The 144,179-nt window shown below is 42.3% G+C and overlaps 2 protein-coding genes across 5 annotated transcripts; both read right to left on the bottom strand.

Annotated features, from left to right (window-relative positions):
• Positions 1-72,777: 72,777 nt before the first annotated feature.
• PHLDA1 (pleckstrin homology like domain family A member 1) lies at positions 72,778-79,033 on the bottom strand. The gene is made up of 2 exons (XM_070370987.1): positions 77,808-79,033; positions 72,778-77,381 (listed from the first exon to the last, which is right to left on the bottom strand). The coding sequence occupies exon 1, from the start codon at positions 79,016-79,018 to the stop codon at positions 77,834-77,836; it is 1,185 nt and encodes a 394-aa protein (XP_070227088.1). The 5' UTR covers positions 79,019-79,033; the 3' UTR covers positions 72,778-77,381; positions 77,808-77,833.
• A 14,311-nt stretch (positions 79,034-93,344) lies between these two features.
• On the bottom strand, positions 93,345-130,789 carry NAP1L1 (nucleosome assembly protein 1 like 1). Of its 4 annotated transcripts, XM_070370989.1 has the most exons (16): positions 130,646-130,789; positions 116,256-116,292; positions 111,997-112,082; positions 110,475-110,577; positions 103,415-103,556; positions 103,102-103,182; positions 102,286-102,414; positions 101,060-101,131; positions 100,127-100,266; positions 99,545-99,690; positions 99,431-99,450; positions 98,023-98,145; positions 97,251-97,280; positions 96,688-96,738; positions 95,655-95,725; positions 93,345-94,965 (listed from the first exon to the last, which is right to left on the bottom strand). In XM_070370989.1, exons 2-15 carry the CDS (start codon positions 116,270-116,272, stop codon positions 95,690-95,692), a joined length of 1,176 nt encoding a protein of 391 aa, XP_070227090.1. In that variant the 5' UTR covers positions 116,273-116,292; positions 130,646-130,789; the 3' UTR covers positions 93,345-94,965; positions 95,655-95,689. The 4 variants fall into 4 exon arrangements, 3 of the variants coding, with proteins under 3 accessions (XP_070227090.1, XP_070227089.1, XP_070227091.1); XR_011464258.1 differs by having other exon boundaries at positions 93,345-95,725; positions 96,688-97,015; XM_070370988.1 differs by having other exon boundaries at positions 93,345-95,725; positions 130,646-130,788.
• Positions 130,790-144,179: the final 13,390 nt, after the last annotated feature.

Genomic DNA, 144,179 nt, shown 5'->3' with positions numbered 1-144,179 from the left:
TCCTTTTTAAAGCAGGAATTAGAAGAGATAGAGGCACATAATCATTACCCAGCACAAACCTTCTTAATAGGCCTATTCTTTTCATTCAAGAAGCCAGAAGGTACAGGACTCCTCCTTGGACAAAAACGGCAACATCATTTTGCATACACTGCACACACAGCTTGACCTGTTCCTATTCTCACTGGCAGACAGAAATGAACAAGTAAGATTAACAGGCAGATGAGATGATAGGAGGGAGGCCACAGGTCCAGCCGGTTAACCTGACACTTAACAAAGGAATCTGAATAACAAGGAGCCTTTGAATGACTCAGCGAAGGTTTATCTCTTTCAAAAGGAAGTTTAACCCCACTAGTTACTCACTCCAGCCAGGTCATAAACCTTTAGAGGAAGTCTCAGAGTAGCCTAATACCAGAAAAAGGAAACAGCCACCCATTCATTCATAGATGAGGGCTCTGCCTTGACCTTTCAACTGAAAAACAAACAGAGTTGTATTCTTCGATGGCACAAATAGTAAACAGGAAAGGGACTGGCCTCTTTCTCATCTTAATGCCTACTGTAGGGCTTGTCCCCTCCCTGCAATATATTTATCAGGGATAAATCCTTGGAAGGAAAGCTATGACACACCTAGACAGCATATTAAAAAGCAGAGACATCGTTCTGCCAACAAAGATCTGTCTAGTCAAAACGACGGTTTTCCAAGTAGTCATGTACAGATGTGAGAGCTGGACCAGAAAGAAGGCGGAGCACCAAAGAACTGATGCTTTCGAATTGTGGTGCTAGAGAAGATGCTTGAGAGTCCCTTGGACAGCAAGGAGGTCAACCCAGTCAGTTCTAAAGGAAACCAGCCCTGAATATTCATTGGAAGGACTGATGGTGAAGCTGAAGCTCCAGTGCTTTGGCCACCTGATACGAAGAGCCAACTTGGAAAAGATCTTAATGCTGGGAAAGATTGAAGGTAAAAGGAAAAGAGAGTGGCAGAGGATGAGATGGTTAGATAGTACCATTGACTCCACGGACATGAATTTGAGCAAACTCTGGGAGATAGTGAAGGACAGGGAAGCCTGGCTTGTTCCTGTCACTGCAGATGGTGATTGCAGCCATGAAATTAAAAGACGCTTACTCCTTGGAAGGAAAGTTATGACCAACCTAGACAGCATATTAAAAAGCAGAGATATTACTTTCAGTCATGGCAAAGAAGAAAATAACGTTTGCCTCACAGTTCTATAATACTTCTGGTCAGTTCTGTGTGGGCCAGAGCTAATCTGCAGACCTCTCTACCAGGTACACCAGGATTTGACAGCTGGAATTAAATTTAACAGAATAGTTTGTGTTGCGTGGTGTACCTGGTAGAGAGGTCTGCAGATTAGCTCTGGCCCACACAGAACTGACCAGAAGTATTATAGAACTGTGAGGCAAACGTTATTTACTTTGCCAACAAAGGTCTGTCTAGTCAAGGCTATGGTTTTTCCAGTGGTCATGTATGGATGTGAAAGTTGGACTGTGAAAAAGCTGAGCGCCAAAGAATTGATGTTTTTGAACTGTGGTGCTGGAGAAGACTCTTGAGAGTCCCTTGGACTGCATGGAGATCAAACCAGTCCATCCTAAAGGAGACCAGTCCTGGGTGTTCACTGGAAGGACTGATGCTGAAGCTGAAACTCCAATACTTTGGCCACCTCATATGAAGAGTTGATTCAGGTAAATTCATGGACCCTGGAGTCAGGCTGCCATAGTTCAAACACTGACCCTACACTCTCTAGGTGCACAGCCTTGGGCAAGTTCCTTAAACTTTCTGTGCCTCGCTTAACCCATCTGCAAACTAGAGTTATCAGTAGAATTTACTATTGTATGAATTAATCAACTTAACATGCACAAAAACTTTGAGTGCCTGGTGCTGACTATGCAAGTGGTAAATGTTAGCTGTTATTATTTTCATAATTGTTCCTATGTATGTACTTTAAAATTTCTCTTGTGTGTGTAATAATCACCTATGTAGTCTTAACAGTTCAGTTCAGTTCACTGGCTCAGTCATGTCTGACTCTGTGACCCCATGGACTGCAGCATACCGGGCCGCCCTGTCTATCACCAACTCCTGGAGTTGACCCAAACTCAGACACGACTGAGCGACTTCACTTTCACTTTTCACATTCATGCATTGGAGAAGGAAATGGCAACCCACTCCAGTGTTCTTGCCTGGAGAATCCCAGGGACGGGGGAGCCTGGTGGGCTGCTGTCTATGGGGTCGCACAGAGTCGGACACGACTGAAGCAATGTAGCAGCAGCAGCAGCAGCATGTCCATTGAGTTGGTGATACCATCCAAGGTAGCACTAGTAGTCTTAACAACACCTTCAAAAACATACCACTCTAATGGCAGAAAATGAAAAGGAAATAAAGAGCCTGTTGATGAGGGTGAAGGAGGAGGGTGAAAGAGCTGCCTTAAGACAAAATATTAAAAAAACTAAGATCATGGCATCCGGCTCCATCGCTATGCTAAGTCGCTTCAGTCGTGTCCAACTCTGTGCGACCCCATAGACAGCAGCCCACCAGGCTCCCCCGTCCCTGGGATTCTCCAGGCAAGAACACTGGAGTGGGTTGCCATTTCCTTCTCCAATGCATGAAAGTGAAAGGTGAAAGTGAAGTTGCTCAGTCGTGTCTGACTCTTGGCGACCCCATGGAGTGGTATCATCTGCATATCTGAGGTTGTTGATGTTTCTCCCGCCTGTCTTGACTCCAGCTTGTAACTTATCCAGCCCGGCATTTCTCATGATGTGCTCAGCGTATGGGCTAAACAAACCGGGTGACAGCAGGCAGCCCTGCTGCACTCCTTTCTCAATCCTGAGCCAATCAGTTGTTCCATACAGGCTTCTAACTGTTGCTTTTCGACCCTCATACAATGGGTTTCTCAGGAGACAGGTAAGAAGATCTGGCATTCCCATCTCTAAGAGCTTTCCACGGTTTGTCATGATCCACACACAGCCAAAGGCTGTCATCTGTCAATGAAACAGAGATAGATGTTTTTCTGAAATTCCCCTGCTTTCTTTCAATCCAGCGAATGTCGGCAATTTGATCTCTAGTTCCTCTTCTTTTTCTAAACTCACGTCCAGACCCCTCCCCCAAAATGCTTGGAGCTCTGCTACTTCTGTTCTGTCTTTCCCTGTACTCTTTCATGCGTGCAAGCTCACTCACACCCAACTCTTTTCCACCTCATGGTCTGCAGCTGCCAGGCTCCTCCGTCCATGGGATTTCCCAGGCAAGAATACTGTAGGGGGTTGCCATTTCCTCCTCCAGGGGATCTTCCCCACCCAAGGACTCCCTGTCTCCTGCACTGGGGGTTCCTTACCACTGAACTATCTGGGAAGTCCATATTCTTTCATGCTGCTGCTACTGCTAAGTCGCTTCAGTCGTGTCCGACTCTGTGCGACCCCATAGACGGCAGCCACCAGGCTCCCCCGTCCCTGGGATTCTCCAGGCAAGAACACTGGAGTGGGTTGCCATTTCCTTCTCTAATGCATGAAAGTGAAAAGTGAAAGTGAAGTCATATTCTTTCATAGAAAAGAACAATTTCTGGTCATTTGGAACTGTTACTTCAGGATGACCACGATTACATTCATCAGGTTTCTGACCGTGAGCTTTTCAGTGCTTTTTCTGAGGAAAAGGTGCCTTTTCTGAGGAAAACTCTAAACAATCTTAAGCCGTTCCTAAGTCTTTATCTGAGGAATTAAGCTGGTTAGTTCTACTGTAAGAAAGTCATCTTTAAATACTTTGTGTACAGAACCAAAGAATGACTTCAAGAAAATGATGTTAAAAAAAAAAGTCTTTTCCCTTTAGTAAAAAGTTTTCTAAGTTGAAGATTTATCTGTCTACCTACAGGAAAATGGAACCAGTTGATTTTTTTAAAACATACCAGTTACAGGCCATATGTTATGACATGAGCTGAAATGTCTAAAGTGAAGAGAACTATAATTTATGTCTACCATTATTTTTCTATTTACAATTTGTGTCATTTTATTAATTAGAAAAATGAATCTGAGGAGAAATAAAATACTTATTAGTTTGGTTGTGGCTACAAGTTTGTGGCTTAGCTAGTAAAGAATCTGCCTGCAGTGTGGGAGACCTGGGTTCGATCCCTGGGTTGGGAAGATCCCCTGGAGAAGGGAAAGGCTACCCACTCCAGTATTCTGGAGAATTCCATGGACTATATAGTCCATGGGGTCCCAAAGAGTTGGGCATGACTGAGCAACTTTCACTATCAATGTAAACATCCTCCTGAAAATTTCTGAATGAAAGAGAAACAGTGGCATCTTTGGCTGATTGTAGAATCTAGCCTTGTGGATTAACTTTGAGCCCTTATGGGTCTTTATTATTTTCTGTATATTCAGTTAGGAATATACATTACTGTTCTTTTTTTTCCAAGTAGTAGTTGTCCAAAACAAAAACAAAACCTGAACAACCTTCTTGAGCTCTAGGAGACAATAGCTCTCAGATCATTGTTTCTATTTTTCCCAAATATATCAAAGCTGGATGAGAAGCCTCCGTTAATAACTATGTAAGCGTTGCTTGTTCAAGATAACCAAGCCTCTCAGCTAACATTAAATAAGCCCTGCAGAACTAGTAGAACTTTATCGTAGAGATAAGCAGCCCTGAAGGCAAGTAGAGAAATCATTATCAGTGGGTTTTATGCAGCCCCTATTCTGAAGACTGGGGCTTCCCTGGTGGCGAAGCAGAAAAGAATTTGCCTGCCAATGAAGGAAACTCAGGAGACTTGGCTTCAGATCCTTGGGTCAGGACAATCCCTTGGAGAAGGAAATGGAAATGCACTCCAGTATTCGTGCCCCAGGGAAATCCTATGAACAGAGGAGCCTGGTAGGCTATAGTCCATGGGGGTTGCAAAAGAGTTGGACCGACTTAGCAATTAAATATCAACAATTCTGAAGACCCAAAAATACCAATAGCCCGGGAGGTAGGAATGACTCTAGAAACTGGCTTCAATTTTCAAACCCCAATTTTTTTTTAATTTTAAAATTTATCTTAAGGTAACTTCAGTACATTTCATTAAGATAAAAGGTTTTTCATTATACTTATGTATATTTCCTTACTAGTCAAAAAGGAAATAACTAATAAATATCTTTATCTTTATTTTTAGGGAGTTTTTGACAACAGCATTCACAACACTTTTGTAAATCTGTTGGCCCATTTTTAATTGTTTCCAATTAGATGCCTGAAAGCTTACAATACCAGGAATGCTAGCTTTAAAAAGATCAAAATTGCCACTATTGTTTAGTAAAATCATGTTTAAAAAATTATATCTCAATTCTGTTATCTTTAACCAACTCTAATTTGTCATTGATGGGACTACAGAATTTCCCTCTGGCGCTTAGGCTTTTTATATGTGCATTCCCTCTTCTGTCAAATATTGGCTGATACTCCATTGGAAGCAGTTGCTAAAGGAACGAGCGCGATGAGGGGCATGTTGCTTACCCCAGCGTTGTTAAAACAAGGCCACACCATATACACAGAATAGACTGGAGAACAGAAGTGATGAACACCACTTCCTGAAACAGACACAATCCGCTTGTTCTTACCTATCATTCCGAGAAGGCGATGGCACCCTACTCCAATACTCTCGCCTGGAAAATCCCATGGACGGCGGAGCCTGGTAGGCTGCAGTCCATGGGGTCGAGAAGAGTCGGACACGACTGAGCGACTTCACTTTCACTTTCCACTTTCATGCATTGGAGAAGGAAATGGCAACCCACTCCAGTATTCTTGCCTGGAGAATGCCAGGGACGGGGGAGCCTGGTGGGCTGCCGTCTATGGGGTCGCACAGAGTCGGACACGACTGAAGCGATTTACCAGCAGCAAGCAAGAACTGAAAGACTTAAATACAGAACGAGTAGCATTATACGAGTAGAATAAATATTTCTATGTTTATAAAGATTTTTGTTCTAATTTTAAATATTGAAACATTGAGATAAACATTCGAAGCTCATTTGTCAAGAGTTTTATTTCTACCTTCCAGACAGGTTCATATAACAAGTGCAAATGTATTTCCTTTCTAGGTACCAGATACTTAGTTCAATAAAGAGATCTTACCTGTCTGAATGGTAGACAGACAGAATTGCTTCAGCCCTAGATCTGTGTCTCTGCTGCATTTAAAGTGGCACAGTTTCTCATGCTTGTTTTTCTATATATGCAGTTAAAAGCATTTAAGATCATTCTACATCTCCTGAATTTCAAATGTGCAACTGTATCACACCAAAAAATAGTTAAATTCAAGTGGCTCATTATTCAAGGATAAGGGGTTCAATTTATCCAGGCAATGAACAAACAATTCTAACTAAATTCAACTGTTTACAGTTTAGGTTATTTTCTTGTAATAGAATTGATTTTTCTCTCAAACCAATTTAGTTGTTATTCTGAAAACCGTTTATATAGGTAGATAAAACTTTTAACACAAAAAGTCTATATAGATAGATGCATGCATACATATATATATATATAAGGTCTGCTCATTGACAATCAGACATTTAACACTGGTTGCTTTCCCCCCACCCCACCACCATTTAGATAAAATTCCTAGATTGCTGGGATGAAGTTTCATTCACTCTACCTTCCTTTAAGAACGAGGACAGGACTTCCCTGGTGGCACAGTGGAAGCCTGCCAGTACAGGGGACACTGGTTCGATCCTGGGTCCAGGAGGATCCCACAGGCCGTGGAGCAACTATGCCTGCAAGCCCTAACTGCTGAAGCCTGTGTGCCTAGAGGCAGTGCTCTGCAACAACAGAGGCCACCACAGTGAGAAGCCACAGCCAGAACATAGCCCCTGCTGGCCACAAATACAGAAAGCCTGCAACAGCACAAAGACCCGATGCAACCAAAAATTAAAAAAAAAAAAAAACACGGACAGATTTGGCACACTGATTGACATCAGGAAATCGTTTTGTTGGTGGTTTACAAATGCTTTTGAAGAATATAGGTGGGATTACATATGATGCCTCCACCAAAATAAATGTTGGTAGAGACATGACTCCATTCAGGATTATCAAAGAGCAAAGGAGAAGTTATTAGGAGAAACCTACTTAGTAAATACTAGAGATAAAATTCCACTGTCAAAGAGCAACTTTTAAATAGTTAAAACATGATTCATACAAATATAGAATGAACTCATTAACTCATGTTCAACTGCTTGATGGAGGAGCCAATGGAATGAATGGTAAAGCTGGCTCCCAGGGCACTTGACGACCTGTCTATTTGCAGAAATTTGTAAAAGAGATGGTCTGAACAAAATTTCCAGGTTAAATACAAAGCTGATTAATGTCCTCCTGGATAATTTTTGGAGTTACCTTTCTACCAGACATAAATCTATAAATCAACATATAGCCCCATGGAGTCTAGGCCTTGTAAACTGTGTGTCAAACAAAAGGTACTTTTCCTTGGCTAATTATATAATCCCTGGAGGCCTTTTTAAAACATTTCCACAGTGTAACATTGATGGGACATGCTGTTCTATTTTTCCCTTATTTTCAAGTTTGTGACTATTTTCCTTGCCACCTCTGAAGTTCTGCTTAAAACAAATAAAAATGAGATTCTAGTACTATATTATAAAGAGTCATTATTGATAAGTAATCTCCAAATCTGTAAACTCAAAATTTCTAAAAGTGAAATTTAACTTCATTTCTTCCCTCCAGGTTTGAAACAGTGATGTTGTATCTCATGAGTCACTGTGTTTGCCTCCCTTTTTTCTCTCCATATTCTAGCAAAGATCTAGAAGTTTCCTGGCAAAGCCATCTGGTTCTCCCATCTGCACGCTGGCATGAATTACACAAACCACTTTCCTATTTCAGAGGAAACACTACATTCTGCCGCACTGACATCGACAACTTTCACCTAAGAGAAAAACACTTCTTTTAATAAAAATGAACACAAGTCCCTACCCTCTCTACCTTTCTTAGTAATCACTCTCCTTTCAATGGAAAACCAATAATATTCTCCAAACAAAATGATCCTGGTGAATTTAATGTCCTCTGAGATCTTATTTTCCAACTCTAAATTCTTTGGAGAGGTCCCTTTTAAATTTTCCCGAATCTGACAGATTAAAATGTTCTCCTAAGACTCCAAAAGATATTGAACCAAGGACCAAGTACACCCACAAATATTGAAAGAAAAATGAAAGTGAAAATGAAGTTGCTCAGTCGTGCCCAACTCTTTGCGACCCCATGGGCTGTATAGCCTGCCAGGCTCCTGTGTCCACGGGATTTTCCAGGCAAGAGTACTGGAGTGGTTTGACATTTCCTTCTCCAGGGGATCTTCCTGAGCCAGGGATCAAACCTGGGTATCCGGGTCTGCAGGCAGACTCTTTACTGTCTGAGCCACCAGGGAAACCCATATTGAAAGAAATGAGATTGCATTTCTTTAACCTATTTCTACCTCCTCTCAGAGTAAAAGAGTAGACTTTAGTAGTGAAGATTGAACACAGGTAAAAGATGCAAAGACTCAGAAGAGGATTTAAATGAAAAACAAGTTATGATATCGCTTATATGCAGAATCTAAAAAAGATGATACAAATGAACTTCCTCATTGAGAAACAGACGCACAGAGGGTGCAGGAGTCAAGGGATAAACTAGGAGTTTAGGATTGAAATACACACACTACTATAAAATGGGCTTCCCTGGTAGCTCAGATGGTAAAGAATCAGCCTGCCATACAGGAAATGCAGGAGACACGGGTTCAATCCCTGGCTCAGGAAGATCCCCTGGAGAAGGGGACAGCTACCCAGTCCAGTGTTCCTGCCTGGAGAATTCTATGGACAGAGGAGCCTGGTGTGCTACAGTCCATGGGGTTGCAAAGAGTCCAACATGACTGAGTGACGAACATTTTCACTTTTCATATTTAAAATAGATAACCAAGAAGGATCTGTTGTATATAGCACAAGGAATTCTACTCAATATTCTGTAATAACCTAACTGGGAAAAGAGTTTGCAAAAGAATAGATATATGCATATATATATATATATATCACTGAATCACTTGCTGTACAACTGAAACACATTATAAAGCAACTAGAGTCCAATATAAAATATTTTTTAAGCCATGTAATAATTAATTTTAAAAGAGACACATGTACACAAGTGTTAATACTTGCTTTGGCCTGGGGCTTCGTCATTTGTGGAATGCATTGGATTTTGAGGTGTTTTAATATTGCTCCGGCCCAGCCTCAGGAACCCAGGCATGAGCTGAATGCGCTGGCCTCGCCTGCGGGACACGCTGGGGTTTCCTCCCACAGGAGTCCCACGAAGACCCAGCTGAAAGGAAAGGCCTCGTATGTAAATATCTCGTTAGCCTGGCTCCGGGCTTGCTGCCCAGCTCGGACTGGTTTCCCAGTGACTTCTTTTGGGCTTGGGGCCAGGACTTATTTTTATATTAGATCTTGAAGAAATTTATTCAGTTCTCACGGAACGCATGGTACTGTGAAAACTTTAGATTCACCAGGGGCAGCCTCCAAGAGGGGTGTAGATAGAAGGGTGGCCTGAAGGAGGGAGAGAGACAAAAATGCCACAGAGACACTTAATGAGGTGCAGAGCCGTGCTCCTTCTGCTCACAACAACATAACGTTTTGATCAACCAGTCAGTCTCCAGAGCTGAATTCCTACCCCAGCTTGAAATAATTAGCTACCCAGCCTCCACAGGAAAGCCCCCAGTGTGGGAGGCTATGAAGGTACAGAGGACAGTGGGCAGGGAACTTCCATTTGCTCATCACTAACCACATTCCTGACCCTGCACCTGGAGCTCCAGCTAATTCATTCTTCAGAACAAGCCCATGAAGAAGGACAGGGAACAAGGACCCTGCAGCCGCAATGTCATCAACCCCTCCATTTGCTTTTAGTTTCATTGAGAATCCCAGGCCATGCTTAAAATTTGGAAACAACAGTGCCAGAATTAATTATGTAACTTGAATAAAACCAGACTTAATTCTTCCTTTGCACTTGACCCCCATCACAGGCTCATTAGTAAGGACAGAAATCCACCCCCAAGTGAATTAAATGTATGAAGGGTTATTCGGCATTCTTGGGGGATGAATGGTGAGTCTCCCTGTCCCACCCCCAGTATCTAAGGGCACTGAATACATCGATAGCTATGGTCCAAGGAGAGAAAACTCCTTGGACAGGAAAACTGTTTTTTCCTCTGTCTTGGCCCGACTGGTGTTGAACAGCAGGGACCAAGTTCTTGGTCACAAGCATGGCCCTTAACCCCCAGGGGAACACTGACTGGCTTGACCGGCGTGTAGTCAGCCCTCTTGGGTGAGCAGACAGAAATTGCCTGTACTGGAGAGAATAGAGCACACCACATGAAGTCCACAGTCATAGGTGACTTTGGAAAAGATACGAACTATGTTTTTAACATATGCTGGACTGCAAGGAGATCCAACCAGTCCATTCTAAAGGAGATCAGCCCTGGGATTTCTTCGGAAGGAATGATGCTAAAGCTGAAACTCCAGTACTTTGGCCACCTCATGCGAAGAGTTGACTCATTGGAAAAGACTCTGATGCTGGGAGGGATTGGGGGCAGGAGGAGAAGGGGACGACAGAGGATGAGATGGCTGGATGGCATCACTGACTCGAGGGACGTGAGTCTGAGTGAACTCTGGGAGTTGGTGATAGACAGGGAGGCCTGGCGTGCTGCGATTCATGGGGTCGCAAAGAGTCAGACACTACTGAGCGACTGAACTGATCTGAACTGAACAAAACTCTAACCTGTGAGCCAGACAAGCCAAAGCTGTCAGAAGAATCTGATGCGAACAGTGAATTCAAAGCCTTCTTTACTGCCCCCTCTTCCCAGTGGAAGCAATAATCTGCAACATTCACTCACTCAGTAGATATTTATTGAGAGGCTACTATACAAGAGACATCCTTCCAGGACCTGGGCAGCAGTGAACAGGACAACAGCAACGACAGAAAGATTCTTTGTCTTCCGTATTACTAATATATGCTTATTTAAGAAAAATCATAAAATGGAGATAAATTGAAAGGAGAAACCACTTGAATTCTCCTAATCAGAAAAAAAAAAAAAAAAACCTGTTAACTTTGTGGGCTATATATTCTATTCAATCTATTTTCAGTGTACATGACCCATAAGTATATCCTATTCTTCCCACAATAATACTAAAATGTACATAATATTGTTAATGGCCGCTCTTTTCCACCTGTCCCGTCTGTGCGTGCTCAGCCATGTCCCGCTCTTTGTGACCCGAGGGCTGTAGCCCGCCAGGCTCCCCATTTGCCCTAGTGTTACATACTTCCCTATGCTACAGTTTGATGAGAGGCTAATTTCCTCATTTCAAAAGCAAGAGTAAAAGCATTTTTTAGGAGATTCCAACCAGTGAGCTAGACTCCACAGACATGAGGAAGAGAAAAAGGAAGAGTAAAGGGAGCCCCTCGCCTTGCCCTCCCCTGGGTCGCTGGCAAGAGAGAGCGAGCGCTGCCGCCCGCACAGTGCCACACTGGCTGTAGGGCGGCGGGCGGGCCAGCTCCTAGTGGCAAGACCTGCAGGTCCCGGCCCCGGCCAGGTGGGACGGCAGTGCCATCAGCGGGTGTGACAGCACCGCAGTCTGGAATGTTTGGCCTTGCATCAGGTTTTACCCGAGAGGGTGGCTAAAGTTGACCAGGGTGCGGTCAGGACCCAGCGAGAACAGCAGGGCAGGCGTGGGCTACTTGGCCACGTGTAAGTAACCTGCAATTCCTTCCATGTTGTGCGCGCGTGTGTGTGCGCGTGCGCGCGTGCGCTAAGCCCCCTGAGTCGTGGCCCTATAGAGTGTAGCCCACCAGGCTCCTCTGTCCATGGGGATTCTCCAGGCAAAAACAGTGGAGTGGGTTGCTGCGCCCTCTTTCAGGGGATCTTCCCGATCCAAGGATCGAACCCCTTGTCTCCTGCGTCTCCTGCATTGGCAGGCGGTTTTTTATCGCCAGCACACCTGGGAAGCCCTTCTTCCATGTTCTTTGTTACTAAAAGCCAATCAGTCCTATTCAGCTTAGCACTTACACCTAAATTTAATCTATTGTACTTTGGCAAAGTTGCAAACTTAAGGTCTAAATCACTAAGCAATTGAAGAGAAGTCTTGAGTTTCCCAGTGGTCTAGTAGTTAAGGATCCGCCTGCCAGTGCAGGGGACAGGGGTTCAATCCCCAGTCTGGGAAGATCCCACAGGCCACAGTGAAGCCTGTGTGCCACAAGTACGGAGCCAACGCCCTCGTGCTCACGCTCCAAAGGGAGAGAAGCCACTGAAATGAGAAGCCCCGCACCGCAGTGAAGAGCAGCTGCTGCTCCCTGCAGCTAGAGAAGGCCCGTCGGCAGCAGCGAAGACCCTGCACAGCCAAATCCATAACTCTTAGAAACAAAAATGTCCAGTGCCAAAGAAAGAAAGCTTCCTCTCAAGGTAGGATTTGCTTGTGCGCACCAGACCCGCACAAAGGGGACCGATCCCAGGAACCACCCACAGCATCACTGACTATCTCCTATTCCACTGTATCAGTACACCAAAGTTTATTTTATCAACTAACTGGCTTTTTTTGAAAACAATTTTTTTTTTAATCTCCTAGTTTTCTACCTTAACATTCCTGCAATGAACATCTGGCTGTTAATTGTTCATTCACTTGCTTTATTATAACCTTTAGGAGAAATTCTTTAAGTAGAATTGTCAATTCAAAGGATATATTTATTTTTATGACTTTTGCAACCAAATTACCAGACTGCTCCCTCAGAGAAGTTGTAGCAATCTTTATTCTCACTAGTCTTGTGTGGAGGTGTTTGACTTCCTATAACTTTCTCTACACTCTGTATTACCATAAAACAAAATTGTTAACTTGATATGTGAAAAAATAATGTCACTGTGTTCCTTTATATCCCTCTATTACTAGTGAAGCTAAAGATATTTTTATATCTATGTTTGCTAATCACTTCTTTTACAAATTTACTATTCATATGCCTTGTAAGTGTCCTTTATACAGTAAGAATATTAACCTTTTTTATGTATCGACTTAGCAAAGAATGAACTTTTATAATTAACATATGTAGATGCCTGATTTTTGTCCTCTTTGCTCTGTTATTTAAATGATATCTTTCTTGTTGGCTGCATTTATGATTTTCCTCATTATGTGCTAAAAAGCCACACATTTTGAAAGAGCTCAATATATAATCCATGTTGTAGAGAAGTCACAAAATTGCAACACACACAACTCTTTTCAATTTGTATTTTTAGTCTCCTGATTTTCTTTCTTTGTTTCTTGAGTGCAGTTGAAATAAGATATCTTACATTGTGATGCAGGATAACGTTTCTGAGTTTATATGTTAATGGGCACATCTAAGCATGTAAGCAAATATACACAGTATATAACGTATACACATACATCAATAATACAAGCAAAAGTTTTATAGAACAACGCTACCCTTAATACCTGCCATGTGCACTGCCATTTTCCCTTTTTTCTTAGCCTCGGTGAGACCCAATTAAATTTATTTCATAAACCATTAATAAGGTCTAACCTACAACTGGAGAAATACTATAATAATTGAAAATGTTCTGGAACCTAATATGGCCAACCCTTCCCCTAGAAGACTCATCCTTATTGCTTTTGAGTCCAATTAATTAACAGTAATGATTATCATTATCAGGGCATTCTTCGATGCTTACTATGTGCTTATTACGTGTTTTACACATAAACCCTCACACTTTTTCATAAGGTAGGGATTGTTACCATCTCCATTTGACAGAAGAGAAAACTCAGGCAAAGAGATTAAGAAACCCACACAAACTCCCACGGCTAGTACGTGGTAGATTCAGATTTTGAACTGAGCAGACCAATTTGAGAAACCCTTATTTTCACTCTTCTGGCCTTCCACTCACTCTGCTGCAGCTGGATTGAGTCCAGGAACACTGACTGTTAAGAGTGGAAGAAAACGAAATGCAAAGTTTTGCACCAAAGCTGCGGAAACGTTCATTTGTTCTATTAAACTATAAAAGACTGGGAAAGGAAATAAGATCAGATAAAAAGAGAATAAAAGGTAAGCAAGTTTACATCATCCAGGTCATCAAGGATAGTTTCCAAAGAGCCTGTTGTGTTGCACAATCTTTTTTCTCCTTGCCCAAGGAAGAGTAGGTGGATGAAACATGAAGCCCACATAAACCAACTGCAGAAGCAGTCTTAGGACATCGGGGTTGGCTGACGTATCGGCACTAGATGGAAATCTGAAGTGAAACTCCACTCCAAACGTGTGTGTGTAGATAGCTGCCTCTCCTAATTTTAAAGATTTGGAGCCTATAACTTTTATTGGAACATGCAGATGAGGGTCGAGGGAAAGGGAGCTGAAGTCTGAACTTGTGAATAGAAGCAGCATCAAGTGCTACACGTGGGACTTCCCCGCAGTCCAGTGGTTAGGACTCTGCCCTTCCACTGCAGGGGGCAAGGGTTCCATCCCTGGTGGGGGAACTAAAAGTTTAAAAGAAAATTTTAAAACATTTTTTTAAATTAAAAAAACAAAACAACAACAACAACAAAAAAAGCAGAGAGGATTAAAAAAAAAGGCTACCATGTGAAAAAAAAATGTTCTTTATAGTGTTATTGAGACATCAACACCCTGAAGAGTCACCCAGAATTTGGGTTTTCTTAGGTCACACATTCCAACTCTCTTCTTGTCTCCTTTAATACTTTACTATTTGTGCTTAAGTCCAAGATTTAGCTTGTGCTACTGCGGGAGGAGGATGGTTTGGTTTGGTGGTGAAAAACGCTCCATCAAAGTGACAGGAAAGACCTCAACCTGCAAGTTTTTAAAAACTGACACAGTAATTTAGTCCATCATTTAATCACCCCCCAACCAGGAAGTCCATTTTTAGATCTAATCTACATCCATCTTGCTGAAATTTATAAATAAACTTTGGCTTCCCACCCCAGGTCCAGAGTGCTGGATGCCCATGGAAATTTTAAACCAGATATTGAGTGCCTACCAAGCGCAGGAGAGCTCGTTAATTTGCATACAATGCATTGTGATCCTCAGATAAAAGGTGTCCCATTTAAACAAAGCCTCATTTTTTTTTTTACAAATTAGTCCCATAATTAAACTCCTGCTAATAGTAATTGCAAATACTTACTTCATTACAAAGTAATTCCTATTCAGAAAAGAAAAATGCAGCTCATTTACTTATTTTATTGCTGGATGGATGTGTACAATGGATTTTTATCTAAAGACCCAGGGCACTGAGCTCTTGCTGAGATAAATCAGGAACAATGCTTTCAGATCCTCTGCACCACAGGAAAATGGGCTTTGGCTTCCCAGGTGTGGGTCAGAGGTGGGAGGACCGGGTTTTGTGGTTGCATATTAACTCTCTGACCTCCTCTAGATAGCCAGGTGACAGCTGCTGGGAGCTTGCTTTGAAGCATGACATTCTTGCGGTACTTCAAAGGGCACTGGCCTCTGGGGCTGGTTTGTTTGCAGGCCACACCTGGTACCTGCCAGCCCCAGCACAGCAGCTGGCCGGCAGGAAGCCCCAGAGAACCAGCCCAGGGTCTCTCTAAGGAAATGCCTCCAACTGATAACCGAAGAGAGAAAGCAGGGGGAGGGGGTGTTGCCCTGAGATGAATGAACAGCTTGAGCTCTGGCCTTCTCAGAAAACCTAATAACTTCTCGGCCCAGGTCAGTTCCTCCCAGCTCAGAAGGCAGCGAGTATGAAATTTTGCCTGGAAAATGCCCTTTGTGGAAATTCAACCTGATTCACACAGAGGAGAGGTCTGAGCTGGGGGGTTTAATCAAAAGTGTAAGGTGAAGGGCTTCCCTGGTGGCTCAGTGGTAAAGAATCCGCCTGCCAGTGCAGGAGACACGGGTTCGATTCCTGGTCCAGGAAGATGCCACATGCTGTGGAGGAACTAAGTCTCTGAGACACAAGTACTGAGCCTGTGCTCTAGAGTCCAGAAGTCACAGCAAGAGCAGCCCACACACCACAACCAGAGAGAAGCCCCGTCTCACTGCAACTAGAGGAAAAAAGCCTGAGAAGCAATGAAGACCCAGCACAGCCAAAAATAAACAAAAATCAATTTTTTAAAAAAGTGCAAGGTGAAGGACTTCCCTGTGGGTCCAGTGGCTAAGACTCTGCACTCCCAATGCCAGGGGCCCAGGTTTGATCCCTGGTCAGGGAACTAGATCCCACATGCCACAACGGAAGATCCAACACGCTGTAAGGAAAATTGAAGACCTTGCCGTGCCGCAGCTAAGACCCGGCACAGCCAAAGAGCGTGCTGTGCTTAGTCTTTTCAGTCCTGTCCCTCTGTGACCCCCTGGACTAGAGCCGGCCAGGCTCCTCTGTCCATGGGATTCTCCAGGCAAGAATACTGGAGTGGGTTGCCATGCCCTTCTCCAGGCAAATAAATAATATATAAATAAAAATAAATATAGAAACAAACAAAAAGTGAAAGGTGAGCAGAGTGCTAAGGCCATAAACTCTGCTGGGAAAGCTGATGGGGAAGCCACCCCAACCACTGAAGCCAGCTGGCCAAAGGGGCATATGGTAGTCAGATTCAGACCGGAAGTAAGCCCGGTCTCAGCCCCAGTGGGTTATGCAGCACTTAGCACATACATTATGCTCCACGCCATTGCCAGTCACCCGAAGCAAGCAGATTTCCGCAGTCCCACTGAGCACCAAGAATTAGAGTCCCTACTACATACGTATGTGTGTTGCGAAGGGGACGGAAACACAGAGTCCGCAAAGACGTTACAGCCTAGTGAGACTGTCAGCTGCAGAACTCCTTTTTGGTCATCTGGCCTCTGAAAACAAACATCCTTAGGTCTGAATCAGAGCCCTTGCATTTGCTTCCTGTGAGACCCCGGGCAAAGGCCCTGACGTTTCTGAGTTCCACCCTCAGATGGTAGCTGTGATGATTCAGTGAGCAAATGCAGGGCCCGCCGCTAGGATGGTGCCCGCACTTCGCAACCGCTCAGCAAATAGCTGACAGTCTCAGCGCTGTGGCAGGAGCAGAGGTCATAAGGTGGGATAGGGCCCACAGAAAGCATGTCCCACCCAGCTTACGGGTCTCGCTGATGAGCAATGAGCTGTGTCCGCACTCCCAGCTCACTGGCTTCTGGGGGAGGAAAGGGCGGACACCAGCTGTTTGTGGTCAGGCGGAGGACGCTGAACTGAGTAAGCATCCCGAGTCCTGGTGTAATTTTCTTGCTACATCCGGCCTGGAGGCCAGTGCAGCGGCCCCCACCCCAGTGAGGCCAGGTAGTGCGCTAGGAAGGTGCCGCGCTGATCCCAGCCCACTGCACAGCGCGCTCAGCCCACGGCCTTGTTCTTTGTTTAATAATTCTATTTATTTATTTTTTTGGTGGCACTGGGTCTTCGTTGCTTGCTCTGCGAGGGCTTTCTCTAGTTGCAGCGAGAGGAGGCGACTCTTCTTTGTGGCCCTTGGGCTTCTCGTGGCAGCGGCTTCTCTTGCTTTGGAGAGCAGGCTTCAGTGGTTGCAGCACACGGGCTCGGTAGTTGCAGCTTTCCAGCTCTGGGGCACAGGCTTAGCCGTTGTGGCGTTCGGGCTTAGTTGTCCTGCTGCATGTAGCATCTTCCCAGACCAGGGATTGAACCAGTGTCCCCTGCATTGGCAGGTGAATTCCTATCCACTGCATCACCAGGAAAGTCCTCATGAGTTTGTTGTGAGGATTAAATGAGATCATAGATGTGATGCTGTTAGCAGAGTGACTGGTACACATTAAGGACTCCATGTTCACCGCTCTTAATGAGCTAAGGTACAGCCATCGTTCCTGGAACAGCAAGTGATTGCTTTCCCTCACTTCCCTCCTTCCCGTCACCGAGCCAGCCGGCCAGTCACTGTAGAGGGAAGAAGACAAAGGCAGAGAATAGGGGCTGGTTGGGCTCTGAACCCTCACAGGCATTGCAGAGGACTAGAAAGAGCACTGGTTGGAATCCAGGAAGACCCAAGGGCCCAACCAAGCCACTTAACCCTCCCAGGCCTCAGTTTTCCTATCTATACATTGGGGAGAGGTGTTGGAAAAATTAGACATAAAGTATGCAAAATCCACAGCCCGATGCCTGGTTTACCATGGCTAAAGAGATACACTGGGGGTACCCAGTTTCTCTAGGTGTTCTCTCTTCATGCATTTTATCTATTCCCTCTGAGCAATTGCTTTGTCAGTTGTAAAGGCCATGAAGACTGGCTCCAAACATAGAGCCAGATCACATTACAGCAAACATCATCATTTTTCATCAGAAGAATGAGTACACATCACACGGAAAAACCCATGTGTCAACAGCATCAGCCATGCTTCCCATAGGCAATGCCGTGGGTGAGGCTGGAACCAGACAGAAGAAAAGAAGAGCAGGAATTTAATGAACACACACCCTTCCCTTTCTCCCCACTACCTCCTCCCATGACTTTCCTGTCTCTATTGCCAACCAGGCAATGCCCTCCAGGCCTTTAACATACACACATGCCACACCAAGTCTTCACCTTGGACCTAGCCCCTCTTCTTCATATAAGTAGGCATTCGTGACACAGGGTGCCAAAAGCGGCCTGAGCTTTGAGGCCAGACGCATCTGTGACTTCCCAAATGCCAAACTCCTGTTCACACTGGCTCAGTTCTTCTAAGACCCCAGCTTAGCCATTTCTACCTTCTTTGCCAGACCAAAGCATGTAAGGTCTCTATTCTAAGCCTCTTGAAACACCCTCCGTGGGGACTCTTCCCCTCCAGGACGATTCTCCTGTTGACCCTCTCAATGGCTGCTGCCAGAACATGTACCCCATCATTTACTTCCTTCCTGAAAAGCAACCCTATGCTGTGAGCATGGAACTATTAATGTTAATACCGCCGCTACCACTATCATGATAAGGTCTCTTTACTAAGGCATTGTACTGAGCACTACAGATATATTAGATTGCTTTATTTCTTCCAACTACAAAGTAATTATTGTTTTCCAGTTTTGTAAATAAGAAGACTGAGAATCAGAGAGCTGGGGTCACCTGCACAGGGCCATAGAGCTAAAGCAGAGCAACTCTGGGATTTCCAGCAGCTTGGTTCATTCATTCACACGTGTGTGCATGCTCAGTGGCTCAGCGTGGCTGACTCTATGACTCCATGGACTGTAAGCCACCAGGCTCCTCTCCCCATGGAGGCAAGAATACTGGAGTGGGTTGCCATTTCCTCCTCCAGGGGATCTTCCTGACCCAGGGATTAAACCCCAGTCTCCTGAGTCTCCTGCATTGGCAGTTGGAGTCTTTACCACTTAGCCACGTGGGAAGCCCTGCCTTCTTTCATCCACCCATCCATCCATTCCCTCAACATTCAAAGAAGAATTACTGAGCGTATACTCTGTGCCAGGAACAGAGACAGATGTTGGTACATCAACAAATAGGACGGGTGCCATTCCTGCCCTAGAGGGACTTCTGCCTTCACTGTGACACCAAACCCTGTTTTTCTTTTTAACCATTACATGGATGCCTCTCAAATTAGAGACCACACTGTTGTCCTGATGAAATACAGTTCTGTATGTCCTACCCTGGAAAGGGACTGGTAAGCTGACTTACCTGCCTGATACACCAAATCATCACCTGGGACAAGCAAAGGGAAGACCTTCTACCTAGTTCTGGAAAACCCAGCCTGTACTGCGGAAGTTCCACTCTAGACAGCTGAGATCTCTCAGCTCCAGTTTTGCTCAACTGGACTCCAGCCCTCACCCAGGGGCCCTCACCCCCGTCTCCAGCACTGGGTTCCATCCTGCCTGAGAGAAGGCATCTCTAACAAGTGCTTCAGCCCACTTCCTGGTCAGGCCGGCTCAGCCGCGCTTCTGGGATTGCTTCTCTATCTCTTCCGTACACAGCCAGTCCAGACAGGCAGGCTCCAAGTTAGTGTTTACCGTGATTTAGAAACACTGAGACGCTAACACCACAATCTCTTTCTCTGGGGCCTCTGTGCCGCCCATTGCTCAGAGTACAGAGAATATGACATAACAGATGCACTTGGATGAAAGACACCCACAAAACACAATTAATTCCTTATATGTCCCGAATGCCCCCAATTGCACCAGCCTTATGGGCTTCCCTGATAGCTCAGTTGGTAAAGAATCCTCCAGCAATGCAGGAGACCTCAGTTCGATCCCTGGTTTGGGAAGACCCCCTGGAGAAGGGAAAGGCTACCCACTCCAGTATCCTGGCCTGGAGCATTCCACGGACTATACAGTCCTTGGGGTCGCAAAGAGTCAGACAGGACTGAGTGACTTTTACTTTCACTTTTCCTTCCACATCCAGTAAGAATATTTTAAAGGCAAATACTTTTTTTTTTTTTTTAGAGAGAGATTTTTTTTTTTCTTTTATTTTTTATTTATTCATCTGTTGGCTGCCCTGGGTCTTCATGGCTGCACACGGGCCCTCTCTAGTTGTGGCAAGCGGGGCCTCCTCTCTAGGTGCCGTGCTCAGGCTTCACTGAGGTGGCTTTTCTTAGAGCACAAGCTCTAGAGGGAGCTTTCAGGCTCTTGAGTGTGGGCTCAGTAGCTGAGGGGCTTAGTTGCCCCTCAGCACGTGGGATTTTCCCAGACCAGGAATCAGACCAGCGTCCTCTACACTGCAAGGTGACTCTCAGCCACTGGGCCACCAGGGAGTCCCCAAAACACTCTTCTAAAAGGTCACATTCACCGCGAGGGTGGGAGTTTTAGGGGAGGGAGGGCAGACTTCCTCATGGCAGCCAGGACTGAAGGAGAGTTTGGAGCATAGGGGGATAGTACTGAGGATGCGGGGAGCTACTTGGCCCACGTCAGAGTCCAGTACCAAATCTGGCCCCATTTTCAACATCACAAGCCCCTCAAATCAAGGGTCAGTTAAGTGAAACGTAAGATCTGCTTTCTTTTCCTCTTCTTCCCTCATAACATTTCTCTGTAGATAAACATCTGACATATTTTAGAGGAAAAAAACAATCTCCATAGTACCAAACCATCATATATTTTATAGTTTTCAGATGATTTATTACAGTGCACTGACATAGCATTTTGAGGAGACGGCTCAAGTTTTAGAAAAGAGGCCTTCCACATACATGTCCATAAGAAAATACAGTCTGTCTTCCACAAATAAGATGGGTTTCATTTAATATTCATTAAAGGGTAACTTGCTTTCAGCTCATAAATCTTGAAAACAGACTCTGCCCCACCCTCCTCCATGTACTGTTTTCATTGGCTAAGTTACTTTTTCTTTCCTTTGACACTTTACAATTTGTGTTTAAATATGAGACACAGCTGGTTTTGCCAGTAGGGTTTCTGGTTTGGCTTTATGAGAAAACACAGAACAAAATCCTCAAAGATTTACAACAGGTGTTCTGTTTTCTCCTCGCAGTGAAATAGTACATTGTGTGGCTACGAAAGGGGGATTAAAAAGGCAAGACGGTGAAATAACCTGCTAGAATGCAGGGTAGAAAATGTATGAGACTGGGCTGATTGGCAATTTCAGAGCAGCCACTGTATTTGAAAGGGTAGGTCTACATCTCTGGTGGCGCTAGTGGTAAAGAACCGCCCTGCCAATGCAGGAGACATAAGAGATATGGGTTGATTCCCTGGGTCAAGAAGATCCCTTGGAGAAGGCCATGTCAACCCACTCCAATATTTTTGCTTGGAGAATCCCACAGACAGGGGAGCCTGGCAGGATACAGTCCATAGGGTCGCAAAGAGTCAGGCATGACTGAAGCGACTTAAACACACATCCACTACATCTCTGTAGATGTGCCTACTCTATCTGTTCCCTTGAAAGAAATTGCCAGTGCTGAGGATATAAAAACTTTACAAAGGATGTCCAGATTCACAAAGTGGAGAGAGACTCTATGTGACAGAGTTCAGGGTGGGTGGTGATGGCAACGGAATTCTTAACAGATAGACTATTCTGAGGAGGTATGCACCATTTTCCTTTTTGCTCAGATGGCAAAAATGGAACAACAGTATACTATGTGGCCTAATAACTGACCAAGCCAAGTTCCTGTCAAGCCAGTGGAGTGGAATAGCCAAGCATTTGTCCGTAAAAACACACTACTGTCAGAAGCAGCCTGGTCTTGACATGTGAGTGATGCCCTGCTGCTGCTGCTGCTGCTAAGTCGCTTCAGTCGTGTCCACTCTGTGCGACCCCATAGACGGCAGCCCACCAGGCTCCGCCGTCCCTGGGATTCTCCAGGCAAGAACACTGGAGTGGGTTGCCATTTCCTTCTCCAATGCATGAAAGTGAAAAGTGAAAGGGAAGTTGCTCAGTCGTGTCCGACTCTTAGCGACCCCATGGACTGCAGCCCACCAGGCTCCTCCATCCATGGGATTTTCCAGGCAAGAGTACTGGAGTGGGGTGCCACTGATGGGGCCTAATTGTCAGAGAGCTCTTTAACTAAGGGAAATGATAAAAAGAAGAATGATGGGAACGACGATGATAACTAAGGTTTACAGGCCACCTAATATGGATCAGGCACTGTTCTTAGCACTTAGTGTAATTCACTTAATCCTGGTAACGACCCTGTGTGCAGGTACAATGACCGTCACCATTATATGTATTAGGAAACTGAGGCCCAGGGATTTAAGTGACTGGATCTTGGTCACACAAGCAGCAAGGAATGAACCAGAAAAAAGCTGCTAAAGACAAAAGGACTCATGACTAGATACCATGATGAATACCATCTACTCTCTTGTTTTATGTCCTCTGTAATCAGGTGGCAGGAAACACAAGCAATTTGGCCATCCAGGAAATCTTGAAAGGTCTTCAGAAATGTTTAACCTATTCCAAACTTTCCAATTCCTCTGCCACACTAACCACTAACTATAGAAAGTGCACAATAAATTTATCTGCATTCTTGTTCCTGTTCTCAGTGCTCTAATAAATGTATCGTTGTTGTTGTTACTGAGTCACTAAGTCATGTTCAACTCTTTGCAACCCCATGGACTGCAGCACACCAGGCTCCTCTGTCCGTGGGATTCTCCAGGCAAGAATGCTGGAGTGGGTTGCCAGTACAGATTTCTAGGTCATAGCAACCTGAAAAATTCCAATTTAGTAAGTCTGAGATGGGATCTAGCAGTCTGTTCTATAATCTACTTTCTAAGGTCCGATGTTTTTTCTCTGTGTTTATTTATTTATTCTTGCCTGTGCTGGGTCTTCATTGCTGCATGCAGGCTCTCTCTAATTATGGTGCATGGGCTTCTCATCGCAGCAGCTTCTCTTGTTGCAGAGCACGGGCTCTAGGCGCGTGGGCTTCAGGAGTTGTGGTGCATGGGCCTCGCTGTTTCAAGGCATGTGGGATCTTTCTGGCCCAGAGTTCAGACCCATGTCTCCTGCATTGGCAGGCAGATTCTTAACCTCTGAACTACCAGGAAAGTCCTCTAACTTCCAATTTTGAAATAATTTGAGATTACCAAAAAGTTGTGAAAATGGTACACAGAGTTCCATATCATTTACCCAGTTTTCCCCAATGCTAACATCTGTGTAACCATAATGCAATTATCAAGACTAAGAAATTAACATTTATCCAATGCTGTCCTTACTTGGAGTCATACTTCTTTGGTTTCCACCAGTTTCTCACAAACATCCTCTTTCTTCTCTAGGATTCCACATTGCATTGAGTTGTCATGGCCCCTTGGGCTCCTCCAAACTGTGACAGGTAGTCAAGGTTTTCCTTGGCTTCCAGGGCCTTGACACTTTCAAAGAGCAGTGCTAGATAACTGGTAACATGTTCCTTAATTTGTATTTGTCGGGTATTTTCTCGTGATAAAACTGATGTTATACAAGATGTTATACAAGGTGAAACTGACGTTGAGCAAGAATTCCACAAAAGCAGAAGTTCCTTTCCAGTGCATCATATCAGGGGCACAAGACACTGTTGTATCTTATTACTGATGATGATAAGCTTGATCGCTTAGTTGGGGTGGTGTTTGCTGCATTACCATTAATATTAATACTAAAGTGACATTTTTCCTTTTTTACTTAATAAATACTTTGAGGAAGGTACTTTGAGATCCTGCAAATATTTTCTTATATATATATATATATATGTCTCAATATATCCTGCAAATATTTGTCCTCAAACTTTCATGCACTAATACTTGCAATAATTATTACTCTGGGGTCCTAGTGGTAATTTTCTATTTCCTTCATCCCCTTTCTGTTTATGAACTGGAATCCTTGTGTAAGGAGAATTATTCCTTCCTTTCAATTCATTTATTTATTCAATTATTTACTGATTCACTATGGACTTGTGATATTAATCTTATTCTGAGTTTTAATTCAATGCTGTTAGTTTCTTTTGTTGCTCAAGATAATCTAGCTTTTCAATATTTACTTATTTAATTGTTTTTATTTTGGCTGAGTCAGGTCCCAGGAGGCAGAACCTCTCATTGGAGCACAGAGATTCTCCAATTGTGGCTCGTGGGCTTAGTTGTTCCGTGGCATGCGGGATCTTTGATCCCTGAGCAGGGATCAAACCCCTGTCCCCTGCATTGCAAGGTGGGTTCTTAACCACTGGACCAGCAGGGACAACCCAAAATAATCTTCCTTCTGAAGGCTGGTAAGGGAACCATTAACTTGGCCTCTCTCATCTGTTTTCTTATATGCAAGTTGAAAATGATAATAACGCTAGTCTTACAGTGTTGTGAGGATTTAAAATATCATATATCTAAAGCCCTCAGCTCATGGCTTAGCATACAGTAGACTCTCATATGTATTAGTCATATCATCGCTATGGCCATCACATTAATATATGTGTCAGATACAAAGAGGAGCCGGTGACACCATGAAGCTTGGTCAGTTGTGGAACAGATGTGAGAGAGTCAAATCAGGCAGGAACTCAATTCTGGGGACAGAAGAGCAGGACCAGCTGCCACTACCCAGTCGGTGATGTTGGGCCAATCGTATGCCCACCTCTTCGTGGATAAACACTCGAGGTCCCATTCAGTTCTAACATCATGTGATACTACACAATCTCAGATGTATGGAGAGATTTGATAACTCACACAAAGTCAGGAACAGTACCCCTCACAGTAACTTCACAAATTCAAAATCACAAAATGAAATCCACAAAAATTCACAAAAACAGGGACTTCCCAGGTGGTCCAGAAGCTAAGACTTTGCTACCAAAGCAGGGGGCCTGTGTTCAAGCCCTGGCCCACAGGACACCACTGAGAGAGGCCGCAGGCTGCAGCTAAGGCCTGGGGCAGCCAAGGAAGGAATCTAAAAAGCTCACAACAGCAAAACCCAAGACCTGCTGCCAGGATAGAAAGAGCGAGGAGAACGAGGAAGATGCCACAGGCAGCTATTTCCTTGTCAGGCTCAGGCTTCGTCTCTCAGTAAAAGCCCTCATTATCCCCTGATGTGCAACACTGGTCTCAGGGCCACCTTCGGCCTTGTTTCCTATCATTCCTATGATAAACTAGGGACATGTTTTCATAGCACTTGTAATTACATCACTGTATGCTAAAAGTTCATTTTAAAAAATGAACACTTTTTTAATTAACTTATTTTTTATTGAAGGATAATTGCTTTACAGAATTTTGTTGTTTTCTGTCAAAGCTCAACACGAATCACCGTAGGTATACATATATCCCCTCCCTTTTGACCCTCCCTCCCATCTCCCTCCCATCCCACCCTCTAGGTTGATACAGAGCCCCTGTTTGAGTTTCCTGAGCCATACAGCAAATTCCCGTTGGCTATCTATTTTACATATGGTGATGTAAGTTTCCATGTTACTCTCTCCATACATCTCACCCTCTCCTCCCCTCTCCCCATGGTCATAAGTCTGTTCTCTATGTCTGTTTCTCCATTGCTGCCCTGTAGATAAATTCTTCAGTACCATTTTTCTAGATTCTGTGTATATGCTTTAGAATACGATATTTATCTTTCTCTTTCTGACTTACTTCAATAAGTTCTAGGTTCATCCACCTCATTAGAACTGACTCAAATGTGTTCCTTTTATGGCTGAGTAATATTCCATTGCATATATGTACCACAATTTCTTTATCCATTCATCTGTCAGTGGACATCTAGGTTGCTTCCATGTTCTAGCTATTGTAAACAATGCTCCAGTGAACAGTGGGATACATGTGTCTTTTTCAATTTTGGTTTCCTCTAGGTATATGCCTAGAGTGGGATTGCTGGATCATATGGTGGTCTTATTCCTAGTTTCTTAAGGAATCTCCATACCATCTTCCACAGTGGCTGTATCAGTTTACATTCCCACCAACAGTGCAGGAGCATTCCCTTTTCTCCACACCCTCTCCAGCATTTATTGTTTGTAGACTTTTTGATGATGGCCATTCTGACTGGTGTGAGATGATATCTCATTGTGGTTTTGATTTGCATTTCTCTAATAATGAGTGATGCTGAGCATCTTTTCATGTGTTTGTTAGCCATCTGTATGTCTTCTTTGGAGAAATGTCTGTTTAGGTCTTTTTCCCACTTTTGATTTGGTTGTTTTTCTGGCATTGAGTTGTATGAGTAGCTTGTATATTTTGGAAATTAATCCTTTGTCAGTTTTTTCATTTGCTATTATTTTCTTCCATTCTGAGGGTTGTCTTTTCACCTTGCTTACAGTTTCCTTTGCTGTGCAAAAGCTTTTAAGTTTGATCAGGTCCCACTTGTTTACTTTTGTTTTTATTTCTGTTACTCTAGGAGGTGGGTCATAGAGGATCTTGCTTTGATTTATGTCATCAATTGTTCTGCCTATGTTTTCCTCTAAGAATTTTATAGTTTCTGGTCTTACATTTAGGTCTTTAATCCATTTTGAGTTTATCTTTGTGTATGGTTTTAGGAAGTGTTCTAATTTCATTCTAAAAAAAATGAACACTTTTAAGAAGGAAATAAATGGTGCCATTCATCTGTCTAGTTCATTTGTGCATTATCAGGATCTAAGACAGCATCTTCATGTGAGCTCAAAAATCATGTGTTGATTATTAAATGAGCGAATCAAGAATGAACAAATCATTCAACATACATATTAGAAAAGTAGGGGGAAGCATTTCTTGAGAGGATAACAATAATAGATCACTTTGGAGAGTAGAGCCGGGATCAGGGACAAGAAAAATTATCCCTCATCTCACCCAGGTTAAAAGGGCCCAGAAGTGTGTTGATATGGGAGCTGCCACCACTGCTTTCTCTCCAACTTCCTTCTCTGAAAAAAGACCCTTTAACACTGGGTCCTGAAACTTACATGGTGAATGACAGACACAGGTCCAAGGTCCTGGCCCCAGTGACAGGCTCGGAGCCCTGTTCAGGATCCACATTCAACTCAGATGCTTCTCCCTCCCAAAGTGAAGGACAATTCATAAGCACCTCTGAAGATAACTCCAACATGCGCCATTAATACCATCTCCAGGCATACTCCAAAATTAAATCCCCGCCTTGTCTTTTTAACTGACCACACTGTTTCATACAAGCATTTAACCTGCTTGACTCTGGCGGGGAAACACTGGCTACAGGACCCACACTGGGGAACCGCCTCACAGCCAAGACACAAGTTCATGTCCATTGAATCGGTGATGCCGCAATGCAGAGATTAGCTAACTGTTAACATTCAGGATTACATAGAACTAGGCACTACCAGGATCCCAAGGTCTGATTCTAAACCCAAGTTCTGACTTCTTTATCAAACTGCCTCTCACTTCGTTTGTGGGCCTTCCGTGTCCACATCCTGGGTAAGATGCAGGATGGAGAGGCTCTACACAAAATTGTACCCTATGGTGAGCAGTTATGGCATAGTCGATGTTTCTGGGGTGATCCCAGTCCACGTCATCTTTGATGTCTTCTGGTTGGCTTTTCTCATGTTAAGCACATAAAGGCATCTACAGGCCACAGGTACCAGATCAGAGAGATAGCCTGACCTGAGCTGTCAGGAAGCACAGAAATTGGCACTGAATCGAAAGAGAGTTTCAAAGACTGACCAGCCTTCCTCCAGCCACAAGGGAACTACGATAACCTGAAGCCCATCATCCTGCAGGTAATCAAGCCTAAGCTCTCAAGAAGAAAAATGTTTGGAACCTTGAATCCATTACTACTAATAAACCCATGAACTTTTCATTCTAATAGAAATGGAAGCACTTTAAAAAGTGGTTACCAAGGGCACTCAAAGGTCATCAAGCAAATGAAGTGAGAGGCAGTTTGATAAAGAAGTCAGAACTTGGGTTTAGAATCAGATGTTTGGATCCTGGTAGTGCCTAGTTCTATGTAATCCTGAATGTTAACAGTTACCTAACCTCTGCATTGTGGCATCACTGATTCAATGGACATGAACTTGGGCAAACTCCAGGAGATGGTGAGGGACAGGGGAGCCTGGCATGCTGCAGTCCATGGGGTCACGAAGAGTCGGACATGACCTGGCAACTGAACAGCAACAAATCTCTGCAACTCAGTGGTCTCCATCACAAAATGGAGAAAATAAATAATTATCCCACAGCATTGTTAGTATTCAATAAGATAATGGACTCAAAAGCATAGCACAAACTGGGAATACAATAAAGGTTAGCTTTCCGTCCACAAACCTGCCTGAGCCAATCAAGGAAATAGAGGAAGACAATGTAAGAAAAACGTTAAGAATGAGGTTTTAAGCCCCATTCCCACTTACCTTTGTTTCTAGCTCAACAGAGAATATGTCAGAACAAAGAAAGTCAAAGAATCCATGGCGTGAGTTGCAATGAAGAGTGTGATGAAGTATTTGCAATGGCACGGCTGTTCTCATAGAAGGAAGCAAAGGGCAGGGGGTAGTCCAGGACAAAGTAACTGGGTATTTTTCATGCCCAAGTTCTGCATATTTTAGAACTTTCTGGGCTATTTCCCAGGGAAATTAAAGAGGAAATTTCCTATTTCCCATCACAAAATTATTTAACTCTACTTTCCTTCCAGGTGGCACCAGTGGTAAAGGACATGCCTGCCAGTGCAGGAGAAGTTAAGAGACATCGGTTCAGTCCCTGGTGGGGAAGAGCCCCTGGAGGAGGGCATGGGAGCCCACTCCAGTATTCTTGCCTGGAGAATCCCACGGACAAAGGTGCCTGGAGGGCTACCGTCCATGGGGTCGCAAAGAGCCACAACCAAAGCACATGGGCAGGCAGTTCAGAAAACCCAGAATGTGGGAGAATGGCCACGGGGAGGTTCATGCTGGCTTTACCTCTCCGCTGTCATTGTTTCAAACATGTGCATACCAGAATGTTGCTAGTTCATGACACAGAAAACACAGATCAGCAGGTCTTGGGGGTTTGCGGGTAAGGAAGAGAAGAGGGTGTATACACTCCAGCCTGGTGTCATCCTGTGGTCATTACTTACAACAAATGAACGACCCAGTGCCGCGGGCAGAAGATAGAAGTGATATTGCTTTAGAAAATAATAACCTGACAAAACAGGTGGTCAGAAAAGCCAGGAAGAGATTATCACAAAAGCCAGGCTGGAGGTGACTTCTAGAAGGGAGGGAGGGAGTGTGGTCTGGAAGGCAAACAAAGGAGGGGCTTCGGGTCTGGCCCTGTTCCCTTCCTTGATTGAGGGGTGTTCACTTTGTAATTACTGATTATACTACATTTCTGTTTTCTGTTTATATAGTCTATTTCATAATTTTCAGAAGGTTAAAGAAAGAAAATATAACCCGCCCTTCATTGAGGAAAAGACACCTTACTGCAGAGTAGGCTTTTAAACGTTGTTCTCTGTTGAGCTCTATGTTCTTGCCATAGATTGTTATTCTGGAAGAAAGAGAGGAGCAAGGATTTTTGAGGCGGCATGGGAGACTGCGGTTGATGCTCCAGTACAGACGGCATACCAGAGATTCTTTAAATACTGGAGTATGTTTGGGGTATATTTTTTTAAGAGAGTAACTATTCTAAAGTCAGAAATCAGTTGGAATTCACAAGACACCAGAAAGTTCTCCCTGGAGTAGGCAGTGTTCACAAATCAGTCATCAGACACAAAGACAGGGGCTGCAAACGAGGTTATGAACTCATCAGAATAAATGCGAAGTTTTAAGATGATATTAAGAACTCAGTTCTAGTTCAGGGCATAGCGGAGCCTCGGGGCCTCTATGTGAAGAAAATCCCTCCTGTGTTTGGCATCTGAGTGACTCACCCAGAAAACCATCCGCTGCGTGCAGCAAAAAGGAAATGAATCATGGAAGTTTCTGACCTTTGCCCTTGTCATCCCAGTACAGGGAAACCACCCACAGACAGTCTCAACAGAGCTGGAGACAGGGCAGCCACACGGGGCACAATAATGATGTAAATCTACTGGCAGAGGACAGTGAGACAACCAGGTCTGGATAGTGAGGCTCAGGAGCTGAGAATACGGATAAACACTCATTTCCTGATACAAAAAACCTGGCAGTGATACACTGAAAATGAATAACCAACAACAGCATGGCACGGCGAACTCTGCTCAGTGTTATGTGGCAGCCTGGATGGGAGGGGAGTTTGGGGGAAATGGATACATATGGCTGAGTCCCTTTGCTGTCAACCTGAAACTCTCACAACATTGCTAATCAGCTATGCTCCAATATATTAAATAAAAAGTTAAAAAAATATAGCAGTTGAACTGGCATTGAAGACAGTCAGGCAGGATCCACTGGCCTCTGCTGTCAGCAGTTATCAGAACCCCTCCCACCAGTTGCTGGGGTTGGGTAGGAGGGGTAGAATAGAGGAGAGCAATGATCTGGACGCCCCCTAGAATCTCCATCGTAAGTTTGATATTCGGAGAATTTGCTTTACTTGCTTAGAAGTAGGCCAAACTCATGTGAGTATGACAGTTGCAATGAGTTTGACAGAATCATTTACAATGAAGAAGGTGGGAGCCCAGTGTCTGCATTCAGAAAGGCAGAGAGTTTATAATAACTGGCAGAGAAGTCTCAACACAATCTAAAGAATGATCTAGTCCAATACATCAGGTGGTGATTTCATTCTTCAACCTACTCAGGATGCTTCAAAATGTTAATCAAAGAGCTAAATAGAGTTCATCCAAAAACATGAACAAAGTAGAAAGAAAAAGATGCACACAAAAGGAAAAAAAAATCCCTGTAAGGGACCCGAAGGAACGCGTCTAATGGCCTACATTACTCATCAAAAGTGCATTCGAGGACTATACTTGGAAGCGAGATTGCTCTCAGCCTCTCTGCTCACCCACCAAAGGCAAGGGAATAGGTGAGCTGTAAAGTTCAAAGTCCTCAGTTCCCTGCTGAGCTGTAAAGTTCAAAGTCCCCACTTCCCTCCACTCCCGGTGAGCTTTCTAGTGCAATTTTTCTCATAAGGGTCTAAGAAAGGTAGTACAGCTTCTATATACCTTATCACAAGAGAATATACCATCCCTCCAAAAAGCATCACCCAAGCTTTTACCCCCAGGATGAACTCAGCTACGAAACCTTGCCCTGGCTGGTTAGGAGAGTGGGAATCAGGCACTCATAGGCCACACAGCTTAAAGCAGAACTCTGACCTGTGCTTGGTGACTCAAGTTGATGGAGGACATTGGATACCAAATGGTGGTCCAGTCACAGGTCATGAATGCAGATTGGAGCTGACCTTAAAGCCTTTCCTCTCCTTTCCAGCTCCAACTTACTCCGACTCTGGCCACTGTGACATTCTCACCCACTCCAGCAGAATCCAGCTTCATTGCAGAAAGGAGATTAGTCACTACCAGGTAGACAGGATTTCTTGGACCGCGCCCTGTTACTGCCTTCAGTATTTACTGATGGATATGGAAGTGATTCAGCCTTCTCTCAGAGCACAGACTTAAAAGATGATCCTTTGCGCACTATTAAATGATTTACATACAATTGGTGTCAGGGCATCCGAGTACTAACTTCCCACTCCCTTTATGAACTTCTATCCCCATTTCTTCGGGGCTTCCCAGGTGGCACAGTGGGAAAGAAACTGCTTGCCATTGCAGGAGATGTCAGTTTGATCCCTGGGTCAGGATGGTCCCCAGGAGAAAGAAATGACAACGCACTTCAGTATTCTTGCCTAGGAAATCCCATGGGCAGAGGAGCCTGGCAGGCTACTGTCCATGGGATTGCAAAGAGTCAGATGCTACTGAGCAACTGAGCAACTGAGCACAGAGAAACCCCATTTCTTCAGTAATTTCAACGAAAAAACGAGTATCTTTTCTGTGATAATAATAATAACAATAATAAACTTTTAAATAGCTCCCATCTATTCAATACCCACCACATGCTAAGGTTTTACAAACATTCGTCCTTTGAATTTTCACTGTAATCATATTATAATAGGTACTATTTTCATCCCTACTTTATACATGGAAAACCACAAATTAGACAGGTTGTGTCACTTGCCCAAATCAAGCTAGGATCTGATTTTGGACCAAGCAAAGTAAGTCACCAGGATTTAAGCCCAGAGCCGTTCAACTTCAGAATCTGAGCTCTTCATCATCACACTCTAAGTCCTAGGAGACCGAGGTAGAAGAAGAAAAAGTGAATTGTATTTGTTGCCCCATTAATTTTTCTCACCTGTCCCTTCCATTCAGGTAGATGGCAGGCAGCAGAGGGGAAATATAATAAAGTCTTATTTCCGTGTGGACATCCCATCTGTCATCTATAAGTTTTTTGGTTGTTTTTTTTTTTTTATGTGTAAGAAATGAGAAAGGAAGAAAACTAATAGCGGAAGCCGTAGAGTTTCTAGCTTGATTTCCCTGCTCCTTGATAATGGGGATTTTGACCTTTCTGAAAAGATGATTTTTCAAGCTTGACCAATAAAAGCCCCATCAGAAATACCTCATCAAGCACATGCTGAAAGGAACCAATTGAGTTTAGCTTCTCATTTGGAATTCATGGTCTGACTTTTGCTGGGAGCAACAGGAAAGGGAAGCAAATGACCTCTGATCTTCTACCTCCATGTTTAACCCGAGCTAACCTCGCAACACGGTGCTATGTGTCTGGCATATGCTTTAGGATTCTAACAATCACTGTGTAGCAATCATAGAAGAATTAGATAGTTTGTCTCTAATGAGTACCTGTTCGCCAGAGCTTGGCATTTAATAGCTATTTTTGTCTGTTGCTGATGTACAGGACAGCTGGTTTCTGATTTAGGACTTCACGATGTTCAAAACAATATTTTCTTTTAATTAGCAGCTTAGAGCTTTGGAATTTCTTTTGGCTAATCAGGGTTCTAACTATGGGAATAGAGAAAAAGTATTGCCAAAAGAATCTTAACTTTTAGATTTCAACTGAGTATCCCAGTAGTTGGAAATAGTCTAGAGAAACTAAAATCTTTGGGGGAAGAGAGAAAGAATTATCTTGATTCTCTTCTGATTTGGTTTAAACTCCATATTGTATCAGAAGTTTTGTCCTTAACACAGGTTTTAGAATCAGACAGAGCTGGTTCAAATCCTGGTTTTCCACACTTATCAGCTCTAACTTAGGCAAGTTATTTCTCTCTGTGTGGACTGATCTCCACTTATAAAATGAGTTATGACAACTAAATGCATCTTCTGTGACAAAGATCCAGCACAGTGCCTGGCACAGATTAAGAACTTAATGCAGGGCAGCTTACACAGGAAGGGAAGGGAGGGCGGAGGAAGGGAGGGAAGGAAGGGAGAGAAGGAGAGAGGAGGGAAGAGGGGAGAGGAAGGGAGCGGGGCAGAGAGAAGAAAAGGAGGGAGGGAGGGAGGGAGGAAGAAGTCTATACTATTTCTCCAGCCAACCAGGTTGAAAACTGTAGATGCCAAAGACAGTATGACCTCTGCAGCCAGGTGAGGCACAGCAGCATAAGATTCACCTCAAAACACTGGCTACAGAGCAGACTTGGCTCCAAGAAAAGCCTCGTTAGGACCCGTTCACAGTAGCCTTAGAGATTTTCAAGGCATTTCTTTCCAAGAAAAACTCACTCATATCACATTCCCATGGACTGGAAAGGGGACACCAGAGGCCAAAGACAGAACTCGCCCCTTCATTGAGCGGTAGAGGGAGAATTTGCTAAGATAACCAACAATAACTGGCATCGAAGAAAAAGGCTTTTGAATCCAAACCCAGCTAATTGGCAGAAAGAGAGGATTGAACAAAGGGAGCCCAAGAAGCTTGCAGAACTAGAGTGTGAGTTCCATTTAAGCCAGAGCCATTAGACAACTTAAATGAAGTGACTTGAACCATGTAGGTCTCCCACACCCAGATCTCTGGGTCAAATAACTTCTTCCCCAAATAAAACCGGTGGGAAACTCTTGCGTGGAGTTTGATAATCTTGAAACAAAATAGTAATGGCAATTTTTATATATTTGATTCCAGCTGGCAGTCTCATCATGGACTTGGCGAAGGGAGAATCACCAAGACTTGCCCAAATGAAGTTTCATCATTAGGGATGCATAACTGATTTCTGAATGAAATTTAGAAACCCACAAGTACCGTAATGAAGGTTAAAGCACATATACACACAAAAAAAGACCCATTCTGAACCTTGTTGATTAGAGTGAGAACAAAAATGCAAACCAAATTTCAGTATATAACAAGCCATAAGTAATGAAACTGGGGAGGGGCAGGGGGTGGGGGGAAAGTCACAAAATGAGCCAAAGAGAAATTGCCAAGTTCTCACAGAATGTACAGAGAATGGGAGGGGAAAGCAGAGTGGCTGGGAGAAAAAGATTCAAGAAGGAAACTGTGGGAAAATGTGAAAGTGCCTTGAGGAGGAGCCAAGTTTTAGTGGGTGGGAGAGATGAATGATAGCGTCTACTGGCCACCTCAGCTCTGACCAGCTCTGACCTGAAGGATCAGGAGCCCCCTGAAGACCCTGAAGGAAGGAGCCAGGCTGTGGGCAGCAAGAGCCTCAGTCATCTCAGAGCCACGGGCCAAGGACATGATTGTGAATGCCAATAACGACAACAATTAACGTAATAATATTTCTTCAATCCCTCCATTGTTATTGTTGCTGTGCCTGACTCTGCGACCCCTTGGACTGCAGCTTACCAGGCTTCCCTGTCCTTTACTATTTTCTGGAGTTTCCTCAAACTCATGTCCTTTGAGTGCCATGGAGGGCTTTTTTCTTCTCAGGTCCTTTGTAGAAAGAGTATATGTTCAGTTACTCAGTCATGTCCAGGTCTTTGTGACTCCACAGCCTGCAGCCCGCCAGGCTCCTCTGCCCGTGGGAGTTCCCAGGCAGGAACACTGGCGTGGGTGGCCACTTCCTTCTCTAAGGGATCTTTTCAACTCAGGGATCAAACCGGAGTCTCCTGCACTGGCAGGTGGATTCTTTACCACTGAGCCACCAGGGAAGTCCGTGGAAAGAGTAACTCCCATCTGTTCTTCTCACAGTTCCTGTGTTCTGAGGGGAAGTGGCAGGAAGGGCTCACACCCCGGGCTGCAGCAGACGGAGGTGGAGGAGGCATTTAGCCACTCAGCTGGACCTCAGCAGCTGGAAGCGTGGAGCCGCGACACGCCGCTCAGCCCCTCCATCTGCCATCTGCCACGTGAGGCTCTGTCTTCCCCTGGGATTCAAGGATTGCCACATACTGGCAGCTGCCCGGGTTATCAGCTCCCTAGGATGACTGCAATCCCCAGTCAAGTCCTCCAAAGCAGGGCAAAGAACGTCGGTTTCTTCTGAACAGCCTTTCCTCACCCATTCCTCACCCTTGCTTTCATTTCCCTTTTCACTTGGGTGAAAGGGTACAGTTCCAGACCTTGCTATTTGAAAAGGCCTATCTCACTGCTGACTTGACAGTTTCACCCGGATGACTGAGAGATATCACGGACTGAACTCAACCACAAAGGACTCACAGTCCTCCCCTCCCCTGCTCCACCTTCACATCCCAACTTCATTTAACTCAGCCCCTTCCCTTTGGCCGGCACCCCGCCCTATCCCTCAGCAGATGCTGCCAGTTTCCTATCAGAAGAGACCCAGGCGCTCACTGCCTCTCCCTCCAAACTGGCCCCTGAGCTTCTGCCCGCTCTGACTGGTTCTGTTCAGTTTTAATAAAGGTCACAGCACCCCTATGTTCAGACCCTCCGATGATGGCCAGTCTCAGCTGGAGTAAAAGGTCAAGTTCTCACAGTGGCCAAAGGCCCAGCACACTCTGGTGCCCAGAGCCACTCTTCCTTGGTGGGTTTCTCCTTTCTCCCTTTCTGCCTCCACTCCAACCATCGGCTTCCTGTTGCTGCTTCAAATATGGGAGGTAGTCTGGGGTTGCCAGATTTAAAGACACTTTTACATTTTTTTCTTTTCTTTTTTAAAAAATGTATTCACTACTATTTGGGGCTGGGCTGGGTCTCTGCTGCTGCGAGGGCTTTTCTCTGGTTGCAGCGAGCAGGGCTACCCTCTAGTTGCCGTGCACAGGCTTCTCACTGCAGTAGCTTGCTTCTCTTGTCTCAGAGCGTGGGCTCTGGGGCTCGCAGCAACAGTAGTTGTGGCTCTAGGGCACAGGCTCAGTAGCTGTGGCACACGGGCTTAGGTGCTCTGCAGCATGTAGTATCTTCCCGGACTGGGGGTCGAAACCGTGTCTGCTACATTGGCAGGCAGATTCTTAAACCACTGAGCCACCAGGGAAGCCCGAATAGCCAGATTTAAGAAACAAAAATAAAAGACACCATTTTTTTTTCAGTATCATTATGCCTCCCAAATTGCATGGCACATACTTGTATTTTTAAGTTATATATAAGTGGTATGGAATTCACATTTCCTGAATTTTCTCTGGCAACCCCAGGTGCACCCCCACCTTAGTACTGCTTGTCCCCATGCCTGGATACCCTTCCTCTGATACACATGCGACTCACTCGCTCACCTTCTGCAATCCTTTGCTCAAATTCCACCTTGGGGAGGCTTCACTAGTCACATGAAAAATTACAGTCTGGTTCTTCCTACCCTCTTTCTTCTCTTTCACTTTCTCTAAAACATCCTTTATGCTTTATAGTATTGGTATCCCCCAACTGAAACATAAAAACCCCAGGAGGGCAGGCTTGTTTTTCGTTTCCGTACTGCTTTGTTCACTGCTGTGTCCCTAGCACCTAGAACGTTACCCGACACCTCGAAGACTGGCAATGGATAGTGTTTGAATGAATGAACAAATGAATGAACCTCCAAAGCTGCTGAGAATAAAGTGGCCAAGGTCAAATTGCCACTGATTCAAGGATTTTTATACTCTAACCCCCATTCATTTTGAGATGACAAAAAAGAAGCCCACCTCACTCCCAACTGAGCAACCTCAGACTAAATCACCTTTCTTGACTCCCCACAATAAGGATTGTCTCATTTGATATCAATTTTGACTCCCCTGGTGGCTCAGATGGTAAAGCGTCTGCCTACAATGTGGGAGACCCAGGTTCAATCCCTGGGTTGGGAAGATCTCCTGGAGAAGGAAATAGCAACCCACTCCAGTACTCTTGCCTCGAAAATCCCATGGATGGAGGAGCCCATGGGGTCGTAAAGAGTCGGACACGACTGAGGGACTTCACTTCTTTAAGTCTGAAAACACCAGACATCACAGAATTCATGTAAGGCATTAGCTTACCTTGTTTAGTACTTTACAAAATACCTTCAGTACATAAACACCTTACAAAGGCCTTAAATACTATAGAACCAAATTCAAGAGAGAGAAAGATTTTCACAAGGGGAAAATGTGGTTTCCATCATAATGATTATCTCTGCAAGGACAGTAATACTCAACCCAATGTAAAATACTTCAGTACAATCTCTGTCTTACTAGGCTGCTGAAAATGTCCTCTTTAGAATCCAACTGAAACTGTTAATGTGATCATAAATAACTTGTGAAGATGTATTATAACAGAAGCTGTTATCTCAATGGATAACAGCTTGGCTTTGTATGTTGTGTGTGTGATTTTAAGAGACCTACAGCCTGCATCGCCCGTCCCGAATAAGGCAAGCTCAGTTAGTTATGGAACGTGTGACGGTTTTATAATCATCAAAGTCTCTTTGGTATTTATGTTACAGCATGTGAAAAGACGTATGCATTGCTCTGTGCTCCAGGGTGAACCAGCGTACAGCCTCTCTAATTTTCAAATAGAGAGGAAAAAAGCCACTTAGGAACTTAACTCATTCACACACTGCAAGCCACTTTTCTTGAGTCCTTCTGGAAGAAGCTGGTGAACATAGGTGTGTGCCTTGGGCTGTCAGTGCAGTGGTTCATAGCCTCGGCTACACCTTGGAATCACCTGGGGAGCGTTAATTACTCACTGATTCCCCAGACCCTATCCCAGAGTATCTTATATAATTGATCCTGGGTGTAGCCTGAACCCTAGGAGTTTTTAAAAAAACTTTCCAGGTGAGTCCAAAAAACAGCCAAGGGAATTCTCTGGCAGTCCAGTGGTTGGAACTCTGCATTTCCACTGAGGGGTTCAATCCCTGGTCAGGGAACTAAGATCCTGAAAGCCATGTGGTACAGCCAATAATAATAAATAAAAATTAAAAACAGCCAAGGCTTGAGAACTACTGTTTTAAAGTTTCCTATAAATGCACAGTGAAAAAAACCTTTTTCAGTTTGGATGAGAACCCATGTTTCCAGGTTTTCAAAGTTTCTTTCCAGTGTATAGTGAAGTATGTGAATTGGAAGGGGACAAAAAAAAAACTCTCTCAGATTTTATCTAAAATCAATGTGTACTGTGTGAGGGGGAAAAAAATTATCCAGGGTTTAATATAAACAAAGAAAGTTTCAGTTCAGCAGCCCTGGGAAACTCCCCAATTTAACGTAGCTTTTCAATGAGTCTCCAATTCTCACGTGCCATAACTGTGGCAGCAGAAAGAAGAACTGACAATGTGTTCTTTATTCACACCAAACACGCCAGTGGACTTCAAAAGAAAATCAACATTTACAGTTTAATTACTGTTTATTCCCTGTATTCAAATCAGCTTTCTGTGGCTGCCCCTTTCTAAATGTTCAGAAGGGGATTTAATCATCTGATCTAATTCTTACAAAGAATAGAAAGTTATCATTATGACAGCACACTGAAAAAAATCATTAAACACATGCAGACTAAACTGGATGAAGCATAACCACATTGGCTATAAAAAAAAGAAAGAAACTCTGTAAGATAAATCAAATCATTTCTTAATAAAAATCTAGAAGTTAAAAAAGCTTGATTCCAACTTCCTGAGTTTCAACCTATTTCATCTATACTAGCAGAATGAAATGTATCAGTGAAAAATATTAATGTTTATAGTCAAAGTAGTACCATCCAAAGCAGTGCTATCCAATAGAAATATAATGCAAGCCACTTCTGTAATTTGAATTTACTAGTATATGTATTAAAAAGGGAACAGGTGACATTAATTTTAATGATTTATTTAGCATTTACCCCCAAATAACCAAAATACTATTGCTTCAATGAAATAAATATTTTAAAAATCATCAGTAAGATAGTCTACATTTTTTACTACATTTTTTGTACTAAAAAAATATAGACTCCAGTGTGCATTTTATATGCATAGCTCATTGGAAAAGACCCTGATGCTGGGAAAGATTGAGGGCAGGAGGAAAAGAGGGTAACAGAGGATGAATGGTTAGACAGCATCAGCGACTCAATGGACATGAGTTCGAGCAAACTTTGGAAGATAGTGAAGGACAAGGAAGCCTGAAGTGCTGCAGTCCATGGGGTCACAAAGAGTCGAACACAACTTAGCAACTGAATAACAGCAAGCATGTGTCAGGTGCTAAATGGGACCATGTGGGTCCATGGGGCTCCTATAGTGGAAAGTATGGGTCTGAATCAACCCAATAGCCTGAAAATTAAAGTGAAGATGTTCTCTTCTGGTTTTTACTTTTTGCCAAAGCACCTTTGTGACTCTGTGACCCCAGCGACAGTAGCCCACCAGGCTCCTCGGTCCGTGGAGAATCTCCAGGCAAGAATACTGGAGTGGATTGCCATGCCCTCCCCCAAAGCACCAGGGCTTCCCTGATAGCTCAGTTGGTAAAGAATCCGCCTGCAATGCAGGAGACCCTGGTTCGATTCCTGGGTCGGGAAGATCCGCTGGAGAAGGGACAGGCTATCCACTCCAGTATTCTTGGGCTTCCCTTGTGGCTCAGCTGGTAAAGAATCTGCCCACAATGTGGGAGACCTGGCTTCAATCCCTGGGTTGGGAAGATCCCCTGGAGACAGGAAAGGCTACCCACTCCAGTGTTCTGGCCTGGAGAATTCCACGGACTGTATAGGCCATGGGGTCTCAAAGAGTCGGACACAACTGAGTGACTTTCACTTCAAAGCACCTTTAGCTGTGCTCAATAGAAGTCTAGGCTTCATGACAAATGACCCATGCTGAGCACTTTCTACCTATTAAATATTCTTTGGCGGCTTTGCTAGAAATGAAAAATATAGTTCGGTCCTTTTCTGCACTATCATAATTCATGTCAGCTTTCCATTAGACAAAAAAGGAGAAATCTGATTGAGTTTGGTCTCAATAATCCCAGAAAATTAATAGCAACTTTCACCAACATATGGCCTATCCAGGCAGACACTTGTTTTAAGACCTTCTTTCCCTTTGTTAGTAATATTTATTGATTAAATTCAGACGACTCACTCTACTTTTATTAACTGCAATATTTGAAAAATGTTTACCTAGGAAGTAAGTACAAGCATTTTTCAAATCCTGGGATTCTAAATTTTATTACAAGATCCTTGTAGCAGAGTCAGCCTCTCATATAGTGTAAAGGACTACCATTGTAGACAATGTTTTTACAACACCCAAGACACTTAAGCTTATTCTTAACTTTCAATGACCTATCCAACAGGACTTGTTTAAATTTAACCTAAGTCAACTTCCCATAATATCTAGAAGAGATGCATGCAATCTTTATCTAGGCCTCTTTCCTTACCCTCTTTGAAGTTACATTATTTCTTAATCACTCTTCAGCCATTGGTAAATACACTGCCTTCTCCAAATCAAACAAAAAGTCTCCATGTTCTCCAGCTAGTAGATGATGTCAGAAGAAAAAAGTGAAGGAAACATTTATATTTATGCCACGAGTCAATGCATCATGACCTTTGCCTCTGCCTTTCAAAAAAGCAAATCAGATAACGAAAAATGGCATTGAGTTTATCACAGGAATGAATTTCAAGAACCCAGTTATCAGTTTTGTCATTTACTAAGAGCACTGGAGTGCAGTCATAATGTGCTGGGCAAACATAATTTGTCTTCTTTGCAATGGCTTCATTTGTCCATGCGTGAAGCTGTACATTTTAAAGAATCTTTGCACGTAACAGAGTCCCTATAAAAAGGAATGGGGAATTCTGAAGGTTGAAAGGTGTATTTTTTCCTCTCTTCCGAAGGATACAATCTCACCATTGGAAAGGATTTCTGTTTTGATATATGCTGCTGCTGCTGCTGTTGCATTGCTTCAGTCGTGTCTGACTCTGTTCGACCCCATAGACGGCAGCCCACCAGGCTCCCCCGTCCCTGGGATTCTCCAGGCAAGAACACTGGACTGGGTTGCCATTTCCTTCTCCAATGCATGAAAATGAAAAGTGTAAGTGAAGTTGCTCAGTCGTGTCCGACTCTTCGCGACCCCATGGACTGCAGCCCACTAGGCTCCTCTGTCCACGGGATTTTCCAGGCAAGAGTACTGGAGTGGGGTGCCATTGCCTTCTCCATTGATATATGCAGTATCCAAAAAACCAGAATTTCCCATGAAAGTCTATTACTTACATCAATACACCAAATCCCTCCACAGCCTAACCTCACACAATACATCGCTTCATCTCACTAGTGGCTTTTGTGTACTGTTCCCGTCTTTCAGGATGGTTTCTTTACTGCCCCTTCCACCCCTCAACACCACATACTTATTTTTATCCGCTTGTCTTTACCCATTGCTTTCCACACACCTGGAGTATCTTCAATGCCCAAGTGAACCCACAAACCAATATCGATAAAAGTACTGCACTCTGTACCTTATCACTTCTAGGTTTCGATTTGCAAGACTAAAATTCCCAAGGCTCCTTTATCGCCCATCATAGTAAGCATTGCCTGGCTTGACACTATAATCTAATTAACCAGGATTCTCACAAGAATGCTTGACTAAATCCGACAAAACACCTTTTATTCTCAATTATGCATTACAAGGAAAGGAATATTTATCCAAGGAAAAACTTATTGCATATGCCTGTGTTTTTTATGTGACAAGTCTGGGGTTTTTTATTCTGCTAAGATATGCATATTATAAAATTGACCACTGAAACCATTTCTAAGAGTACAGTTCAGTGGCATTGTGTGTTGATACAATCACCTTGTTATACAACCATTACCACCATTCATCGCCAGAGCTTCATCTTCCTAAACTGAAACCACCCATGAATCAGTAACTCTCCCATTCTGCTTTCTGTCTCTGTATGTTTGACTACTCTGCTGCTGCTGCTGCTGCTGCTAAGTCGCTTCAGTCGTGTCCAACTCTGTGCGACCCCATAGACGGCAGCCTGCCAGGCTCTGCCATCCCTGGGATTCTCCAGGCAAGAACACCGGAGTGGGTTGCCGTTTCCTTCTCCAATGCATGAAAGTGAAAAGTGAAAGTGAAGTCGCTCAGTCGTGTCCTACTCTTAGCGACCCCATGGACTGCCGCCTACCAGGCTCCTCCATCCATGGGATTTTCCAGGCAAGAGTACTGGAGTGGGGTACCATTGCCTTCTCTGTTGACTACTCTAGATACCTCACATAAGAGGAATCACACAATGTCCTTCTGTGTCTGACTTTTTTCATTTAGCATAGTATCCTCAAGTTTCATTCATGTTACAGACTATATCACAATATCCTGCCTTCTAACACTCCATTGCATGTGCCCACCACACTTTGCTTACTCGTTATCCATTGATGGACTCTTGGGTGGTTCTCCCTTTTGCCCTTGTGAACATGGTTGCTATGAACATGGGAGTACAAATATCTGATCAAGTCCCTGTTTCAGTTCTTTCGTGTGTACACCCAGAAGTGGAGCTGCTGGCTTGTATGGTAAGCCTACGTTCAATTTTGTAAGGAACTGACGTACTGTTTTCCACCGTGTCTGCCTCACCTTACTTTCCCACCAGCATATGCATAGATTTTCTAATTATAGCAAGATACAGAGAAGTAGAAATGTAGGGTTCCACTAAAAGACACTTTTAATATTTTCAACCATTATTTAATTTCACTCTAATATTACCAAGAGATGGTGAAAACAAAACTTTGCCCCTAATCCTGAGCATTTTTGAGAACTTTGGGTCTTTCATATTACACGCATAACTTTGGTCTAGAAGGGGCTCAGGGTATTTTAGCATGAAACACTTGTATCAAACTCACTTGCAAACAGTTTCCTTTGGTCTTTGTTTTTTTTATTTCCTCCCCTCCCCCTTTTTTTTAGAAGAAAGCAACTTTATCTGAGACAAACTATCAAAGGAAACGCTTCATTTGCCCTTTGAAGCTTCTGAATAACCTCTCATTCCCATGTCCCTCATGGCAAAATGAAAATTCCCATAATTTATTTTTTTTTAAAAATCAGAAGTAGGTCTTTTGAAAATTTGGAAAGTATTCTATTTCCCTACCTCAGCTGTCTCCTACTCTGATCTCACTTGCATCTACAAACAATGAATTAAATTCTGTTTTAAATCCTAGACACATTGACTGCTCCTGCTCACCTCTGGTACAGGACTAGGGTGTTACTGAAATACCAGTTGGTGACAGAAATTAATTTCTTAAATCACAAGGAAAAAAACAAAACACTAAAGTCATATAAAGAGGAGTCTTGAAATACCTGACCTGATCACTTCCGAATTAGATTGTCTCTCTTCTTTAACCGATGTTTACTATTATTGCCATTATTTGTATTATTTTAGAGCCTTCCAAGACACACAGCACTTAATCCCATTCCATATTATCACCGCCTTGATTTTCGTGCTGTCTTTCTGTCCTCCCAGCTACAGTGCGTGTGTGTGTGCTAAATCGCTCCAGTCGCGTCTGACTCTCTGCAACCCCATGGACTGTAGCCCACCAGGCTCCTCTGTCCATGGAATTCTCCAGGCAAGAATACTGGAGTGGATTGCCACTTCCTCCTCCAGGGGATCCTCTCGACCCAGGAATCGAACTTGCATCTTCTACGTCTCCTGCGTTGGCAGCAGGATTCTTGACCACTAGCACCATCTGAGAAGCCCCCAGCTACAGTGTAAATTCCTTCAAAGGTGGCTCTGGATCTTCTATTTCTTTTTATTCCCAAACTTTTCCTTAACATGGCACTCATTCATGGCTCCAAAGAAAATACTTGTCTGACTGTTTTATTGCCTGAGGACTATGTCAGTTCACACTGTGGGCTCCCAATAAAATATTAACCAACAATCTCTTTCTCTGTGAGTTCAAATGAATCATATCTGAATTTCACACTTTCTCTGAAGTTCCTGACTCACTAACTCCAATATCTAACCGGTGATCTGACCATACTGGGATTGACCAAACAAGGGCACAGGTGAGGCATGCGTCTTGCTGTCTGACACTTTGGGCGTGCTGCATTCCTGAAATGATTTAACTAGATTTCACCATCTTAAAATCACCAGACAACAAACAGTCAGCAAGTGGACAGCCAAGGAGAGGGGAGACACTTGGAAATACCAGAAATTCTGCAGGGAGGGACCCAGTTTTAAGTGAGGAATAAGTCTTCAATAAGTCCACTTCATGGACAAGAAAAGAGGCAGCGAATGCCAAAGCACACAGGACTGAAGTGAAGGGAAACTGTGCGCGTTTTCATGGCATAATCTACTTGCCCCCATGTGGTCAGACAGCCCATCGTAAATGGAAAAGGGCTCTTTACTCACAGGAAAGGATGACGACAACCTGACAAGTGACAGTGGTGATCATAGCAACAGCTGAGCACTGAATTTGTACTTAAGCAATTGCTAAGTCACTTTTTTAACAACATCCCTGCAAGTCAGGTATTAAAATACCTACTCTAAGGTGAGGTTATTTAGATTAACTATCACACCCACTTACTTAAACTGCCCTGGTATTTAGTCCTAAAGCTGCTGGACTCCAAAGTGAGTGCCACATACATATTTTATCAGTCAGACTAAGCCAAACGGGCCTGGAGAATGTGCTCTAACTTCCACTTCTCCTCGGAAGAGAGGTTGGCACTGGCCTAATAACCTTGAACACTCTGCTTTACAGCCTGGTATGTCAAGAGTTTGTCTAAAGTACCACGAGAACAGCACATAACCTGACTATATAATTTGTCACCCAAACCAGATCTCTGTGTCCTGGGACAAATGTTTAATCAACTGGATCACCAGGAAAACAAGCACTACCTTGGACGATCCAAAGCAAACTAGGATATAACTACGTCCTACCCTCTCCTGCCTGACACAGCTATTTCTGATGGCAACACTGTAAATTAGTGACCAACTGTTTGAAGTATTGAATAGCTGAAGTAGTTTTAGGGACTTCCCTGGTGGTCGAGAGACTGAGATTCTGTACTTATACCTTGGGGGTGTGGCTTTGACACCTGGTGGGAGAACTAGGATCCCATAGGCGGTACAGCATGGACACAAATTTTTTTTAGAAAAAGTATTTTTAAAGCTAGGTCAACTGAACTATAATTTACATACAGTAAAAATTGACTATAGTAAGCATACAGTTCTATGAATCTGAACAATCATGAGTTGTATAACCACCATAACAATCCAGAATAGATTGTTTACACTGCCAAATTTAGAGCTAATCCTCTCTCTGATCCCAGTCTGACCCTATAGTCTTCCTTTCCTGAAGCATTGTATTGAAGGAATCCTAGAACATAGCTTTGGAGCCCGGCTTCCGTCAGCCTAACACACCTGAGATTTATCCATGTTGTTGCATGGACCAGTAGTCCATTCTTTTTTAGGTAGTTTCCATAGTATGAATGTACTCCAGTTCGTCCATCTATTCATCAGTGGATAGATATTTGGGCTGTCTTCAGTTTTGGGGTGATTTTGAATGAAGCTGTTAGTAAACATTCACACATAGGTTACTGTGTGGACATGCGTCATCATTTCCCTCATGTAAATATCCAGGAATCGGAATGATGGATTATGTTGGCAAGTGTTGGCTAATATGTAAGAAACCAACAACTAGTTTTTCAAAGCATCTGTCGTTTTCTGAGTTTCCACTGGCACAGTATGAGTCCCATTAACTCTAGTCAGGGCCAGCAATGGAGAAGGCAATGGCACCCCACTCCAGTACTCTTGCCTGGAAAATCCCATGGATGGAGGAGCCTGGTGGGCTGCAGTCCATGGGATCGCTGAGGGTCGGACACGACTGAGCGACTTCACTTTCACTTTTCACTCTCATGCATTGGAGAAGGAAATGGCAACCCACTCCAGTGTTCTTGCCTGGAGAATCCCAGGGACGGGGGAGCCTGGTGGGCTGCCGTCTATGGGGTCACACAGAGTCGGACACGACTGAAGCGACTCAGCAGCAGCAGCAGCAGGGCCAGCACGCTAGAGAAACACTATTGGCATTTGCAGTTGCACCCTTCTCGGCGCGTCGTATCGAGTTCCTTCAGTTTTCAAGGTGAAGACCCTGAGGATCCTAGGAGGGTACACAGTTGATAGGTGGTAAAACTTGGGTGTGAAAACAGGAACTCGCTTTTGACTCTGTTACTTGCTGCCTCTGTACCAGACTGGAGTGAGAAACACTTGGAAAGACTGTGTGGAAGGCAGTAGGGGAGGCTCCGGAAGGTCGAACAGGTGAATTAGGGTGTTATTCTGCAGGGATCGGGTAAATATCAAAAGATTCTGAGCAAGATGGTAAGATGTCAAAAGCAGTATCTGGGATAGATTAATTGGACCACAATATAAAGAAGAAGGCTTAGAGTCAGGTGAGTGAGCAAGCCTTTATCTAATGAGAAGCCCAACACAAGCTGATGAAGTTCCCCCAGCTTCCCTCCAGATGTGGTCCAAGGAGCAGCCACAGCAGAACCAGAATCAGGCTGGGTTTTTTTTCTTTTTTTTTTTTTGGTAAGGGGGCCATGGGCCTTGCAGGATTTAATTCCCCAACCAGGGACTGAACCTGAACCCTGGCAATGAAAGTGACAAGTTCTAACCACTGGACTGCCAGGAATTTCCACATTAGGCTTTTATTATGCGTAGATGCCTGGGCCGCATGGAGACCTCTGTTGAACCAGAATCTCTTAAGTGTAGGCCCAACTGTTGACATTTTAAACATAGTCTCTGGGTAGTTCTTGAACACATTAATGATTTAAAGAATTAAGAAAGCAAGATCAGGGCTTCCCTGGTGGACCAGTGATGAGGAGTCTGCCTGCCAATGCAAGAGACGCAGTTTTGATCCCCGGTCTGGGAAGATTCCACACGCCACGAAGCAACTAAACCTGTGGGCCACAGCTACTGAGTCTGTGCTCTGGAGCCAGAGAGCCACAGCTGCTGAGCCCCGAGCTGCCACCGCCGAAGCCTGTGCATCCGGGACCCGTGCACCAGCGCTCTGGTGCCACGAGAGCACTGCCGCTCGCCACAACCAGAGCAGAGCTCGTGTGGCAACAAAAGCCCAGCACCGCCGAAAATAAAATAGATACAATTAGTTTTTAAAAGAGAAAGCAACTTCAGCTAAATCAGGTATCAGAAAACTTTTTCTATAAAGAGGACTTTTCAGGCCATACAGTCTGCCTGAACCAGCTATATGATTTGTGGGGCTCACTGAAATTTGAAAATGCAGAGTCCCTCGTTCAAAAATTGTTAATAACTTCAAGATGGATACAGCAGAATATTAAACCAAGAACCAGACCCTTCTACCTGGGTCTCGCTGCAACTGCTCAAGTGACTCGCCCAGGATGCTGCCGTGTCTGTCAGAACTAGTCAACTCTACAATACAATTGACCCTTGAACATGGGTTTGAAATGCACAGTCCACTTACACATGGGTTTTTTTCCCAATAAATATGAGCTACACTACTATACAATCCACAGTCCCCTGTATCTGAGGATTTGATATCCAAAATACGGAGGACGAAATATGACACGTGAGCATCCATGGATTTTGGTATTCACCGTGGGTCCTGGAACCAGTGACTGTAGATACTAAGGGATGGGATGACTTCTTTGTCTCTGCCACCATAACACAGAAGCAACCACAGATGACAACGAAATAGACATCTATGGAATAAGCACAATTCCATCTGGAGGTGAATTTGGCTAGGTAAATCTTCAAGTGAATTTCGTTTGTACCGACAGTCTTACTTAATACAAAGGAATGAACAAGTTGCACTGACTGGGTTAACAAACAAGGGAGCTCAGACACCAAAAGAACATTCTGTGCCCCAGGACTTCTCTTAGGCAAGCACTGTTCATGGCTTGTCTGCAATCTCTACACCGTAAGTCAGCTAAAATCCACTTCAAACAAAGTTCTAATCTGTTCAATTCTATAAGATTATCCAAAAAGTAAAGACAGTTTTTGTGTCTGTGTCAGAAACCAGATTACAGCAATACGGGCTTTTCTGTCAAAGTAGACCAGTACTCTTGCCTGGAAAATCCCATGGACGGAGGAGCCTGGTGGGCTGCAGTCCATGGGGTCGCACAGAGTCGGACACGATGGATCGACTTCACTTTCACTTTTCACTTTCATGCATTGGAGAAGGAAATGGCAACCCACTCCAGTGTTCTTGCCTGGAGAATCCCAGGGACGGGGGAGCCTGGTGGGCTGCCGTCTATGGGGTTGCACAGAGTTGGACATGACTGAAGCGACTTAGCAGCAGCAGCAGCAGCAGACCAAGAATATTTAGAACTCAGTTGAAATTGCAACTCCCGTCTCGACAACATTTAACCAGCTTTTTCCTGGATGTAACAATCCACTAAGTGTTAGATGTATCCTACTTCTCTGACTTCACATTACTCTCTCCTGCCACACAGCATTTCAGACCTTAGCCACTCTCTCCACTAATAAAATTAGAACCACTCTTAAAAACCAAGATGATATATCTATCTGAGATAACATTTGTGAAAAGCAACTAGCTCAGATACACAGTAGGTGCTCAAAAAATATTTGCTCTTTTCTGATGATAAAATCATACAACACCAAAAAATGAAAGAAAAACAGTATAATTTCACCAGAAGAGGGGGGGAAAAATGTTGGCATATTTTCTAGTCTTAATTGTTCTGGTGCCCGTGGCCATGACTGTTTTAGGAAAACATATGCTGCACAGCTGCAGATGCAGACCTGATTACCTCTAAATTAATAACGTGGAGGAGGGAACACTTGCAGCTGTGACAGCGAGAGTGCCAAGGAGAACCCCAGTGCAATACAATCCTGTTCACATTTGTAACTGTTTATTTTATCATAAATATCTTTAAATAATCATAATAAAAATCCAACCCCTGGAGGAGAGGAAGCACAACAAAAGCAATCAAACTTACCACAGCCACTTCGTTGCTCTGGACCAGCCACTTGGGGGTCATTGTCATCAGAGTCCCAGCTGGTTTTCTTTCTTGGGCCTCTGGCTCTGGGGATGTGGAATATTTCAGCAGCTAAAGGGATCACAGAGGGAAGACTGCATGTACCTTTCAGCGGTCAAGGAGCTAGCATTCACCATCTACACAGCTCGAGTCAAATACGGGAAGTTGGAGAAGAAAAATCACAGCTGGGAATTTCTGCTTAAGGTTCATCTTTCAAGAGCAAAACTAATGTAAATACCACATATGGGAGGACTTGGGGAGAGGAGTTGGGAAGGCTTTGAGCAAAGTGCACATATGCTTCCTTAAGACACAGTGTTTCCCTAAACAGGCACCAAGGGGAAGAAAAGAAGGAAGTTTGTTGGTAACTTAGGGTCTGAGCAATCTTGGGTTCAGTCAGTTCAGTTGATCAGTTGTATTCGACTATTTGGGACCCCACGGACTGCAGTGCACCAGGCCTCCCTGTCCATCACCAACTCCCAGAGCTTACTCAGACTCATGTCCATCAAGGCGATGATGCCATCCAATCATCTCATCCTCTGCCATCCCCTTCTCTTCCTGCCTTCTATCTTTCCCAGCATCAGGGTCTTTTCCAATGAGTCAGTTATTCGCATCAGGTGGCAGAAGTATTGGAGCTTCAGCTTCAGCATCAGTCCTTCCAATGAATATTCAGGACTGATTTCCTTTAGAATTGACCGGTTTGCTCTCCTTGCAGTCCAAGGGACTCTCAAGAGTCTTCTCCAACACCACAGTTCAAAAGCATCAATTCTTCGGTGCTCAGCTTTCTTTATAGTTCTACTCTCACATCCATACCTGACCACTGGAAAAACCATAGCTTTGACTAGACGGACTTTATTGGCAAAGTAATGTCTCTGCTTTCTAATACACTGTGGAGGTTTGTCATAGCTTTTCTTCCAAGGAGCAAGCATCTTTTCATTTCATGGCTACAGTCACCATCCAAATTTTGGAGCCCAAGAAAATAAAGTCTGTCACTCTTTCCATTGTTTCCCCATCTTTTTGTCTTGAAGTGATGGGACTGGCTGCCATGATCTTAGTTTTTTGAATGTTGAGTTTTAAGTCGGCTTTTTCACTCTCCTCTTTTACTTTCATCAAGAGGCTCTTTAGTTTTTCTTCGCTTTCTGACATAGGGTGGTATCATCTGCATATCTGAGGTTATTGATATTTCTCTTGGCAATCTTGATTCCAGCTTGTGCTTCATCCAGCCTGACATTTCGCATGATGTACTGTGGATATAGGTTAAATAAGCAGGGTGACAATATACAGCCTTGACATACTCCTTCCCCAATTTGGAACCAGTCTGCTGTTTCATGTCTGGTTCTAACTGTTGCTTCTTGACCCGCATACAGATTTCTCAGGAGGCAGATCAGGTGATCTGGTATTCCATCTCTTTAAGAATTTTCCACATTTTGTTGTGATCCACACAGTCAAAGGCTTTGGCATAGTCAATAAAGCAGAAATAGATGTTTTTCTGGAACTCTCTTGCTTTTTCAATGATCCACTGGACGTTGGCAGTTTGATCTCTGGTTCCTCTGCCTTTTCTAAATCCAGCTTGAACATCTGGAAGTTCTCGTTTCACATACTGTTGAAGCCTGGCTTGAAGAATTTTGAGTATTACTCTGCTAGCATGTGAGATATGTGCAATTGTGTGGTAGTTTGAACATTATTTGGCATTGCCTTTCTTTGGGATTGGAGTGAAAACTGACCTTTTCCAGTTTTGTGGCCACTGCTGAGTTTTCCAAATTTGCTGGCATACTGAGTGCAGCACTTTCACAGCATCATCTTTCAGGATTTGAAATAGCCCAACTGGAATTCCATCACCTCCACTAGCTTTGTTTGTAGTGATGCTTCCTAAGGCCCACTTGACTTCACATTCCAGGATGTCTGGCTCTAGGTGAGTGATCACACCATCATGGTTATCTGGGTCATGAAGATCTTTTTTGTACAGTTCTTCTGTGTATTCTTGCCACCTCTTCTTAATATCTTCTGCTTCTGTTAGGTCCATACCATTTCTGTCCTTTATTGAGCCCATGTTTGTATGAAATGTTCCCTTGGTATCTCTAATTTTCTTGAAGAGATCTTTAGTCTTTCCCATTCTATTGTTTTCCTCTATTTCTTTGCACTGATCACTGAGGAAGGTTTTCTTATCTCTCCTTGCTATTCTTTGGAACTCTGCATTCAGATGGGTATATCTTTCCTTTTCTCCTTTGCCTTTAGCTGATCCTGGGTTAGCTAAAGATTATCCTGGAGTGTAGCCTGCCAGGTTCCTCCGTCCATGGGATTTTCCAGCAAGAATACTAGAATCAGTTGCTATTTCCTTCTCTAGGGGATCTACCTGACCCAGGGATTGAACCTGGGTCTCTCATACTGCAGGCAGTCTCTTTACCATCTGAGCTACCAGGGAAGCCCAATGTTGGTTTAATCCTGGATAAAGGCTAACACCCACATTATCAAGATTAATTAGCAAATTCATCGGTAAGAGTTTTGTTAAAGTCAAATAATCCTGACATTCCCCATTCCTATGTAAGAACACTTAAAGGATCTGAAAAACAAACAGAGTCCCACGTTTGACCTGGAAGTTTTAACTCCATTTTTATTGGAAAAGAAAGGTGTGTTCTTATGAAATCAGGAGGATTGAGTACTAACCAATTTGGTAAAGAATCTAAATGCTATGGGATTGGAAGAAAGAGGAGAGTAGTTGGCAAAGTGTGACTTTATCTCTCTGAGTTCAGATTCCTTCCTCATAAATTGAATACTGCTTGCGGCATAGGTTTGTAAATATAATCGTAAAAAAACCGTATGCCTGGCATGCAGTAGCCCCATGTCATCAGCTAAACCTGAGTCTGAAGGAAATGCATGGAGGGTCTGGTAGGAAAGGACCTGAGTCTGTGAACAGGACACTTGTATTAGGCAGCAAGGGAACCTGGGCCAAAAAACAGCAAACGGTTTGTGTTCGGCTCTGGGTACCCTGAGGTTGGAAGACAACCGTGGTCATGGAGCCGGGTCATGAGGTTTGTAGCTGGCCCTGAAGGCAGCAGAACTCACTTGGTATTTGAGGTGGTGTGGCAGAGACCACCAGCTCGGCTCCCACCTCCACCGTCTCTTCATCTGGGCACAGGCAGCCCACCTTCCCAGACTCCTTTGCAGCTACATGTGGCCATACAGTTGAGAACCAGCCAACAAAACCTATGTGGAGATTAGGTGTCCCACTTCAAGACCCAGCCCATGGAACACCTTTATGCCTGTTCTTCCTTGCACTCCTCCTCTTCCACTTGATTTGGAAATGCTCAGTGACTTTGCCCAGTAGAGCCCCATCTCCAATCTAGAAGCATCCTGGACTATTATGGAAAGTTTTTTTTTTTTCCATTATACTGATACATTTAGGTTTTTTTGTTACCATAGTTTAAAGTGACAATCCTAGCTAATCTAGCTGGATAGCTGAATTGCAGTGCTTTAACAAAATGGCATACCTGGGATCAAAGAAGGAATAATAAAATAAGAACTACCATGAAAGTATTAGTCACTCAGTCGTGTCCAACTCCTTGCAACCCCATGGACTGTAGTCTGCCAGGCTCCTCTGTCCATGGAATTCTCCAGGCAAAAGTACAGAAATACTGGAGTGGGTTGCCATTCCCTTCTCCAGGGGATCTTCCCAACCCAGGGATTGAACCCAGGTCTGCCGCTTTGCAGGAAGATTCTTTACTGTCTGAATCACAAGGAAGCCCTAAGAACTACCATAGTGAATGCTGTATGTGATAATAATAAGTTATGAAATGTTTAATATATGCCAGTAATTGTTTAAAAGCACTTTGTATATATTATGTGTATCCACTAATTTTAATTTTCTGAACTCTCTTAGATCAACACTACTATTATCCACAATTCACAAACTAATAAACTGAGGCATAAAATATTTAAACACTTTGCCCACAATTACATAGCTGTACATAAGATCTCATTTGGTTCTTCCATTAACTGATTCTCTGAGGTAAGTAGTATTATCCCCAGAGAACTGAGACTGAGAAGTCAAAATATATTTGAGAATACATGATCAGCAAGTTGGAGATGCTGGACTTGGCCCCAAGAACCTTCAGAGCTCATATCCCATCACCCAGCCTCTCTCCCCAGAGTCTGGAACTCAGGAAATCAGCTTGGTGTCTTCTTGAGACCCAAAGAAGCTGAGGGAAAACTTTATTGGTGCTTTATTGTCAGAGCTAATTATTCAGTGGGTTGATCTATCTCTCCGCCTCTCGTTAGACTCAGTACTATCTTTCAGTAAAATAAACAACAAGCTTGAATTTCTCCAGTCTGTGCAAATCCCATACATGTTACATTTCCTGAAGGGATTCTAGACTTCTTTTAGCTTTCTTCTATGAGAGCCGCTGTGATTGAAATTGAGGGCCTCCTCAGGCAATGGATTAATAGAGTGATAGGTTGATTAACAAATCCTTTAGAAGCTACTCAGAGTAAATTGCCTGTTTGTTTTCTTTTTTTTAATTTGAATGGAAACTGGAGCCAGCAACACAAAAGGATGTTGCAGCCAGCCAGGATCAGAAAGTCCCCTGAGAGCTGCCCCTTTGCAGGCGGACAGAGACTCTGAGGCACCAGTGGGAGACGTGCCTTCTCCTCAGGCCTCTTCTCTGTGCTTTCGCCGCCTCTCCTTCAGTCATCCTTCTCCATCTCCTTCCTCACCCTGTACCTTGGATTTCAGTGTCAGCCACACTGACTGAGTACACACTAACCTGAGTGCATTTCAACCCATCACTGCAGCATTTGTATTTTATAAGGTGTTTATCCAATTCTAATTTGGGGGGCGGGCGGGAATCCATGGTTTGCTATAAACTGAATTCCATGCCGCCTTCCGACAGGTAGAGAGCTACCTACCTCAAGAGCCTATATCAGACCCTTCAAGTGGCATTTATTTGCTTATTTACTTGTCAGTGAGTTTATTCAGTTTTTATTCACTCAGGTTTTTAGCACAGATCTCATCAAAGTTCCTGGTCAGTAGGAAACATCCAATAAATGTTTGTTGAATAAATGAAATATTGATTAATATGTACTCAATGGGCTTCCTTGGTGGCTCAGATGGTAAAGAATCTGCCTGTCATGCAGAAGATCCCCTGGAGAAAGGAATGACTACCCACTCTAGTATTCTTGCCTGGAGAATCCCATGGACAGAGGAGCCTGGCGGGTTACAATCCATGGAGTCGCAAAGAGTCAGGCACAACTTAGCAACTAACAACGTGTATTGAATGAATATGAAAAATGAATAAATGAAAGGGGAAAGAGACGAGAGACTAAAACCACACAATGGTGGTCGTCTGACCCTCAAGTACTCTCAACCACACATGTGCACACTTATACACACCACCGTCACCCATCATCACAAGCCTTTCCTAAGGCTTGGCCCGGAATAGCGACGAGAGACCACTGCGCGGGGTAAGTGGTGACAAGAGCCACTAGTCCTTGTCGCTAAATTCTTTCAGCAGCAGCCAGATTAGGAATCCTCCCATCTTCTCCCCTTCCTGATGGGGACAGGGGACCGCTTCATCCCCTGTCTCCCTGAGCCTCAAGTCAGCTCCAAACTCAAGACTCCCCGAAAGAGATTTTGTTTTTACTGCACTTAAATTCCTTCCAGTTAGGACTGAAAGTCTGGCTAGCTCTTACTTCTGTCATCCTAAATTAAACACTGCTACCTTCTCTCTTACCCTCTCCTCTGCTAATGGAGTCTCTAACAAGGTATTGTGAAAATCCACTGTGTAATTAATAGAGGTATTGTGGTAGCCTTCACAATCAAACTAACGATGTCCCACATAAATAACAAAGCAAGAGCAGCAGGCGGTATGTTTTAAGCCATTACCAGATGCTAGGTTTTATGTGCACCTCCTTTTTGAATTCTCTCAACAACTCTTTGAGATAATATTATTTTTTTTTATTATCCCCTTTTATAGATAGGGAGGGCACTTCCCAGGTGGCACAGTGGTAAAGAATCTGCCTGCCCATGCAGGAGACATAGGAGACTCAGACTTGATCCCTGGGTCGGGAAGATCCCCCGAAGTAGGAAATGGCAGCCCACTCCAGTATTCTTGCCTGGAAAATTCCATGGACAGAGGAGTCTGGTGGGATATGGCTCATGGGGTCGCAAAGAATCGGACACGGCTGAGCACACACACACAGATGAGGAAACTGAGTCTTAGAGGCATAGAATTGCCCCTAATCACACAACAGGGAGGCTGAGACTAAAAGCCAATTACAACCAAGTAAATGTTCTTACAAACCAGTTTACCAGGCTTCCCGATGTCTCAGCTGGTAAAGAATGCTCCCACGGTTCAGGAGATGCAGGTTCGATTCCTGGGTCAGGAAGGTCTCCCGGAGGAGGAAATGGAAACCTGTATCAGTATTCTTGCCTAAAAAATCCTATGGACAGAGGAGCCTGGCGGGCTACAATCCACTGGGTCGCAAAGAGTCAAACAACTGAGCAAATGAGCACACACCAGTATACCAGTTATTCCTAATACGCCGATCATCTAGGATAGCAGGGTGAATACTGGAGAAACCGTGGTTTGAATCCTAACTGTACTACTGTGCTCTGGGCAGTAGTTAATAATAACTAATTTACAGGTTGACTGTGAGAACTGAAAGACGGAAAACACAGGAAGCCTATCACCAGAGTATCTGGTGCCGGCAATGGATTAACAAATATCTCCTTCATGTTTTCCACCCCACCATTTGTAGCCCTCATCCAGTGATTAGATGTCAAAGTAGAATGCATTAAATCCTCTCTGTATCCCAAGAAAAGTAGATCACCTCAACCTGCTAGCCAGACAGAATGATTTAAAAACAGAGGCAAATTTTTCTATCGGGAAAGCACACAGCAGATCATCTTTACCAGACGCCCCACAGGGAAGCCGGCAGAGAGCTGCGGTGTTTATCCCACACAGACATCCCCCTCCGGGCTGGCTGGTGCACCCCGCTGAGAGCTTTTCATTCCACTGGGCACTCTCCCACTTCTCAGTTAGACTGAGGTGCTCAGTATGAGAATCATCAAAGCTACAGATTCCCCCAACAAAGTGGCCCACAGTATAGCAACAGCTAGTGCCTTTAGGGACCTCCCTGGTGGCCCAGTGGTTAAGACCCCACCCTCCCAGTGCAGGGGACCTGGGTTCGCCCCCTGGTCAGGGAACTAGATCCCGCCTGCCACAAATGAGTTCACATGCCAAACATCCCTCACACCACAACCAAGACCTGGCACAGCCAAATAAACAAGATGTTTATGCAAATAAATAATTTAAAAGCTAATGCTTTGAGCTTCCTCATCAATATGGCCTAGGACAGGAAATGTTTCCTTTCTGCTTATTAAAGACCCCAGGAATTTTGGTTCATGTACGAGGCCATCTTCTTTAGAAGCACAGTTGAGAAAGATTACATCAGATAGTAAAATAATTTAAACAGCTGATACCTAATACGCAGGTTTCAATTACTCGACTGTTTACTTAAAGTAGTGTTTATTCTACTCTGTTTTGTTTTAATCTTTTAATCCCTAGGTTTTTAATCTAGTCCATAGAGCCAACTGTCTTAATTCTTATATCCATATAGAAGTTTAAAACAGTCAAGATCAACACCTACCAAAATACAATATTGTTTCTTGGCTCAAGTACACATTGCTTGTGAAATATTGAGTTAATTTCAGGTCAGCAAATGCAAACAGAAACGTCAATCTATTCAAACCTTCCTTCCCTAGCGATATTCTTATTTAACTAAATTGCTATATAGCAGCACTCTACTGTATTAAGAATTACTGGGCTTTTTCAAAAGTTTTACATCCAAAAAATATATGTATTCACAGTGTTTAACCCAATACCCAGCATATGGTAAGCACTCACTAACCAGCTGCTATTTTACAATACTTGCAGAAGTATTAGAAGTGGTAATAATAATAGTAGTATCTATCTCCTATGTGCCAGACACCAAAATATCTTCATTTATATATATTTATAATCTCAAAATAAAGCCTATCTATGAGTTAGGAATCATCACTCCCATTTTACAGATGAGAAAAGAGTTGCAATAAATTATCAAGTCTACTGAGTGGTAGAGCTGAGTATTGACTCTGCTGCTGCTGCTGCTAAGTCGCTTCAGTCGTGTCCAACTCTGTGCAACCCCATAGACGGCAGCCCACCAGGCTCCCCCGTCCCTGGGATTCTCCAGGCAAGAACACTGGAGTGGGGTGCCATTGCCTTCTCCGGAGTATTTCCTTCTCCAATGCATGAAAGTGAAAAGTGGAAGTGAAGTCGCTCAGTCATGTCTGACTCTTCGCGACCCCATGGACTGCAGCCTACCAGGCTCCTCCGCCCATGGGATTTTCCAGGCAAGAGTACTGGAGTGGGGTGCCATTGCCTTCTCCGGAGTATTGACTCTAGGATTATCTAATTCCAAAGCCCAGGCATGCCTGGATCTGTGAGACCACATCATGGCCACCAGAAATCTGCCTTGCGTGGAATTTAGAGGGGATCCAGTAACCCTGCCGCTTTAGCCTACATTCCCTTTTCTCACGTCCCTGCCATCTCTCTTCTTTCCAACCTCAGGGAAGGCTGGTGGAGAAATAGAACACGCTAGGGAAGGCTGCTGTGGAGGCTGGCGGTGGTGTTTAGATGTGGCCCCGGGCAAAAGACGGCACGCGTTTGCTTGGTTCACCTTGGAATGCCCTGGCATCAGGGGCGCTATGAGCTGACCAAAGCCAGGAGGGCATTTTTCTGATTGCCGTCTGTAGAATGCTATTCTTTGAAGCTCTTCTGCTTTGTTTATAGTTATGCCCTAATCATTAGCCAGCAGGGACTTTGGGAGTTGAGTGTTCTGGGAATACTTCCTGTCAGGTTTTTCCCAGCCTCTCTCTGGAATGCCTCTGCAATCCTCTCTGCAACTCTGGGGGTGGTCCAACGTGCCCAGAGGGACTCTGACTTGTGTGGCTCAAAAGGATTCCCAGCACTCAACCTCAAAAATAGCTCAGGGCCCAAGGAGACTTCCCTGAAATGTTTCTGCTTAAAAACACGAGTCCAGCCTGGTCTCTACATGTCACCGGTAGAGAAGTCCTCTGCTGCTTACCTTTAAAATTGCATGTCACTGAAGGGTATTGATCTGTGTGCTGATTTTGGAAACTCAGAAATGGGACAGGCTACCAGCGTTCAGCTACCTGTGAGAAGAAACTCTAAACGCCCCCAGAAGAAATCAGCACAGGGACTTTGGCCTTGGCAGTGAGACACCTGGGAGACGGGAACTAACCCTCCTGAGCCAAATGGGGCCAAAGGCTGCCCTGATTTCCTGGAAGAGTGGAGGCGGCAGTAAGAAGGAAGATGAACTGAGAGGCTGGGGGAGGGCAGTCCGGGGCAGGTCCTGTGTGCAGCCCTGGCTATCATACGCACTGTCCAATGACGCCGGGCCCCACCCGAGGAAGCCTTTCCAAGGTCCTCAGTGAAGGACTCAGCTCTGGGGACCTCACAAGACCTGGGGGTCACTGGAGGGACACTGAGGTGGCTATGGCCATCATGCTGATAAAGGCTTTGACTGAGGTCCAACACTAAGCTGCTAACGATGCAGCTAGACCTTCTAGGAAAGAAGATGAGGAGACAAAGGGGAGTGGGCGGGGGCCAAGCCAGACACCACTGTTGCCCACGCTGAAGTTGTCTCCATGGTCAGGAGGACCTAGGGACGCGGTTTCTCATTGGTGCCATGCCACCCATGAGGCCCAGATCAGCTCTTCTCCCCTTCCTGCCACCTGTGCTGACTCCCACCTGCGTTCCCCACCAGGACCTGGTCTCATCTCAGCCATTTGTGACTCTGATTGTCCACTAAAGCTTGTCTCCATCCCCAGCTGCTTTCTTTGCTCCAGGTGCGCTATCACACACTCCGGCAGTTCACGCTGGCTGCCAAGGAAACCGGAGCTGCTCCGCTCCTGGAAACCCAACCCTCTCAAGTCCCAGGCATTCCACGATATAAGCCTTATTCTGGAAAGTGCCCTGAGCACCTCATGGTAAGCGGTCAGACGTGCAAGGAGGGCTGATGGTGTGCAGCGGGCCAGGGGAGGCACCGGCTGTGGGCAAGGGTCAGAGATGAACGTCCTTATCCAACAGCAGGGGGACTGTCCAGATGCCAAGGGCGAGGCCTCGGGGAGGTGAGGGTGAGGCGGACCAAGGTTGGGGGCAACGGGGACTACAGAAACTCAGAGCTTATAAAGATGCTCTCTGCTGAGTCACACCACCACCCACCCCAGAAGCCACGGAGAGAAGCAAGTAAAAATGCGAATGTTTCCTTGTTACTCTTCTCAGCTATTCATCCTTAATCCTCTCTTGGTGACAGCTGAGCTTTGCACCTGTGCTCAAAATCTCCCATCTTTCCTTCCCAGCAAAGTCTGTCTTGATTTTCACATCTCTGCCCTTTCTATAACTTCTACATTCCTTAGAAAACTCGTCCTCCTGAGAAAATGTCTTCCACATCCCCTACCTCCTACCAAGGGGAGATAGGAGGGGTCCTTAAGGACAAGCAGGGGGCTCTCACACCTGAAGAGCAAGCTCGATCCCAAAGCTTTTTTCTGCCATCTGCCTGCAGACTGAGCGGCAACTCTGAGCCCAGGCTCTGCAGAGTCCCTACAGGCAACAGAGACCCGAACCCAGAGGGAGACAGGTCTGGGCCCCCACGCTGAGCCTCAGCGCTCCGGTACGGGTGGCAGCTCTGCCTTCACCCCTGGGGCCCTGAGGATTGGGCCTGGACCTGGGCAGGAAGGAGTTGGAGGAAACTGACCTCAGAGGTCTCGAAGTGACATCACTGCAGCTGCAGCACCAGCCTGTGGGTGGGAGGCAGGCGATGAGAGCCAGAGAAGGAGGGGCTGCATGACAGCATCGCTTCTGTGACGCCACAAAGCCCCTCAACGTGCCTGTTTTCCTGGGAAGAAGCAAGCGGGCCAGAGGCGTACGTGCGTGCTAATTTGCTTCAGTTGTGTCCAACTCTTTGTGAACCTAGGGACCATAGCCCACCAGGCTCCTCTGACCATGGGGATTCTCCAGGCGAGAATACTGGAGTGGGTTGCCATGCCTTCCTCCAGGGGATCATCTCTGACCCAGGGATCGAACCTGAGCCTCTTACATCTCTTACCGAATTGGCAGGAGGGTTCTTTACTAGCACCACCTAGGAAGCCCAGGGCCTGGGGGTGTCTCTGATAAATTACATATTTAAAAATCCAATATTTTTACCACCTGATTCAAAGAGCTGACTCATTGGAAAAGACCCTGATGCGAAGGCAGGAGGAGAAGGGGACAACAGAGGATGAGATGGTTAGATGGCATCACCGATTTAAAGGACATGAGTTTGAGTGAACTCCAGAAGATAGTAAAGGACAGGGAAGCCTTGCACGCTGCGGTCCATGGGGTCACAAAGAGTCAGACACGACTGACCTACGAACAACAACAATCAAGGGATGGTAAGAACTAGGTGAAGGCTGAGGGGTGAGTAGACCAGCTCATGAGGGTCTATCCCCCTGCCTCTGAGCTCCTTTCTGCTTGGGTTCCATGCCAGTATCCTCACCCCACTGGCTGGACACCAAGCTTCCCATTCACCATGATTCATGTGTTTTCCTCGGATAAGACCCAAGGTTGAGCCTCAGCAAGGTGGGGGGTCTCTGGGTGGACAAGATGTTCTCATTAATTCCCCAGGAAGTGATCCTTGTCGTTGCCGTTGGAAAGCAAGTCATCCATTCCATGCCTTATAAAGACATGTGTTTTTCTTGAGTAAATGCTCAGTGAAACTAGTCCTTACGTTCTTTCCCCTTGGTCCACAACCTCATCATTCCTTAAATAAAATGATGCCTTCAAAGCACACAGACTGCTTTTCTGGGTGGTCTGGGGAGAGACTCTGGACACTGTGGGATGGCCTATGACACGGCACTCTCCTCCGGAAAGGCACAGAGGTGACACAGCCGCCCTGCGCCAGGCCCTGCTCTCCCTGAGAGTCCACCCTGCTGTGCTCGGCCTGCCTTGTCCCTCTGAAGAGCTGGAAGGTGTGCAAGGCGCAGGGCCTCCAGAGTCTCCCAGCTCTGCATCCCTGTCTGCTGATCTGGGGGACTTATTGAACTTCTGGAAGCTTCTGTTTTCTTTCTTTTTTTTATTAATTAACTCTTGTTTTTTAACATTTTCGGGTGCACTGGGTCTCCATTGCCACGCATGGGCTTTCTCTAGCTGCGGCGAGAAAGGGCGGCTCTTGGGTGTGCACACGGGCTTCCCACCGCCGTGCATGGCTCCTCTTGATGCAGAGCACGGGCTCCAGGTGCGCAGGCTTCAGTGGCTGCAGCTCGCAGGCCTAACTGCTTTGCAACACGTGGGATCTTTCCAGCCGAGGCATCGAACCCCTATCCCCCGCTCCTGCAGGCAAATTCTTTTTCACTATACATCAGAGAAGCCCCAAGCAGCTACTGTTTTCTTATCAGTAAAAGGGCCATTTAACAATATCCACACCTCATAGCACTGTCATGGTAAAGAAACCTGTCATAAAGTAAATGCTCAGAAAACAGCAAATATTACTGTTCAGTCTGTATTATTTCCTCCATCTTTATTCTCCCTGGTTACATTATTGAAGTAAAACACAGCTCACAAGTGTGTTCAAGGTAATAGAGGATTCAGCTTAAATACATTTTCTGCCTACAGTAAGTCTTTCAGAAATACCCATTTTTGAGGACTTACCTGGTAGTCCAGTGGCTAAGAGTCCCAATGCAGGGGACCTGGGTTCAATTCCTGGTCAGAGAACTAGATCCCACATGCTGCAAACAAGAGTTCGTGTGCTGCAAGTAAAGATTTCTCCAGGCCTCAGCTAAGGCCTAGAGCAGCCAAATAACTATTTAAAAAAAAGAAGAAGAAGAAGCACACATTTTCATTTCAAGCCGTGGAACAGAAAATAATTCTAGATCATGTAAGAATACATTCCAACCTTAGCAAAGAATCAGGTAGTTGGACCATTTAGCATCTGTCATCACACTGATGAGTAGACCTCATTGTCTCGTTGGATACTCATTGGAGAGGAGGTTGAGTTGAAGGTGTGTTGGACTGTCAGAACCCCACAGAATAGCATGCCTTATTGGAGTTTTCTTCTTTTACCTAAATGAAGGAAAGGAGTAAAACACAGAATAAAAACAGATGGCTTTGTGAGTTAGAGGTTTTTGCTGGCTATGGCTCCAGCGGACTGAAATGAAGAGGTCACGAGACAGGGATGCTCTTTAGCAGACAGTGGAAACAAACTCTTCCTAGGTGTTCTGCCTGAATAGACATGGGTTTCCCAGTGGGGGAAGAGGTCTTTGATGTTGTATCTAAACTCGTTCGATGAACTGAAGAGACCATATTTTGATTTCTGGGTGTAAACTGTAAACCCCTTCCTCTCTCATTGCAGAAAACATACAAACTCGGTCTCCCTCTCCCTTTCCCTTGTTTTGGTATAAAGTAGATATTCAACATTAAGAACAAAAAGGAAGACCTTGCTTGCTTGCTTAATCGCTTCAGTCATGTCCGACTCTGTGCGACCCCATAGATGGCAGCCCACCAGGCTTCCCCGTCCCTGGGATTCTCCAGGCAAGAACACTGGAGTGGGTTGCCATTTCCTTCTCCAACGCGTGAAAGTAAAGTCACTCAGTCGTGTCCGACTCTTAGTGACCCCATGGACTGCAGCCTACCTGGCTCCTCCATCCATGGATTTTCCAGGCAAGAATACTAAGAACAAAAAGGAAGACCTAGGATGGGTTAATGACATATCTCTTGATCATATTTAGTGATCCTCTGCAAAATGCTTTCACATAGATTATTTATTACAATCCTCACAATAGTTCTATGGGACTGGTTTCATTATTCCCATACAAAAGGTGAGGAAGCTGAAGTTCAAAAGCCTTAGGTGACTCGTGCAAAGTCACACAGCTTATGAGGGACTGAGAGTCAAACACATCCTCCACATGCAAAGTCTGTACTCTTTTCCAAAGGCAACTAAGGATAAAAATATCTAAGGATTGTGAAAAATTATAGTTAAAAAGCAAGCTATTGAAGACATCTCTACTTGAAAGATGAGGAAACTAAAATTCTTACTATATATAAAATAGATAAACAACAAGGTCCTACTGTAGACCATAGGGAGCTATATTTAATATCCTGTAATAAATCATAATGAAAAAGAACATGAAAAAGAAATGTATTTTCTTTCAATATTGTATATCAACTATACTTCAATAAAAAACATTTTTAAAGAAATACTGAAGTCCAAAGCGGCAAAATCATCTTCTTAGGCTCTCAGAGCTTGTTAGCAGCAAATCAAGAATCTAGAATTCTTTCTACTACTCTTTGCTGACGCGTGAAGGAACTGCCTAAAGAACAGAAGAAGCTTTCAGAGTAGAATGAACACTGAAGCTCTCCTCCTGTTGTGCATGAATAAGAAGCACTCAGTTCTTCTGTTTCTCTGACTGGCGTTTTGTCAGGGGATCTACAGACGGCTGCTGGACACCACTACTGGGAGAGGCTTAGTTTTAGTGCTCCAGATTCCTCTGAGAGCCTCGTGTGTCTTAGTGCTCAGTTGTGTCCAACTCTTTGCGACCCCATGGACTGCAGCCTGCCAGGCTCCTCTGTCCACGGGATTTTCCAGGCAAGAGTACTGGAGTGGGTTGCCATTTCCTCCTCCATGGGATTTCTTTCCCCAACCAGGGATCAAACCCTTGTCTCCTGTATCTTCTGTATTGGTAGGTGGATTCTCTATCACTGTGCAACCTTAGCAGATACCCAGTGAATGTTAGTTGTTGCTCCTGCTATTACTAATAAAGAGATGGGAATACCAGACCACGTTACCTGCCTCCTGAGAAATCTGTATGCAGGTTAAGAAGCAACTGTTAGAGCCAGACATGGAACAGACTGGTTCCAAATCAGGAAAGGAGTATGTCAAGGCTGTATATTGCCATCCTGCTTATTTAACTTACATGCAGAGAACATCATGCAAAATGCTGGGCTGGATGAAGCACAAGCTGGAATCAAGATTGTCAGGAGAAAAAACCTTAGGTATGATGACACCACCCTTATGGCAGAAATTGAAGAGCAACTAAAGAGCCTCTTGATGAAAGTGAAAGAGGAGAGTGAAAAAGCCGGCTTAAAACTCAACATTCAGAACACTAATATTATGGCATCTGGTCCCATCACTTCATGACAAACAGATGGTGAAAAATGGAAGCCATCACTTCATGAAAAATAGATGAGTAAACAATGGAAACCATGACAAACTTTACTTTCTTGAGCTCCAAAATCACTGCAGATGGTGACTGCAGCCATGAAATGAAAAGATGCTTGCTCCTTGGAAGAAAAGCTATGACCAACCTGGACAGCATATTAAAAAGCGGAGACATTACTTTGCCGACAAAGGTCCGTCTAGTCAAGGCTATGGTTTTTCCAGTGGTCTTATATGGATGTAAGAGTTGGACCATAAAGAAAGCGGAGCACCAAAGAATTGATGCTTTTGAACTGTGTGTTGGAGAAGACTCTTGACAGTCCCTTGGACTGCAAGGAGATCCAACCAGTCCATCCTAAAGGAAATCAGTCCTGAATATTCATTGGAAGGACTGATGCTGAAGCTGAAGCTCCAATACTTTGGCCACCTGATGCGAAGAGCTGATCATTTGAAAAGACCCTGATGTTGGGAAAGATTGAGGGCAGGAGGAGAAGGGGACGACAGAGGATGAGATGGTTGGATGGCATCACCGACTTGATGGACATGAATTTGAGCAAGCTCTGGGAGTTGGTGAGGGACAGGGAAGCCTGGCATGCTGCAGTGCATGGGGTTGCAAAGAGTTAGCCATAACCAACCGACTGAACAGAACTGAACTATTACTAATAAGTTGTGAAGTACTTATGATGGTACTACGCCACCGATAGGATTATGTCTCATCCTCCCCCTTTCTTCAAATGTAGTTTCTTGGAGACCTTACAGTTTACTCTTGCTTTGCATCCCTATAGGCTTGCCACTGTGCATGCGCATGATATCTTTTAAAGTATCTTCTACTTGTAGAAAAAATAGTTTTAAGTTTTGTTTTTTGGTTAGATCTGCTGAGTGCAATCAGGCTTATTAATATCTGACAAAATCTGAAGGAACAGTTCTGATTTTTACATAAGTGTACTTCTTAATTCTCATTTTAAAGTATATATTGTTTTATTTATATTTGAATTAGCAATGAGTTTTGCTAAAGTATATTATTAATAAAACATTATCTTTTTTTAAAAAAAAAGTACCAAAAAAAAAAAGCATGTAAAGCCCAGCCTCTGGAGCCAAACAACCTTCCACACACCATCAGGCCTCCACCTCGCTGTTAGCGTTGGAGCCATCCTCTACGGAGCAGCTACTATGGACTTGGCACGAGGCTAAGCACTTTATGTACCTTGCCTAAATTAATTGTTAACATCATTCCTGAGGAAGAGGTAGGATTTCTTTATGCCCTACACTCCTTATTGCAGAATTACGATCCAGGAGGAAATAGAATAATGAATGTTAGGTTTTCAAACTCAAATTACAGAAAAATGGTTAAGAGATCTGAGCCTACAGAAAACCCACAGAAGTTTCACTTTATTCTGTGCTAATTTCCTTTTTCAGAGACTCACAGGAGAAACAAAGTCTTCAAAAGAGAGAAGAAAGCTTAATTCTTCACTCCCCCCATTTTTAAAAAAGTAGTGCTCTTAATTACTTGTGAAAAGGCAAACAAAACCTTCAAGGTCCATAGGAACTTTGCATCCTGAGAAAAAGGGAAACTTTGATTGGTACCTGGGGAAAGCAAGAATTAAAGACATTTTTCCGAAGAACATATTCCCTTTCCCTCCATTTTCTTGCAAGATCTCTTCCCTTCCCAGGCCTGCCTGCCTGGATCCCCCATCCTTGCCCATTAGGAAGGTAGAATCCTCTTGCCCATTCTGACAACTCACATTCCCATTTCAGACCTGATTCTTTCTGTGAATCAAAGTCCCAAACACTGTTTGTCTCTAATCCCTATTCCATATGTCAATTTCTATGCAGTAAATTTGAAGTTTCGATTTTCTCTTTTAAGTATAACTGATTCATAACATTGTATCAGTTTGAGGTGTGCAACATAATGATTCAATTGTTTTATAGATTATAATCCATTTAGTTATTAAAATAATCGCTATATTTCCCTGTTCTATATTGTATATCCATATTGCTTATTTATTTTATACACAGAAGTTTGTATTAATACCTCTTAAAACCATACCCTTATCTTGTACCTCCACCCTTTCCTCTCCCTACTGGCAACCACTGGTTCACTCTGTATATCTGTGAGTCTATTTCTCTTTGTTATATACATTCCTTTCTTTTAATTTTAGGTTCCACATGTAAATGATAACATATTGTTCTTTTTTCTGTCTGGCTTATTTCACTAAGCTTAATATCCTCTAGGTCCATCCACATTTTACAAGTGGCAGAATTTCGTTCTTTTTATGGCTGAGTAGAGTTTTGATTTTCTGTGTCAAGTTAAATGCATATAAATAAGAGTGCCCTTTTTATGACACTACCATCATTATGCATTTGTTTAGGGGCATCAAGAGTTAGCTAATTCCACAAAAGCTGCTCCATGGACCTATCTGACACAGTCATTTGGTTCAACTGGATATTGTTTTTTAAAGCCACATTGAAATCGAAGTGTTTTCCCAGGCTCTCGGAGTGCCCGGGTCAGGAATGCTGACAATCTGCTGTCCGAGAGGGGCTGTCAGCATCAGCCCCTATCAAGCGCTCCCAGTCATCACTTGCCCAAGAGCAAGCAGGCACCCCGCTGCCTTGTGACAAATGCTGTGACTCCAGGAGGGAGCCAAGAGCTATGAATGAAGCCTGGTGAAAGGTCATTTTATGTAAGAGGAAGTAATGGCATCACCTGGGGTGCACACACAGTTGTGAATTAAAAACCTATTTACTGGATGCTGGAGAACATACACTTAGGGACCCTTCTCCTTTTTTCTCCCCTTTCATCTCATTAAAAGTTACAAATTCTGAAATCTTCTCCAATTTGTCTAGTTTGGGGTGTTTTGTGTCCTCGGTGGGTCATAAACTGTTATTTATGACTGCATTCACATCGTTCTCTGTAAGGGCAACAAGTTTCACCACCGCACCTACTAGCTTTCCGTGGGTGCCTATGAAATCTACTACCCTCCACCAACCTTTTCTAGGGGATATTTCTCCTGACACCTACACAGAGAGGCTAGAAAAGTCAGTTAGCTATTTCCTCAAGTAAATAACTGTCTAAACACTCAAATCAACTTTTCAACTCCAGAGATGACTTCAAGATCTGGGGAGGGGTATGAGGGCGGGGAAAGACTAGTGACACCAGAAATATTCCATGAATATTTTAGGAGTCAGATGATAAAATCGACTCCAAGCAGCTTCTTGACCCAGTTCCTAAATAAGTGGTTTTCAACAAATTTTTGAAGAAAAAATATAATCCTACAACTGTATTTTTTAAATGTCCATTTCAGAATATACGTCTGCTTTCTTTCGTGAATTTTCTTCTTGCTTAAGGTTCTGTTAACCCATGTGGATTTTATTTGGAAAGACTAAGTCACAAGTCACCTTTTATTTATTTATTTATTTTTTTTTACAAGTCACCTTTTAAAACAGTAGAATTAAACAATTTATTTTCAATATCTATAAAGCTCTTAAGACAGTTCATATAATTTAAGTAAAAATTCACATTTTCGGGGGGAAAGGATGTGATGTCTGAATATTTCAAGTGATTACTGGTAAGAATGACAACACCTTGAATTTATGTAAGTTATCTTCCAAGTCTTACAAAGTAATGTCACAGTGGAAGGCACGTTAATTAAGAATCAAGGGAACTGGATTTGAGTTCTAATCCTGTTTTTGACTTTAACTGACCATGTGACCGGTGGCAGATCAGTGGCCCTCTTACTTTGATTTTTTTCCCTCTGCAGAAAGGGAAGAGATGAATGAGACATTATTTAAATTCCTAAAATTCTATTTTCAGCTCTGATCTCAACTCGTCATTTATACAGGCAAAGGAAAAGTATTGTTGCCTACCATTGTATAGAAAGCAAATACAGACCAGGGTCCACACGCTGCTGAGACAGCCACGCAGCTCAGGTCTTGTGGCAGCTACGTGGCACTTTTTACAGGCATCAGGGGTTTTAATTAGAACCTTTGGGAACAATTACAATTATTCCATACTGAGCCAGTGCATTGTGGCAAGGATTAGATTCACTGTCACACCTGCAAACACAACTCATACAGTTATCCACCTTAAGAGTCTTCTTTGCCATCAGAAACTTACAACAGGAACTCAATGAATCATTCTCCCACGGAGACCAGAGCCATTCCCGCCGGCGATGGTGTTGAAACACAGCAACAGGAAATCACAAAGGGGATATGGCACCACTACACACCACAGCTTTGTAATAGGGGTTCAGACATGGTTGGGCTAACAATCAAAACTCCAAGGAAGCCTGCTAGGTGCAGGGTCAAATCCTTCAGATGTCAAGTTCTGCAACAGAAAATTGACCATCCCACCTTCAAAGGACATGAAGTTTCTAGCAAGAAAAGTGTATGTGTACATATACACACATATATACACATACTGGGCTTCCCTGGTGGCTCAGCCAGTAAAGAATCCGCCTGCAAAGTGGGAGGCCTGGGTTCAGTCCCTGGGTTGGGAAGATCCCCTGGACAAGGGAAAGGCTACCCACTCCAGTATTCCGGCCTGGAGAATTCCATGGACTGCACAGTCCGCGGGGTCGCAAAGAGCTGGACATGACCGAGCGACTTCCACTTCACTCAGACATACACACACACAAATGAATATATACTGGGAATTATCTGGAGGAATTGTTAAAGGCAGGTATGTGCTTAAAAAATTACAACCAAGGCTTGTAAAACTGAACATCTCTCCCACAGCTAAAAACTAGAAACTAAAACTGTTACAAGTTTGGCTTCTTTGACTGTGATGACTCACAAAGCCAGTCTGCTCTTTCCTGGTGATGAGTCAGCCCTGACAGAGTAAGCTACACCACCCAGGAGAATTTGTTACAGCAAGGTTCAGAATGCTGGCAAAATAACTGAACTGAATGAACTATCCACTTCAAGAGAAAGCCGATGAAGGATAGTGACATAATGAAAACTCTGAAACTTCTCAGGAGTCATTTCCTGTTTCCTTCTAAGCAAGAGTTGAATACTCATTTACCAGTTGCTTTGGGAGCACATGTCGTTAGGCCTTATGAAAAGGACTGTGGAGCGTGTTCGCTCACTCTGTTAGAAATGACTTTGGCGGGGTTTGAGAGCATGCCACATAACCACACTATTTTTTTCAAGTTCTTGTTTCCAGCCTCTAGCTAATCATCCGGGGCTTCGGGCGGATGCCCCAGGCAGAGTGACGGAGCACACAGGCACACACCGATGTCGAAGGACTAGAGTCAGAACTAGGACTCAAACCCAGGTTGTTTTCAATATGATGTACACATGAAGAGCCTTGCTGCAGGAGTGCTGACAGCAGCGTAGAAGTGAAACTCACCAAATGACAACAGACAAATGAATGAAATAATATACCAGCTCAATGGGATTTGATGCTGTCATTAACATCACCCGTTTAAGGGACTTCCCTGATGGTCCAGTGGCCAGGACTCCAAGCTCCTGAAGCAGGGGCCCAGGGTTGGACCCCCTAGATCCCAATTGCGAGTTTGCAAGCCACCACTAAATATCCCTCATGTCGCAACAAAGATGGAAGACCCTGCAGGCCACAACTAAGACTTGGGCAGCCAAATTAATTAATTGATTATTCTAAACCACCACTTTAAATAATGATGCTGCTAGCTCCCGTGTACTGAAAGCCTATGCTGTGGCAGGAAGAGTGACAGCTCATTTATGTGAGCCGGCTAATTTGGGTTCACAACTCCATGTGAAGTGAAAGTCTCAACTAAGAGTGTCCAGCTCTTTATGACCCAAAGACTATACGGTCCATGGAATTCTCCAGGCCAGAATACTGGAGTGGGTAGCCATTCCCTTCTCCAGGGGATCTTCCCACCCCAGGGATTGAACCCAGGTCTCCTGCCTTGCAGGTGGATTCTTTACCAGCTGAGCTATCAGGGAAGCCCATGAGGCAGGTACAATCATTGTCTGCATTTTACACATGAAAACTGAGGTTAAAATAAATTAAATCACTTGCCCAAGGGACTTCAGCTAATAAGATCAAGACTTTTCAACTTAAAGCAGGGTTTCTCAACCTTGGCACTACTGACATTTGGGGCTGGGTAATTTTTTGCTGTGGAGGACTGTCCTGTGCATTGTAGGATATTCAGTAGCACACCTGACCTCTACCACCAGTTGTGAAAGCCAGTAACCTCTCCACTGTCAAATGCCTCCTGGGGGAGAAAATTCTCTGCAGGCTGTGAGCAACTATTCCAAAGTATAAGGTGAATCGTTATGCTACAGACCCACTTTCAACACCACCAGTCTTTCTACAGAAACATGGTGGTAGAAATGTATGTATATTCACGCACACACACATGCACGCACACACACGCACGCATACACACACACACACACACAGGCATACACACAAACACACGCGCATACACACACACACACGCATACACACACAGAGTCATAAACAAGATTACCTTGGGAAACAGGTTCTGAGACTCTGGTGTTTGTGTACAGGTCTGGAGCAGGGGGATGTTCTCGGGAACCTCACCTGAGAAGGACCGAGAGAAACAGGACTGGGCAGAGGGAGAGCCACCGACAGGCCCGTATCTGGGAACCGAGTACTCTCTGTCCTCAGGTGGGAATCTGAGTGGCGCACTGCAGCGTCCTCTCCAGACACATATATGAGTATTTTGATTGTTTCTTTGTAACTCACTTGACAAACATAAGCATGTAAACCAAGACTGGAAAGTGATAAGCAAATGACAATAATAGTACTCTAAATAATGGCTTTTTTTCTTCTTTTTTGTGTTGAAAACATGGATATTGCCATTAAACTGTTCTTACCATTTAAAAGATATGCTGAGGTCTCAGAAAATATAATTCATAGCTTTAAAACACCATGTATTATATATTCATGTCGTTATAAATGATCCCCAAACTTGCTTATCTGCCTTGAAACACAGGGAGCTTCCTTTCGTAGCTATGCCAGGTACTGTTGTAAGCACTATTATGTGTACTAACTTATTATAATACATCTTCTCAATAACCAGAGGGTGGGGACCTTTATTAACTCCATTTTACAGAAAAGGAAATTGAGTTTCCAAGAGTTTAAGTAACTCAAGATCTACATGACCTAGAAGTGGTAGAACTGGGACTTGAACCGTGTACTCACAAATCATGGCTCTTACCAACCCTGCTTGACCACCATTCATCCATTTATTTCACATCGTACCCCTGATGTTCTCTCACAATGGCAGTAATTTGTCTTCTCAGATGTTTTTCTTTAAAAACAAGACCAAACAGAGGAGGAATCAAGATGGTGGAGAAGTAGGGCATGGCACTCACCTCCACCCACATGTACATCAAAAGTACACCCACAAGTAGAACAATTAACACAGATCATCTACTGAGCACTGGTGGAAGCCCTCAGACTGTCCAAAGGACAAGAAAACCTCTGCACAACTGAGCAGAACCAAAGAAAAAACAAAACCAAACAAGAACAGTGGAGTAATAAAGCTCTCAGTGTAAGACTATTCTAAGAGATAAAAAGAATGCCTTCAAATTTCATATTTTAAAGTCTTTTAAGATTTAAAGACTTTTGGATGCCAAAGGAGACTGTGGGCCAAGTTACACTATTTTCTTTTAAAGAATTGAGTCTCTTTTCTGGTCTCAACACAAAACAGCAAGTTTTATAGATACCACTTTGAGAGACGATTCTCTTAGAGTCAAAGCTTCACCTTGGCAAGGGACCCAGGAGGACTCAAATTTCTCTGGGACTCCAGAAGGAATCTCCTCCAAACTAACTCACTAAGGACCATTACTTATCCTCCAGGCACTATAGAAAAATTGCAACTCATATCCATTAGCACTCAAAAGGCAAAAATTATCTCACCAAATAATCCAAGTGAATTTCTATATCCTATATTCAAAATGCCCAGCCAACCTCAGAACACGGTCTTTTGCAGGGACTTCCCTGGTGGGTCAGTGGCTAAGCCTCCACATTCCCAAAGCAAGGGGCCTGGTGTTCGATCCCTGAGCAGGGAACTAGATCCCACATGCTGCAACTAAGATCTGGCACAGTTAACAATATTTTTAAAAAAGGTATTTTTCTTCCCCAAATCATCATGTCCTTTACAGTGGCCAAGCCCTTTAGAACATTCTTCTTCCCACAAGGACACGCAGTGTATGGGACAGGTGAACAAGGCCTTCAAAAAGTCCACAGGTCAATCACCTCTATAGATACTTTATTTGAAATGGAATGCATTTTGAAAATATGAACTATGAATCACAACTCTCCAACATCACTTAAAAGACATATTTACACAAATTATGACCATTTCATTAAGTTCACAAATGTGATAGCTTGTAAAGCATTTGGTTCATGGTGATACTTGCATACTCTGAAACTTTAACCAGAAAACTGATAGGGGAATGTAACAGACAATTATCTTTCTTCTCAAAATAAATACAATGATGCGGAAGGACAACCCATTGTTAAAAATCTGCTTCTCACCACCCATCCAGCTGGTCACTGGGAGGCCAGCTTCAAAACAGGAGTTTTTATGTAGCTGCTTCTAATGGTCCAGAGTCCACTTGCCTCCCACATCAGAGAATAATGCCCTTTCCAAGAAACCCTGTTGGACGCTATACTCCATTTGGCAGATATCCTGCCAACAAAGTCACATCACTTTGTCATCCAATCTTAAGTAAGTCCAGATTAGCCGTTCAGCACTGCAGATCAAAATTCACCCTTTAAATTGTCAAGAATTTAGAAAAATAAAACCCAACCAATGCAATTCTACAATGAATACATCTTAAGTGGCTTTAGGTAAATAGTGTATTTCTCTTTAAAAAATCATCAATGGATTCAATTTTGAGCTCTATAATTTCCAAATTTAAATTTTATTCTACTGAGGCATTTTGTTGGTAAAGCAAAACTAATTAATTTGACATTTGTTTAAAAAAAGGAAAAGAGGCTCTCAGGCCCATCCTCAACCTATGAAGCTCTATTTTCTACAAGATTGCTACAGTTTCATTCAGGTCTTAGATCTCTCTTGTAAACCTGCCAATGAACATAGTGGTGTAAACACTTGGAGCTAAATTAAAACCAATTCACTTTCCCAGGGGACAGAAAATAAGTGATGTGTTTGAACTAACTCATACACTCATAGAGTGTCAGCTTTAAATGAGAAATTTTTAATAGTGTTTGGCAAAAGAGAGTTAAAACAGGCCTCTCAACTTAAGCCAGACTTCCTGACAGTGTTTAGGTGTTAAAAGGAACTCTTTTTTTAATACTTTCTTGGCCACATATCAGGGCGTGTGGGATGTTAGTTCCCTGACCAGGGATTGAACCTCCGCCGCTTGCATTGGAAGCGCAGTCTCAACCACTGAGCCACCACATAAGTCCCAAAAGGAACTCTTCTCAACAACAAGTTGGGCTTCATTTTGCTTTTGTTTTGGAGAAGGAAATGGCAACTCACTCCAATATCCTTGGCTGGAGAGTTCCAAGGACAGAGGAGCCTGGTGGGCTACAGTCCATGGCGTCGCAGAGTCAGACACAACTGAGCGACTTGCTTTTTACTTTCGCTTCTATGAAAAAAACGTATGAAACCAAATTATGAAGTTGGTTTGATTTCTAACACGATGAGAGAACCCTCCCTTCCTCCATGAGGGAAATGCTCGTTCTGAAAGGGCCCTTTATATCCATTTTCTCTCTGACCTCAGTACTCCGGGCACACGCAGATCTGTGTGGGTCTCCACTAAGAAAGTATGTCCAAGGAATTTCACCATGGTGCATGGCCTGTCCCGGCATTAGTTGTCCTCAGGAAATGGCAAGACAGCAAGTAAAGGAAGCACTGTGTGAGGCCACAGAAGCCATCTCCTGGGTGCTGGGAAGTTACACATCTTTCCCTTCTTTCATTCATTCATCCCAACAAATATTATTGAGCTCACTCAGTAAGAGGCTTCGTGCCAACACAAGTTCAAAGACAAAAAGTTGTTTCCCAAAGGAACATCCCTTTTAATTTCCCAACTTCTTACATTTTATGTTTATCTAAGAGGTAGGTTTTCTATTGGACCTATCCTTTCCTTCCGTTTCTTGGGTCGAAAGAAGTATCTTTATCTGCCTCCATGAAGGTGATTTGCCAGGCCTCAGAAAACCTTTCAGGTGTGTGTGCTCAGTCGTGTCCAACTCTTTGCGACCCCACGGACTGTAGCCCACCTGGCTCCTCTGTCCGTGGATTCTCCAGGCAAAAGTGCTGGAGTGGATTGCCATGCCCTCCTCCAGGGGATCTTCCAGACCCAGTGATTCTTGCGTCTCCTGCATTGGCAGGCGGACTCTTTACCACTGCGCCACCTGGGAAGATCCTAGGGTGTCCAGAATACCCTGGGTGGTCTGTATTGTTTTCTTACAGGTAACACAAAGCCACCGACACATTCAATAATTTGCACCTGCTATTTTGTGTTGTGTGTTGTTAAGTACACTTGTTTTTTTGTTTGTTGTTCTGGAATAATTAACCCATAATAAGTGTTAGTTACATAATAAAAACCACCCTATTACTCTCCCTTCTAACTTCAGTTTTCACAGTTACTAAGAAGGGTTCAGACTAGAGAGTCACTAGGAGAGTCAACTCAATCATAGCAGAACAAGGACTAAGGGCTATGGAAAGATAAAACCAGGAACCATGATTCTGATGGCCGCATTATGAGCCAGAGCCATTGTGAGAAAGAAAAAATTCTAGCAGCTAGGAGGAAGCCTGGGCATATTTTTGTAAGCTAACAACATCCAAGTGCTTTTAAAAGCCTACTTGAATCTTAATTTTATAAGTATTTGCTACAGATTTAAATTTTTTTATAGCACAAGAATTTGAAAAAAAATCCTTTCATCTGAGAAAAAAGCTGTGGTTTAATGGGGTCATATGATCTGCATTTATTAAAATGAGAGTACAATGGGGTATTATTAAAAAACATATCAGTAGTTTCAAAGAAATCAAACCAAACTTGACTTAAGAACTCTTTGAGATCTGCTCTCTGAACTGCCTATCATATATATATATATATTTTTTTTCTTTCCCCCCGCAACTGCAACTTCGCCTTTAAGTGGGAGCCCACGTAAGTTCTGCTTGCCCCTTGATTGAATTTTATTTTTCACCACTTCTTTGGATCTCAAATTTTCATCATTTAAATAGTGCACTGAGAAGCAATTTGACCTTCAAACTCCTTTTTAGATGGAGGGAGAATAAAGGTGCCTCTAGCATCAAAGTCTATTTTCATTTCCAGACTATAGAACTTAGCAGTGGCCTAAGGTTGACCATTCCAATTTAGAAGCTGGAAAAATAGTGATCAAGACTTTGTGAAATGAAAATGGAAAACAGAGAGCTGTTAGGAAACCCATGCAAGACAGGAAGTGACTTTCAGCCCCAAGAGGATTTGGTAGCATCTATGGCTCTTTTTTAAACTGAAGTAGCATCTGCACGTGTAGATTTGGACCATCCTTTTCATTTCACACAGAAGAGGGTTTGTTCTACCTTTAAAAGCACATCCTCTTCCCCCAACCATTCCAACACCCCGGACTCCTGAAAGTTGCTGCTAGAACAAGACTGGGTTGTTTTCTTACTGCAAATCCAGTGTTTATCCAGTCCTTCCTTTTTCAATTTCTGAGTTTAGTTAACCTAACAACGAAACATATAACCCTTGGATTTCTCACAGAGCAACAAAGAGCAAAACAGTCGGGTCCCTGGTCAACATTCTCAGAACAAAAACAAAAAGCTATGACTCCCAGTCCTTTGAAGCATTCACAAATTGTATTTTAAACTATGAGATTCTAGAATATGCTTCTAGAACAAAGTAAAAAAAAGGACAGGAAATGCAGTTCACATCAAGTGTGCCAAGCTCATGAAGAAGGATAATTTCTACTGTGGATAAGAGCACAAATGTTCTCTCAAACAACTGGAATAATTCTTCTCCCTCACTACGTTTTTTGAAATGAAACATCTAATGCACTCATACTCTGAAATCATAGAAAACTCATTATTAAACCCTCCACACAAAGATAATCTAAGCAAGGCTTTTCCTACAGCAGACCAAGTCCTCCTGTATATTCAGGATACGGTCATCTTGCCATCAACTGGGTTATGTATTAAATATTTTGAATTAGATATCATTACTACTGATTTCCTTGTAGAAAAGCAATTAGATTTTTATAATTACACCATTCTGAACATTTAACTTCTTTAAAAGTTCTACACAAAATACATGTCTAAGGAGAAAAAAACTAATTAAAAAACAAAAAAAACAGAACGAAAACCCCACATAATATCACAGAGTTTAATTTCAACCACCTGGAATAACAATGAAGTGTCAGACCTTCTGAAAATGCCCTAGGAATAATGAATAAATTCTTGTGTGCCTCTGTACCGCCTTTTTTCTTTCTTCTTTTCCAAGACTACAACTTACTAAGGATAGCTTTTCGAAAATAAAGTATCTTTTCTGGAAAATGACCTACATTCAGAAATGTCTCAGAACAAGCATTAGAAAAAAAAACACTAATAAATAATAAGTCAAAATACATTAAAATAAAATTACAGTACATCATCCCTCCTAGAAGGTCCACCATACTGGAAGATCCTCTCAAAGGTTCATAAATAAAGCCTTCTGGACTCAAAATCTTTCCTGCATTGTGAAGAAGAGTATGCAGAAAATAAGTGGAATCACGAGTTATCAGTCGGGTTCTGTTCAAACTACTTGATTTGGTGTGGGGCGGGGAGACTTGTTCTCGATCCAAGTGAAGACAATAGAAAGGTGCTCGTCCCGCTTCCTCAAGTCCCCAAAACCTGGAAAGAAATGACACGGACGGAAGTGAGAAGCTCGGACTCCTATCAGACCCAGTTCTCTTGGCGCCTGGCCCGCGGACAAAGGAGCTCAGACAAACACGGGGGTCGCTCCCTCGAGTGCCCAGGGATAGTCCAGCGGCGCCGAGGGCGCCAGGAGGCGGTCGGCGGCGCGGCCGGGGCCGGGGGCGCGCGTCCTGGACACGGGCGGGTCGGCGGGGCGGGCGGCTGCGGGCACCTTCCCGCCCAGCGCGCATCCCTCAGCCTGCCCTCCCCGCCTGGCCTCTGCTGCCTGCAGCCTGTGCCCTTCTCTCCACCTCCCAGAAACCTAGGTTCATTGCTCCCTTGCCCACCCAAGAGCCGAACCCGTGAGCAGGCTTCCGGCTCTGACACCCCCAGACCCGCTCCCCGGACCCGCGCCGACCTTACCGCGTTCGGGACGGGTGCTGCCCTCTTCAGGCCGAGTTGGAGGTGCTGCGGAGGAGCCGGTGGCCGTGCGCCTGCGAGAGTGGCGGTGGGTGCGGGTGCGGTAGTGGATGCGCGTGCGGATGCGGGTGCGGGTGCGGGTGCGAATGCGGGTACGGATGAAGCGACTGCGGCTGCGGCTTCGGCTGAGGCTGGGGTTTGGGCTGGGGCTGCGGTTTGGGCTGGGGCTGCGGCTGGGCTTGGGACTGAGGCTGCGGCTGGGCTTGGCTTTGGGGCTGAAGCGGCTGCGGCTGCGGAGGCTGTTGCTGGACCAAGTGCTGTTGCTTCTGCCGCGTGGACTTGACCGCCAGGATGGCCTGGCGATTCTTGTACTGCACCATCTGCAACGTGATCTCGGCGTTCCAGCCCTGGTCCTGCGGGCACCGAAAGTCGATCTCCTTGCCCTCAGCCATCACCACCGTGAAGTACATGTACTTGCCCTTGCGCTCCACGCAGTCCACGGTCTTCATGTTGGAAAAGTGCAATTCCTTGAGCTTGACTGGCGGCTCGAGGCTGGCCACGGCGGGGCCTCCGGGTTGGGACGGCTCGACCGACCCCTGCCCGGGCTGCTGTTGCTGCTGCTGCTGCTGCTGCTGGTGATGTTGCAGCTGTTTGGGCGGGATGAGCAGCAGCCCCTCCTCGGTGAGGATGCAGCACTTTTTCTTCCAGAGCTGAAGCAGCCCGTCGCTGCGCTTCTCCAACACCCCCTCCTTCAGCGCCTTGCAGCCGCTGCTCTCCAACATCCTCCTGGCATAGGGGGCGCAGCCGCTCGGCTCGGCCTCTCCGCTTCCAGCCGCCCGGGTCGGGGGCAGCAGCAGCAGCCGCGCGCCGTCCTCGCCCCAACGGCTCCCGCGGCCTCCGGGCCGGAGCGCGCAGAGGAGGCTAACGCGCAGAAAGCAGAGCGGCTGTGGCGGCGGCGGCGGCTCGGGGTCCGGGCAGCAGGGCAGCCGCGTCCTGATGCGCCACAAGGTCCCGGAGCTGCGAGCCGCCGGGCCTCTGCCGTCCTCTTGCGAGCGCTCACTGAAGGGCACTGGCCGGGCCCCCTCGCGGCGCTTTTGAATGGGCCATACCCCCCACCCCCGAGTGACACCCAGCGGAAAAGGCGGCTCCTGGCGCCCGCGCCGCGGGGGAAAGCCCAGCTCTGAGAGGCGCTCTGCCGCCGGCGCGCGCCTCATTCACTTGGGGCCTTTCCAAAGCCGGCCGCGTCCACGCCCCCCGCGCCCCTCGCTCCGCCTCCCGCCGCCCACTCGCTTCCGCGCTCCTTCCCCAGGCTGGCGGCCGGGAGTCGAGCCCCGGAAACTCGTGTCCTGCGCCCGGGGCCGCGGCCGAGGGCGCCCCGACTGCCGGGCGAAGAATGCCGACGCACAGAGGGCGCCGAGAGGCCATCCCCATCCGTCGCGCCTCTCCGCCCGACGGGGCTTTCCGCGAACAGCCTCGGGTGGGTATGGGACTGGCCAAGTGGGCGCAGTTGCCAGACTGCCGGGCACGCCAGGCGGACCCTCTGCGCTCCGGAACTAGCCCTGGGGATTCGCGCTGGGCTCCGAAATCTCGCAGAGCCCGGTCCAGGCCTGGGCCAGCGAGGAACTGGGGCTGAGGTTCGCTCGCCGCGGAGTCCCGCGAACTATGCCTCCCCCGGACCCCACGTAGGCATCTTAGTGCGAAAAGGGCTAGAGGATACGGTGTCTTTACACTCACATTCGCTTACGGCCACTACCCAGCTCTTCTTAGAGGGCGCGATTGTTAGAGCAACCGTCTGTCCCTTTGGGAGTGGATAGAAGGGGACCCACTGGAAATGACATTTCGCCTTCCTTTTTTCGAGCCGGGAGCGCAGGCACTCCATATCTTACGTGACGCAAGTCCTTCCGTACAGCCCGCAGTATCTCACAAGAGTAACTGCAAATTGGGGTAACATCCGGTTCTGAGATTCCGCACTTTAACCTCCAAAGGGCCGGTTGGCCTCCGCGGACCCGTCTCTTTGCAAACGCCCAACAGGTCATCTCTCCTAATCTCATTTATGTGTAACCCCGGGGAAGGTCATTCTGTGCTCGCCCCTAGCTCCCTCCTACTCCATTTAAGCAATTTCTATAGAAATTCTGGGAAACAAAGATTAAAGAGCATAAACCGAAACCAAAAAATGTATTAGAGAATCCCAACTATGCACCCACCCTGAAAAATATGAATTACACAAAGGAAATGAGGAATGGACAAGTCAGAGTTGGCCAGGGTAACAGGAAAGGCTGCTACTTGTGCTCAAGAAGGAAGAAAGGAGAGGTGAGTTCATCTGTAGTGTCTGTCATCTGGCTGGAACAAAGAATTCAAGGGGGAAGAAGTGACAGATGAGCTTGTAGAGCCCCTCAAGAGTCAAATTCTTTCTGTGTCACGCTTAAGAAATTCGAGGTTCATCCCAAGGTAATCGAGAACAAAGGATAACTTTTAATCACGGGAGGGTCCTGAATCTTGATGAAAGGAACAATGTTTTGCACAGAAAATTCCAGCAGTCCTGAGACCCACTGAACTGCACTTAGCATTCTCAGGGCCTTCACACTGTTGATAGATAAGCAGTCTTGGTAGGAGAAAGGCGATTAAAATCATGTAAAGATCTCTAGTAAAACAATTCTGTATAACAATGACAAACACTACACCTGATATCTGTTTTTCCCCTGCCTTTGCAGGACAAGTGAGCATTCCAGAGAATTTCCACATGACCAGCTGTTCATCTTTTTAACAGAATGCCATTCTTCAGCTCCTTTAGAAAACTGCTTCCAGTCTCCGAGGCAGTTGTAGTGGGGAAAAGACATTTCATATGGAAAAATGATACAATACAAAATTGACTGGCTAAAAGACATATCCTGGCAACCCAAGCCATTTTCCTAAGAGAAACTGAATGTTTTGGCGTCATCTAACCTGCAGTTTATCCGTATGCATCAAATGCATTCTATCTCAATTACTTAAAAACGTCTAACCAAACAGCATAATTTCAAAAAGTACTTCTTAGATAACTAGAGACTTTAACAATCAGGATCTCCAGTTGGCTATTTGATAACTTAGGCAACAGTCCGGTCGTCCAGTTTGCCTTCTCCAACCACCTGTGAGTGTGCTGCCGTGGCTGCAGTCTTCACAACCCCACAGACCGGGCTCCTCTGTCTATGGGATTCTCCAGGCAAGGATTCTGGAGTGCGCTGCCATTTCCTCCAGGGGATCGAACCTCTCTCTCCTGCATTGGCAGGCATGCTCTTTACCACTGTGCCACTTGGGAAGCTCTCCAACCACACAGTGCAACTGATTATTGGAAATCTCAGTAATACAGAAATCTTGATTAACTTCAATTTCACCAGTCACCACCAACTCATAAAAATGGCCATATTACCATTTGTAAAGACAATTTATTTCACAGAAAATGAGTAACAGGAAATAATTGCCCCCTTTCTCTCCCCCACAACTTCAGGTGTAGATAATGAAAACCTACAGATGTCACTTAAAAATTACTGCAGTTTAGAAAGCCAAGTAAGCCATTGCTCTGGTAAACAAGTCTGAAACGGCTAAGTCAAAACTGGTATTATAATCAATTGCATCAAGCTGTCTACCAGCAGCATCTGACAGAGCTGGTCACCTTCTGCTCTAGAATACAGTTCTTCACTGGCTTCAAGGACATCACTTAGCTTTTTCTCCCTCCCTAGTCGCATGGTCTGACTCCTCTGCCTCCTCTTCCCAATCTTTCAATGACTGCCCCAAAGTGCAGCACGTGGTTCTACTCACTCCCATGTTGATCCCACCCAGTGTTATTCTCAATAACATCTGTATGCCCAAGACTCCCCAAATTATATCCAACTAATTGTTACTAAAGAATAAAACAAAAACTATCTCCAACGTTTAAAAAAAAAAGGCAGCAACCTGGGCAAGGGAACACATACTGGTGAGACTACTAGTGAGTAGTCTGTTAGAGGGAAACGTCTGAAGGGATTATTGGTCACAGAAAGCACAGTTCCTAGAGCTTCTGCTAAAAAATAAGATAGTGTGCTGCATAGGATGGAGTCCATAGGCTTATATACAATTGGCTTGATTGTCCATAGGCTTATATATTAATCATAATTCCTAGACAGAATTGGTTCAGTAAGGGTCTGGAATCATTTAAAGTTTGTGGTTTTTGAAGACTTTGCTGGTTAGTATAGCTGTAGTGAAAAATTGCCTTCAGTTTTTATATATTCCAGGCCACTGTTACTGTAAATTCAATTTTTTTTTTTCCTTCTACTACTGGGTGTCTAATGGAGACCTCAAATATGTGCTTATCTCCTCACCCTAACCTGTTCTACCTACCTACAATCCCTTCTTGGTACACGGCGATTTTATCTGTACAGCTGCTCAAACCAAAACCCATCGAACGGTGCTGCCCTTAAAACAAACTGAAAGAAGCCCTGAGCTTTGAAGAACCAGTATTACACATTTATCTGGAACTCATATTCACTCCAGACTGCGCTCCAGGTATTCAGGATTCCAAACACCCTGCTGAAATGACCTCAGCAATTTCTGTCACCGCTGTGTGCACTGGTGTGTAAGGAAGTGGACAGATTTCGAGCATGCAGGCTAAGGTGCATGAGGCCCCCTGCCATACAAATCAGAGGCAGGGGTGGGAGGAGAAGGAAGGTGGGACACCGGCAGAGGACCGGGTTGCTTGTAAGGAAGGCTCTGGCACAGGACTTTTAAGGATCTGAAATTCACACCTGGCCTTCCGCATACTTATGAAGGGGTATTTGGCTAAACAGTAGCATGGGACATATTTTCAATGAACTTTTAAGATATTTAATCATTGGTGTCTCCATTGCACACATACCCCAGGACGGGAAATGTTTAGAAGCATGCCTGCCTTGCATGAACCCTTGACTCACTTTCCAGTACTCAAACCACAAGCTGAGTCAAGAAATCCCATCAGTTATGCCTTCAAATTACATCTATATTCTGTTCATCTCTCTGCTTCATTGCCACCCTGATCACCTCTCCCCTGAATTACCACCATGGCCCCCTAACTTGCCTCCCTGATTCTACCTTTGCTGTCTTATCATCTATAATATAATCTCTAAGTCATCCCAATCACTTTCTTCATCTTTGCTCAAATGTCATTTCAATGAAGACTTTCATAATCACTCTAAAACTGCAACTATGAATTTCCCTTAATTTTCCTCATAGCATGTATCTGTATTACCTCCTAACATAATGAATAATTTATAATGCCTACTGCTTGTGTTACCATTCCTAGACAATCTAGCTCAAGAGGGCAAAGATCATTGTTCTGATGTGTCCTGATCACCTAATACATTTCTTGACACAGAAGTTCAACACATGTAGAAATTTTAAATTGACACAAAAGCCCGTATCTGTCATAAAAAGAAAATCAATGTCTTAAAATACTTGACAGATTTTCATAATGCATCCTATTAAAGTTGTCAAACTGTAAGAAAACTTTATGAAAAGAACTTCTAAAACCTGCCATACTAATACATGTATTTGGTATTAGTTTAAAAAACAGATTTACTACTATACATGGTAGGCCTCTCTGAACTTTTTCTGTGAATAGTTTTTGTTATTTTTTGGCTGCACAGTGTGGCATGCAGGATCTTCATTCCCCAAACAGGGATGGAACCTACACCCCCTGCAGTGGAAACAGAGGCTTAACCACTGGACCACCAGAAGTCCCTGGAGAATTTCATGGACAGAGGAGCTGGTGGGCTACAGTCCATGAGGTCACAGAAAGTCGAACGCAACGGAGTGACTAATGCTGTGGGTTTTTTTATCATCTACAAATGCTATCTAAAATAAGTCCCACAAACCTTTTACCAAGCAACATGCAACTTAATATTGAGACGTATTTATATATCACACTATTGCTTGCTTTTTTACAGTTGCTTAGTCATGTCCGACTCTTTGTGACTCCATGGACTGTAGCCCACCAGGCTCCTCTGTCCATGGAATTACCCAGGCAAGAATACTAGAGTGGGTAGCCATTCCCTTCTCCAGGAGATCTTCCCAACCCAGAGACCAAACCCAGGCCTCCCGCATTACAGATGGATTCCTCACCATCTGAGCCACCAGGGAAGCCCATTGCTTGCTAGTAAGAATAATTAAAAAAAAAAAAAAAAAAAGTAATGGAACAGAATTAGAAGCAGTTTCTTAGCTGACTGACTTGTCAGATATTTGCTTGAAAGTTCATTAATCAATACTGGCTTAAAGACATGTAACAGAACTTAGTTTTAGTGTGTACTTGATTACCAGATTGTAAAGCTTTTAATCTACAGACTTCCTAATTTGAAATATAAACAAACTCATGAAAAATGTCATTAGCTTAGACAGATAGAGTTCAAATATCTTTTAAGAAACAGTTAAAAGCAAAAGCCAAGTAAGTCATAAAAATACAAGTCAGGTCATCTTCATCAGTGTATAAAGGCCCACATTCAGACTGCATTTTAGATTTCTTAACCATTCATCTCTTCATTTTAAAACACTCTACTCAGTAAAAATACTGTATAAAAATGCCAAGTTGAAAAGCTTAATAAACAACTCTTAAGACTGTATACAGAGCTCTCCGGCTTTCACAGATGTGGCCCTCCAGTCCCCTTCCTTTTTCGCTGTAAATTGATGAACTCTGCCTCCTAGTGACCAATCTGTATAACACAGCTTAGAGCGATTTACACGAGTCAACAGTAATTCTCAACAGTCATTGTAACCGGTTCACAGACAGCACTGTCAATCAGCTGTCTCTGTCCTTTCTGCCAATAACCTAATTTTTAGGTTCTCATTTCTCACGCATGCCCTTGTAATACCGCTTGAGTCCAACCATTTGAATCCACACTAATATCCTGCACTGCTAATATTTCTGTTCATAGAAGAGGAAACATTCAACCCCCTATTCATGTAACAGCACTTCCTAACTCCTTGCTCTAGCATGGAAAGCTTTCCGCAGGACTGTAAAGCCCTACTTGCATTTTCATTTCCTTCCGCTCAACTTATCTTCACTTGTCTACTTGTTCTGTCTTTGCTCTTCTAAATCCTCAGCAACATCTAATTTTTCCAATGTATATGCCACCTCTTAGCTTTCTTTAGGCTGAGTTAATTCCTTCCTAATCGTTCTGCACTACTTCCAATCTGGGGTTAGTACTTTCATCACTGTACCTAGGAGCACAGTGATCTTGGTGGAAACTGCTGATTAAGTGCCATCTGACGGCGCTCAAACTCAGACTAAATGTTAGTTCTGGCTGGAAATACACTAACATTCAAAACAGGGTACACAGGCTAAAGACATTTTACCGAACACAGTCAGCAACTGAGTCCAGGAGAATCTTCACTAAAGACACTTACTAGGGTAATAATACCTTTTAAGTGATAAATGGAAATATGAAGGTAAACGAAACAGAGCAGAGGTTCAGCTCTGTATTGCCTACATTTGAGTAGGCAAAATTATGATACTCTGAATTCTGGCAGAGCAGCAGTAGAGAAGCACCAGGTATGCCAGCGGCAGACAGTGGAAGCGCTGGAACTTTTTAAACTTTGAGCATTGCGCTGGCAGATTAGCCTCTGCCTTCCAGTAACTAGAGCCTTAAACACCTAATGTTCTAAGTCCAATTCTACCCAAACTGGGTAAATGCTTCTGTTGTTTACAACTCAAATAGTTCATAGACAGCCAGTCTGCAAACCTCTCTGAAGGGGCTAAATTACACGGGGAACTCCCTCTTTTCCAACATAGCACACAGTCTGAGAACAGATGTTTGTCTGATCATTACTGGTACCTGCCAAAAAATGAGTAAATCAGTAAATAAGCAGAGAGTTTTTTTAGGTCGTAAAGGAAGAAAGGTACAAACAGAGAGTATAGGTAACTCAAAAATTTAAGGATAAAGAGAAAAGATGGTATGATAAAGTTGCTTGGGTGATGTGATAAAATGCAAGGTTACTTTAGAAGAGGAACTTGTGTTTTAAAGACCAAGGATAGGAAGGTGGAGGATGGCTCAAAGATGACAGGGCAACTGACAGAAAACCAAGAGCAAAAGAGAGAACTCTATGCATGACCAGGCTCAGAAACATTAAAAAACTTTTTTTTAACCAAAAGATAGAACTTTTTATGGCAAGCTTACACACTGCCACTAAACCTATCAGGAAAAGCAAACCCTCATCTTTGAGGCAACAGCAAAATCACCACGCAGGTCATGACTACAACGATTTAACAATCAGCATCCTTTAGCAGGTCAGACAACTGGAACATTTAGTTCTTGTTTCTAATGAGATTCTATTTACCTTTTTGCTTAAGTCATTGTCATTGTCTCACTCTCTCTTATGCAAGCAGGGGTTCTGGGAAAAACACTGCTAGGATACAGTTAAAAGCCCTGGATAATGGATAAGACTCCAGTCAGAAGTCATCCTCAGGCTGTATGCCTAAGTTACCTTTCTGGAACTGGTTTACTTACTTCCAAAATGCAGCTGTTTGCTTCCTGTTTTCCAGGATATCCTCAATCCTTTTCTAAACCTGAAGCTCTTCAGCATGCACAGCTGGCGTGGCTGTGATCCCAGCCTCCGTTCTCACAACAAATTTCACTTTGGCTTTAGAAACCCAGGGTCTACAACATTAACCAGATCCCTGCCCCACTCCGCGCCCCCATGCTGGAAGCACCGAGTTATCCCTTAGGACGGCATGTGAATTTTGCCTGCTTTAGCGCTCCCTGCTGTCTAAAACCTGCACATCATGGATCAGAGTGGCAGCAGCAATTTCAGACAAGAAAGCAACTGCAAAAACAGAAGCCATGTGTCAAACACAGCAAAGCAGAGGATGAAACTCACACAGGTGAGAACACAGGCAAAGGCCAAAACAGCTGCCATCAAACAGACTCCAACACAGATCAACTGCAACATTATTATTTTAACTTTTATCCTACATACAGAGAGGGAATTACCATCCTCAATTAGTATTAAATAAAACATTTTTCCTATTATCTTAAATATCTGAATACACATTTGGTTTTTTTTTAAAGATGCTGATGAAAATTTACAATGCAAAGTCTTACCTTGTCTGAAATACAAACAGTACAGCAATGAAACTTCCTTCTGAACTTCTAACTATGGATCACACCCATCCTTTGAAGAGAAATGCATGCTTTATGGTATGGTTGTATATGCATCTGCAAGGAGATCCAACCAGTCCATCCTAAAGGAAACTAGTCCTAAATATTCATTGGAAGGACTGACGCTGAAGTTGAAACTCTAATACTTTGGCCTCCTAACGCAAAGAACCCACTCATTAGCAAAGACCCTGATGCTGGAAAAGACTGCAGGCGGGAGAAGGGGACGACAGAGGATGAGATGGTCGGATATCACCGACGCAACGGACATGAGTTTGAGTAAGCTCCGGGAGTTGGTGAAAGACAGGAAGGCCTGGCGTGCTGCAGTCCACGGGATTGCAAGAAGTCAGACACGACTGTGTGACTGAACATCAACAATAGAGAAATGATGTCTAACTTTTTGTTCCTGTTATTAGATTACGATTCTTTCCATAGAATTTTTGCTTACTCTTGTTAGCAGTGGCAAACAGTTTTCAACAAGATGGATGCTTTCTGAAGTGGACTTTTGAAATGACGACATAGATTATGCTAAAAAATGTCAGGACAAGGAAGCCTGGAGTGCTGCAGTTCACGGCGTCACAGAGTCAGACAGGACTTGGTGACTGAACTTTATGGTCAGTTATACTTAGAATTTGAGGTTCTTTTACCAATCAAGCTTGACATTATCATGGTCCAGAATGATCTAATTATGTGTACATTTGGTAATCTTTGCAACCCCATGGACTGTAGCCTGCCAGGCACCTCTGTCCATGGGGATTCTTCAGGCAGGAATACTTGAGTGGGTAGCCATGCCCTCCTCCAGGGGATCTTCCCAACCCAGGGATCAAACCCAGATCTCCCACATTGCAGGGGAATTCTTTACTGTCTGAGCCACCACGTCTGACCTTCATAATCTTGACTGTCCAAATAAATTCGAATTATGAGTGCAGTATGATAAAGTAAAACATTCTTTCTCCATAGATTGGCATACAATATATAATTTAACCTTTCTTCATGTTTTAACGTATTTGGGAAACTTTGCAGCTCTTATCAATACTGTTACAGCCAACTGTATTTTCTAAAGACAAATTATGGTCACTACAAGATTCCAGTTCCTCTCACCTTCCCCAAACTTTATCATTTCTCCAGCAAGATGTTGAGACCTCTCCCATTAAACTTTTGCGGGTTTGACTGTAACCAACGGTCAACAGAAGAGATGACTTAGAAATGATAAAACTAATTCTTAAAACCCAGCCATCATGCTATGGAGCCAAGTCTAGGCAGAGTTCTGGCCACATCCCAGCTGAAGTCCCATCCAGCACTGACCACCTGAGCCTAGTCCCCAGCTTTCAAAGTTGCCCCCTGATGATGCTCTGTAGAGACAAAATGAACTACTCAAGTGCAGTCAGCAAAAATAAATCTTGTTGAAGAGTGGTTCTGTTAAGTACTGTAATACTAGGTAACTGCAACAATCATTGATTCAACTCTCCACATTCCCACTGAGACAACAGAATATACGCAGTCTAGTTTTGTGGTTTTACTCGTTTTTTCAAAACAAGTCCGTATGTAGTCAGTATGCAGAAACGTGGCAACTACAAAGGCTCTTAGAGCATCTTGGTTGACAGAAGTGACTGAACTGAGAATCAATCACTTCATCTACTACACGGCCCCATGCAGTGTTATAGGTGGTAAACTGGGAGGCAACCAAATAAACCCTAGTTGTTTGATGCATTTGTTGTACAAAAATTTTCTGTACATCTATCACCCTGCTGGCCCCAGACCAGAAGCTAGGGAATCCAGTAGTGAACAAGCATTCCTATAGTAGTACTTCTTGAACTGTTAAAACCAGGTAAGAACTAAGAAACCAAATGAAGTACATGTTAATTCAATGCAAAAAGAGACTGTTGAGCTAATGAGATAAATGCACATAAGACTCAGTAGAAGTGAAAGAAAAGGCAGCCAAGCATAACTGAAACAGAACACAAATACAAGTTACACAGGACAGGTTGTTGACATTCAAGTTGTCCTAAAGATTTTGGGTCCACTCACCAAACCAACTGAACAGCAAAGACAACAAGCCTGATCCATGTTTAAAACCACATCTGGACGGAAGACAGACACGCGTCTCATTGTCCACCACCACGTCCAGGAATCGAGGGAAATAAATGTTAGGGATGGAGTCAGATGGGCTGAGTCATGACAGCTTGGAAGTTTGGGACCGAACTTCATTTAATTTTACTCTATATGACTTCTGGATTTAACAAAGGACAATAAATCAGCATTTTAAAAATATTAATTTTAAAAACTGACTTTACGTAGAGTAACAAATTATTTTTTCTATTTTTACCTTTATATAACATAAAAATCCCTCAAAATGGGGACACAGATTTATATTTATTATCCAGTCTTAGTCTCAGGGTTCTTTTGTACTCCAAGGAGGGCCACCTCTTAGCCAATAGCCATTTTGCCTTTAGACCCAACCAAACATCAAAACAGAAAAAATAACCAATTCCGAAACGGTCAGAATCAACTATCCAAGATGATCCAAATGCTAGGTTTTCTTATGTTTAGGAGACACGTTTACTAGTTGCTCATTATGTATTAAAACATATGCAAATCACATTCTATGTACTTTGAACTACTTCAACGAGTGTGTTCTCTCAGCGCCCACAACCCTTCACAAGACATCACAACAACGAAGCTGAAAGGACAAGTGAACTCCAAACTTGTAACCATTCTACTACCCAACGTGCCAACTATTTTACTCCCACACTCACTAGAAAGATGTTACGGTACTTGTTTAGGGCTGCAAGGTTTTAGTCTGAGTGTTTCCACTTTTATTCATGGTTTCTTATTCCTATGGAGCAACCCCACCTATAATTCCCAGCTGGATCAGTTATTACCAACCCTACCTGCTTGAAGGTAATTACAATTATGTACTGGAGTAAGCCTAGAGTAAAATCCTAATATGTTGGATTAACTTTGAGGTTTTCTGTGTATTAAGGTTTTACTATATTTCCTAAGACTCACCTGAAAGGACTTAGAAAAAAGAACATCCCAGGAACAAGCAAACTCACCATCTAGACTTGGTTTCCAAGTTTAACTCCCACTGAAGGGAATCAGGCATCCTTGGGCAAATAGCCCGTTTCAGAGGCGGGACCAAAAAAGCCCATGCTGAACCCAGAAAGGGCTTCCCTGGTGGCTCAGTGGTAAAGAATTTGCTTACAACAGTGACGCAAGAAACACGGGTTCCAATCCCTGACCCAGGAAGATCCCCTGGGCAGTGGGAATGGCAACGCACTCAGGCAGCCTTGCCTAGAGAACCCCTTGGACAGAGAAGTCTGGTGGGCTACAGTCCATGGGGTCAGACATGACTCAGCAAATGATTTTGAGACTGAAGTGCAAGAAATCTTTTTGAGCTATCAAGTATACAAGTGTGCAAATGATGGACACACAGAAAGCACAGGAACCAGCTTTAACAGGATACCATTGATTGAATCTGAGATGATTTAAGCATCAAAATGAATTGTATGCTGTAAAATTTTCTGATTTTGATTAACTGTACTGTGATTTCCAAGAATGTCATCCTACTGAAAGAATACGGTGTTTAGAGGATAAAGGGGCACAATGTCTACAACATTGCAAAATAGCTTAGGAAAAAGATATATGCATAAATTTACAACTATGTCAGAGAAGGCAATGGCACCACACTCCAGTACTCTTGCCTGGAAAATCCCACGGACGGAGGAGCCTGGTAGGCTCCAGACCATGGGGTCGCTAAGAGTTGGGCACGACTGAGCAACTTCACTTTCACGCACTGGAGAAGGAAATGGCAACCCACTCCAGTATTCTTGCCTGGAGAATCCCAGGGACAGAGGAGCCTAGTGGGCTGTCGTCTATGGGGTTGCACAGAGTAGGACATGACTGAAGCGACTTAGCAGCAGCAGCAGCAGCAGCAAGTCAATAAACAGCGATTTTGTGTCAAAGAATATGTAGGAATTCTTTTAAAGATTATAATTTTAGAGTTGAGAAAAGTTGCAATATTGATAAGGGCTCCCCCACAAAAAGCAACCTGGAAATTTAAGGAGATCTATTGCAGATAGCCTTGAATCTACTCTTCTTTACTTTGACACACTACTCTAACTTTAGTCCTAGCCTCTAGCCAGCCCCAATGTTCTTTACAAACAGCTGACAGCAAGTCTTGAAGTCATCCTCATCCTCACTTGGAGCCTCCCATGGCTCGGTCCCCGCAAGTCTCCCACTCTTACTGCCTTTCAGCTGCTGTGGGCAGTCCTACTTCAAGAACTTCATGAGTCCATGCTCACCTTCAGTTGCTCTATCCTGCACCCCTTGCTACACAAATTTGTACTCCCAGCTAAAAGCACAAGATTTGAGTATTTTAGCAGACACGACCACTCCGTAAGTTTCTAAACCACAATTACCTGAAGTTCATTAATTAAAAAAACATGGGTATTAATACCACTAATTCTTGATATGAGATCTGTCCACCTCTGGCATTTTTCAACACTTATACCCAGTTACTTGCTTTTTAAATTTAAAAACAGCCTTTCTGAAGAACCAAGGTGGCAGAAGTGGAACAAAAGCAGCAGTGGACCTTCCGCAAGCCCACCGCTGGGTATGACCCGTGAGCAGCAGACAGTTCACAGGATGCAAGAGGCAGAGGCGGCGGCAAGCCCGCAGAGTGCGGAGAAAGCAGCGCTCAAGGCTAACGCACCTGCTCAAGGGCAGGTAGGTGGGATGCTAGAGGTGCTGAGTTTCAAAGTCATCAAACTCTACAAAAGCTAAAACTCTCATTTTTCAATATGAAAATTAAGCAATATGATTACCAACTTATTTCCTGCTGGCAATTTATTGTTGCTAAGTTGTTAAGCTCCATTTCTCATTTATTTCGCACTTAAGAAAACTCGTCAATACCTCAAATTTTTAAAAAGCTGAGAAACAAAGTACAGTATAATGTCAAATTGAAGAAACAAAAGATACAGCTTATATTGTATTTTTGAAAATATAATTAACTGAATACATCAATTTTTCTAATAAACATTTATCCTTAAAAGTAATTCCACATCCCAACAAAGATGTTCCCATTTCTCTGAAGTCAGTAAGCAAACCTTAATTAGTCCAAGAACTTGGCTTTTCCTCCAAGTTAAATTTTTAGCATCTGTATTTTTAAACTAGTATATAAAATCACCACTATATATATATGTTAATTTCACCATTATCATTTACATTTACTTTTCAGCTATTAGAGACTTAGTGCTTTAAGTAGCAAACTACCTAAATTATAAACATGTATTTTCAAAACAAAATCCAGTTCACAATTATATATACAGTGCAGAAGATTAAAAACTACATTAGCATGTGATTTCTTTTTCCTAAGGTTCCTATAAAGAAATGTATGCTTGTTCTATACTATCCATTAATTCTGTACATTTAAAACAACATTTGGCTTGACTTAGTCAAAAATATAAAGGCTAAAATTTTTTATAAGACTAACTCATTAAAAATAGGACTCAAATTCTAAACCAAGCCCTAAAACCAAGCATTCAAAGAATATCTGAATCATTTTAGTATTTCTGCATGGTACGATGAGGTTTCACAAACAATAATTCAAAAGTTTTATTATTCAGTGATGGGAATGGCCTACGACTCAAGATAACCCACAAATTCATATGTTTTACAAGCAGCAGTAATATAAAGTTAATTCAGTTAAAGACCTCATCATCTACCAACCAATACCATTAACCTGTTCACAGAATTATTAAAGTATTTCTATCAAGTCTAACGTGTCCTTTTAAGGTTTGTGTGTCGCTATTAAATGTGTTATAAAGGAATGAGGTAGAATCCCATTTTTTAAAAGTACTGCTATGTAAGCCAATTTCACACTAAGACATTTTTACGTCACATAAATATTAATACGGCTTCAGTGAACTAGGTAACTTTCAGAGAGCCGTGTTAAACCAAAAGCTAATCAATTTATGGAACTGTTGTTCTCTGCTTATTACCATATTTGAGTAACCATAAAGATAGAAAAAAATCTTAAGTGTATTACTTTGGAGGTATTCGTATGGGATTTTACCATTTCTAGAAAGAAATGAGAGAACTTTTTGGTCACAGCCTGGACTACAGAAAACTATAAATTGAAAATGTAAAGATAGAATTCAAAGGGCCTCAAAAACATCTGTAGTAACTGAGAGCATAATCTGCAGAACATGAAATTCCTTCCGTTCTAGTCTTCCAGTGACAAACTCCACTTAGCAGGGCTTAGGAAGTTGCTCTTAAAATTACAAATTTTACAGGCCATCATGGCCTAAGCACAGAATAGCCTACTCAAAATATCTCCACTCTTCTTAAAAAAAAGAAGTATATATACTCATTCTTTTTCAAAAACGACCCAAAATATCACCAGTACATTTTATAAAATTAAATGCAAATTTTATTAAGGATTTCAAATTACATGTCAAATTTCTAAAATGAAATAAAACCATTTTGAAACTGGAGAAATGGCACTGATGAACACTGATATCCCTTGAATCTCCAACATTAAAAAAAAAAAAAAAACTCCTCTGCAGACCGTATTCCCCCTTGATATATAACAAGAAATAGTTATCTCTTCACTTTGGCAACAGCTATTTCCTAAAGGAATGGTTTTGCTGCTACTTTTAAGTTCATTAAAAATGGGATTCTATCTTCAGATTAAAATTTTTTAGTTCAGAAAAGGCTGTATTCAGATGAGCTATGGGTACCAAAAAAAAAAAAAAAAAATATCAGTGCAGAATGTCTAATTAAAACAAGCAAAATCATTTTGAAAATAAAGAGGACAAACAGAAGGTGTTTTCATGGCATTTTTTTATAAACTACTGCAATTGGTTAAGGATTTCCAGTAGTTAATTAAAAGTTCAGGAGGAATGGATAGTACTATACAAATAACAAAATGTGTTTATATTCTAAGACCTTAATACTAAATTTTTAAAACAGACGCTTTGCTTTATCACCTCTAAAAATGAGCCCAATGTAATTTTATTAAAACCAGGAATTCTAGTTGTATTTCTGTAATTCTGTAATTACAACCCAATTAGTCCACTCTGTCAAACCTTTAATATTCATCCCCAAAATTAACAGTATTTAGCCTGAGGTATTTTAAATGTGGCTCTACAGTCCCTAATTTAATGGCATTTTCCCCCTCTAACAATGGTCTTATTTCCACTTTAGTCCCATGACATCTATAGTATTAACTACAATATAGTCAAAAATTAAAGTAGCTGGAAAAAATCCTAGGACCCCTTGAAACAGCTGCTCATTACCTACTTCTGTTGAAACAGGAGCCACACAAAGATCTACAAGTGTTACCTGACTGGATCCAGAATAAAGGTTCTTAAACTTGGTTTACCAGTTAACTATTCATATCAAGCCTTGGTATAATTAAGATGCTGAATATCATATACTTGTGGTACAACAGGTCCAAAGTTTTGAGCTTTTAATGCAACTTAGAAATATTTCATAAAATTTTTAACTTAATATGCCTTAACACATCTGTGAGGTAGTTAAGTCAACAGTACTACCCATTTTAATACACAGTAAAGCAAAAGGCAAGGTAAGTAAATGACACACTTTAAGCACTAAGAATTGGAATTAACTGTAGAGGCTTGGGGCCTTCAGTCTAGTTATGACCAAAGGAAATGAAATTTAACCTTTCACTTTTTCTATGAAAACCATTAAATCATTTAAGACTTTTTTGTCTTTTTTTCTTTTAATACTTTCTTATTAGTAGATGTAGTAGTACCTCTTCCAAATTCGGCACCCTTTTCTTCAGTAATATGGTAAACTGGGTACATAATTTGAGCTGGGACTCTGCTTCTACCTGACTTAGTACAAAATTAAGACATTATCTTTTGAGAACTAAAATTATATGACATTTTTATTTTAGGATGCAAAAACAAAAATGAGCAAACAAACAAACAACAAAAAACTTGAAATAGGCTTGTCAAATGATGTAAATTCATCCTTTCCATGGAAGCAGAAGGTAGATCCTACCACAAAGAAAAGATGCTTAATTAATGGAGGTTAAATTTTAAAAGTACAATTAAAATAAAAATAATGAGGCATAACTTCTGAAAATACTAGGTTTTATTCACCTCCCTAAGATAACCAATAACCATACTATTAGTTAATAAGCTTTTCTTATAGTAAATGGTGTCACCTGACATACAAAAACCTGTTAATCTAAGTTATCAGGTGTAGGCTTACTGGAAATTCTTAACCATATACTTGTCTTGACAAGTTTTGCTTTTTGAACGATGAATTGTCTTAATGCAAGTCATTGTATTTCTGTAACAAAGTAATGAAAGGCACAGCTCTTGCAAGCAAACTTAAACCCATTCAACCAGCTGAAAAAATACTTTGGTTCTTCAGGAAAAAACTTAGCAAGACAAAAAAATCTGGTTCATTTCACAGTTCTGTTCATTTTCATAGCTTTAATCTATCAGTTACATGATAAAAATACTCCAAGAAGAACCAAACTATATAGCAACGGACAAACATGCGTGAGAGATTCTGTGCACTCGATGCAGCTGGCAGAAAAACTAGTTAAAATGCTAATTAGAACAAATTTGGTCTTTAAAATATCAGTTCCTTTCCTTTAAAAAAAACTTCTGAGTCTACCAAGAAAATACAAAAACATAAGGCTGTAAGTAAATAATAGCTGTGTTTAGGCTATTACAGTGCAGGTTATCCTCAGGCCTCATACATCCTGCTTCACTGCTGCTTGCACTCTGCTGGGTTTTGATCCTTCTGTTAAAGGAAAACAACAGTCAATCTATCTTTTTCTATCCGCTTCAGTTAATTTTTTCAATAATAATAATTATTTTAATTATCACATTATCTCAATGTTGTCAAAATTTTTGCCAAATTTTTAAAAAATGGCATAGTAATTATAGCAAATTACTCAAATATTAGTCACAAAAATGCTAAAACAAAGTCCTGATTTTACACTGTAGAATGAACGCCATAAAGTGAAACACATTAAAGTATAATCTTAAAATAACCAAATTATCTTAAGTCATATTACCAATTGTTTCTGCCTTTCAAAAATACTAATTTCATTCATATTTAGCTGTTAAGACCAATACAGACATGTCAGAATATTTGATTTTTTAACTACCCTCTCTTACCTGATGACTAGGTTAAAGCATCTTCTGGGTATTTTACAGCATAAGCAAATGAATAAACGCATTAAAGAGAACCTGGAAGTTTCAAGTGAATCCTGGTAACACCCAGCATTTTGTAGGGGATAAAGTCCTTTCCTGACCCTGATATGACACCTTCCTAGGAACAGGAAGACTAGACTAGGGTATGGAGAAGAGGCGACTGGGAGAACCTAAGAGCGCTGCTCTCCTGTTTCTGTGCACTTCTGCATTCAGATGATTTAAAACTGTTTACAAGCTTTCCTTAGAAGAGAAAACATCCTAAACAACACCAGCATAAGTAATTTTGAATGCTTAAAAATGCCCAAGATAAGGCACCATTAAAATAGAATCCTAGGGGTATTTAGGCTGAAACTATGAAAACCGTAAGGTCAGAACCAAAAATAAAAGTTTCTTAGGAAAGGTACATTGAAATTACACGTACTGTTGAAATGCCAGTGAGGATTTATTAAAGGCTTTAATGGGCAAAAATAAACTTTATATTCAGAAACATCAATTCATATTTAGCCTGCCTTAAATTTAACAGAAAACAGCACTAATTTTGCTCACCTTTGGGTCATAGTCTGGATCATTTTCCTCATCTCCTTCTTCTTCCCCTTCCTATATTAAAGTTCAAAACGCATCCATGAAGTAGGTACACAGGAGGAAGGAATGGCTCATAATGTAGGGAGAACTTAATACAAGTTACTCTATAAGTCAACAGATTTTTCATGATTACAGAGTTTGGTGACAATGCAATTTAATTTGAAAGCTTCTAATATGAAAAATTTCCCAACACAACTTGAGACATCCAGACAGGTTTTATTGAAAAGATTTACTGCAGCCAACGTTGAAAAAGTTTACTGCAGCTTTTGACTTCTTCAAAGAGCTGATAACCCTGCAGCAGAACAGAATTATTTGAAATAAAAAAAGTGTTCTGAGTTTTGCAGTTTATTTATTGAAACCTCATACATACATTGCTTGGATGTAGAATTCTAAAACCACGTTTTTCAAAAAAAAACGTTTTTATCCCGTATCATGGAATAATGAATATACCAATGGAATACATAAGTCACTCAATTGCTTCTCAATGTGTTAAACAGAGAATTATTTGCTCATTTGGTAAACATTACCTCATCCGCTTCTTCACCTTCTTCATCATACTAAAAAAGGGAAAAAAAGATGACGTTTGAATGAAGCTAACATCTGAATGTAGCATTTACTTAATATCCACCACCATATCCACTAATGTCTAAAAAAAGGAAAAAATACTTCCGTTTGGCAACTGATTAAAACAAGGACAATAGCTACATGAGTCACGCAGCTCAGTGCCATGATCTAAATTTGACAACTTAAAAAATAAAAATAAAGAACACAGGATAATCATGGGTAAACTGTGAGCAGGTAACTATGACTGTAAATATTACTTGTCTGTAAAAGGACCTAAAGCCTATTGGAATGATTGCCACTTAACAAGAAAGATGTCCAAAATATTGGAGAACAACCTATTTTTACCTTAAGTTGTAACTTTGTATTTCTATAAATAAAAATTCCATGCTTTCTAATAAAGATTTTTATCAGAATTCTGTCCAAGGTTATGATTTGTTTGGTCAAAAACATGTAATGGATTTACAACACTAACCCAACATACTGAGGTTTTACTATTTCAAAGTAGCCTTCCTAATAGTAGGAAAATAAAACTACAATATACCAAACACACAGATTCTAAGAGAATCTGTTTAAAACACCAAAGAGGTTACCAAAAAGGATGTAAGTAATCAGCCTAATTTTGAATTATTCTGTCTTGCTTTTTAACAGCTCCATCTATTATTCATTAAACCTCTCCCCAGTTCTGACTACCACACCCTCACCAAAGGATTCACTGCAGGATTCAGATTCACTCACATCATCGTCATCGTCTTCAATAGCTTCTCCAGTAAAGTATAACACTGATCTTGGGATTATACGCTCACGTAAAAAGTGACCAATTTCAAAGTCTGCAGCGAGGATAGCTTCAGAATCATCATCCTGTTAAGGAAAAACAGAACCACAAAATGTAATAACTTACTAAATTTGGCATATGTGGGACTGCTCAGTTTAAATCATTCATAGAAACTCTCAACTTCAAACATTTAAAAGTAGCTCATGTGTGCATGGTCAAATAGTCTTCTACATGTGCCTTAGGTTTACAGGTTTTTAATAAAAAGAGAATGTTAGGTCAGTGTGCCTACTGATCATTGCTTAGTTTCCTCTAGTTTAAAAGTTACAATAGCAACTTTGCTATATGACTGCAATTTTCTTTTAAAGATATTACTGAAAACACCGAATGGAATAAAAGGAAGGATCTCAGGCTCTTATAAATAAAATTATGTATATGGCACATAATATAGACCGGAGAGGATCACTTCATACTTCCTGAAAGAGACTTATCCAAGCAGCTGGGCAGTGCCAAATGTCATGAAGTCCTACTTGATAAAGACTAAGTCAGTCTCGGATTACTACTTAATGGCAAAGTACAGCATAGAAATGCTGCTGACATTATTCACAATTAAAATTATTCCACAAGACTAAAGTTCCAATTCTGTGATACTAAACAATGAGTAAATACTCTGTGAAATCCTGAATGTTTATTTTCGATCCATCAACACAATCTCATCTAGTAACAACAACAAAACACTGAAGGGTTAGGGGAGAAGACTTTGAAGGAAAACTTCTAATCGCAGACAGAGATGTTCTATCCGTAACTACTCAAGACTGTCTTTTGTTACCATCAATACTTGGTAATAAACTTAAGCCAAATTCAAAACATGTCTAGCCTACACTGCATATACAGATTTCTTAAAGGCTGTTCCTCATTCCAGGCTGCATGCCAAGCACATTTCAGCTATATGATCAACATATATAAAATAACCACATTTCTACTGGAATAATAACTACAGAAAAAAAATCTAAGCAGAATGTGATTAGTGTTTTCTAAACAGTATAAATGACTTAATACACTCCATTTTCCATAAGGAAGAAAACTTAATAGTTTGAAAACTTGAATCCCTCACGTCAGTACTTGCAAGTCTCAAAAGAAAAGAAAATCTTTAGCCTCCCACCATTTCTCAGTGGAAGCACCAAAAGCATTTTCAAAGGAGTAATTTTTCAGATGTGTAAAGGTCCTCTTCTCTGCATTAGAAAGCCTCAGTACAAAATACTAGTGGCCACTTCCCCACTCCTCACATTTGAGAACCAGTCTTTTAATTTTACATATACAGTCCTTTAATTTTATATACAGTAAACAATTCAACAAATAAACAATTCAGCTTACCAGATCTCCACTCTCAGGAACTGCAAAATTGAGAAAAGAAATCCAAATGAGTAAAAAGTTAAACAGAGCTCATAATAAAACAACCATAAATACTCAAAGCAAAATGCTATTTACCTTCAGGAGGGGCAAAAAAATTAAAGAAAGAGTCATTAGAAACTGTTTTGGTCACAGTACGAACTGTCCCACGTCCCTTGTGTTTCTGCTTCTTCTTAATCGTTTTCAAAGTGACATTCTTCCCTTTTTTCCAATCTATCTGGCACCTTCCAAAACAAAGGGAAAAGAATGTCTATCACAATTAACGCATTTACTTTCAATTGCTGGAAAGCTGACATTTTTCTAAGTAAATGTTTTATTTTCCAATTTTAGAGGGGGAAATTTGTGCTGCTTTCTGTAGCAGTATAGAGAGAAAATTTTAATTTCTAAACAAATTTTTTCAATAAGTGTATTTATAATTACCACAAACTCACAATATAATACATTCAAATGTGTACTCCTTTGGAAAAATATCTATTATGGTCCATGGAAAATCCTGCAAAATGGTTAAGCTCTTCTCAGAAAACATCTTACTGAAATATTTGGAGATAAACTATGTATGTATGTGTGTACCAAGCGGACACACTAGAAAATAATATCACATATCGTAAGTAAAATAAAAATAGATGTAGCATTCTATTAAAGTACTAAAATGAAACTCACCCTGTACAACCCATAATTTCTGGTCCATCAAAAGAAAAGGGATCAGAATCATCTGGTTCTGACCTCATCCTATATGTCTTTGTCAACACTTCATTTGTGAAATATTCATTGGGTTCAAAGTGAAATTCTAAGACAAAACTCTTAAAAAAAAAAAAAAAACACATTAAATTAAATTTTTCCATGATAAAATTTCAATGCTTTAGTAAATAAAGCTTAATGTATGATTTCTATAAACAAAATTTTAAGTGACAAAGTTCTATTCTGGGAAAAAGTCGTAAATCCCAAATTACCTTAAAAGCAATGTATGGCACCAAATAAACTGAGCAAAACTTAGTTCAGCTTACACTGTTTAGTAACATGTTTATGAAATAGGTTAGGTACAGCTGAACAGTCTCTCCCTTCTTCCCGCCATCTCCCCAGAGAGGACTTTCAATCTTAGACTGACAGAGCAAAGGCCAACCTTAGCACATGTAATAGAACATGCTGCATGTGCTACAGCTCACAGAAACTCTGCCCATGCTTTCCATATAGTCCTGATGGCTTCAGGGAAAAGCTGCTGGCTCATCTTCCATAATGAAGAATGAAGAACCCTCTAACACCTTCTGTTCTATTTACTTTCTAGACACATGTTTTTTAATACAGAATAAGCATTTTCTTATTCACTTTGCTGTTATTTTTAATACATTTTAAATTCAGTATCAAAAATGGGTGATTTTTACTATCAGAGGGAGGAAAAGGAATAAATACAGCATCACAACTATCAACATGCAAACTTTAATTCCGACTAACAATTCAAAGTACCAAATATCATTTTCAATTTCTTCTCACTCCCTTGTCTAATTGTTGAATGTCACCTTTCTTTAGAAAGTTCCATTGATCTACTATGTAAACATCTAATGCTACAAAACTGGAAATATTTCAAGATTCTTTTACCATAGGCTGACCAGCATCTGAGAACTTCACTTTAATATCTTTCAAGTGCTTCAGAATAGGCTCATCATGTTCCTTTAAATTTAAAAAAAAAAAAAAAAAAAGATCAAAACGAGTATCTAAATGGCATTTTAAGACTAGAGTTCTTCTATTGGACGATATGCATTTAACCAACCGAGACATTTTATTGAAGTTTTATGTATAATTATGAACCTTAAAATTTACTCTCCAGGTTTTATGCCTTATACTGTTTAAAAATGTTTTCTGATCATAATTGCTACCATTTCCAGCTGCTTCTTGTTCCTTTACTACTTTGCTAAAAAACAGAAATGCAATAAGCTGTCATTGTTTTGAGATAGTTTCTTTTTCATGATATTAACAATCACAACATAAGGTAGTAATAATGCAGATGAAAGTGGCCCAAGAAATGATTCAGATTAGGAGAAGCAAAGTTTCCCGAAGGTGACATCTATATTGGTTTCCCAGAGAAAAGGACAATTATTAAAATAGGTAAGTAAAGAACTTGCTTATCAATGTAGGAGACACAAGACTAAGGTTCAAGCCCTGGATCAGGAAGAACTCCCTGGAGCTGGGAAAGGTAACCCACTCCAGTATTCTTGCCTGGAAAATTCCATGGACAGAGGAACCTGGTGGGCTATGGGGTCCCAAAGACTCAAATATAACTGGGCATGCACACGCACGCACGCGCGCACACACACACACACACACGTATGTTTACAGTGTTCTTCGACAATGCAAATATTCCTTGGAATAGTTTCAGAGTGAAAAAAGTCTCTCTGGTCAGACAATCAAACAACCCACCATAACCTCCATACTCTGCCATCTAAAACCAAGAGGCACAGGGCTATGTGAGAATTACAGTGAAATGAGCAATTATGTAAGAAACTGTTTCATTATTTAATTTTTGGAAATGAATTTATTTGATTACATTAATCAAAGCTGCAATTCCCCTTCTACCAATAATAGCTCTTTCAAAAGAAAGCCATCATGGGCATTCCCTTGCAGTCCAGTGGTTAGGCTTCTATGCTTCCACTGTCAAGGGCCCAGGTTTGATCCCTCATCAGGGAACTAAGATTCCCATAAGCCTTGGAGCACTCTTTTCCCCTCAAAGGCAATCATTCTATAAAAGTCAACAATACAGAAACCAGTCATTTAAATTCCACAGGTTTACTCTTTGAGGTAAACTGGTGTTTTATGAATAAAATTACCTGAACCATATCACTGAGCAAGTCAACATTCTTAAAAACGGTCAACCAAAACTCAGGAATTCCCTTGGGATCTTCTTTTTCTTCATCCTTTTTCTCATCTTCGACCTTGGCCTTTTCTTTTAGCTCCTCCTTAATAAAAGACAGCATTAATGAATGCTGGATACCTAGATTAGACATCTTGATAAAATGTTTTACATTCAGGACCCAACAAACCATCAACTAATTCTAACATTCAGCCAAAGAAATTCTAGTCTAATTGTGTAAACAATGCTGTACCCACAGCAAACCTTTACTTCTATAAATATTCACTATACCATATCCCTCCCAAAAGAAAGCTACTAGGACCCATGAGATGTACAGAAAAAAATTTTAGCTTCATGGAATAAAAAGAATTAAGCACAGTAAAGAGAAAAAGCAAAAGAAACATAAACCTTGTTTACTGCCTCACTCACTGGTTTTCTTAATTAAAATATATTCTCTTAATCAAGGTTAAAATATGAACACTGGAGAAAGAGATCACCTAACAGGGCACTGGATCTGTGTCACAGCCCTGCTATCTATAAAGGTGGGCAGGACACTTAGAAGCCTTCACCTCCACTCAAAAAATGGGAAGAATCCTTTTGTATGTCATCAGGAAGTTCAAAGTAAAAGTTTATATCAATCTATAAACTTTAAGTACTATAAAAATACAAGGAAAAAGTAAATTTGGGTATAGACAGTGCCAGGCTAACAGTGGCTCATCTGCACGCATATCCATCTCACAATAAAAGAAATATTCCCAAAGTATAAAAACATACTAAAGATAATAATACCAACCGAAATTTCATCTTCCTCATCTGGTTTCCATTCACACTCTTCTTCTGTAGGTTCATAAATGGCATTAATGATCTCAAATCGCTGAAACGATTAAAAAAAATTGCATAAAAACTCTGGCATCCAAGCTAAAAATTGTGTCTCATTAACACTCATAGATTTAATGACTTCATACTACAAGCTGAATTGTTATTATTGATAATTTCCCCAAATATCTTTAATAACCATTTTGCTGAGAGGTCTAACAAAAGTTTGTTTATATTTTCAAAGCTTTATTATCTACTTGAACTTTAGATAAAGTATTAGAAAACATTACCTTATCAAACAGAGGCTGATAAAGAACAGCATACTTTCTTTCAAGATCATGAACTTCCTCATAGAATTTGGCTTCTATCTGTGCACATTTAACTTGAAGGTTTTTGAGAGCATTCACTCGTCTTTTAACTACCCTAGGCAAGCTGAAAGGTTAGAAAATACCAATTATACAGCATCACAGTAAAACACAAGTCACTTTTGTCATATTGAAATTGATGCATAAAAGTTAGTGAATGACACTCATAGTTAGCAACATGCATGCTCATTCATGTCCAATTCTTTGTGACCCCATGGACTGCAGCCTGCCAGGCTCCTCTGCCTGTAGGACGGACTCTCCTGGCAAAAATACTGGAATGGGTTGTCATTTCCTCCTCTGGGGATCTTCCCAGCTCAGGGATCGAACCTGGGTCTCCTGAATGGGCAGGCAGATTCTTTACCACTAAGCCACCTGGGAAGCCTTTAGTGAATGACAGGTTTCCTATTTGAAGCAAAAGGTACATTCAAATATAGACCTCATGACCATTAAGCATTTCAAAAGAGCAAATTTAACCAGGTAGCAAATTTAAACTGTAAGAAAATGTAAACTGTATCACAAATCCTAAATCTTTCATTGTAATCACACCTTAGCACTGAGCTTGTCAGTGCTGGTATCTCAGGTGTGAAACAGTCTATCTCATACAGTTAAAAAGTCATGAACTGACTATCCTGATAACCTGAATTATTTTTTAAAATATGAACTGAGGGAATTCCCTGGCAGTCCAGTGGTTAGGACTCTGAGCTTCCACTGCAGGGGACACAGGTTTGATTCCTGGTCAGGGAACTAAGATCCCACAGGCCACAAGGCTTGCCAAAATCAGTGAATAAACACAAATAAAGTATGTACAGTTGACCCTTGAACACAGGTTTGAATCACTTATATAGAGACATTTTTCAGTAGTGAATACTACAGTACTATACAGTATGTGGCTGGTTGAATCCGTGGAGATGGAGGAATCAGATACAAAGGGCGACTCTTTATATACTGTTATACACTATGTATAAAGTTATACACTGATTAGCTCCTTATTCAAGGGTCAACTGCATATCTCACCTGTGTCTATTATTATTACAGTAAAAGAGGGGACCATATCTCTTTCTGGAAAAAGAATGGTATCCTACAGCATTATTTTTTTTTTACTCTCAATATTTAATTTGGAATTTGAAATTACATTAAATAAGTACATAGTATTTTATGAAGAGGGGAGGGGGATTCTTAAAATAACAGCTTTCCTGAAGTATAATTCATATGATCCACTATGCGACATAGATTAAAAAAAAAAAAAAGAATATACACACCTAGTTTATGAGCCCCTCAAAAAATTACTGAACTTATGAATCCCTCTAAAACCCAAAAAACATTCACTCAGGCAGTTTGTACAACACATCCAAAATCCAGGTTAGAATTTCCTGCCGTAACGAATGGACCTAGAGATTGATATACTGGGTGAAGTAAGTAAAATAGAAGAGGAAATATTGTATGACATCCCTTATAGTAAAATCTAAAAAGAAATGATACAAATGAACTTATTCACAGAACAGACTCACAGAGAATGAACTTATGGTTGTCAGAGAGGAAGGAAAGCATGAGGGGAAAGGAGAGTTAGCAAATTTGGGATCGACACGTACATATAGCTAGGTTTAAAATAGATAGCCAACAAGGATCTACTCTGTATCACAGGGAACTCTGTACAATGTTATGTGGAGCCTGGATGAGAGGAGAATTTGGGAGAGAATGGATACATGTAAATGTATGGCTGAGTCCCTCGACTGTCAACCCGAAACTGTCACAGCACAATCATCAATTCTCCAATAAAAAAATCAAAAGCTAAAAAAAAAAATTTCCTGCCATAGACATATTGTTGTAATCAAATTAAGTCTCTTATTTAGCCACTTAAGGTAAGTAAAACAAACAAAAAACAAAAACCTCAAGTATCAAGTTTTATTTCTTATCCTTGAAAGTAAAATGTTCTGTCAAGGCGGTCAAAGAACTTGGTCACCTAGCTTTACCCTCAACTTCATGTCCAAAAAAAAAAAGACCACCAATCCTAGAAACTTTATGGAGCCACACACACACACACACCGTGAGCAAATTGAGACACACACACTCACACGCACACACATCCCATGAGCAAATTCTGAAGACCGCAGGCTGCCTTTAACTGGTACAGACAGGGTGAGCGGACTGCAACTTCAAAGACAGGGATGGGTGGTGGTGATAACCAGAGTAGGTAACTAACGGTGAGGTCAAGCTGGAAGAAAACTTTTGTGCAGCAAAGCTTTTAAGTACTGCATCTGCTTTCAACGCTCATTGCAGTCCCCTTCACCCTTCAGAGAACCCAGTTCTTATGATAACACAAAGAGCTGATGAAAGCTGGACGTGCTCAGAGCCGTAAGCACTCACTCTTCCCCCAACTCCAATCCAGGAGCAACAATTACAACCAAAGTAGACTGCTTCCTCCCAAGAAACTGTCTGCAATTGCCAGCCCACAGTCTGAGGTGACTGGGCTCTCCTCAGGCTCATCCTGCCCCCTCTCTCTCTAAACCCCATGAGACTAAGATGACTGGGCTCTCCTCAGGCTCATCCTGCCCCCTCTCTCTCTAAACCCCATGAGACTGAGGTGACTGGGCTCTCCTCAGGCTCATCCTGTCCCCTCTCTCTCTAAACCCCATGAGACTGAGGTGACTGGGCTCTCCTCAGGCTCATCCTGTCCCCTCTCTCTCTAAACCCCATGACACTGATGTGACTGGGCTCTCCTCAGGCTCATCCTGTCCCCTCTCTCTCTAAACCCCATGACACTGATGTGACTGGGCTCTCCTCAGGCTCATCCTGTCCCCTCTCTCTCTAAACCCCATGAGACTGAGGTGACTGGGCTCTCCTCAGGCTCATCCTGTCCCCTCTCTCTCTAAACCCCATGAGACTGAGGTGACTAGGCTCTCCTCAGGCTCATCCTGCCCCCTCTCTCTCTAAACCCCATGAGACTGAGGTGACGGGAGCTCTCCTCAAGCTCATCCTGAGCCCTCTCTCTCTAAACCCCATGAGACTGATGTGACTGGGCTCTCCTCAGGCTCATCCTGTCCCCTCTCTCTCTAAACCCCATGAGACTGAGGTGACGGGAGCTCTCTTCAAGCTCATCCTGTCCCCTCTCTCTCTAAACCCCATGAGACTGTCAAAACCAAAGTCTAACCGCCAACCCTCCCTCGATACTCACAGGAGTAACTGATATCACCCAGTGAGCCAAAGAAATAAGATCAGAATAACTAGATGGTTCCTGAGTACTACGCAAGAACGAACTATTTAGCATCTAAAGCATTATTAGACACATGAAGAATTTAAACAAGAATGTAAATATATTTAAAGGGATGAAGGAGGATAGATACTATGAAACAAGACCAAGAACTGTAAAACAAGGTGGGAATACTAAGTATTAGAAATACAGTAACTAAAACAACCAACAAATAAGATAAACAATAGAGGTTCAACTGAAGCAAAAAAATCCATGAGATTTAAAAGCTCTCAGACAGGCAGTGGTAAAGACAGAAAAGCTAGAAGATATGGAGACATGGATGATAAGTGTTAACAGTTGAAAAAGAGAAGGAAGGTAGATTATCTGAAGCAATGTGTATAATAAATTTCTCAGAGTTAAAGAAATATGAAAATCCTTACTCAAGGCACTGAGACGTTACTGAGACATATAACTATCAAAGACAAGTACATTCTAAAGGTATTAATGAAAAAAGCAAATAAACTATAAAGGAAAAGGAATCAAAGTGACATCAGGCTTCAAAGGAAACAAGAATATACAATATAGAAGAAAAAAAATGAAGTGATATTTAAGACTCTGAACCTACAATATAGAAGAAAAAAAATGAAGTGATATTTAAGACTCTGAACCTATAATATAGAAGAAAAAAAAATGAAGTGATATTTAAGACTTTGAACCTAAAATTTTCAGATATGAAGACCAAGCAAAATTTCAGATATGAAAGTAAAATAAAAATTGCCTAAGAGGCTTCCAGAAATATGCCACAGACACTCATATTCATTAAAAATAATTTTGAGGAAGTAAAAAAAAAAAAAAATCCAGGAGATGTCACATAAGGTATAGGTGAATTAAAAATTGGTAAAATTTACTGTTGCCTAGAAGGAAAAAAAACAGAAACCTACAGGAAGTACATTATCGGTGAATTTAAGAGATCAATAAGGGTAAATAAAGCTATTAGATTATAAGCTATTTTACTATAATAAGAGAGAGGTAAATTAAGTGAATGAACATTTTTTACACATCTATCCCAGAAACTGATAAAGCATTAATCAATAACCAGAAATAAAGAGAATCTGAACAGTACAACTAATATGCCTAAGCTATTGACTTTGGCATATAGATCTTCACACTGAACATACCCATAACATTTATAGAAAGTTTTATAGCTGTTAAAGGTTTTTTGAACTAAACATGCAATCAAGAAACTGGAAAGAGGAATAGAGCAAACCCAAATAAGGAAATAATGTTAAAGGCAAGGGGGGAAAAAGCAGCAATAACAAAAATATATGAAAATGGAAAATCAAAGCCTGTTCTTAAAAACATTAAGACTGAGACAACTGGAAAAACTAATGAAGATACAAAGTACAGAATACGGAAGGGACAATTAGATTTTTTAAAAGTACGAACTGTATACTAATAAATTTTACACCTAGATAAAATGTATATTTTTTAGAAAATAAAACTCCACAATTGACAAAAGAGAAACTGAAGACATTAGTTTACCAGCACACGTAAGCTCTTTCCACTAGTGAATAAGGTAACTACCCACCCTAAGTATCCAACTCATATTTCCAAAAGTATATATTTAATATATAATTAGTAAATTCAAAGAAAAAGTCAAAAGATCATCAGAATCTAAAAAGGACAAGAAGACCACTAAAAAATCACCAATAGATACCAAATTAGTGAAGAGATTATACATTCAATTCTGGTAAAGATTAGAATGCTCATTTTTGATGCTAATGCTTAACACAATATTGAAAGTCCTAGCCAATGTTATCAAGAAAGAAAAATTACCATGGAATGTGATATAATGTGGAAGATGAGAATTAAAACTGCCCTTGTTTGCAGATGAGACTTTGGGGCTATGGGAAAAATAAAAGAACAAATTACTATACAACAAGAATAACAAGGTTTCTGGACACAAAATCAACTTTAATACTAATCAATAGCACTCCTGTATCATGAACAACTCAAATGGCAGCCCACTCCAGAATTCTTGCGACCAGCCTGAGGGACTCAGTGCGTGGGGTCATGAAAGAGTTGGATGTGACTCAGCGACTAAGCACAGTACACATACATATACACTGAATAACAAAATCAAGAGTCGGAAAAAAAAAAAGTCAAACAGAAAATACAGTAAAAAATAATAGTCACAATAACAATACAAATTAAGAACACTTCGTAATAAAATACAGAATACGATCTGAATAAATACAAGGACATGGATGAGACAATTTAATACCAAAAAGATAGTGGAATTCCTATCAAAATTGGAGTTGCTTTATTTTGGGGGTTCTGTTTGTTTTTTAAGAAAACCCTAATAAACTCACCCTCAACCATACATGGGCTAACGGGCTACAGATGGTAAGATCAATCCTAAGAGTGTGTTCCATGATGGGTGAGAGATGGTAGGAGAAAGCAACTGTCAGATATGAAGACCTACTCTAAAGCCAGAGTCAGTAAGTGGGACAATGGCAGAAGAACAGGCAGAAACAATGAAGACCGCTGCTGCAAGAGAGGAGTGCTGCTCAGAGACAAAGGCGCTTAGAAGGATCTGATGTGTGATAAAGGTGGCAACATAAATGGGAAAGAAGGAACCGTGGAGTGAAGCGCTATAAAAACTTACTAAGAAACAGAAAGGTGATCTCTAGAAGGATTCAAGGTCTAAAGGTAGAAGATAAAACTAATCAAGTCAATAGGAAACGTAGGAGCAAGGAAAATACATCTTCAAAAGAATAAGACGTAGGTAAAAAAGTTAATGAACATAAAAATTAAGGATTTAATGGAGGACACCATGGACAAAATTAATAGAAATGACACAAAAATTAGTTACAAAGTCTAAAACTGAGAAAGGATTAAAATCCAGAACACATAAGAACTCCTACAAAACAAGAAAAAGACAGTAAACCCCCACAAGTGAATGGGCCAAAGGGTACAAATGAGCAACCTAAAAGGCTCACTCCCAATTATCATGCAAAGAACGTCAATTCATTAAAAATCAGAAAATACAAATAAACAAAAGGAGCCTGCATCTCTTTAGGCTGGTAAAGACAAAAACTATAAGGCTGAATGATGCCAACTGCTGGCAAGGACACAAAGCTAAATCAACCTTCACATATTCTGGAAGTACTGAAGGCTTGCATATCCTATAACTATCAATCCCCCCGAGAAGTACATACTCCAAAGAAACTCTCACACAACCCCTTAAGAGGACATGCACCAGGATGACCATCACAATGGCATCTGTGATGATGGAGCTTGGAGACAATCCAGATGGCCGTCAAAGAAAAAGCATACAGTGAAGCATGGTGGACGAACATCACAGACAGCCAGGGAACACAGAGAAACTACTGACTAAGGTACAGAGAGACAGCAACATGGGCAGATCTTAAAGTCAAAGTTGTGTAAAAAATATCAGAGGCAGAATAAGATACTTGGGTTATTACTAATGACTTTTATCACCAATGAAATAAATAAGAAGTCTGTATTTCTGCTAATTCTCTGCATTTCTAACAAATCTCTAAACAAATCTCAGGGATGATTTAAGATTCATATACTTCCTATGGAGATGAACCAAAATAAACTTTAAAAGACCAACTCTAAATTGGTACTTAGCAAAATTTTAAACTCCCAATAATCCTATAATGAACATTAGCTTTTCCACTGTGACATACATTAAGTCCCAGATGACCTTAAAAATATTCACCTGCAATGCTGATTATAGAAAGACAGACTATGAAAAAGAAGAACGTGTACCTTTCAATGTATCCTGTTGGTGTTTCTACCAGACCATCAAGTCTTTCTTGAAGGGCTGCAAGAATCTGAGGATTTTGCATCATCTGAACAGTCAGCTGACGCGCTTTAAAAAAAAAAACAAAAGGGCATCGAAAGAAGGATTTTATGAAAATGTATTATGCTATTTTAATAGGGCAATCCAATCATGAAGCTTTCCTGACTAGCCCATAAATCTCTGGTATGAGTAGAGACGAACAGCAAGGTAAGGAAAATTCACTCTAGGAAAATCTAGCGTACAGAACAAGTTCAGGTTCCTAAAGATGTCTAAGGCCACCACTTCTCAAGGCCACTGCCACAACTATTCTGAACACTATCCTTTCTCTTCCTATGTGTTTTACCCACCTTGTGTTTTGAGAAGTTCAAAGATTCACCGAGATGCCTATCTGTGATCTTTGATAACCCTTTGAAGTCAGACAACACATAAGAAAACTGCAAAAACAGTGACCCTTTCAAGCCTGGGAGAAAGATGGTCAAATGAATGACCTGAATGATTCCTTGAGCCTGTGCATGTGCTTATGTGCACCTGAACCGAGTTAACAGTTGAGACGGTCAAAGGCTGTAACTAAAGCCAAACAAAATTCGGTTGATGGCCTCTAAAAATTACACTCCATCCAAAAATAAGCTACATTTGTGCAAAACTATTCTGCTATCTCATCTGCTCTGTCAATACAGACTTTATAAAAAAATTGCATCAATTTTCCCAGTTTATGTCTTTATAGATCAATTTACTTCTAATAGTAATTTGATTCTTCAATGATATACAGTTGTGATAACCAACATACTTTTAGAAGTGCCAATATGGCCATAAAGATACAGTCCTGTATGATTAGTTCAGTAGTCTTCTCACAATAAACCTCATTCTGGCCTAAAAATGGAAGTCAAGTCATCTGGTACCTTGATATTCTTGCCCCTTTATACCCTAAAGCAGTATAATTCCCCACTAACCATTATTACCCCTTTTAAAAATAAATCGCTAAAGAAAATGTTGAGTGATTTTTGGCTACATTTAATAAATGTTCTTTTTTTGGTTGGTTAGAAAGAATTAAAAAAAGACAGACATACATACAACATATTTTCTACACGTTAAACCTTTTCAAGTCTAAGCTAATGTTTAGAAGCACCACTACCAACAACTCCTACCACTACCTAAGACACTTCTAAATTCAGATAAAACTCATAGGCAACTGTTTGACAAGACATGATGTCAAACCAGCAGTAGAGGGCCACAGTGACCGCTGATGGGTCAGCAGATCCATACCTTCCTCCCTCACTCCACCTCCATCTCCCTCACTCCACCTCCATCTCCCTCTTCCTTTCCATTTCTCCCTCCCCATCCCAAACATACATTCACAGGCAAAACTGCTGCTGTGGGTGTGGCTAATCAGGAAGGTGGACAGGTATTCAAAGAGAATGGCGTTTATTACTGTCCTGTATAAGATGTGAGCCAGCAATCACTGGCTCCTGAAGTAATTTAAAATAATACCTTTGATTTTTGTTTCTTCACCAGTTTCTTCTTCTTCTACTTCTTCAACATCATCCAAATCTTGATCAAGTTCAGACTGTTCTTTGCTATAATATTATAGTATCACACCAAGGTTCAAATGTACCAATTACCCAAAAAAAAAAAAAAAAAATTATAGAAAACTTCAATTCATTTTCTAGGTTAATATGCCTCTTTCAAAAATATGAAACAAGAAATCTAAAAGATAATCCAGTTTTCAAACTTCGTATGTAAATAAGTAAAAATTGGAAGTACTTAATATTTCATTTAAAAGCTTTTCAAATATAAAGTTTATACTTTAAGCTAAAAATGTGGTTTGATGGGTTGTGATTCAGAATATAACATCAGAAAGTACGTGCTTCCAACTCAATATCTACTGATTTCACTCTTCCTAGTAACAGCACTCTTGATTTTATATGCGATGGTAATACATCAATCTAACAAGTCTACGTATTCCAGCCTACCTTTCAGATAGATGTGGCTATATAACCAAATTCTGGCAGTGAGATAAAAAGGAGAAGCAATGCAGAATTTTACCATCCTCCTTAATCGGATGGTGAACAGCTGAGGCTGTTTTGGTATTGCTCTCTCCTACAACAGGGATATAATGGCTAGTTCCAGCAGCCATGTCGGACCACGAGGCATCCTGGAGAAGAAGTCTCCAGCTAAGAATAAATACAGGAGTCTGGAAAAACAAAAGGCTCCTGAATCTCTCTTAGCTGTAGAACAACCACATAAGCCTGTATCTGTCTTTGGACTTTCCTTTTTCTTTACTTCATAGTGGAGATGAGGAAGAACAGTAAAAGTTAAGGGGAAGATCTGAGTCTACTTCATGCTCAGAGTAAAACTAGGAGAAAGTAACAATATCCTTCCAATTTCATCTTAAAATTCTAGTTTTTGAACATGATATTACAATCAGTATTAAAACAGGGATATCTAAGTCAATATAAAGAGCATCATACAATTTCTTATGTAATTCTACATTTTAGTATTTGGTTTAGAAAATCAGCTGCTTTCATATCTTAAAAAAGCATTTGAAAACTTAATTTGCACATAGGAACAAATATGACCTAATTTTCATACAGTAACAACTACAGAAAAGGTCAACCGTATTCTACAAAAATCTGTTTCTGTCAACTAAGGGGGAAAAAAGCAGTCTTCCCATCAGAAGCAACACAGATTATTTTGGGAGTATCTTTTATTATAAAATTAAGCATATTTAGAGCTAAGGTCACTAACTAAAGATAATGTGGAACAGTTCTTCCCCCAGGTGTCGTCTCATTCAATCACTTATTGAACATCTAAACCTTAAAGCTTTAAAACAAGAGTCCACAAACTGTCATATGGCCAAATCCAGCCCATTTCTATTCTTTAAATAAAGTTTTACTGGAACACAGCCACATTTATTTATTTACTGTCTATGGTTTCTCTCACACAGCCCAACTTCCCTGGTGGCACTATAACAGAGCTGAAGAGCTGCAACACAGACCACATGGCCCAAAATGCCTACAATATTTATGATCAGATCCTTTACAGAGTCTGCTGACTCCTGCTGTGAAGAACAAGGATCCTCTCTCCTCCTACCCTGCTAAGAGCTCACAAGCATCCAACAGTAAATAATGGAGTGGGAGGGGGTAGGGCAGAATCAAGCTATCACAACCAATTTCTTTCTTTTTTCGTTAAAACAAAATGAAGGCTAGATGGCAGATTGCACATACTCAACTGATCTTAATCCTTCTAAAATCTCCACTAAGATTATGATAAAGAAGTTTTAAAACAAATACGGAAGGACAGGGAAATAAGAGCCAACAAATTTACGGACAACTGAAATCTAAGTCCATAGTAGTAGAGCTGAGAACCAGCCTACAGTGTCTTTAAAGAACTAGGGCTTGGTGGTGAAGGTTGATAAAACAGGGAGGATAAGCAAACTGATAAATCTTAGGATGCTCTCTCTAGCAGAAGAGGTTCTGCTTTGGAAAGGGAACTGAGGTCAGACTAGAGGACCACAGAGAGAAGCATACTAGAATGCGGAATACAGACATTCCTCCCTAGCTGCCCTCTCCCAAGTTAGCCCCCCAAACACTCTTCACTGGCCTGTGTGACCAGCCCAGGAAAAAAGTACCATTCTAACACTAGGGATTCTCACAACAAATACCCACCCTGATGGGTATTAAATTGATTAAATACTAAATTGGTAAGTCTTTCCCTCCCCAACACTCAAACTCTCCAATTAACTTTAAAAAAAAAAAAAAAAAAAATCCTTCAACTAAGCATTCCCTCCACCCAAGTCTTAATGAGCAAACAAGTATTACTTCCTATCTGAGGAAAGCCTCCTACACTGAGACCAAAACAGAGGGAAAGAAAATTTAAGACTTTAACAGGTAATACAAGGGAATGAGTATCCAGAGAAAAGAAATTATCAATCAAATAAGAAGATGCTATAAAACAGGAACAGGGAGCAAAGGAATGTTTGAAAACTAAAATAATAGAAATTTAGAAACTCAACACAGGAGTTAAAAGATAGTTTCTTCTGCTTTGTCCAGAAAGAAGAGCACAGACAAAGGCAGAAACTAGAGCAAAACGCAGTCCAACATATAAGAGAAGCTCCAGAAATAGAAAACAGGAAGACATTCAACAAAGGAAGTCAAGCATATGCCCCAGAACTGACAGATACCAAGTTGCAAGACTGAAAGGGTCCACCACTGTATGCCTAACACAAGAGGCATAAAACCTAACAATGTCAAAAACTGTGAACTCTGAAGCCTGAGTAGCTTCCAGAAATAGATACATATGTCTGTATTTATTCAAAAGTCTCACATACAAGTGATTAAGAATTATGACGACTCTGAAATTCAACACTAGAAGCAAGCTGACAGTGGAGCAGTGCCTTCAAAATCCTAAAGAAGAGTGATTCCCAGATTAGAATGCCATGTCCAAACCATCAAGCAGAAGGTAAACAGTCGTTTCAGTCATGCCATCTCAAAAGAATTCACTGCCCTCGTACTCTTCCAAGGTGCTAAACCACAAGTACAAAAAAAGAAAACATGGGACATAGCAAACTCCAGAGAGGAGAAAAAGAAACCCCAGGAAGATAAAAGAGATGCACAGTGACAACGGTGAAGCCAAGGTCAAGCACGCCACACCGGGCAGCGTGACTCAGGAGACCGTCATTCTGAGAGCCTTCCTCAGCGACACCACACTGCCACTCTCCTTTTAATGACGAACAGTGTGCGTGAGAGGACTGGCCAGATTCTTAGACGTACTTGAACGTGCTGCCCTTGTAATAAAGTCTCCTCCCTCCCACCTCCATGCTCTGCTGCCTACAACAGCTGCGGATAATCACATTATAACCCCTTCATCCTGAAAGGCTGTTTTACCTACTCCTTTGAGTTGGCAGCCTACCATGGAATTACAAATAGCAACAAACAGTGCCGCTCATCCCATTCTCCTGGACCATACTTCCGCAAGACATCCATCCGCACCAGAAGCCTGCCAGATGCCGACATCAGTAAACCTGTGGTTCCAGGATGTATGACCTTGCCCAGGGACTTCTTCAAAATAAGCCTTTGTAAGACTCAGGAAAGCTGAAGGCAGACCATGACCCAGACAGTCTTTCTTTTCGTACTTTTGACTTCTCAGCTATATTGCAATTTTTCTTTACACAGCTAAGTTTGTGACTGCTATTTAAGAGTTTCAAAAGTAAATACTGATTAAGAATTTGTAGGGGCTGAAGCTCTACAGAAAAACAGAAGCAAACTAGACAAAGCCAGGATAGTACTGACACATCTGGAGAGAAGAGGAGGATGCAAATGAGAAGGGTCACACAGGGCTTCTAAGAGTAATGCTGCAATTCTTAAAAACTTGCACACAAGTGTCCTGTTGTTCTTTCAACTCTACACATTAAATTTTATAAACTTATCTTTATGTACGATACTTTACAGTTCAAGTTGTAAAATCTTTGAGAAATGGTAAAAAACGAATTCTCCAAATATTTATGACTCATTATTGTGCTCAGCACTTTCCTAAGAATAAACACCGACAAATGGTTTAGTATATTTATGACAATGATTATGTATACTATATTTTGTCTTGGATACACTGTACCCAACTTTCAAAATAGTAGGTACTAAGCATTAGTCATTACATTTTCATAATACATAATTAGTACTGCTGTTAATTAAATCACACAGTACACAGTGAAGCCAAATCTCTGAAAAAAGAATCAACTTTCTGTCACTTACTTGTCGATGTCTGCCATGTTGTACAAATGCCAAATATCTATGGAGAGAAATATCAATGTTAAAAAAAGAAAACATACAATTTATTTAAAACCAGTAAAAACATCTGAAACCAAAGCTCTTTAAATCAATACCATGCTAAAGCTATTATACACACACACACACACACACACACGTATATATATATACACTCCCGTTAAAAGTGTTTAAAAACAAACAGGGGCCAGGAGGTGGAACACTGACACTAGTCACTGAAGTAAATTCTTCAGAGGATGCTACTTAAAACAGGAAAGTTACTACTTGGCATTCAGAATCTACTGGGCAAGGATTTTTACAGCAGCACTGTTGGCTAAAAGAATCTGAGGTGTGCTAGAATCACAGGAAAAGAGTAATACAAAGAGTCTTTATTCAAATTCCTTTAACCATGAACGGTCAATTTTTGGGCTGCTTAGTACCTCCCAGTACTCTTGAGGTGTTCTGATGAAAACATATATATATATACATCCATGAAACCATCAAAGTCACGATAACAAATATACCCCTGCCTTGTTAGAATACCTCCCTCCTACCCTTCCTGCCTCCCATCCCAAGCAAGCGTTGCTCTGCCTTCTGTCACTATAGCTTATATTTTCTGGAATTTTATAGAAATGGCATCATAGAGTATGTACTTTCCCCCTTGGTCTGGCTTCTTCCATCCAGAATGAGATTTATCTGTTGTAGTACTTACCACATAGTTCATTACTTTTTATTGTATAGTGGTATTCCATTGAAAACATACATTCTATTCTATGTTTAAGTTTTCAGCTGTTGATGGACACTTGGGTTTTCTTTTGGGGGGAGGGGGTATTACAAATAGAGCCGCTATAAGCATTTGCCTCTTTGTATGGACAAATGCACTTCCCTGGTGGCTCAGACGGTAAAGCATCTGCCTAGAATGGTAAAGTATCTGCATACAATGCGGGAGACCCAGGGTTCAATCCCTCCGCCAGGAAGATCTCCTGGAGAAGGAAATGGCAACCCACTCCAGTACTCTTGCCTGAAAAATCCCATGGACGGAGGAGCCTGGTGGACTGCAGTCCCTGAGGTTGCAAAGAGTCCGACACACAGACAAAATGCTTTACTTCTCTCAAACCCACTTGATTTTTTAACAGTTATTTTTATCAAATTCATGTTAAAAGCCAAAATCTGCCACATACTGCACTCATGATCCCCTGGAGATATTTTCTTTTCCCCCTAAGTTTAATAATTCTGGTTATTAAATGTCAGCCCTTTAAACTATTCAATGGCAGCTATAAAGCTCTGGTCCAGATCCACCAAGTAAACATTCCCCATCCCTTCGAACGCACTTAATGTCACATCACTGAATACTACCATGCCTCCAGCTTACCCTGAGTATGTCAGCACATTCGTCCATAATGTTCTTGGTTATTAGGGCTTCCCTGGTGGCTCAGACGGTAACTAATCCGCCTGCCATGTGGGAGACCTGCGTTTGATACCTGGGTTGGGAAGATCCCTGGAGGAGGCCATGGCAACCCACTCCAGTCTTCTTGCCTGGAGACTTCCACTGAGGAGCCTGGCCGGCTACCATCCACAGGGTCCGAGGAGTGGGACGTGACTAAGCGACGAAGCAGTTCAGATCAGATCAGATCAGTCGCTCAGTCGTGTCCGACTCTTTGCGACCCCATGAATTGCAGCACGCCAGCCCTCCCTGTCCATCACCAACTCCCAAAGTTCACCCAGACTCACGTCCATCCAGTCAGTGATGCCATCCAGCGATCTCATCCTCCGTCGTCCCCTTCTCCTCTTGCCCCCAATCCCTCCCAGCATCGGTCTTTTCCAATGAGTTAACTCTTCACATGAGGTGGCCGAAGTACTGGAGTTTCAGCTTTAGCATCATTCCTTCCAAAGAAATCCCAGGGCTGATCTCCTTCAGAATGGACTGGTTCGATCTCCTTGCAGTCCAAGGGACTCTCAAGAGTCTTCTCCAACACCACAGTTCAAAAGCATCAATTCTTCGGCACTCAGCCTTCTTCACAGTCCAACTCTCACATCCATACATGACCACAGGAAAACCCATAGCCTTGACTAGACAAACCTTTGTTGGCAAAGTGATGTCTCTGCTTTTGAACATGCTATCTAGGTTGGTCATAACTTTCCTTCCAAGGAGTAAGCGTCTTTTAATTTCATGGCCGCAGTCACCATCTGCAGTGATTTTGGAGCCCAGAAAAATAAAGTCTGACACTGTTTCCACTGTTTCCCCATCTATTTCCCATGAAGTGGTGGGACCAGATGCCATGATCTTCGTTTTCTGAATGCTGGACTGGCCAAAGCATATCCTACACTCTTTCACACTATAGGATCAGGATTAACTTAGAGAAGACTGAAAAACAGCTGAGTGCCATGGGTAATGCAGATTTACTTTTTTAATAAGCTTAGTTTTTTCACAACAGGTTTGCCACCAGGACACAGGTGTCATAAAAACCACCACTAAACCTGAGCAAAAATGGGAAAGAAGACCCAAGTCAACACTGTTGTCACTGAACATGTAGATTCAGAGAAGTCTACCACTACTGGCCACCTGATCTACAAACGCTGTGGGATTCAGCCGGGAACCACTGAAAAGTCCAAACGGAGGCTGCCAAGATGGGAAAGGGCTCTTTCAAGTACGCCTGGGTCTAGGACAATCGGAAAGCTAACACGAGTGATTATCAATCACCAGTGATATCTCCCTGTGTCAATTTAAGACCAGCAAGTACTCTGTGACCTAGCTGACGCCCTGGGACACAGTGATTGATCAGTCACTAAGCTGTGTCAGACTCTTTTGAGATGCCATGGACTACAGCCCACTGGGCTCCTCTGTTGATGGGGTTTTGCTTTTCATGGGATTTCCCAAACAAGAAGATTGAAATAGGTGGCCATTTCCTCCAGGGGACCCTTCCAACCCAGGAATCAAACCCACAGCTCCCCCGCTGGCAAGCAGCTTGTCACTGAGCCACCAAGGAAGCCCCAAGGACACAGAGAGTTCATCAAAAACACAACTCCAGGCACATTCCGGCACCTGTGCTGGCGAATCTGAAGCTGGTATTTCCAAGAAAGGGCAGACCCACGAGCAGGCCCTTCTGGCTTCCTCTCTGGGTGTGGAACCTTCGTTACACTGGAGGTAACGAAATGGACTGCACTGTGCCACCCTATAGCCAGAAGAGATAACTGCTAAGGAAGTCAGCACCTCCATAAAAAAATTGGCTACAATCCCAACACAGAAGCATCTGTGCCAATTTCTGGTTGTCATGGTGACAACACTGCTGTAATCAAGTGCCACTATGCCTTTCAAGGGATGCCAAGTCACCCATAAAGATGGCAATGCCCACTGAACCACACTGCCTGAGGCTCTAGACTGCATCCTGCCACCAACTTGCCCAACTGATAAGCCCTTGGGTTTGCTCTTCCTGGATGTCTACAAAATTGGTGGTACTGGTACTGGTACTGTCCCTGTGGGTCAAATAGAGCCTGGTATTCTCAAACCTGGCAATGTGGTCACCTTGCTCCAGTCAAGGAAACAAGTCTTTTGAAATGCATCATGATGCTTTGATTAATGGCCCTCCTGTGGACAATGTGAGATTCAAGAACATGTCTGTCAAACATGTTCTTTGTGGCAATGTGGCTGGTGACAGCAAAAATGACCCGCCAACGGAAGCAGCTGGCTTCACAGCTCAGGTGACGATCTTGAACCATCCAGGCCCAAATCAGTGCTGGACTGTCACACAGCTCTAATGCAAGCATGCTGAACTGAAGACCGAGTGTTCTGGGAAAAAGCTAGAAGGTGGCCCCGAATTCTTGAAATCTGGTGATGCTGCCATCACTGAGATGATTCCTGGCAAGGCCATGTGTGTTAAAGAGTTTCTCGGCCTATCTATCTGCCTCTTGGCTGTTTTGCTGCTCGTGACATGAGACAGGCAGTTGCTGGCAGTATTATCAAAGCAGCGGACAAGAGGCGGCACCTGGGACTGGCAGGGCCATCAAGTGTGCCCAGAGAGCCCAAGGCTGCATGAGCATTACCCCCGTAGGGCCGCCCCAGGCTGTATCAGTGGTGTTTTTACAGTAAAAGTCTAGTTAATGGTACCTGCACTGCAAAACCTTCAGAAGACTGTTTTGCGAACCATTAGTTTTGTGTGTGGCAGTTTTAAGTTATTAGCTTTTAAAATCAGTACTTTTTAATAGAAATGACCAAAAATCTGTCACAGAATTTGAGACCCATTAAAAAAGTTTAATCAGAAACAAAACAAAAAAAGGCTTAGACTCCCACATTAAAATCAGTTTTTAATGTTTGAAAAATTAAAACCTTCATCTTTTAAAAAGCATTTTATTTATTAATCTGGCTGCACCAGGTCTCAGCCGTGGCGTGCAGGCCTTCGCTGGCCATGCGGCATGCGAGGACCCCCAGCTGTGGCCCAGGCCTCCAGAGCACAAGCTTCTGAGCTCCGTGGCACGTGGAGTCAGTTCCACAACCAGGGATCAAACCCACATCCCTTGTATTGCAAAGTGGATTCTAAACCACTGGACCACCAGGAAGTCCCAAAACCTTAGTCTTTCACTCACAAAAAGTGACAAGATTTGATTCCTCATATCAATATGTTTAATACACGTTTCACTTTAAAAAACTGACTTTCTGATTTTAGCAGTCAAGTGCTATCCTTTGGAGCATTATTACTAATCCAACATCCATCCTTTAGACAATTATAAAGGAAATAATTCTTCCTACTGTAACCTACTCTATTTTTAAATATTTTCTATTTACTGTAAATAATCTCTAACAGCACTGATGTATTTCTCTAGCGATGCTGGTTAATGAAGTCAGCATTAACAAAACACTTAGCAAAAAATTACGAATATACTAATTCAAAAATAACGAAAATATTGAATCAAAGAAACACAAGTGGGCTTCAGATCTATCAGATCAATAATGCAGGGAAAATTATGGTGAATATGCATTCTTAAATATGGCTACCGTTTATAGCAACTATTTTCTTTCTTTATTTCTGGCTGTGCTGGGTCTTCCCTGCTGCACACAGGCTTTCTCTAGTTGTGATGAGTGGGGGCTATTCTCTTGTTTTGGCTCTAGCAGTCGTGGCGGGTGGGTTGAGTTGATCCAGGCCTGTAGAATCCTCCTGGACCAGGGAGCAAACCCATGTCCCCTGAATTGGCAGGCAGATTCTTAACCACTGTGTCGCCAGGGAATTCCATAAACTGTTATCTTTCTGGAGAGCAATTTGGCTATGGGAATAACAAACACCTTAAACATGTCCATCTCCAGACTTGGTTATTCAATTTGTGAGAACCTACCCTGAAAAAACAGAAGTAAAGGATCTAAGTGCCTGTACACGTGTCACGTTTGTCTAATAGGTTCTTCTAAAATCCAAGTCCTACATATTCTTTGACTGTCCGCTCAAAGTTTTACTTCTTCAAGACAAAACAGACTGGCATTGACTCCTTCAGAGATGCCTTCTCCAATCTGTACATCTTGGCTAAGTAAGATTTCTTGGTTGTACACACTCTTATAAAGCCCCATTTCTTTCCATCATAAGATATCTCCAGTTTGTAATTATAGATTATTGTGTTTATTTGACTAAGGTCTGTCTTCCACCAGTGACCAGACCATAACATTCATGATTCCAGGGATTATATCTGCTTTTTCCAATCACTGCACTGTATCCTTCAGAGTAGTATACAAAGTTTATATATATATACACACAGACACATATATGGCAGCTACAGTTACTTAGCAAAATTAAACCACTAGTGTGGAATGTGCATGCAATGGAATGCTTTGCAATTAAAAACAACAACAACAACAGAAGAAGAAAAAGCAAGACTTCCCTGGAAGCTCAGTGGTGAGGAGTCTACCTGCCAGCTCAGGAGACGGGTCCGATCCCTGATCCGGGAAGACCCCACAAGCTGCAGCTACTGAACCCCGCACACCGCAGTGCCCTTGCTCCACAACCAAAGCCACGACACCGAGAAGCCCACACAGGAAAAGCCTGCACAGCCAGCAGAGCCGAAAGTAAAATAATTTTTAAAGAAAAGAAAAAAAAGATGCAGATCTGAGTTGATACGGAAAGAGCAACAAAGCAGGAGTAAAACGCAACCTGAGTATATACGAATATCCATTCTCATCCACATACTTTCTTATGAATAAGACATTTCTAGAAAAATACACCAGAAACCTAACAGCAGGTGTGTATGAGAGAGAAAAGACTAGAAGTAAATGAGAGCTTACATTTCATACTGCATTATTAGGTTTTCCTATCCAGATACTATTTACTAACAGTTTAGAATTTGCTCCCTTGAATATATAGTCTACTAAATCCAACAATTATCAAAAAGTATGAAACAAAAAGAAACACCCAAAATTTCTAAATTCAAAATTTTATAACATTCTAACATGTTCACGGAAGACTGGCTACACTGTTCCTCAGCGTCCACTTTGCTACCATTATATTCAGAATTCAAACTCTTATCGTTTTGATGCATTATTACAGAGATTCAAGATAGAACAGGAGGGCAATTCATTTCCTCAGAGATGCCCTCTCCAATCTGCCCGTTCCGGCTAAAGTAATAGATTTCTTGGTCATATACACTTCTATTTTTTAAAGTATGCTTCTCTGATGGCTCAGTGGTAAAGAATCTGCCTGCAATGCAGGAGACATGAGTTCAGTCCCTGGGCTGGAGGATCTCTTGGAGATGGCAACCCACTCCAGAATTCTTGCCTGGAGAACCCCATGGCCAGAGAAGCCTGGCTGCAGCCTGCCACAGGGCCGCAAAGAGCCAGACACAACTGGGCGCGCACACAACAACGCCTAGTTTTGAAGTCAGACCATTTGGGCTAACACCAGCTTTGTGGGAATTTAGCTCAGGCAAACAACTTCTGGCCTTATTTCATCTTCAACACAGAAGAAAATGGTTCCTTCATTGGTTTCTCTTATTAAGAAGCAAATTCATGTAAAAGATCTGTTTGATATCTAATTAATACTCAACAAACACAGAGTTTCTTTCAATCTGTCCATTTTGAACTATCCTTCACAAAACAATTAGCTGGCATGATGGCTAAAATCAGATTCTTTCAGTTCTGATTAATGTACAGACTGACCAGTAAATGCACCCTGGTAATGTAGGATATTAACATTAGGGAAAATTGGGTAAAGGGCAAATGGGAACTCTAAGCTATCTCTACAACTTTCCCATAAATCTAAAATTACAAACAAATCTAAAAAAATAAAAATAATGGACCAATTCCCATACCCAGATTCAAAACTAACATGTCTGAGAGAGTAGATGCAAAAAAAAAAAATTCTAAATAAGAAACCAGGTTCTGAGACAGGTGGTCTCAGGCAATCAGATCACATCAAAAAACACAAGTTTAGTTTAGTATCTACAGATTTTTTTTTAACTGCAAGTCAACAACTTTAAGAAGTAAAATCAGTGAGATTTTTACTTATCAGACATGAATTTGCTTTCTAAGAGATCTGAAGACTTTCCATTCCTGGAAGTGACAAGCTAGATTATGCAGACCAACTCTACTAATGAAAATTAATTAAAAGTACAGAATCAAATATTTTTTTAAAAAGTAAGATAATAAGAAATTACTAACCCCAAACTGAAGGCAAAACAGGAAGGAAAAGGATAAGTAAACTACTTCTGCCCAGAGGGAAACCTGCCAACCTCCGATGCGAACGGTCTGCGGAAACCGAAAGCCCTGGACTTGCCAAGGTAGGGAATCTTTAGAGCAACCTTCCCAAATTAAGCAGAAACCTCAAAGCGCTATGTTCTCAGAGATAATAAACGAGTTCTCCAGGACAAAACCCCAATCCACCTCATCAGCCTTGTGCCCCGAACTTCAAGCTGTGAGCTTAGAGCCATCATCAGCACTCCCAGGCACCTGCATAACCAGATGTAAGTGAGAGCACCACGCTAGACCTTACGAAGTTCATGAAGTCATCTGCAAGAACAGGGGCGACGGAGAGCAACAGGCGTCAATCCTATGGAAGACCTCAATACTGTCTAAAAGACCACACACACACACAAAACAACCATGCCTGTTAAGTTTGAAAATATGTGTCTGCAGCAGTATCTATAAGAAACTCATTTACTAAAGGTGAAAAGAGCAAACCTGGCAAAGAACAGAATTTCCAGAAATAAAAACAACAGAAAGCAAAAACAGAAAAAAAAAAAAAAAAAAGCAAATAACAAAAAAAAAAAAAAAAAAAAAAATGGGCAGGTTTAACAGTAAACCAAACACAGCTGGAGAGAGAATTAAGCGGTTTGAAAGTGAGCTTAGAAGAAATCTTCCGAAGTATGGCAGAGACTAGAGAATAAAAACTATGGAAAAGACATTTTAGGATACAATGAAGTCTAACAAAGATTTAAGACGTTCTAGGAGTAGAGGAGAGAATGGACAGAATATTTGAAGAAATAAATAGCCAAGTTATTTTCCAGAACTAATGGAAGACAAGTCTATAAATCCCAGTTAGCGAAATAAAAAACCCACACTTAAGATGCTTCAGTGAAAATCCAAGACGAGACAGAAGCCCCTCAAAAGGACTCAGAAAAAAGACTCAGATTAACGTCAAACGCATAAAAGACTGACAGCCGTCTTCTCTTCAACAGACACCAAAAGACGACGGAATGGTCTGTGTGCTCAATGTGCTGAAAGTAACTAAGGATCTTAGACTACTACACCCAACCAAAATATCCTTTGAGAAGGTAAAACAGGTACTTTCAGGCTAAATATCTCCAGCACTCTCATTAATAAATTCTGTAAGTATATTTTTCAGGCATAAGTCAAGTGATCCCAAAGAGAAGGTCTAAAGACACAAGAAATGAGAGGAAATAAGGATATTAGCATACTATCAAAATAAATATTTTAAAAGAAATATTACCCCTGTGTAATGTGTCAAATTTAAACTACCATAATATTAAGTCAGCACTGAGAATAAGTGGGGAGGAAATGGATTACTCTACTGTTCTTAAATAAACACGTTGTAATTTCTAGGGTGACCCCAAAAGTTTGGAAACAGATCACTCTTGTGATCCCATAGACTGGAGCCCACCAGGATCCTGTCCATGGGATTTTCCAGGCAAGAATACTGCAGTGGGTTCCCGACTCAGGGATCAAACCCAAAACTTCTGCACTACAGGCAGATTCTTTACCACTGAGCCACTGGGGAAGCTATACTTATTTTTACATCAATCTAAAAGAAAAACAGGTTGGACAAATAAAAAGCACACACACACACAAATTAAAATTAAACCTTATCAAAGTGATTGCATAAATCAACTAAAGGCTCCCTTTTAGAACTATCAGATTAAAGAAAATTCAACTGCATCCAACTTATAAGAAACACATCTGTAACAAGAATACAAACAGCTTCAAGGTAAAATACAATCCTTAACCAAAAGCTGGTATCATTGTACTAACATTGGAAAAAAAAAAGATTTAAAGGAGAAACATTCCTAAGGATTAACATTTACAATAAAAAGTTCAACCCAGTACTCAGTGTTACAGATCTCAATGTAAAGACAGGGTTCATAACAAGACTGAAGGCAAATCTTAACCAGAAAACCTGAACATGAAGAAAATCTTCCAATGGAGAAAGAGGTGGAAATGAGTAATTCAATCAGATCGTTAGCTGATTATTTTGTGGTTATGTTAAAGCTAGACGTCCAGAAATCAAATGATCTACCATTCCAGTATACTTGATTCTGTTCTTATTTCCAACGAGAAGGACAGAAAAGTAACATTTACAGAGCTTACTCTGTAAGACTTACAGACTTTCCTCTTGTTTGCAGATAAAACGGTAAGCAACTTGCTCAGCCACACACAAATGAAAACACTAGGAATTAAAATCTGACTTCCAATATCCATGCCGATTCCACTATTCCAAAAGCCAAACCCTATCACCCACTACACAGATTATATAACCTAGTTATATTCCTTTATAGAAAATAGCTGCTTCACAGTGAAATAGCCAATCATTAAAAACTACATATTGGGGGTATTCTCTGGCAATCCAATGGTTAGAACACTACACTTTCACTGTGAGGGCTTGGGTTCCACCTCTGGTTGAGAAACGAAGATCCCACAAGCCTCGCAGCACAATCAAAAATTTAAAGTAAAGTTTTAAAAGTTTTAAAGGATAACAAAAAGAAAACTACAACAAGTGTTAGTTGTTCAGCTGTGTCCAACTCTTTGTGACCCCATGGACTATAGCGTGCTTCTGTCCATGGAATTCTCCAGTCAAAAGTACTGGAATGGGTAGCCTTTCCCTTCTCCAGGGGATCTCCCCAACCCAGGGATCAAACCAAGGTCTCCTGCATTGCAGACATATTCTTTACTGTCTGAGAGCCACCGGGGAAGCCCACAGTGGTAACTGATCCACCTGCCAATGCAGGAGACAGAAGAGACTTGGGTTCAATCCCTGGGTGGGGAAGATCCCTTGGAGGAGAAAATGGCAACCCACTCCAGTATTCCTGCTTGGAAAATTCTAGAGAGGAACCGAGCCCGATACTGAGTGTGCACGGACACACACGTTTTAAAGCAAAAAGGTTCAAGGGAACCAGTAAAACCCCAAAAAAAGAATTTCCCTTTACCTGAGACCTACCTCAAGCTGAATGCATTTTAAACAAACCTGTATTTTGGACACTGCTGTTCTACCAACAGTTTCGGTGGGCCAGGGGCTCAGTACTTGATTCCAACACAACCTCGTAGTAGTAGTACATCTCGTTCTTTACGTAGCTAGAACATCTCATTCTTTATGCTCACTTTTTCACTTCAGAGATACCAAGTCAATCTAGAACTGACTTTTATACGGGTCCCAAGCCAAATACACTATTTGAGAACACTATCTTCTGTTCAAGTAATCGCATTATCTATAGTACCATCTGACCAAACAGCAGAGAAACACACATGGACTGATAATCTGGTGAAAATTAACAAAACTACAAGGTATTCACAATATCAGACATATATTGGAAGAAATCTTCATGACTATAAGTGCTTTAACTGTCCTTGGAAGCCCAGTGGAACCCAAGAAAGAGTGCTTTTAAATTCTAAGCAGATACATACTATAAAGTGAAGTGAAAGTCGCTCAGTCGTGTCCAACTCTTTGCGACCCCACGGACTGTATAGGCCAGAACACTGGAGTGGGTAGCCCTTCCCTTCTCCAGGGGATCTTCCCAATACAGGGATCGAACCCAGGTCTCCCACATTGCAGGCAGATTCTTCAGCAGCTGAGCCACAAAAGGAAGCCCAAGAATAGTGGAGCGGGTAGCCTATCCCTTTCTCTAGGGGATCTTCCCGACCCAGGAATCGAACCCAGGTCTCCTGCACTGCAGGCGGATTCTTTACCAACTGAGCTGAGAGAAGCCCTATATACTGTATAGTACAACAATTAAGTCAAGGGAACTTGCTTTAAACCAATATAAAATCCTTATTATAAACTATCATTTCTCAGTTATGTAACCTTGGATAATAAGTTCTTTAACTGCTCTGTACCTGTTTCCTCATTTAAATGTTGATACTACTTATCTCTAGGAGCACTGAGTTATATATATGTAGAATAATTTTAAAACACTGCCTGAATAATCATGCAAGAAATCCTATTATTTTATGCCTGTTGTATTCGTCTGTACCCTCTGTATCTGAGACAATATTTTCACAGTAATTAATAAACTCTTCAAAATTATGACCCCCTTTTCCAATAAAAATCAAAATGTATAAAACTTCTGAACAAGTAAAAATATATCAAACTATGTAGCAGTAGAAAACAGAGTTGGTAACCAGAACTAACTTTGGGCTGAGACCACTTGGCAAGTCCAGCAATGTGGTCTACTGATCTGCAGTTCAAGTACTAAGTAACTTACAAGGATGAGTGAAAACAGCAGTGCTCATCTGCCCAACTTATTCAGATGGAATTAGTACGAAATGGGACTTAGTATTAGCATAATTTTAACAAATTCCTTCATGTAAGGAGGTTATAGATACTCCTCTATCTCCTACTTTCCAGCTCTTTTTCTTCAGAACACTCATAACCACTCAACAATTTATATCAAATAACCAATTTGCCTGTTTGGCTCATGATATAAGATATATGTCCAAATAGGAGCTAAAATATTTACTCAAAGAATCAACTAAGAACATAAGCAATTACAGATTTGATTAGACTTGAGGGTATGAACAGATTGATCCTTATTTCCTAAATTGATCAGGATTCATTGCCTTTCATTAATATCTCAAATTATCAAGCAGAAAACAAAGAAAAGCAATGTTTAATTCTGATATCTTCATACCTTGAAGTCAAACAGATTCTACCTTTTTTAGCCACTTTTCCTACAAAAGGATATGTACTGAATACATTTGGTAGAGTTCAGAATCAGTCATCTCAAGGCAATATGGGCAAGTTGAGTAAGTAATAAAACAAGCAATAGCACTGTGGATTAAGTTAGTTCTGGTACACGTGTGGGTTTTGTTTTTTTAATCGTTAGATGACAAAGACAATCGTGTCACATTTAGTATCAGCTTAACAATTTTCCCTGTCAATAGGTCCAATATCAAAAACAGGTACTTTACAACAAATAAAACTTATGAAAATTTTCAGACTGGTATGAAAGGACCAATCTTTTTAAAAAGTAAAAGGCCCATTTTAGATTTGGGCCACTCATCTGAACTCAGACAACTTCGGAATAAGCCTGAGACATCAGTCCCACAAGGTCACTGTAAACCTCATTTACCTCCTGTCAGCTTTAAGTAAGTTATTCTAAATATAAGGCTTTTCCTTTATCCAATCAAAGGTAAGGTGTATTACTTCCTAAGGAAAATAAGTACAGAAGTAGTTATTAAAGCTAACAACAAAACAGGACCTAAAACACTAATTTGAAAAAGTATTTTTGATGCCACCTACTTTCAAAAATGGCAAATTTCGTTTTCCAGCTCAGCTCTCCTGAAGTCAGATAAGCAGTGTAAGTTGTGAGCTTTTAAAATGCAGTCCTTACAGAACCCACAATCAAACAGAATAAAATTGGGGCTCTTTGAGGACATCACGTGCCCGGCTCTTTCTTCCTCCAAAAACCCAGCCCTCCCCGACAGGCCTTCATTCCCCGCCTCCTTTCCCGGCCTCTTTTTTTTTTTGAGGGCAAAGCATGAAGCACTGATGAGGCAGCAGGTTACAACCCTGGCTCAGTATACGCTTACTTGTGCGTCTCATTTCACCCCATAACGCCTCCACCATAACGTTAAACACCAAACAGCTAGTTAAGTATCTTACAGTGGGAACGGGAATAAAGGAACTAGTAAGAAAGCAACAGACGCCCTCGACGAATTAAAAAGACACTGCAGACCAAATCATTTACTTCCAATGTTCAGGAGTCGACTAATTACGACCAATGCTTCCCAAATAAAAAAAACCCTGATCAAGATACCCATCCTAATTCTAATTTGTACTTGAGAGGACACAAAAGAATCTCTTGTTAACAACAGCTAACGTAAGTGCTTTACACGCGATAATTCTTAAAAATCCTAGCAGTGAAGGCCCCGCTCCTTCATCCATCAACTAACATTCACTCTTTCTTGCGGTACCTAAAAAGATTAAGATGAACGAGAAGCAGAGAAGAGTTGCAAACCCAAGAGCTGGACTGGTTGGCTTCCTGCTCACCCTCGCATCCCACCACCTCCTCAACTTTTAGTGGAGGGCTACCAGAAGGGGGTCTGCACCCGCGCCTGGGCCCCGGCCACGTGCAGCGGGAAGCCGCGGGGGTTCCCCTCCCGGCCGGGTCGCCACCTCCCGGGGGCGGGCAGCCCGGAGCCTCGCCGCCTCCTCGCCCCTCCCCGCCCCGGGGCCTGGTCCCCGCGCAGCCCCTCCCTCCCGTCGGAATTCGCAGCCTCCGCGGCTCCTTCTCTCCCCCCCGCGGCCTCCCCTCCAGGGAGTGGGCGTCGCGGCGACGGTGGGCTGCAGACCCCGACTCGGCCTGCGCCCCGGGCGCCTCCCGGCTCCCAGCGGCACGGCCGCCTCCCCGCTCCGGGCGCCAGGGCTTCGCCGGGGCCGCGCCCTCGCGGGCGCGGAGAGGCCAACGGGGCTCAGAGGGCCCCGAGGCGGACCCTCCCGGGCCGCGCCGACGCTCCCCCGCCCCACGCGCCTCCCGGTCGGCTCTCCCGGGAAGCATCGGCCGAGCCGCGGGCCCTCTCCGCCGGCGGGGTCACAGCTCCCACAGCGGCTCGGGCTCCGGCCTCCGCGGACGGCCCCGGAGGCCCCGCTCGCCGTCCCCAGCCCCCTCACCCCTCCGCTCACGCGGGCCGCCCGGGGCCTCCACGTCCCTCCCTTCTCCGTCGGGCCCCAGCCCGTTACCGGTGGCGAGCGCGGGGAGCCGAGCGGCCCGAGCTGCGCAGGCAGTGACTCAGGGCGGCGGCGGGAGGAGCAGGAGGCGGCGCCGCGAGCAGATGGCGCTAAAAAAGACCCGAGAGCCCGCCGCTCGCGCTCATATACAATCAGCGTCAGCACGCAGGGCTGGCTCCGCCGCCCGCCCCCCGGCCTCCCCGTCTCCTAGCGACGCGACTGGGAGGCGGGGCCAGGACCGGTCGCCTAGCAACGGAACCTTCCTCCTTTCCCCCGGCGACCTCCAAACTCGCAGCGCCAGACTTGGGTTCCCGCCTCCGCCCCCTACGACGCCTCCAGCCATCTCTTTTCTACGCTCTTAGCAAGAAAGGAACTCGTCGCCCCTTCCGTTCCGGGGTACGGCCCTGACCCCAGCCTCGCTCACGGCCCACCTCGGCCCCCGCCTCCCCCAACTTCCCACCCCGGCCTGGTACCGGGAAGGATGAGGGCGGGAGGCCAACCTCCGGGTCCTGCCTTGCCGCATCCGGACAGCGAGCGCTCCTTAGTTTCCTACCGTGTCGGGGCCTAATTCCTACAAACTCTAGGATCCCGGATAACCGTTTCCTCTCCCCGCCCATTTTTTACCGTAAGAACAACAGTTCTTTCCTCCTAACCGCCTCGGTGGCGTCTTTTGCCGGTTTTGCTTTTCCTAACTCAGTGGTTTACCGTGGCTTCCGGGGATGCTCTTCATTCCAACTTCTCCATCCTCTTACGTGACTTGCAATCCCTCATTTCTGCTTTCGTATGTTTGATGGATGAAAATGGCATGTTCGTGTATGGTCTGGACGCTTTATAATGAGGACAGTGTTGTTTCCTCATTTTGAAAAAGTAAATCCAACCTCATGGCTATTTTCAATTGAAGCTGGATTGACTAATACTAACTCTTAAGACAGTGGTTCTTAAAGTGTGGTCGGAGGGTTCCAGTACTCTTTCAAGGGGGAAGTCAAAGTATTTCCATAATAATTCTAAAATGTTATTTGCTTTGACACTCATTCTGTCATAATTACACAGTGGAATTTTCCAGAGGCTACATGACATGTGATATGGAAACACTGAAAACAGAAGCAAATATTAGAATCCCCGTCCTCTGCTGTTCAACCAGACATTAAAGAGATTGCAAAAACATAAAATCACTCTGCTCAATTTTTTTATTTTGGAAAGTAGTTACTTTTCATATAAAATATTGTTCTCTGTTAACATTTAATCGGTTTATTGTTTAAAATGAAATAATAACTACTCATTTCTTAATTTCAAATACGATATAGTTATCTTTAATGCACATAAAACATCTTTGGACTCCTAAATTTTTAAGACTATAAAGGGTCCTTGAGATTAAAAACTTTAACAACTCTTCTCTGTTGTAGTCCTTGAAACTTCCAACTACTTAGAGTCGTCTATTGTAACTAACCCAGTTCCACTTTAGAGGATACAGGTTTTTTCCTCAGCGCTCCCAACCTCACTGAAACTAGTTGTCTTTCCCACTCTATGCTACAGATGCCTCAGTTTATCCATTCATTTTGGTTCTTCACATGTGATTCTTTTGATTTCTCAACCGTTTGTCTTCATTGACATTCTACTCGACCATGATGTAAAACTCACAAGGATTATAGTAACATCAGTAATGACTCCTCAAGAAGAATTTCCAATATACAAGATAGGTAGACCAGCGCCCAGTATGTCAGTACCCTTGGCACTGACTTCTCTGGCAGCCTCAAGAGCAATGCAGGCTGAAGTGAAATTCGTTCAGTCATGTCCGACTCTGCGATCCCGTGAGTCCTGGAGTGGGTAGCGATTCCCTTCTCCAGGGGATCTTCCCAACCCAGGGATCGAACCCAGGTATCCCACATTGCAGGCAGATTCTTTACTGTCTGAGCCACGAGGGAAGCCCCAGTGCAGTCTAATCAAAGCTAAATAACTTGTACCTCCTTTGCATAACCTTTTGTGGTTTGACTATCTGAGACCAAATTGAAATTAGCCTTCATGATGGCTTCCATCCCACTTGGGAATCCCACCAATTTCAGCCGCTGATCTAAGGCTCCTAATTTCTGACACTTCCTAATTCCTGACAACTCCCACCCCCTATTCAAAGGATTATCATCACCAGTTTATATTCTCTCTTTTCCCTTTTCTCCAGCTCCTTCCTCCAGTTTCCTCCTCCCTTTTCTTTCACTTATCCTAGCCAATCTAAGACATGAAATGCTAAAAAAAAAAAAAAAAAAAAAAAAAAAGAAATGAAACGCTAATAGATTGCTAATGTGATCCTTTGAACCACAGTTTGTAAATCTAAACCTCTACCATTTAAGCCCAGAGAAGGGCAATCATTTAGGCAGTCATTCAGCAAATGTTTCTCAGGAACACCTTGAGACACTGGAAATACAGCATTGAACAAGAAAGACATGATTCTTAATTTTATTGAACTTGTGTTCTGGTGAGATGGGGCAAGTGATAGACAAGCAATGAAATACTTTTACATATTAGTAAGTGAAAGAGCTGTGGAGAAAATAAAAAGACGTAAAGGAGTAGAAGATGACTGATCTGAGCATCAATTCGGTTCAGTCAGTCCTATCCGACTCTTTGTGATCTGATAAACCACTGAGCTTTTCACATGGCTTCGACCCCCTTAGGCCCCGGAATCACACAATGTAGTTAACTCATGTAATTTATTTACAATAAATGGTGGCTCTGGTCAGTAATTTTGGATCATGCAAAACTTTTTATTAGAGTTTCTTTTTTCTTCATTCCCCATTATTTTCATCTGACGGATGCTTACAGCATTGTAGCCCAGTGGGTTGGAAGTGTGGCTTTGAAGTCACATAGCCCATTTTATGCCTATTTTATTGTGAAATGTTAAACAGCATGTAAGTTGCTTGACCTGGCACCTGATGGATAGTAAACATTCCATAAAAATTAAACATTATAAACTTCTTACTGAGGTTTTGTTTTGTTTAAAGGTTGAAGGAACTATCCTGAAGTCTAATCATATTCGACTCCATTTTTTTGGGTAAATATTTTATCAAAGCTATCTTGTCACAAATTTGAAAACATATTTTCCTGAGCTGAAATAATCCACACTAGAAAAGTACTATATTCCACATTTCTAAATATTGGATATAGATACTGTAGAGCTCAACCAGACAAATCAGTGACAGAGCTGCTATCTTAAACGTCTTGTGTCTGGAACTGTCCCTAAGTCATAGGACAGTACACAGGTTTGAAAGACAGGCTTAGCTTCATCCTAAGACTGTGACTTCTCAAAAGTACTTACACATACTGACCCTTAGGCTTCCCTATCTGAGAAGTGTATGAATAATTCTAATAAAATTTGCCACTTTGACAGCATCGAATAGAAACTGTATGTAAGCCCCCACCCCAGAGCAATGATTGCATTTAAGCACTCAATGAATGTTTATTTTCTGTCCTCACAATCAATATATAAAATATGTAATGGCACCAATCATAATTATCTAAAAACTGCACATTTTAGTACCTTATCTTAATTTTGAATCTGGTTTTCTTTTTTTCCAAATTATTATATAACTACAACATAAAATCAACCAAAATTTCAGTAAGCAATTGTGGAAAAGTTGCCTTGAATCTCCCCTCTACATCCAAAAGAGGATTAATAGGTTTTTGCAGAGGAGAGTGGTTGAAAACATCTTTATTTTGCTTTTTTTTTTTTTGACTGCACCAGGTGACGTATGGGATTTTTAGTTCCCCCAGCTGGAATCAAAGCCAGGCCCCCGCATTGGAAGCTCAGAGGCTTAACCACTGAAGTAGTTGTAGATTAACTCACAATTGTATAAAAGAATCCATGTAAACTTTACCCAGTTCACCACAAAGGTAACAACAATCCATAGTCTTATTCAGATTTCCCCAGTTTTACTTCAATCCACTTGTGTGTATTTAAATGTACACAGTGTTATTATGTGTAAGTTTCTGTATCACATCAGGCAAGATTCCTTCACTGCAAGGGTACCTTATGTTGCTCTTTGATTCTTTTTTTTTTTTTTTCATCTTCTTCTTTTTTAACTCACATGCTAAATAAAGTTCTGTTTTCCCAGATTTCACTTTTTTCCTTGTTTCTCACAAATGGACAACTTAGTGAGAAAACAGGCCATGTCTGTGTTCAATATTTCTTACCTGAATTATATGTAATAGACTTCCACTTGGTCTCTTTATTACCATTCTCATCCCCCTCTGGCCTAAATGCCAAAGTTATGGTTCTAAAATACAAATCTAATAAAGTCAACTTTTTAATAAAACCTTTAATGGCTCTTTGATGTCTACATGACAACATAAGCCCTACAAAGCCCATCCCACGCAGAATCATCCTATTTTTCCAGCCATCAGATCAGATCAGTCGATCAGTCGTGTCCAACTCTTTGCGACCCCATGAATTGCAGCACGCCAGGCCTCCCTGTCCATCACCAACTCCCGGAGTTCACTCAGACTCATGTCCATCAAGTCAGTGATGCCATCCAGCGATCTCATCCTCTGTCATCCTCTTCTCCTCTTGCTCCCAATCCCTCCAAGCATCAGAGTCTTTTCCAATGAGTCAACTCTTCACATGAGGTGTCCAAAGTACTGGAGTTTCAGCTTCAGCATCATTCCTTCCAAAGAAATCCCAGGGCTGATCTCCTTCAGAATGGACTGGTTGGATCTCCTTGCAGTCCAAAGGACTCTCAAGAGTCTTCTCCAACACCACGGTTCAAAAGCATCAATTCTTTGGTGCTCAGCCTTCTTCACAGTCCAACTCTCACATCCATACATGACCACTGGAAAAACCATAGCCTTGACTAGACAGACCTTTGTTGGCAAAGTGATGTCTCTGCTTTTGAATATGCTATCTAGGTTGGACATAACTTTCCTTCCAAGGAGTAAGCGTCTTTTAATTTCATGGCTGCAGTCACCATCTGCAGTGATTTTGGAGCCCAGAAAAATAAAGTCTGACACTGTTTCCACTGTTTCCCCATCTATTTCCCATGAAGTGATGGGACCGGATGCCATGATCTTCGTTTTCTGAATGTTGAGCTTTAAGCCAACTTTTTCACTCTCCACTTTCACCTTCATCAAGAGGCTTTTGAGTTCCTCTTCACTTTCTGCCATAAGGGTGGTGTCATCTGCATATCTGAGGTGATTGATATTTCTCCCGGCAATCTTGATTCCAGCTTGTGTTTCTTCCAGTCCAGCGTTTCTCATGATGTACTCTGCATATAAGTTAAATAAACAGGGTGACAATATACAGCCTTGATGTACTCCTTTTCCTATTTGGAACCAGTCTGTTGTTCCATGTCCAGTTTTAACTGTTGCTTCCTGACCTGCATACAAATTTCTCAAGAGGCAGGTCAGGTGGTCTGGTATTCCCATCTCTTTCAGAATTTTCCACAGTTTATTGTGATCCACACAGTCAAAGACTTTGTCATAGTCAATAAAGCAGAAATAGATGGTTTTCTGGAACTCTCTTTTCCTTTTTCCATGATCCAGCGGATGTTTGCAATTTGATCTCTGGTTCCTCTGCCTTTTCTAAAACCAGCTTGAACATCAGGAAGTTCACAGTTCACATATTGCTGAAGCCTGGCTTGGAGAATTTTGAGCATTACTTTACTAGCATGTGAGATGAGTGCAATTGTGTGGTAGTTTGAGCGTTCTTTGGCATTGCCTTTCTTTGGGATTGGAATGAAAACTGACCTTTTCCAGTCCTGTGGCCACTGCTGAGTTTTCCAAATTTGCTGACATATTGAGTGCAGCACTTTCACAGCATCATCTTTCAGGATTTGGAATAGCTCAACTGGAATTCCATCACCTCCACTAGCTTTGTTTGTAGTGATGCTTTCTAAGGCCCACTTGACTTCACGTTCCAGGATGTCTGGCTCTAGGTCAGTGATCACACCATCGTGATTATCTGGGTCGTGAAGATCTTTTTTGTATAGTTTTTCTGTTTCTAGCCATATGTCCCCCTATCTACTTTCATGAAATCCACATTTCATGATTTTGAACTACGCAGTAGACCCTCAACATGAGGAGTGTTTCTGCGCCTTCTGCTCTCCCCTTCTATTAATCCTTTAATATTTAGTTCAAATCTTTATCTCCTGCGGGGAATCCTTCCCAGCTCACCAAGGCCAATCTGGCTACACTTCTTTGTCTGTTTCCAGACAACTCTTTCCTCTGTGTCTGTCTGTCTGTTCCCATGTTTCCTTCTCTCCAGCACACACCACAGCAGATCAGGCCACGTCTTTGTGTATACACTTGGCTTGAACAATGACTACTACAGGCAGAGATTTTCAATAAATATTTTGGGGGGAGATTAAATGAAAGGAAAGAAAGAGAGGGAGGGAGAAAGGAAAGAAATGTCATTGAAAACAAAATAGAAGTCACAATACTTTAATAAATCATTCTTTTTTGAGGACAACTGCATCATGTCTACATTTATCACAGAGTTTATGTGAGAAAAGTTGAGAATCTAGTCAATGCAAGAAGATTTTTAGATACGCTTTGGATATTGTTTGAATATTTGTTTAGATATTATTTTCCCTCGTGTATGAAATAACTTGATGATGAAAAGAATGTAAAGAAATACTGAAATCTCTGAGATCATAATGAATAAAGAAAATAAATTTCATGGTATTTTTTGGAGAAAGTCGGAGTGTCTGTCATTGGGAGAATTGATAGTGAAATGTGGCAGATGCACATCATAGAGAATTATACAGCAGAACACGGGACGTAATATGGCAACAGGAATGAATCTGTAAAATGCAGTGCTTGCAAAATAAAAACCACAGTCAGGGGAATTCCTTGGTGGTTGTCCAGGGGTTAGGGGTCCGTGCTCTCACTGACAAGAGCCTGGTTTCAATCTCCGATTGGGGAACTAAAATCCCACAAACCATACGGTGTAGCTAAATATAAAATAAAATAAGATTGAATAAATAAAACCACAAGTAGATATTATCACACACCTATTAGAGTTGCTCAAATTAAAAAAAAAAAAAACTGGTAATACAAAGTGCTGGTATATATGTGGAACAACAGGAACTCTCATTTATTGCTGGCATGAATGCAGGATGGCACAGTCATTAAGTCAGTTTAACAGCTTCTTATAAAATGAAATATACACTCACCATATGACCCAGCTTTCTCATATCTGGGTGTTTATCTAGGTGAATTGAAAACTGTGCATGCATGCACATACACACACAAACCTGGAGGTGAATATTTATAGCAGCTTCATTCATAATTGCAAAACACCAGAAGCAATAAAGATGTTTTTCCACAAGTGAATCGATAAATACTGCTACAATGGAATACCACTCAGAAATGAAAAGGAACAAGCTACTAATTTACTCAACAATATGGATGAATCTCAAATGAATTTTTGCTAGTGAAAGAAGCCAGATTCAAAAGGTTATATATTATATAATTCCATTTATATGGCTTATGGAAAAGGTGAAATTATAGGGATGGAAAACATACCACTGGTTGCCAGGGTTTCAGGAGTGGTAAAGGGTTGACTCTGAAGGTGCTGTGGAGGGAGGGAATGCTTTAGAGTAGAAACTCATCTACTCTACAGGTGAAAGTGAAAGTGAAGTCGCTCAGTCGTGTCCGACTCTTTGCAACCCCATGGACTGTAGCCCACCAAGCTCCTCTGTCCATGGGATTCTCCAGGAAAGAATACTGGAGTGGGTTGCCATTTCCTTCTCCAGGGGATCTTCCCAATCCAGGGATCAAACCCAGGTCTCCCACATTGCAGGCAGACTCTTTAGCCTCTGAGCCACCAGGGAAGCCAAATGGACATGATGCATTTGTCAAAACCCATTTGCTATATTCAAAATTTTAAAAACCAACCAAGATGCTGAGAAATCCTGGGATGGAATGCAGGCAGTGACAAACTATTATATTACAAATATATAATATGACCTCATTGATTGAAGGGGTAGGTAGACAAGGAACTGACTTTGGAAAACAGTGTTGTGACTAGATATTATAAGGCTAAAGGCAAAAAGAGCTATACACAAACTTTGTACTCTGATTGGTAAGTCTGTTTCTCATAGGGCTAAGTATTAGGAATTTCAGAACTAATTTCCCTGTACACTAGAAAATCTGTATTAGTTTGCTAGGGCTGCCATAACAAAGTACCAGACCGGGTGGCTTAAGCAACATAAATGTATTGCCTCGCAAGTTCTGGATTCTCACAGTTTTAAATCTACAGTTGTGAGGAAAGGATCTGTTCCAGGCCTTTCTCTTTGGCTTGTGGATGTTCATCTCCTCCCTGTATCTTCACATCTTCTTCCCTCTTTGCATGTGTCTGTGTCCAAATTTCCCCTATTTTTAAGGATACTAGTCATATTGGATCAGAGCCCACCCTAATGATCTCATTTTAACTTGCTTACCTCTTAACTCTGTAAAGACGCCCTCCAAATAAAGTCACATTATAAGGTACTGGGGGCTAGGACTTCAACATATAAACTTCAGGAGAACACAATTTAATTCATAATAGTAGGCTCAAACAAATAAGTAAATAATTCTAGATAATGGGAGCCAGGTCTCTCATTATTAAAGAAAATGTTATAAACAAGGAGAGAAAGCTAAAATGAGCCCTGGGGTGCTAAATTAGGGCCATCAGCAGAAATTCATGTTATAGATGAACAGATAGATAGATGTGTGTATACATAGCTTAGTATATATATATATATATATATATATATGTATATTTCTAGCTTTGTCCATTGAGAGGGTCTAGAAGCAATGGTATTCTAATAGCAATAAGCACACCCAGCACCCTGATTTTGATTTCTAAATACCATTTTCCTAGAAAAGGAGAAATGGCTGATTCTCTAGGACTGGGGAGGGAAAATATGAGTCTGGAATATCTTCTAATGCCAAACAGGAAGGAAGTTTGAAAAAAGATAAAAGCGATGAAGCATGTCAAAAGGACAGAGGAGCCAATCTGAAAGAGTTCCCAATGGCCAAAGCTGAAACGATTTCAGCAAGAACATAAAAAGAGTTATGCTGTCTGTTTCTTCAGTTTATTTCTTTATTCATCACATGGTGTAGTATGGCCTAGATCATGGCCACAGACTCAAACATCTACAGTTGCCAGGCCAAGAATTTATTGTGTGAAGTCAGCCAGGTATAGGATAAAGGGAGAGGAAGAGACTGAACAACAGGAGACCACTGGCCTCCTTTACAGGGAGTAGCTACTCCCCACCTCCAGCCAGCTGTAGTCACATGGGCTCAGTATTATCAGATTTTCCAATTTTTCAAGAGAGGCTGACTTTTACACATGAAATCTCCCAATATTGGGAGGAGTGCACAAAATGAGTTCAGTTCTGGACATGCTGTGTTTGAGACAGCTGTGATGCCTCCAGCAATTAGAAATTTGAAAATATGCATGAAGTTCAGGAGAATAACTCCAGTGGCAAGTACAGATTTAGAAACCCTCAATGCAAGGAGTGTAGATGAGGATCCTTGTAGAAAAGGAAAGAAGAAATTAAGAGAACCACGAACTCCAGCATTTAAAGAGTTGGCAGAAGAGGAGGAGTAAGCAAAGGAGACCTAGAGCAGAAAGAAAGGCAGAGGAGAGTAGAATTTGAGATGCCAAAGGAGAAAGGTAAATCAGCCAATATCTACCAGACTAGGGGCTTCTCTGGTGGCTCAGATGGTAAAGAACCTGCCTGTAATGCAGGAGACCAGGGTTTGATACCTGATCAGGAAGATCCCCTGGAGAAGTAAATGACAACCCACTCCAGTATTCTTGCCTGGAGGATACCATGGACAGAAGAGCCTGGCAGGCTGCAGTCCACAGGGTCACAAAGAGTCAGACACAACTGAGTAACTTTCGGTCTTGTTCAGGAGGTTTCCCAAGTGGTGCGATGGTAAAGAATCCATCTGCCAATGCAGGAGATTCAGAAGGTGCAGGTTCAATCCCTGAGTCAGGAAGATCCCCTGGAGTAGGAAATGGCAACCACTCCAGTATTCTGGCCTCGGAAATCCCAGGGACAGAGGAGCTTGAAAGGCTACAGTCCATGGGGTCAAAAGAGAGTCGGACATAACTGAGTGACTGAGCTACAGCTAATCTTGTTCAGAGTTGATATGCTGATTCCCTTGCGTGAAAGAGATCCCAGATCTCAGTAAGAAATACTACAAATTTAAAGAAAAATTATTCACAGCCCAAATGGCCTATGACTTTCTTGTATCAAAATTAACATCAGAGGAGGATCCCAGAACTTCCCTACTGCTAATCACTCTGAGGCTCTAACTTAAAAGGGAGAGGGATTTCACTTCCAATTTTCCAACTTTAGTAATATTTTATTAGTATTATAATTATTATTCCATTTCATCAGGTGTTCTTTTTTTATATCCAGTTTGTTCTTATGACATATTGAAAGTTCTAAAATACTTAGCAAATTTCAGCAGAACCACCAATAATAAAAACTGTGATTTTAGTGGAAAAGCCATACCCATTTAGATTTATAATTACATAAAAGCATTTTTCACACCTACAAGTTAAAACTTGGTTCACACGTCAAAAATTATGTATAACTTTGCTCAGACACATTTTTTTTTTCCAGTGAATTTAGGACACCTTCTCCTATGAGCAAGGAAAGCAAAGGAATCTATCTGCTTTTTGGGTTCCAGGAAGCCAGTAAATAAAATCCATTTTCCCTGCCTGAGTTTAGAACCAGTTGAAAGACAGATGCAGGAGGTAAGCAGACAGAGATCAAAATAGCGCAGGAAAAGTAAGTCGGAGAACATGGCTTTGTATCTGCTCAGACCTCACCACTAACACAGGCCTCCTCGCCTGAAACAGGAGGGAAGGGGACAGGGCACAACCATTAAAAGAATGACATAGCCCAAGGACATGACACAAAGTGATTAGAACCAAATGGGTGCAAGATGGTGGAGGGGGCAACTTCCACAAGACCTTGAGCCTTGATGTTACACCCATCCTAACACATCAGCAAGCTAAATGACACACCCACAGCTGCCATGAAGGTCAAAAAATGGGTGCTGGACCAATTTCTAAAAATTCCCACCTCTTACCCAAAATAGCTGGAACACTCCCCCCATTCATTAGCCTATGAAATTAACCACTCCTATAAAAACTGATAACCGCTTTTGCTGCTCTCGCCTTCTGAGAATGGCCACACTCTGCCGGTGGAGTGTATTTCTCTCTAAATAAATCTATTTCTTTCCTATCACTTTGTCTCTCACTGAATTCCTTCTGTGGTGAGACATCAAGAACCTGAGCTTCATTAAGTCCTGAGCCCACATGTGTTATTGTTAGTCACTAAGTCATGTCTGACTCTGACTCCATGGCCTGGGGCCCAGCCAGGCTCCTCTGTCCAGGGAACTGTCCAGGCAGGGATACTGGAGTGGGTGGCCATTCCCTTCAGGAGATCTCCCCGACCCAGGGATCAAACACGGGTCTCCTGCATTTCAGGCAGAATCCTTACCATCTGAGACAACAGAGAAGCACTGAGACCAGGTGTGATCTCAGCTAAAAGACCATGGGTTCAAGTCCCAGTCTGGGTTGCATAGTTTCACCTTGAGGCACAGGTTCTCCTGTCCCCTCACGAAGGCAGAAGAGAGAAGTGGACAACAAGCTCTGAAATAAAGGGAACCCAAGAAGAGACTGGATTGTTTGCCCAGTTCTTTCTCCCAACTTCCCCACCAGATGCATCACACCTTCTGCCCTGGAGATAAGCAATTCAGTCAGAAAGAATAAACCTCCCCGTGGAGCTTCTTCTAAAGGGAAACCTGCCCCCAGAGGGCAGGGAAATGGAGGCCCCTTTGTAATACTCCCTACTCCTGGCTCAGCTGGTAAAGAATCCGCCCGCAATGCGGGAGACCTGGGTTCGATCCCTGGGCTGGGAAGATCCCCTGGAGATGGGAAAGGCTATCCACTCCAGTATTCTTGCCTGGAGAAATCCATGGACTGCACAGTCCGTGGGGTCACAAAGAGTCATGACTGAGTGACTTTCACATCCACACTGCCTTATCTCCTTCCAAGTGCATCCCACAGGTGGGTTCTATTATTCCCACAGAACAGTAAATGGATAAACCTGGTTGTGAGATTTTGGAACAGTGACCTTCATATTACCCTGAAGGTTATGCCCCAGAGGTCTGAGGTTAAATAGAATAATCCTATTTAAATTCCTTGGGTGGGCAGTTAAGGAAGAGGCAGTAATGAAATAGTTACAATAGGCACTGTAATGGGACTTAGAAGACCTAGATCATGGTTGCAACAATGTTCCCAACCAGTTGCCTGGCTGTGGTCAAGTCACTGTATTCTTTGTTGTTACTTGGTTTTCTGATCTGTGAAACTAGTTTAGTGAGTCTTGCCATCCTACTGTCTAGATCACCAAATGCAGAGTCGGACACGACTGAATGACTCATCTGATCTGATCTGATTTGATATATTTCTTAGTCAGCTCAGTTCAGTTGCTCAGTCGTGTCCGACTCTTTGCGACCCCATGAATTGCAGCACGCCAGGCCTCCCTGTCCATCACCAACTCCTGGAGTTCACTCAGACTCACGTCCATCGAGTCAGTGATGCCATCCAGCCATCTCATCCTCTGTCGTCCCCTTCTCCTCCTGCCCCCAATCCCTCCCAGCATCAGAGTCTTTTCCAATGAGTCAACTCTTCCCACGAGGTGGCCAAAGTACTGGAGTTTCAGCTTCAGCATCATTCCTTCCAAAGAAATCCCAGGGCTGATCTCCTTCAGAATGGACTGGTTGGATCTCCTTGCAGTCCAAGGGACTCTCAAGAGTCTTCTCCAACACCACAGTTCAAAAGCATCAATTCTTCAGCGCTCAGCTTTCTTCACAGTCCAACTCTCACATCCATACATGACCACTGGAAAAACCATAGCCTTGACTAGATGGACATTTGTTGGCAAAATAATGTCTCTGCTTTTGAATATGCTATCTAGGTTGGTCGTAACTTTCCTTCCAAGGAGTAAGCATCTTTTAATTTCATGGCTGCAGTCACCATCTGCAGTGATTTTGGAGCCCAGAAAAATAAAGTCTGACACTGTTTCCACTATTTCCCCATCTATTTCCCATGAAGTGATGGGACCAGATGCCATGATCTTCGTTTTCTGAATGTTGAGCTTTAAGCCAACTTTTTCACTCTCCACTTTCACCTTCATCAAGAGGCTTTTGAGTTCCTCTTCACTTTCTGCCGTAAGGGTGCTGTCATCTGCATATCTGAGGTGATTGATATTTCTCCCGGCAATCTTGATTCCAGTTTGTGCTTCTTCCAGTCCAGGGTTTCTCATGATGTACTCTGTGTATAAGTTAAATAAGCAAGGTGACAATATACAGCCTTGATGTACTCCTTTTCCTATTTAGAACCAGTCTGTTGTTCCATGTCCAGTTCTAATAGTTGCTTCCCGTTAGTCACTTTCCCACAATTTAGCTCAAGTTGTCTTTCCTAAGAAGTGTATAAAAGCTCCAGAGTATAACTGCTTCTTTGAGTTTCACTTATTTTCTGTAAACTCCTGTACAT

This window comes from Bos mutus, chromosome 5 (assembly GCF_027580195.1).
Source record: "Bos mutus isolate GX-2022 chromosome 5, NWIPB_WYAK_1.1, whole genome shotgun sequence".
Lineage (NCBI taxonomy): Eukaryota > Metazoa > Chordata > Mammalia > Artiodactyla > Bovidae > Bos > Bos mutus.
This window is presented reverse-complemented; position numbering and strand designations above follow the sequence as displayed.

Excerpts from the sequence above, each read along its gene's own strand:
- PHLDA1 (XM_070370987.1), bottom strand. The coding sequence starts at position 79,018 with ATGAGGCGCGCGCCGGCGGCAGAGCGCCTCTCAGAGCTGGGCTTTCCC.
- NAP1L1 (XM_070370989.1), bottom strand. Across the intron at positions 101,132-102,285 it reads TGCTCAGTGATATGGTTCAG|GAACATGATGAGCCTATTCT; the intron begins GTAATTTTATTC and ends TTAAATTTAAAG. Across the intron at positions 98,146-99,430 it reads TTCCTGAGAGTGGAGATCTG|GATGATGATTCTGAAGCTAT; the intron begins GTAAGCTGAATT and ends TTTCCTTAACAG.